The sequence below is a fragment of the Musca autumnalis genome, unplaced genomic scaffold, assembly GCF_047663935.1.
Source record: "Musca autumnalis isolate F117 unplaced genomic scaffold, ASM4766393v1 scaffold_2, whole genome shotgun sequence".
Lineage (NCBI taxonomy): Eukaryota > Metazoa > Arthropoda > Insecta > Diptera > Muscidae > Musca > Musca autumnalis.
Window position 1 is genome coordinate 177391755 of NW_027411755.1, and position 132236 is coordinate 177523990.

At 36.1% G+C, this 132236-nt stretch overlaps 3 protein-coding genes and 1 long non-coding RNA gene across 4 annotated transcripts; 1 reads left to right on the forward strand and 3 right to left on the reverse strand.

The window, feature by feature from the left end:
• The first annotated feature begins 200 nt into the window (after positions 1 to 200).
• Positions 201 to 25577, forward strand: LOC141394918 (CD109 antigen-like). The gene is made up of 8 exons (XM_073970078.1): positions 201 to 368; positions 10332 to 11633; positions 20618 to 20885; positions 20954 to 21221; positions 21464 to 21614; positions 21697 to 22759; positions 24425 to 24949; positions 25022 to 25577. Exons 1-8 carry the CDS (start codon positions 325 to 327, stop codon positions 25520 to 25522), a joined length of 4122 nt encoding a protein of 1373 aa, XP_073826179.1. The 5' UTR covers positions 201 to 324; the 3' UTR covers positions 25523 to 25577.
• A 3529-nt stretch (positions 25578 to 29106) lies between these two features.
• On the reverse strand, positions 29107 to 34231 carry LOC141393208 (uncharacterized). Its single transcript, XR_012410030.1, has 2 exons — positions 33903 to 34231; positions 29107 to 29180 (listed from the first exon to the last, which is right to left on the reverse strand). It is a non-coding gene; the product is annotated as an uncharacterized lncRNA (long non-coding RNA).
• An 8129-nt stretch (positions 34232 to 42360) lies between these two features.
• On the reverse strand, positions 42361 to 79662 carry LOC141394919 (CD109 antigen-like). The gene is made up of 8 exons (XM_073970079.1): positions 79434 to 79662; positions 63719 to 65041; positions 50281 to 50545; positions 49955 to 50219; positions 49705 to 49879; positions 48582 to 49644; positions 42980 to 43504; positions 42361 to 42909 (listed from the first exon to the last, which is right to left on the reverse strand). The coding sequence occupies exons 1-8, from the start codon at positions 79490 to 79492 to the stop codon at positions 42409 to 42411; spliced, it is 4176 nt and encodes a 1391-aa protein (XP_073826180.1). The 5' UTR covers positions 79493 to 79662; the 3' UTR covers positions 42361 to 42408.
• Positions 79663 to 89113: 9451 nt separating this feature from the next.
• LOC141393209 (CD109 antigen-like) lies at positions 89114 to 129331 on the reverse strand. The gene is made up of 8 exons (XM_073966172.1): positions 129028 to 129331; positions 113983 to 115302; positions 95863 to 96127; positions 95530 to 95794; positions 95258 to 95399; positions 94136 to 95198; positions 89756 to 90277; positions 89114 to 89666 (listed from the first exon to the last, which is right to left on the reverse strand). The coding sequence occupies exons 1-8, from the start codon at positions 129078 to 129080 to the stop codon at positions 89169 to 89171; spliced, it is 4128 nt and encodes a 1375-aa protein (XP_073822273.1). The 5' UTR covers positions 129081 to 129331; the 3' UTR covers positions 89114 to 89168.
• Between the last annotated feature and the right edge of the window lie 2905 nt (positions 129332 to 132236).

Consider the following 132236-nt stretch of genomic DNA (forward strand, 5'->3'; position numbering starts at 1 on the left):
TTTAAACAACACAACACATTTTGTACGTTAAACCGTACTGAGTACGTTTATGTTAAAAACTGTCAAACTTTCTAATGAAAATGTCAAATGACGCCTAGCAACACGTAATGTTGTCTAGACCAGAAACTTAGGTATCAGCTCTCGTATATCACATTTATAGACATTATTAGTTGTTCGATTTGATGCTAGTAAAAGGCACTAGCATAACATCGTATTGTTTTAGAAAACTAAATCATACGTTCTAAGTTGTTCGCTGTTCTCAGACGTATACAAATGTGTTCGATTTAAATAATATAAAATAATACCACAATAACTACAAACAAAATGGAAAATCCACAAGTTATTCATAATAATATACCACAGAATGGGTGAGTTTATAGAAAATAGTAAAAATATTTGGATTTATTGTGAATCTACTAAATACTTGATTAAAGTTAATATTCTATTATATATGACGAACTACACCCACATATGAACATTAGACTGACCCAAAAAAACATTTTTTTAATTTTTTCCATTTGATCCAAAAACCTTATATATGAAATTTTATGGCGATAGGTTAACGTTAACCCGTGCTAACCTAGCAATCTTTGTATCCATAGTAATTTGTATGAGGCCAAAGGGGCATTTTCACAAGATTTTCTAAAGACAACATGTTCCAATCCTTCTCCAGTTCATTGTTGTAGCTAAAAAACGATTTGTACAAAAATGTATGATGATCGGTTAACGTTAACCCGTACCACACCCGATACCGATTTTAATTTCCAAAGTACTTTGGACGATGTCCAAAGGCGAATTTTAAGGAAATCGCTCTACAGGCAGCAATTATTTTCCAATCGATGAAAAAATGTTACTAGTTCATTGTTGTGGCTAAAACCCGAATTCTACAACAAATTTAGATAATCGGACCAGATTTTGATATTGCTCCAATAAGCATATATGGCGAATTATAGGTAATTTGTGCCCTATAATATAGCTAAAATTAAAATCCGAGCCGATTTCACAATTTGTTGTAGGATTCGCTAGTTTGGCACGGGTTAACGTTAACCGATCGCAATAAAACTTCATATATAAAGTTTTTGGATCAAATGGAAAAAAATAGGGGATAGGAGTTCCAATTTTTTTGGGTCAGTCTAATGTACATTTGTATGAAATTATCTTGGAAAAGCCTTCTTTAACACAATTGCTGCGGAAGATTTTAGAAAAAAATTAAATTTTCACTTTGTCGTGCTTTTAGGGCATGAAGTGGAACTCGAAGAACAAATCGACGGAAGTATTCTTTTACAGTTAGAACAAGTAAGAACGGCGTTAAGTTCGGCTAGGCCGAACTTGTTATACCCTTCACCACCAAATTTCAGCCATTTCGGTGAAATATTGAAGCCGCAACCTGGGATTAAAATGGGATTAAAATTTCAGGTCGAAAGTTTTGCGCCCCAACGATGACTAAAAACAAAATTTCAGCCATTTCGGGGGAATATTTAGGCCACAACTTTTAAAATACCGCAAAAAGGGATGAACCGTTCTATGGGGGCTATATGAAGGCGTGGTCCTACAAATTAAGAGAGGAAAGTTGAATACATCCAATGAAGACTAAATATCAAATTTCAGCCATTTCGATGGAATGCTGAAGTCACAACCTTCAAAAACCGAAAAGCGGGAGGTACACTTCTATGGTGGCAATATGAAAGCGTGGACTTATACCTACAAATTTCAGGTGGAAAGTGTTGCGCCCCCAACGAAGAATAAATACGGAATTTCAGCCATTTCGGTGGGATATTGAGGCCACAACCTTCAAAATACCGAAAATCGGGTAGTACGGTTCCATGGGGCTATATGAAGGCGTGAACCTATAACGACAAAATTCAGGTGGTAAGTTTTATACTCCCAACGAAGACGTAATACCAAATTTCAGACTTTTTTGTGTGATAATGAGGCTAAAACCTTCAAAATACCAAAAATTGGGAGGTACCGTTCTATGAGGACTATATGAAGGCGTGGACCTGTACCGACAAATTTCTTGGGGATTGTTTCATACCCCAACGCAAACTAAGCACCAAATTACAGTCATTTCGGTGTGATAATGAAGCTAAAACCTTCAAAATACCGAAAATCGGGGCTATATAAAAACGTTGACCGATATAAGCCATTTGCAATACCAAACATCCTAGGAGTAATAGAAACTTCTATACCAAAATCCAAAGATCTATTTTAAAAAAATGCGAGCTGTATTTTGATTTCAACAGACGGACGGGCGGACGGATCGAATTTTACCCTGATCAAGAATATATATACTTTATGGGGTCTCCGATGAATGTTTTAAAGTGGTGCCATATGGTACCACCGCAGGGATTGAAACATATACGAGGGCTACAGTATTTATTTCTAGCTTAACAATGAAAACGCGAATACCTCTCATCTGCTGTTTTGTTACGGTCACATACGCATAGATCCAGGATTCGTCCTTCCTACTTTCCGTATTTTAAATGTTTTAGCCTCATTATCTCGCCCAAGTGGCTGAAAGTTAATATTTAGTCTTCATTGAGTCTACAAAAAATAGAAGTTATCAAAATCAGTCTTTGTCTTCTAGCCATTTACATTCAAAATATACCTGATGAACTGGCTTAAACCACCAGCGAAACGATCGTAGCATAGTGGTTGGGTGTGTGGTACTTCGCTAGAATTCATTTTTCAATACAAACTCCTTCAGCCATGTTAGCTCGATCATATCAATTAATTAATACAAAACTTTTCTCCAGAAATATTTTAGGTTTTCGTTTTAATATAGCCCCTTCAGATTGCTGAGCATTTCATCGTGTTAGCCAGCGCTGGCTGGGGTACTCGACCCCTATATGGTCGAGTTTTAAAATTTGTTGGTTTTTTTGTTGCAAAATTGTGACCAGTGGGTCACCCGAAATGGTGTCGAAAATGGTAAGAAATACTTTGCACTGCGCCGATAAGTTGCCCGAACGAATAGTGTTTTTATTAAACAATTCCGAAATTGAGTTGGATATGATTAATATGTCTGTTGTATTTGCATACCTTTGCAGCTGGAACCGATCGTAATTCCAACACATTATCATTAGCGACACCGTATATTCTTAATCAGGATAAAATTCTAAGCCGATGTAGCCATGTCCGACCGTCGGTCTGTTGTAATCACTCTAGCGCCCACAATAATTGAGCTAGAAAGCTATATTTTTGCAACCGAGTTTCTTCTTTCCATAGGAAGGTCAACTTCGAAGATGAGCTATAACGACCCACGTTTTGGTATAGCCCCCATATAACGGTACCTCCCGATTTTCGGTATTTTGAAGATTCTAGCTGCATTATTTAACGAACTACCTGTAATTTTTTGATTGGGAAGTTTTGTAATCACAGGGAATCTCAACCCAGTGGTTACAGAACTTCTCAACCAAAAATTACCAACATGCGTCCATGTTTTGGTGTAGCACCCTATATAAGGGTACCTCCTGATTTTCAGCATTTTTAAGGGTTAAGCTACACTTTTAACTGAACTAACTGTAATTTGACATTTGAGATTCACTGCAGTCACAGAACTTCTCCACCAAAAATTTTGAACATAGGTCCATGCTTTTGTCTAGCGTACATTTAACGGTACTTCCCAATTTTTGATATTTTGATGACTTTAGCCAAATTTGTTGACCGAACTAACTTTCATCTGACATTTGGGGTTCCCAAGGGTCAAAAAACATCCCCATCAAACATTGTTTACATAGGTCCATGGTTTGGTATAACCACCTATATGAGGTGAGAAAATCGGGATTTCTGTATTTTGAGAATTTTAGCTAAAATTTTGAAACGAACGAGCTGAAATTTGTACGTCAAAATTAACATTGATCACAAAAGTTCTACACCAAAAATTGTCAACATAGGTCCATATTTTGGCATGGCCTTCATATAAGCGTACCTCCCAATTTTGGGCATTTTGAGGATTTAAGATACTTTTTTGACCGGTCCAAAACTTCTACATCAAAAACTGTCAACATAGGTACATAAATATTTTGTTATAGTCTTGAAATAAGGGTACCTCCCGATTTTAGGTATTTTGAGGATTTTAACTGCATTTTGATTGAAATACTAGTTATTTGAAATTTTTGGTTCCCTGCAGTCACGAAACTTCATGTCAGCATAGTATAGCCCATGTTTTCGTATAGCCCTCATATAAAGGTACCTCTCGATTTTAGATAATTTGGGGATGTTGCCTACATTTTTTCACCAAACTACCTGACACATGAGGTTCCCTGTGGTCGAAAAACTTTAACAATCAAATATTGTTAACATAGGTCCATGTTTTGGAATAGCACACCGAAAAAAAACCGTTATATGATGATCCGCCCGAATTTCGGTATTTTGAGGAATTTAGCTACATTTGTTGACGGAACTAACTGTTATTTAAAATTTAAAGTTCCCAGTGGTTGCAAAATTTCTCTCCCATGCATAATCAACATAGGTCCATGTTTTGGTATATCCCCCATAGAGCAGTACCCCCCGATGTTCAGTATTTTGAAGGTTTTTGCCACATTACTCATACACACACGTTATTTAGCCTCCGATGGGGCTATAACATATATCTGCACAGAATTGTCGGTATGAGTCCACTTTTCAGTGTAGCCTCGGTAGAACGGCACCGCCTGATTTTCGGCATTTTTAAATCTTTTGCTGATTTGGCTGCAACGAAATGGTTGAAATCTGGTTTCAATATAATTTATGGAGTATAACACCATTTTCACTTGTTTGTAATGAGTTCGGACATTCTAGGTGCAGTTTCGCAGATCATGATCCTTAAAGCGATGGTATTTTCTTTTGTTTTTCGTGGTAGTATGTTCTTACGAGTATTAAACAGAGGAATTTTGACATTCTCGTAGGTGAAACTTTCGTTGCATGTTTCAGGAAGCTCCATTAAATTGCACGGTAAACCTAGTGACCATAACCCCATGGAATTTACTCTGAAACTTAAGGACTTTGTCCCCACTTGGCACGTGAGATGGAGTTAAACATGATGTCGAATATGAGCCAAAAAACAATATTTAAGTACTTAGCGATCGCTACAAATTTCGTGAAATTCTTTCCACAGTAAACAGTGGATTCCATTTCAGATAACTTGGATTCGATGTAGCTTTTTGCCTAATTCGTACGACAACTCTCGCAGGAATTCGGTCCCAACTTTGTATATCGTAAAATTTGCTCCTAACATTAGGCTAACTATCCCACAAAATTCAAAAGTTTTTAACAAAGCGCAATTTATGGGTTGCACGTTAAATCGATTTAGACCTTTTTCCGAAGGTAGTCCTTTTGGTGCAGATTACAATAATATATTTTTTGTGGACCAGTCTATACTCACTGAGAAAATGGCAAAAATATCTAAAAACTCTTGCGGCAACCGAACGAAACGACTGATGTACACGATAACTCTCGAATTGATTACCCGATTTGGTCCACACTTTAAACATCGTAATATTTCTTTCAGACTTGGGACAAGTGATTTTTTTCGTTTAAATGAAGTTTAAGGATGCCCGAAAAAGTTTTGAACATTTTACTGAAGGTAATCCTTGGGGTCCTAATTACAACGATAGATATTTTCGTAGATAAGTACATGGTGGCTGGTGCTTGCAAAAACTATAGAAAGGTGTGACTGACATGAGTCCACACTGTGCACTTTGTTATAACACTCTTAAACATATATCAAGCTCAAGCACGTGTTATACCTAACCCCCACAAAAGTTCAATTCTTCTGTGTTTAGATGCAATGTAAGGCTACTTCATGCATCATGTTGAAATCATAATAGCGGATAATAAGAAAAGAATATTTTTTTTAAGGTCTATATTCAGTTCGGCTCAATATTTATAAGAGATGAGCACAAGGGAGGCTTCGTGGTATTTAATTACAACCACTTACTTACTACTTAGCTGGCCCATTACAGAACATTTGTTCTATAGGCCGAACTAAGAAAAGATCTCCAATTCTCTCTATTTGTTGCTTCGCTTTCTGGAATACCGCGCCTTTTCATCTCATCATCCACTTGTTTGCGCCATCTATTCCTTGGCCTGCCAATTCTGCGTGCACCGCCAAGCGGTCCGTGTTTATACACCTTTTTAGCGGGGTCATCATCGCTCATTCTTATGATATGGCCTAGCCAACGCAATCGCTGCATCTCGATACGTTTAACAATATTGATGTCGTTGTACAGCAGATACAGCTCGTGGTTCATGCGACGTCGATATTCACCGTCAACGCAGATTGGTCCGTAGATCTTTCGAAGAATTTTTCTCTCAAACACACCAAGCACTGCCATGTCTGCTTGCGCAAGTACCCAGGCTTCGGAGCCATACATCAGCACGGGTAGTATCAGTGTTTTGTACAGCGTTATTTTTGTTTGACGAGATATGGCTTTGTTTTTGAACTGCTTACTTAATCCAAAGTAGCATCTGTTGGCCAATATAATTCTTCTTTTTATTTCACAACTGATGTCGTTTGTTGTGTTTACGGAGGTGCCGAGGTAGACGAAGTCTTTTACTACCTCAGTATTATAGGAACCAACTTCCACAGTCGTTCCGAGCTCAATGGACGCATTGCGCGTCGACACCATCAACTTGGTCTTCTCACCGTTTACCGCCAGACCTACTTTAGCAGATTCTCCTTCGACCTTCATAAAGGTATCAGTTACTTCTTTTACTGATCGGCCTATGATGTCTATATCATCAGCATAAGCAAGTAACATGTGACTATTGGTGTAGATTGTGCCACTTCTTTTGACGTTTGCCTCTCGTATAACCTTTTCCAGCAGGATGTTATAGAGATCACACGAAAAGCTGTCTCCTTGTCTGAAACCTCTTTTGGTACCAAACTCTTCGGAGAGGTTCTTTCCTATTTTAACTGAGGACCTCGTGTCAGTTAAAGTCATTTTGCAAAGACCGATGAGCTTTGCGGGGATACCAACTTCAGACATGGCTTGGAATACCTTTGAACGCAGCGGGCTGTTGAAGGCTGCTTTATAATCGACAAAAAGGTGGTAGGTGTCGATCTGCATCTCTTGGGTCTTCTCCAGGATTTGCCGCAGGGTAAATATCTGGTCAATGGTGGACTTGCCAGGTCTAAAGCCGCATTGGTATGGTCCAATTATCTCGTTCACCATAGGCTTTAGTCGTTCGCACAATAGGGAGTAGACTTATGCCCCTATAGTTAGAGCATACAGTCTTATCTCCCTTCTTGTGGACGGGGCACAGGATACTCAGGTTCCAATCGTCGGGTAATCGTTCTTCCTGCCAGATGGTGCTAACTAGCTGATGCATACACCTTATCAGCGTGTCGCCTCCGGTTTTGAACAGTTCGGTTGGTAGGCCATCGGCTCCTGCTGCCTTATTATTCTTCAGCCGATTTATTGCTGTCTTTACCTCATCTTGGCTGGGCGGTATACACTCAATACCATCTTCTGGGATTGGGACTGTGGCATCTTCGTCGTCTTCGCTGCTATTGGATACCAACAGTTTTGAAAAATGTTCTTTCCATATCCTTAGTACACTATCTGTATCAGTTACCAAATTACCTTGCTGGTCTCTACAGGAGGATGTGCCTGTACCAAAGCCATCAGTTTGATGCTTGACTCTTTGGTAGAATTTTCGGACTTCATTCTGGCTCCTGTACGTCTCGATTTTTTCAGCCTCCCGCTTTTCCATCTCTCTCTTTTTCCTGCGGAAAAGACGTTTCTCCTCTCTCCTTTTCTCCCTGTATCTCTCTCGTGCGCTACGCGTTGCTACGGATTGTAAAGTAGCCTTATATGCCGCATTTTTCTCTTCGGTGGCAGCACGACACTCCTGATCATACCATGGATTCCTTGGTGGAGGCCTCTGGTATCCAAGTATGGATTTTGCGGCTGTTTGCATGGAGTGGGCAATGCTTTGCCATTGCGCTGATATGTTATCGGGAGGAGGAGTGCTTTGATTAAGCAATTGGGCTAGTTGAGTAGAATATGCTGTGGCTATCTGTTGTGATTGCAGCTTACCGATGTCTAACTTTCGTGTTGTGTCTGTTCGTACTTTGTTTGCTACGTTTAAGCGGGTGCGTACCTTTGCTGCAACAAGGTAGTGGTCCGAATCAATGTTTGCGCCTCGGAACGATCGTACATCCAACACGCTCGATGAATGTCTTCCATCTATCACAACATGATCAATTTGATTTCTTGTTTTCTGATCTGGAGACAGCCAGGTGCCCTTATGAATATCGAGATGATTAAATCTGGTACTGCTAACTACCATGTTTTTTGCAGCTGCAAAGTCTATCAGCCTCATACCATTGTCAGATGTTTCACTGTGGAGACTGAATTTCCCGACTGTTGGGCCAAAGATATTCTCCTTTCCAATTTTGGCATTAAAATCGCCTAGAATGATTTTAATGTCATGGGCAGGGCAACGGTCATATGTTTCTTCTAAGCGCTCGTAAAATATATCTTTGGTCTGTTCGTCCTTTTCTTCAGTGGGAGCATGAGCGCAAATAAAGCTGATGTTGAAGAATTTAGCTTTTATTCGAATTGCAGCAAGTCTTTCATTCACTGGGGTGAAGCTGGATACCAGATGTTTTAGTCTCCGACTAATTACGAATCCGCAACCAAACTCATGCTTTACGTCATGGCAGCTATAATACAGTGCGTCACCTTTAGGTGTTGTTGTGACGCCTTTCCCAATCCATCGTATTTCCTGTATGGCAGTAATATCGGCCTTGTACGTCTGCCAATGCGAAGACTGCACCTTCTCTATAAAGAGTGCGAACATTCCAGGTGCAGATTCGCAGATCATGGTCCTTAAAACGTTTGCGGGGTTCGTCAACTTTAGAGGGGTTTGTTTTTCTTTTCTTTCGTTTTTTCATAGAAGTTGTTTTTTTCTAGGGGAGGGTTACTAACCCGACGCCCAAACCCAAGTTTTTAACGTTCTTATGGGTGAACGCGCGGCACATGTTAGCTCACTACCTTTAACGGGTGTTAAAGGCAGATCCCCAGGTGACACCACGGGGAGGTCAGTGTCCACTTGAGATGAAAGAGGGACCAAGATAAATCCTGGGCTTTGCCATGTTAAAACCGGTCAGGACCGTTGCTTGGTATCTTCCATCCCCTACGTCACCCAATTACAGGAAAGTAAATAAAACCATAACATGCAAAAAGGCGTTAAGTTCGGCCGGGGCGAACGTTTTACACCCTCCACCATAAAATATTCTAAACTAAAATGGAATTATGAGTTTCCTTTCCTGTCCACAATTTTAGATACAAACAATTTTCGATCTCGGATACCCCAAATACCTAAATTATCTAATGTAATCTAAAAAAATGTATTCAATCAGGTGGTACCCTAATATGGGGTCTATAATTGGCAATTGTTGGAGGAAAACTTGTGTAACTGTAGGAAACCTAAAACGTCTAATTACGGGTAGTTTCGTCAAACAAAGTAGCTTAGATCCTCAAAATACCGAAAATCGGGAGGAACCGTTATATGGGGGCTACACCTAAGCAAGGACCTATTTTGACGATTTTTAGTGAAGAAGTTTTGTGTCAAATGTCAAATTACAGCTAGTTCAGCTAAAAATTTTAGCTAAAATCCTAAAAATACCGAAAATCGGAGGGTACCGTTATATTTTGGCTATACCAAAACATGGACCTATGTTACCACTATTTTGTGGAGAAGTCTTGTGGCCACTAAGAACCTCAAATGTCAAATTACAGCTAGTTAAGTTAAACATTTTAGCTAAAATCGTCACCATACCGATAATCGGGAGATACCGTTATATGGAGGCTATATCAAAGTGTGGACCTATCTTCACAATTTTTGGTGGAACAGCTTTGTAAATGCAGGGAACCTCAAATGTCAAATTACGGGTAGTTCTGTCAAACAATGTGGCAAAAACGTTCAAAATACCGAAAATCGAGAAGTACCGTTATATGCAGGCTATACCAAAACATGGACCAATGTTGTAAATTTTTTAGGAGAAGTGTTGTGATCACTGAGAGTCTTATATGCCAAATTATTGCCAGTTCGGTTAAAAATTTTAGTTAAAATCCTCGAAATACTGAAAATCGGAAGGTACCGTTACATGGGGGTCGCAAGTTATTACTTCAATGTGTTACAAACGGAAAAACAAACTTAATATTCCTTCCATGCTATGGTGGAGGGTATAATAATCTGTATATACTAGCACAGGACAGTTCGAGGAAACTCAGTAGTATTACAAACTAGTGTAGGATATCTTATTATCCCTTATCTTCACTATAACCTTTTTTAACCTGCTAAAAATTAACCCTATACTTACTTAACTTTTTATCTTTCAGTTATTATACTATTATAGCTCCTGGTACAATTCAACCCAATTTCGATTATGCTGTAATTGTGACATTGCACAAAAGCACAGAACCGGTCAGCATACATGTTGGTATTACAGGACCTTCCTACAATGACACTAAAACCATCGAACTACAACCTTTTACGTCCGAAATGATTCTATTTAAAATTCCGCCACTACTTGAATACGGTCACTATGAACTACTAGCCGAAGGTACCAAGGGTTTAATTTTCAAAGAAACCTACAAATTGTTGTATAAAAATGAAGAACCTAAACTGTATATACAAACCGATAAGGCCACCTATAAACCTGGAGATTTAGTGCAGTATCGTATCATGGCCTTGGATAGAAATCTAAGACCAGCCAATCTACACACAACCCTGAATTTGGTATTAAGCGATGATGCCTCTAATGAAATCAAGCAAATAAAAAATCTGCAATTTAATAAAGGCGTACATCGAGGACAATTTCAGCTATCCGAACAACCGGTGTTGGGTGAATGGAATTTCAATATTACCACCGAAGGGCAAGAATATCAAAACAAAACCTCGAAAAGTTTTAAAGTGGCCAAATATGTTTTACCCAAATTTAGTGTTAAAATTGAAACGGATCCCGAAATAGGGCTAATGGATAAATTAATTAAAGTGACAGTTCTATCCCAATATACTTATGGTCAACCTGTGAAAGGATCTCTGAAGATTATTGCAAAATTAAAGAAGTATTCCAAAATATTAGCAACTTCGGAGAAATCCATGGACATTAACGGAAAAACAGATGTGGCAATTAGTTTTATGGAAGATTTTAATTTGAGCGAAAAATCCGATTACAATGATTGGCAGATAAATATTGAAGCAATTATGACAGAAGCTTTTACAGATATTCAACAAACCGCCACCACAGAGGTTAAGTTGAGACGCTCTCGTTACACCATTACCCCACTAGATTGGGAGCCGCGAGAATATGAACTAAATAAACCATTTGAAATCAAGGCATTGATAAAAGATCTAAATGGTCGCCCAATAATAAATGCCAAGTCTAAGGCAAAACTTATTATAATTCCACATTGTAACATGGAATATACACCCAAGGAAAATGATTTACTATTTGAATCTGAAGTTAACTCCGAGGGCATTGCAGTTTTCACAGTTAATATAACCAAGGATGAAAATTACGACAGGGTCATTTTTCAATTTGAGGAGGAAATGTATTATTATAGTTTAACTCTTAAGAGACCATCTGATGAGGGCGATAAATGTGTTGGTCCTTTGACTGTATGTCATCAAGAAGATGAGTAAGTACACAACGTGTTTTTAAGATCTATGTGAGGGCCATGTCAATATTTCTAAGAGGGTCTTTATAGATGACCAGGAGGAGTCTTTATAGACATTTCATTGCATTCGATGATACTTGGTCCTTGGGTTTGGCGGTCGTCATCGTATAAGACTCCTTCATCACGCAGATTTAATAAAGCTGCAGGCGGCAGGTGTTTTTGTTTCTGAGAATGGCGGGAACAGTTCCTCATTGTACTTCAGGAACTGTTCCACCATCCTATTATCCACATCTTAGCTCCTCTCCAGAAAGTTCAGCCTGTTCTTCATCATAAAGACATCGGTCCGAATAAAGTCTATACCGTTAAGTGGACGTCGGTATTTTCCGTTGGTGTCTATTGTTGGTGATAGTCCTCCTCGCATACGAAAAAGCCTTTGATAGGTGAAGTTCATCCCTTTGGCCTTTGTCATAACATAGTCCACGTGCCGGCCGAAGTCAAACCTGTCGTGTCCATATGATTCCAAGGTATTATTTCATCCTGTCAGAGCTTCCTCTGATTTCATTACCAACTTTGTTCGGAAACTTCTTGCTGTTGACTTTGGTTTGCCCTTAAAAACCACGGATTCGCATTTTCCAGCGTTTAGGTTGAGTTCCCATTTGTTGAAATATTTGTGAAGTATATCCATATACACATTCAGGTATTTTTCCACTGTGCCACCAAAGCGTCCTCGCATCGCCAATAGGATATCATCGGCATTGGTAAGCACGATTCCTTCTTCAGATGAACAAGTTATACAGCACTGGTTGCAGAAGTTATCCTTGAGGCACTCCAGTCTTAACGGGTCGTTGCTCGAATATTTTGTCATATACTCTCACTCGAAATACTCGATCGCTCAAAAAACTTGCTATCATGCGGCAAGTTTGATGATCGAAGTCAAACGTTTGCATTTTGTATAAAATGCCATTCTGCCATACCATATCGAAGGCTTTGGCGAAATCCAGGCTCACCGCAATTGTCCCTTTTTCGACTTAAAACCTTCCGATACGTATGTGGAGAAGGCTGCTAGATCATGGGTTGTGGAGTATTTAACTGTAAAACCAAATTGGCAGTCTCTCAAAATTCTCCTGGTTTTGATGACCCCGTTGATGTGTCGGAACAGAAAGTATGCAAACAATTTTCCAAAGGGCGATAATATGAAAATTGGCCTATAACTTCCTCGCTGAGCGAGCATCATCTCCAGGTTTCGGGATCGGTAACACTAGAGCCTCTTTCTATGCTATCGGCAAATAACCAATGTTGAGACAGTGGTTGAACAGAATAGTGTGGAAAAGTATGACGGCATTTCCTGCGAACTTTGTCGGTGCCGCAAGACTTCTTCGCTCGACGTGCTATGGCTGATCCGACCATATCTGGATCAACAAGCCCGTTGTTTTCCCATAAAGATCCATCACCTGTTGAGGATGCATTTGCTTTTAGCTTGTTGCTAAATTCAATCATCGGAGTGTTATTTCATATCCGTTCTGCAGCCGTGCTCACTTGGATGCGGAAGGAGGTATCAATCGTTGCTTGGAACTGGTGAATATCCTGCATGTGATCTGCGAAGATTTCTGCCTTCTGTGCGTTGGCCGAGATTAAGGTTCCATCGTTGTTTACGATTTCTTCTACCGGCTGCCTAAAGCGTAGCCCAGCAGCTCTCTTCACCTTCCCGTAGGTCTTGGGTTAACTTCATACCTTTCGAGGTAAGTTTTGAAGCGCTCTTTCTCATGTATATGAGGTTAGTTTTAAGGATGCGCAGCCGTCTAATAGTATAGGTGACTGCTTCACTCGGAGACCGTTGGTCCATTGTGTTCATCCTAGGTAGATTGTAGATGATGGAGTTAAAGTAAAGATGTGAAGATAAAGATATGGTGAGATGATGATGAGTTTAAAATGCGGATCAGGTGTAGATGTAGGGTTTGATGGTGTGGTAAGATAATGGAGTGGAGATGAAGATGTGATTCGTTGGCCAATTGATGTACTAAAAGTAGAAAGAAGAGAATTAGCATAGAATTATGTTAGTTAGGGACCTTGCCAAGCCATGATAGGTGCTTGGTAAAGTTAAGTAGGACAATGGAATCTATGTTACACAGAAAGGTCAGAGTATCAATATCATATCTTCCCAGTATTCTGTGTCGTCTTGTTTGCAATATGGGATACCTGCAGAGTAAATTTTCGACAGTCTCTGTCTCCTTCGCATCTTCACAAAGTCTGCAGTAGTCAATGCCACTGCCATCCCATTTCGAAGTTAGGGATCACACTCTGCAGTGACCTGTTATAAGTCCCATCGTGATTTGTATCCCTAACTTATCAAGTGAGAGGAGTGAGGTCGTTCTACGACGAGATACCACAGACCAGATTGATTTAGATATCTTGCAACCAGGTTCCAAGAGCCATCTTTGATGTGCCCTCTCGTTGGCCGTGTAGTTTCATCAACCGGAAGGTCGATAGACTTAGAGCCACTTCGAGCTAGTTCATCTGCTACCTCCTTTCCCATTATGTTACTATGACCTGGAACCCAACATAGCTTTACGATATTGTGTATGTCATGCAGAGCCTTCCTGCAAACAAGGATAGCTCAAGAGTTAATCGTCCATGACTTGAGAGCCTTGAGGGCCGCTTGACTATCGACATATATTGTCACCGGTCCTATAAGACTACCTTCAAGTCTTTTCACCACTTCTGCTGCTTTTCTGATAGCAAGAATCTCCGCCTGAAAAACACTGCAGCTATCGTCAAGCTTGTATGTGTTTGATGAATGGCTTCTCGCAGTAGACGCCAGCATCAGTGCCTTCTTCCATTTTTGAACCGTCTGTGTATTTTGCCAGACTGTCCAGAGGAGATATGCCCTTAACCCATGAGTCCCTGCTTGGAAAGATAACGGATAAGAAGTCAAACTTGACTGCTTGGAGATAAGCAGTTTTACATTCGGTGATAATCCTCCTCACATACTTTTCCGTAGGCTTTTCCGCCTTTGGCATTTGGCAGGTGAAGTTCATTTTTTTGGCCACACATAGTCCACGTGCCGGCCGAAGTCAAGCCTGTCGTGTTCATATGATGCCAAGGTATTTCATTCTGTCAGAGAATTCTATGATTTTATTACCAACTTTGATGGTTGATATGTACCTCCGGAAACTTTTTGTGGTTGACTTTGTTTTGCCCTTAAAAACCACGGATTCTTATTTTCCAACGTTTATGTTGAGCCCTACCCCTCCCCATTTATTGAAATAGTTGTGAAGTGTATCCATATACACATTCAGACGTCTTTCCGCTGTGCCACCAACGCGTCCTCGCGTCGCCAATAGGATATCATCGGCGTAGGTAAGCAGCATTCCTCCTTCAGGTGGTCCTGTTACGTCGGTGATGAACAGGTTATATAGCACTGGTTCCAGAAATTATCCTTGAGGCACTCCAGCCTTAACGGGCCGTTGTTCGGACATATTGTCTTCTACTCTTAATCGAAAGACTCGATCCTTCAAAAAACTTGCTACCATGCGGTTTGATGATCGATGCCAAACTTATATTTTGTATACAATATCGAAGGCTTTGGCGATATCCAGGCTCACCGCAATGGTCCTTTTTTCATGGAGAACGATGCCAGAGCATGAGTGTTTAGCTCTAAATCCAAATTGGCAGTCTCTCAAAATTTTCCTGATTTCGATGACCCGGTTGATGCATCGCAGCTGAAAGTATGCAATCAATTTTCCAACGGCCGATAATAGGAAAATTGACCTATAACTTCCTCGCTGACTAGCATCAGTTCCAGCTTTCGGGATCGGTACCACTAGAGCCTCGTTCCATGCTATCGGGAAATAACCAAAGTTGTGACAGTAGTTGAGCAGAATAATATGATGACGGCTTCTCCTGCGGTGCCGCAAGAATTCTTCGGTGCTCGATGTGCTATTGTTTTCTCATAAAGATCCATCAAATGCCAGGATTTCTGCCTTCCGTGCGTTGTTCGAGATTAAGGTACAGCAAGGTCATCTCCAGTGCTCGATGGTCGGATTCGAAGTCGTGCCTTGCCAGCGGTCCTTGGAAGCCTTGCACTAGTCCAGGAGTTCGAAGAAAGTAGTCTATGAACGACTTTCCGTGGGTGTTGGGTCGGTTCAAACGTCGAACACAGGTCTACTTTCGGGCAGCTGATGAGGAATTGATGCAGAGCACGTCCTCTCGTGTCTGTCGTGCCCTCTCCCCAGTTGTGGTGGTTTGCATTGAGATATTATCCAATGATTACTTCAGCGACCGCACTTAAATTGACATCGTTGGGATTGGCACAGTTGAAGTCTGCTTTCGAACGGACATACATTGCCATGATGACAATGTGTGCGTCATCTCGGGCCCTAGTCCTTGTTCCGACTTTAGTGAGCTTCATATCAGCCTTGTTTGTAACCAGTGTATCCGTCGATTGCAGAACATCTGGCTTATACTGATTGATTAACAGCTACAGATAGTGACGTTTCTTCCCGGAAACGGGAGAAATAATGTTGAGGAACATGCACTTTAACATTGACTTTAAACACAGGGGAGTCTTTAGCACAAGGGTTTCTTTATAGACGAATCTTTACAGACGAGCTGAGGAAATCTTAATAGACGAGCTGAAGGGAGTCTTTATAGACGAGCTAAAGGAAGTTTTTATAGACGAACTGAAGGGAGTCTTTATAGACGAGCTGAAGGGAGTTTTTATAGACGAGCTGAAGGGAGTCTTTATAGACGAGCTGAAGGGAGTCTTTATAGACGAGCTGAAGGGAGTCTTTATAGACGAGCTGATGGAAGTCTTTATAGACTAGCGGACGGGAGTCTTTATAGACGAGCTGAAGGGAGTCTTTATAGACGAGCTGAAGGGAGTCTTTATAGACGAGCTGAAGGGAGTCTTTATAGACGAGCTGAAGGGAGTCTTTATAGACGAGCTGAAGGGAGTCTTTATAGACGAGCTGAAGGGAGTCTTTATAGACTAGCGGAAGGAAGTCTTTATAGACGAGCTGAAGGGAGTCTTTATAGACGAGCTGATGGAAGTCTTTATAGACGAGCTGAAGAGAGTCTTTATAGACGAGCTGAAGAGAGTCTTTATAGACAACTTGAAGGGAGTCTTTATAGGCGAGCTGAAGGGAGTCTTTAAAGACGAGCTGAAGGGAGTCTTTATAGACGAGCTGAAGGGAGTCTTTATAGACGAGCTGAAGGGAGTCTTTATAGACGAGCTGAAGGGAGTCTTTATAGACGAGCTGAAAGGAGTCTTTATAGACGAGCCGAAGGGAGTTTTTATAGACGAGCTGAAGGGAGTCTTTATAGACGAGCTGAAGTAGACGTGCTGCAGGGAGTCTTTATAGACGAGGTGAAGGGAGTCTTTATAGACGAGCTGAAGGGAGTCTTTATAGACGAGCTGCAGGAAGTCTTTATAAACGAGGTGAAGGGAGTCTTTATAGACGAGCTGCAGGGAGTCTTTATAGAAGGGGAGTCTTTATAGACGAGCTGAAGGGAGTCTTTATAGACTAGCTGAAGAGAATTTTTATAGACGAGCTGAATTCAGTCTTTATAGACGAGCTAAAGGGAGTCTTTTTAGATGAGCTGAAGGGAATTTTTACAGACGAGCTTAATTAAATCTTTATAGACGAGCCGAAGGGAATCTTTATAGACGAGCTAAAGGGAGTCTTTATAGATGAGCTGCAGGAAGTCTTGATAGATGAGCTGAAGGGAGTCTTTATAGACGAGCAAAAGGGAGTCTTTTTAGACAAGCTGTAGGTAGTCTTTATGGACGAGCACAAGGCTTTCTTTATAGACGAGTCTTTACGGACGAGCTTAAGGGAGTCCTTATTGACGAACTGAAGGGAGTTTTAATAGAAGGTCATAATTAAGTTATTATAGACGAGCTGATTGGAGTCGAGCGGAAGGAAGTGTTTATATGCGAGCTGAAGGGAGTTTTTACAGACGAGCACGTCATTCCAGACGGTATCGTCCGTCCGTCTGTTGAAATCAAGATGGAGCTTTGTAATTTAGTACAGAAATTCTATTACTCCTAGGATGTTTGGTATTGAAAATGGGCTATATCGGTCCACGTTTTGATATATCCCCCATAGAACGGTTCCTCCCGATTTTCGGTATTTTGAAGATAACACTGAAATTTGGTGTTTAGTCTTCACTGGGGGTACGAATCTTTCCACCTTTGTCGGCAAGGTCCACGTCTTGATATAGCGCCCGTTCCAAGGGCTTCCGATTTTCGGTATTTTGAAGGTTGTGTCCTCAATATGCCACCGAAATTCCTAAAATTCGGCATTTACTGTTAGCTGGGGTCTCAAAACTTTCCACCTGAAATTTGTCGGTATAGGTCCACTTCTTCATGTAGCCCCCATAAAACAGTACCTTTCGAGTTTCTGTATTTTGAAGGTTGTGGCGTCAATATCCCACCAAAATAGCTAAAATTTAGTGTTAGCAAGGGGTATAAAACCTTCCATCTGAAGTTTGTCGTTATAGGTCCACGCCTTCAGGGGGCTATCGTAGACCAGTACCTCCCAATTTTCTGAATTGTGAAGGTTGTGGTCTCAATATTCCACCGAAATGACTAAAATTTGGTATCTAGCCTTCTTTGGGGTATGCAACTTTCTACCTGAAATTTGTCGGTATAGCTCCTCATCTTCATATAGCCCCCATAGACCAGTACCGGTATTTTGAAGGTTGTGGCCTCAATATTCTACCGAAGTGGCTGAATTTTGGTGCTTAGTCTTGGTTGAAATTATAAGACTTTCCATCTGAAATGTGTCGGTATAGGTCCTCGCCTTCATATAGCCTCCATAGAACGATACCTTCCGATTTTCGCTATTTTGAAAGTTGTGTCCTCAATATCCCACTTAAATGGCTAAAATTGGGTATTTAATGTTAGCTTGGGGTGCAAACCTTTGCACCTGAAATTTGTCGGTATAGGTCCACATCTTCATCTAACCCCAATAGAACGGTTCTTCCTGATTTTCGGTATTTTGAAGGTTTTAGCCTCATTAACACACCAAAATAGCTTAAATTTGGTATTTAGTCTACTTTGGGGTACAAAACTTTCCAGCTGACATTTTTTGGTATAGGTCCTCATCTTTATATAGCCCCCATAGAACGGTATCTCCTGATTTTCGGTATGTATTTTGAAGATTGTGGCATAAATGTCTCACCGAAACGGCTTAAATTTGGTATTTAGTCTTCGTTGGGGGTATACAAGTTTCCAACTGATATGTTTCGGTATTGCTCTAGGTTTTCATATATCCCCATAGATTTTCGGTATTTTCAAGATTTCGGCTCCAATTTCCCACCGATTTTTTTTTTAAATTTAGTATTTAGTCTTGGTTGGGGGCATAAAACTTTCCACCAGAAATTTGTCGGTATAGGCCCACGTCTTCATATAGCCGCCTTGGAACGGAACCTTTCGATTTTCGGTGTTTTGAAGGTTGTGTCCTCAATATCCCACCGAAATTGCTAAAAATTGTCATTTATATGCATTTATATGTATAGGTCTTCATATAGCCCCCATTGTACCTTTCGATTTTCTGTATTTGACGGTTGTGGTCTCGATATCCCACCAAAATGGCTAAAATTTGGTATTTATTGTTAGCTAGGGGTATTAAACCTTCCACCTGAAGTATGTCGGTATAGGTCCACGCCTTCATGGGGGCTATCGTAGATAAGTACCTCCCAATTTTCTGAATTTTGAAGGTTGTGGTCTCAATATTCCACCGAAATGGCTGACATTTGGTATTTGTCTTCTTTGGGGTATACAACTTTCCACCTGAATTTTGTGTAGGTCCTCGCCTTCATTTAGCCCCCATAGAAAGATACCTTCCGGTTTTCGGTTTCCCACCTCAAAATCCCACCGAAATGGCTAAAATTTGGTATTTAGTGTTAGCTTGGGGTGCAAAACTTTCCATCAGAAATTTGTCGGTATAGGTCCACGTCTTCATATAACCCCAATAGAACGGTACCTCCCGATTCTGGTATTTTGAAGGTTTTAGCTTCATTAACACACCGAAATAGCTGAAATTTAGCATTCGTTGGGGTACAAAACTTTTAAGCTGACATTTTTTGGTATAGGTCCTCATCTTTATATAGCCCCCATAGAAGAGTATCTCCCGATTTTCGGTATGTATTTTGAAGATTGTGGCCTATGTGTTCCACCGAAACGGCTGAAATTTGAAATTTTTTGACTTCGATGGGGATATACAAGTTCCCAACTGAAATTTTTCTGTATTGCTCTAGGTCTTCATATAGTCGCCATAGAACTGCGATTCCAAATTTTCGGTATTTTCAGGACTTTTGCTCTAATGTCCCACCGATCTTCGTTGGGGGCATAAAACTTTCCACCAGAAATTTGTCGGCATAGGGACAGGTCTTCATATAGCCCCCATAGAACAGTATCCTTCAATTTTCGGTGGTTTGACAAATGGAATAACTTAATTTTGGTATTTAGTCTTCGCTAAAAGTACACGACATTTATACAGGTACAAAACGTCCCTTGACAAAAAATCAGACAGTAGCCACATTTTTCTACCGATTTGGTAGTTAATTGGATTTTTGTGTTCCCAGAAGATAGAAAACTTACTCGAAAACAAACTGTCCACATACATATATCCAAGTTTAGGTCCAGCCGGTGTTGCCCAATTTTATGTATTTCGAGGGTTTTTTGTCAAATGTTCGAGCCGAGATTGCTGTAATTTAATATTATGTGTTGTCAGGAGTCCTAAAGCTCAATTTGGAAAATTATAAATATTGATCCATTTTTTGATAAGAACTACGATGACGCCCCACATGAGCTCTTTTGTCAGTTGGGATATACTACTCCTGCATTAAGAGGTAGAGCTTAGTACTTTCATAAACGAAAGGAAACTAATTGCTCCTATTCACTTCAATATACTTTGTTGTAAAGGATATAAAAAATTCGGCTCGACCGAACTCAACGCCGTTCTTACTTCTTTTCTCTTTAAACCCTTATCGTTTTGTAGGCCTATACTTGGTGAAGAATTTACAATTGATATACTATCGGATAAGCCATTAGTCGATTTTGTCTACATTGTAATTGCCCGTGGTAAAATTCTACGACAACAACTGGTGCGTTTGAACGATGGGATTACAAAATCGTATAGCATCAAGATGATGGCTACTTTCGATATGGTGCCAGAGACTAAAATATTTGCTTACTTTATTGATGATATTGGTGAAGTTCGTTCGTCAATGGTTGAACTAAGATTTGCGAAACAATTTCAAAATAAGGTAAATAATTATTAAACATTATTAATTTGTTTTGTGCCAAACTGATAAATGTTTTCGTTTAATTACAGCTTAAAATTTCCGCGCTTGAGGAGACGAAACCTGGTGCTGAGGTAACATTACAAATCGAAACTGATCCAGAGTCCTTTGTGGGCCTATTGGCTGTTGATCAGAGTGTATTGTTGTTGGAAACGGAAAATGATTTTGATTATGAAACAATTTTTGATGATTTGAATTCTTATGAATCCGGCTTATATCTTGCTGATAGATGGTCTAGCGAGCAAGTTGGCAAACGTTGTGGATTGGTTACACTTACAAATGCCCTCCAGCCGCAACCAAGTAAGTGTGTAAGAATGGTAGCATTGAACCTAAAGCCTTTGATAAGGTCAAATGATACCCTACGACCTTTTTTAATCGTTAGGTTACCCACTATATTTTTGCTCATATAGTGAAGCATGGAGTTCCCCAAGAAGGGATGATATCACCGGAACTGCCAAACCTCTACCTGATAATCCAAAATCCATTAAATTAAAATTTTATGTACTAAAAACTACATTTTATTTATTATTGTTTATTTGTAGAAATACCGAAATTAAGGCATACAGGTGATTTCAAAGGTTTCTTTGATAGTTTTGAATCCAAATGCGTAGCGTATTGTTTGGCCGCTAAAACGCCAAATCCACCAGTACGTAAAAATTTTGTGGAAACTTGGATTTTCGAGGATATTGAAAGGTAGGTTTTTACTGAATTTAAAAAAGTTCTAGATCTACATAATTGAATTCCAAATTCCTTCTTATCATCCCCTCTGTGGTAGCATTAATGTCAACGGTTTATCGACATTCACCAAAAAGATTCCCGATACCATAACATCATGGGTTATTTCGGGATTTTCAATTAATCCCCAAAGCGGATTTTGTATGACTGAAGAACTAACCAAAGTTCGGGTATTTCAACCATTCTTTGTAAGCACACACCTACCGTATTCGATAAAACGAGGTGAAGTTATAGCCGTACCTATAATCGTCTTTAATTACATGGACCATGATTTGGAAGCAGTTGTTACCATGGAAAATTCTGATGATGAATACGAATTTATGGAAGAAACCTGCGATCCTTTGCAAGTAACCAAAAAGCTGGTTGTGCCCTCCAATAGTGGGGAGACGCTAACCTTTACAATTAAACCCAAAATAGTGGGAGAAATATTGTTGAAAATCAAGGCCATAACTCCATTGGCTGGGGATGCCATACATCAAAAACTAAAAGTGGAACCAGAAGGTGTGACCCAATATGAAAATCAAGCTCATTTCATAAACATTGCTTCGAATGGTCTACCCCTTGAATACACATTGAAAGCCGACATACCCAACGGAATTGTTGAGGATTCCGAATATCTGGAATTCACAGTGGTGGGAGATATATTAGGACCCACCATTAAAAACATCGACCAATTGGTACGCATGCCATTCGGTTGTGGTGAACAAAATATGATTAATTTTGTACCAAATATTTTGGTATTGGAATATTTGCAAGCCGTGGGTCGCGATATGCCTTTGCTCGTGGAGAAAGCCAAACAATATATGGAAAAGGGGTATCAAAGGGAACTGACTTATAAACATCTCAGTGGTGCATTTAGCACATTTGGAGAGGGCCAAAGTAAATCGAATAGCTGGCTAACGGCCTATGTGGTTCGTTCATTTATACAAGCCCGCAAATACATAACAATTGATGAGACAGTTATTGAGGAGGGTTTGGAGTATTTGCTGGAAACACAAAAGGATAATGGCCAATTTCCACAAACCGGTGAATTATTTGAATCTTCAAATCAAAATGAGTTGGGAGTATCGGCATTTATTCTACAAGTTTTCTTGGAAGATAAGGTAAGTAGTGTTCATACATATATAAACAGTTTATCTCTCAGATTATCCTTCTTAAAAAATTCAAGTTAAAAGCTGTTTCTGGTGGCAATTCCTAAAATAAACCAAGTTAATAGCTCAGACAGTCCTTGGAAAAATATTCTTAAAATAATCCACGTTTATAGCACAGATGGTCCGTGCAAAAATATTCTTAAAATAATCCACGTTTATAGCCCAGATGGTGCTTGCAAAAATATTCTTAAAATAATTCACGTTTATAGTTCAGATGGTGCTTGCAAAAATATTCTTAAAATAATCCACGTTAATAGCACAGATGGCCCCTGCAAAAACATTCTTTAAATAATCCACGTTTATAGCTCAGATGGTCCTTGCAAAAATATTCTTAAAATAATCCACGTTTATAGCTCAGATGGCCCTTGCAAAAATATTCTTAAAATAATCCACGCTTATAGCTCAGATGGTGCTTGCAAAAATATTCTTAAAATATTCCACTTTTGCAGCTCAGGTGGTCCTTGCAAAAACATTCGTAAAATAATCCACGTTTATAGCTCAGATGGCCCTTGCAAAAATATTCTTAAAATAATCCAAGTTTATAGCTCAGATGGTCCTTGCAAAAATATTCTTAAAATAATCCACGTTTATAGCTCAGATGGTCCTTGCAAAAATATTCTTAAAATAATCCACGTTTATAGCTCAGATGGCCCTTGCAAAAATATTCTTAAAATAATCCAAGTTTATAGCTCAGATGGTCCTTGCAAAAATATTCTTAAAATAATCCACGTTTATAGCTCAGATGGTCCTTTGCAAAAATATTCTTTAAATAATCCACATTTATAACTCAGATGGTCCTTGCAAAAATATCCTTAAAATAATCCAAGTTTATAGCTCAGATGGTCCTTGCAAAAATATTCTTAAAATAATCCACGTTTATAGCTCAGATGGCCCTTGCAAAAATATTCTTAAAATAATCCACGTTTATAGCTCAGATGGTCCTTGCAAAAATATTCTTAAAATAATCCACGTTTATAGCTCAGATGGTCCTTGCAAAAAATAACCCACGTTTATAGTTAAGATGGTCCTTTCAAAAATATTCTTAAAATAATCCACGTTTATAGCTCAGACGGTCCTTGCAAAAAATTCTTAAAATAATCCACGTTTATAGCTCAGATGGTGCTTGCAAAAATATTCTTAAAATAATCCACGTTTATAGTTCAGATGGTCCTTGGAAAAATATTCTTAAAATAATCCACGTTTATAGTTCAGATGGTCCTTTCAAAAATATTCTTAAAATAATCCACGTTTATAGTTCAGATGGTCCTTTCAAAAATATTCTTAAAATAATCCACGTTTATAGCTCAGATGGTCCTTACAAACATATTCTTAAAATAATCCACGTTTATAGCTCAGATGGTCCTTACAAACATATTCTTAAAATAATCCACGTTTATAGCTCAGATGGTCCTTGCAAAAATATTCTTAAAATAATCCACGTTTATAGCTCAGATGGTGCTTGCAAATATATTTTTAAAATAATAAACGATTTTGGTTCAGATGGTCTTTGAGAAATAGTCTTGTATGTATACCTCAGACACCAACAGGTGTGGTGAAGTAGAATATCATGTCCTTCAGTCGACTTCGAATTACATAATTATATTTTAATTTTTTAAGGTTTATGCCACTGAGTATTCAAAGGAAATCGACAAATCGTTACAATACCTTGCCGACCATGTGGAAAAAGAAGATAATATTTATTCCCTAGCCCTTATTTTATTGGTATTCCAAAAATCAAAACATCCTTTGGCAGAAAAAGTAATTGATAAATTACAACAAAAATCGAAATTTGAGAATACTTTAAAATGGTGGTCCAACTCAACGAAATTTGATAACAATGACATTGAAGTCACTGCATACATTTTGCAAGCTTTATTGGAAACCGAGGAAGAACCGGGAAAGATATTACCCATTATCAAGTGGTTAATCGGTCAACGTAATAATCTGGGTGGATTTGATTCAACACAGGATACAGTTGTGGGCCTTCAAGCTCTAGTGGCTTTTGCAGAAAAATATTCACCAACTAGGGGCGGTGGAAAAGTTAAAATCCATTTCAAGGCAATGGATGAAGAGGGTGTAGAAACAACTTCCGGTTACTTTGAGGTGGATAAAGAGAATTCCTTTATTTTACAAAGCCATGTGGTAGGTAGCACTCTCTCTAAGTATCGACGATTTCAATAATAATTAAATATCAAATTTTATCTTCTCATTTAGCTACCGAAAGCAACCCGCCAAGTTTGCTGCACTGCTACTGGAGCTGAGGGTGGTGGATCTTCCTTAATACAATTGTCCTATAATTATAATTTGAATGTGCCAGAAAAGGAGTCAAATTTTCACATTAAATGCAAATCTAAAGTTACTTCGGTGTCTGGACAATTGGCGCTGAATGTTAGTGCTGAATATAAACCTCAAGCATCCGTCGGTCGGCATGAAACAAATATGGCTGTTATGGAAATTAGTCTACCATCAGGATACATTACTCACATGGATAATTTGCAATCGCTTCAAAGTGCATCACGTGTTCAACGAGTTGAAATGAAAAATGATGATACCATTGTAGTGGTCTACTTTGAACGACTTGTTGCGGGCGAACTTAGCTCCTTTGATATTTTCGCCAATAAATCACATGCAGTGGATAATTTGAAACCCACACCAATTACAATCTATGATTATTATAACACCAAACAACGTGCTACTGTATTATATCAAATATAAAATATTAACCTTTTAATTATTTAAATAAAACACTTTTCGACTAACAATAAAAAAACTTTTGCCTACATGAGGCCTTGATAGAATTATTGTTACACTATATGTATGTACTAAAACGTGGTCAGCATTATTATGTATTTTGTCCTTATCTTTTTCAAAGGGAGAGTACATATGCCCATAGAAACTTTGGAAAAGACATTCCAAGTTGATTTAGAGAAAAGGGTCCTGTACTCCGATGAATGAACGATTGGCAATGTCACCATTTAAGCAACATTAGTCTCAAGTCCCATGCCAAAGCTGGAATGGTATTCTGTTACTGCTCTGAAATGACTGCTCAAACGACGACATTATTTGTTCTAGAATGGACCCCTCTCACATCCATGCGAAAAGCTCCAAAAAGTACGCTCTACCAATAACAAAAAAACCAAACCAAAAAAGTCTACATACACCATATAAATCTCGAGTTTTAAGGGTAAGGAAGCATTTTTATGAAAATCAAAGTACATAGTTCTATTTCATATCCCTAATAAATAAATATTAAATACAACAAAAATATATTCCATAATACGAATAACGGTAAATTCTATAAAAATTAAAAAATTAATAGTGAAAAAGTATACATACACCCCAATGAAATATTGAGATTACCGTAAAATTTATGAAATAAGCAATACAAATTTTATATTTTATTGCTTTATCGAACGTCTTTGGTTGTCCATGATATCTTTTTGACAAAGTAGGAACATATTTGTGCATTAATTGCCGTTGTTTAAGGTCAGACTTCGCGTATAGCTCGTTAAAGCGGACCCTTGCAGATTTCTTTGAGTTTTACAGTCTGACAGTTTATAACACCCCAGAAAATACAGTGAGACTAATAATTTTGGGATCCTAAGGCGCTTTGAAGTTGTTCTTATGGATAATATATGCTTCTGAGCTTCGCTTAATACACCAGACAGACGGCAGCGTTAATTTGCATTAACTGCCTTAATTCAAATTAATTCGTGCATTATCCACATTCCTAATACACAAAATCAAAGGGAAATTAAACTGAATTTAGGTATTTCAATATGGCAATGCTGTGAAAGAGAGCCCATATTCTTGTAGGAGAGAGAGCATATTCATTATTGATGTCCACGCCTGCACGTTGACGTAACAACAGAGAATAACGATTTCAAAAGAGAGCTATGTCAGCCGTTGTTTAAAATAGGGACATTACTCTCCCATCTATTCTCTCTCATTTATTTTGGACATCAATGATATTCATGCTCTGAGACACAATATGCATTGCAAACAACAACACATCAGTTGTTTACCAGCAAACAGCTGTTTCTAAAATTTCGTAAATGCAGAAACTGTCGTCTGTCAGACTAATGAATGTGTAGACCAGCCAAGATCACCCATATACGTTAACGTGACTACAACAACAACATATGTTCTCATTTTTTCTCATCTGCCGTGGTTTAGCAAAGGAATGGTTCGCTCAGAGAGACTATTGCACAAAATATTTGAGCACCACCGGTGTAGACGAAGAAATCCTCTCAGTCAAATTCTCTCACTCAATGAGAATTGAGTCAGTTTACGAGATACTCAATTTTTAAAATGACAAGAACTATACATTTTTAAACTATTTTTGATGGTAAAAGACAATATGTGGGTAGTATTTGGCCGGATCTACACCGTCATATAAAAAAATCAAAAAAAAAAAATCTTGCAATTTACCCAAAAACAAAATGCAATTGAGTGAACACACAGCATATTGGTTGTAAGAGTGACCCCTACAAAAAACAAGCACACTACAATTTTCTCTGTCTATTCTTTTATTTGTCTATGCTGTCAGGTTAAAATTAAATGCATTTCTTAATGCAAATTAACGTTGCCGTCTAGGGTATAATACAGTCGAAATCGCTTATAACGTCGTCGTTTATAACGTCATATCGGTTATAACGACGATATCCAAAAGTCCAAAATCTCTGGGGCCCTTTATAGCCCTATCGCTTATAACGACATATCGGTTATAGGGACAAATTCCGTCGGTCCCTTGACCGACGTTATAAGCGATTTCGATTGTATACGAATTCCTGAGTTTTTCACAGCATTCCAAGGGTCAAATTACATGCAGGAGCTTTGGAATTATGTACCTTGTAATAAGGTCCGATATAATTTTTGGACCTTAAGGCCATGTTTATATTACAGCATTTTGCAGGGTTAACCTTCTTTTTGAGAATTTATTTGAAATATAAGCAATGGAATTGACATTTAAAACCCAGTGGGGTTGTTAAATCCGGTTATATAAGTTAAAAGGATTCCTGTTGTCTTAATTAAAGGCCTTCTCGTCTAATCCAATGCTACGCACTTTGTTGAGTTGTCGGGAGATCCTTTTGATTTTATTTAAAACACTCGATGTTTAGTTCAGTGCTATGCACTTGCTGATTTTATTTACTTTATTCAATTAATCTGTTGGTGGCACTATGTGCCTTGCTTGATTCAAAGTATTAATAATAATGACCAATAACAATCATAAACCTAGCTTTGATTATAGCTGATACCAAATATTGCTTATTCGACAGCAAACGTTGTTTCGCTGTCTTGCAGTACTCGAGTACGTTCACATTAATAAAGTATCAGGTTACAACAATCGTTGAACTCAGTTGTTTATCAGAGTGTAACGTTAACTCCTCCCTTCTGAATAATCAAGCGTCCCGATTGATACTTAAAATGCTATTTTGTAGATTTTTTTGTTTGTTGTTTCCATAATTCGGTGTTGTTTCCATAATTTTGAAGCACAATCATCATTTTTAGCGTTAATTACTTTTGATTTTGGACAAAGGTGGCAACAGTTATGTTTTTACATTCGCTTATCATAACAAATGTTTCATTCTTTCGTTTTAAATTTTTTGTGGCCAAGTTTTTCTTATAGGTCTAATAGTTAAGGTTTTACAATTTTCTTGAAACATTTTAGCATTTGTAAAGTTAAGAGCTTGTTCTACATTTTTAAATTGAATAATATTTCTTTTTAATTTTTTTAATTCATTTTCTTCTTAGATAGCTTTTGGTTCTTCTTATTCATAAAATGTTATTTCTTTTATTGTTTGTTGTTTCTATGGTGCTATGCACCTTTTATTATAAACATTGTTACAAACAAATATTACTATTATTTATTCAATTACAATGATTTGATTTATTTTTTAGATGGCTTATTAATATTTCTTTTTAATTTTTTCAATTCATTTTCTTCTTAGATAGCTTCTGGTTCTTCTTATTCATAAAATGTTATTTCTATTATTGTTTGTTGTTTCTATGGTGCTATGCACCTTTTATTATAAACATTGTTACAAACAAAGATTACTATTATTTATTCAATTACAATGATTTGATTTATTTTTTAGATGCCTTATTATTTATTCTCATTTACAAAATATGCTTTTTTATTTATTAATGAATGTTGTTCTTTTTCCGGTGCTATGCACATTTTATTAGGACAATTTTTAATGTTTTAAGTAATTATTGTGCTGAGCACATTTTTCAAATTACAATGTTTCCTTTTTTATAATATTTTGAAAGTACCAGTTTGTATTTTCCCTATTTCATTTTCGATAAAGATAATCTCAGACTGAGAATAGTCTAAGATTTCCGTAAGGCCTAGGCAACCTGTAAGTAGAACCTAAAGACAGATGAATTTATATTATTTTCTAATATGACTTTTATGAACTACTTTGCCTGATTGGGTCAATACTGTGGAGTGCCTATTTTCCTTTACGATTTCTTCTTTGAACCTTTTGAATAACTTAGTACCTAGTCGTTTGTTCTGCTTTACAAAAATTTTCTGGCCTTCATGATATTCTATGGGTTCTTTCTTATTTTTGTTGTGGTATTGTAAATCAGATTCTTGTTTTTTTAAAAGCTTCTCATAATTATTCAATCTAGTGCGCTCATAGTCTTCGGGTCCAAAAGTTGTTGGTCTACCGAAAAATAAATCTACTGGTTTTTTTCCTGTGGAGGTGTGGATAGAGTGATTATATTCATTGACACTGTCTTCTAATAATTCGGTGAACTCTTTATTTGGTTGTTCGTTCTTAAGACACCTCATTATTTCGGCCAAGGTGGAGTGAAATCTCTCAATTTGACCATTTACTTCACTTTTGTAAGGCGGTGCGGTAAATGTTTGAATGTTGAGTTCATTTTCTAACATAAATTTTATAGATTGTGAGTTAAAAGACCTTTCGTTATCGATTATGATGACTTTTGGAACTCCAAAGTAGAACAGTATTTCTCTTAGAGGTTTCCTAACGTTTTCTATACTCTTTCCGTCCAGCATTTTTGTTACTACGAACTTGGTGAATTTATGTATTGCTGTTAATACCTTAAATTTGTCGGTTGAAAATATGTCAATGTGGAGAGTGTGACCGGGGTATGTGGGAATTGGTGTTTGGTTCAATTTTGGAACATTGGGATGTCGCTCGTATTTGTTTTCCTTACAAATTTTGCATAATTTGACAATGTCCTTTATTTTCCTTGTCATCGAAGGAAAGTAATAATTTTCTAAAATTTGCTGTTTATTTTCTACGTGATTTCTATGTGCTCTATTATGGGTATCAATTATTATCTGTTTCTGTCTTTCTTCGTCTGTAATATCCTCTAATATTATTTGTGTAAATTTTATTTGGAAACTGCTGAAGTATGCTGGGTATATTGATTGAATTTTCAGCATTAAGGATTCCGAAGTTTTTATGCAATTTACCACAAGTGGATTAAGATATTTTAATAAAATTTCTTTTAAGGTATCATGATCAAATGCACTTCCCCTTACGATGTGACGATGGTATGATGGAAATATTATTTTAAACTCATAAGAAGAAACGTCAGATTCTTCTATTAATATTTGGTTTTTGAAGGTATTTATAGGGACTTCTACTGAATGGATGAGATTTTCAGATGAACTTTCAGCACTGTGAATTGTTGGTGTTAAAGAATTCACGTTAGTGATTGGGGGTCTAGATAACGCATCTGCGACTACGTTAGAACTACCTGGTTTATAAATCAATTCATAGTTGTATTCTTCTAACCGTGCCTTCCATTTCTTCATTTTTACGTTAGTATTTTTGTTACTTAACGCAAAGGTCAGCGGTTGGTGGTCAGTGAATATTTTTATGTTTCTAGCACCATATAAATAGCAATTTAACTCTTTCAAAGCCCAAATGATGGCTAACATCTCTTTCTCATTAGTTGCGTATTGCTCTTCTGCTTTACTAAGAGTTCTAGATAGGTACGTAATCGGTCTATTATTCTGAGATAAGACTGCGCCCAGTGCGTAATTTGAAGCATCTGTAGTGAGTTCAAACGGCTTATCAAAATCTGGGTAATGCAGTACGACTTCATCCGAAACTAAGCAATTTTTAAGTTGCTTAAAGCTTTCAATCTGTTCAGGGGTCAAGTCAATGCTATTTTTTTTTGATTGGTTTCTAGGAGTTCTACCAATATCACCTCTCATTATCGAAGTCAATGGTTTAGCTATTTGAGCGTATCCCCTAACGAATCTTCTATAGTGTCCAGTCAATCCTAAGAATGATCGCAAATCATGAACTGTTTTGGGTTGGGGAAAGTTCTCTATAGCCTTAAGCCTGTCTGGATTTGCAGAAAAACCTCCTTGTTTTACGTTGAATCCTAAGAAATTAAGTTCTTCCTTTAGAAATTCACTTTTCCCTAGATGCACCTTCAGATTGGAATTTTCCAAAGTTCGAAATATTATCTTCAGGTTATTGATATGTTCCTCCTTAGTTTTACCAAATATTAAAATGTCATCTATGTAGACGTAACATCGTTTTCCTATATGGTCCCTAAGGATGTCGTCTAAGGCCCTTTGGAAGATTGATGAAGCGTTGCGCAGGCCAAATGGTAATCGAGTAAATTCGAACTTTCCATTTTTGACCGAAAAGGCTGTCTTTTCAATGTCAGATTCCTTTAGGGGAATTTGATGGAAACCACTTTTTAGATCTAGAGTTGAAAAGTATTTATTTTCACCTAGATTTGCTAAGATGTCTGTTATTTCAGGTATAGGGTATCTGTCAGGTCTAGTTATCTCATTTAACTTCCTATAGTCAATTACCATACGATACTGTTTTGTACCTGAATGGTCTTGTTTTTTTGGTACTATCCAAACCGGAGCATTATAAGCTGAACGAGATGGGCGAATTATTCCGTCTCTTAAGAGTTCTTCGATTTGCTTGTCAATTTCAGGCTTCAATGCCATGGGGTAGGGGTATGATTTTGAGTAAACTGGACTATCGCTGGTTGTATTTATTTCAGCTTGTACTACTGTTGAGAAAGTAAGTTTCCTATTAGGGTCTGCGAATAGGTTTGGATGTTCATCCAGAATTCCTCTTATTTTCTTCTCATCCTCATGGGTGAGATGATTGAGTCGTAAAGTAATGTTGTTTACCTCACTAATCACAAGTTCTTTCAATGGAAATTGTTTTCCGTTTAGAATCGTAAAGTACGATTCCTTTGTGAAAATTACAGAATTTAAAAACCTTAAAGTATCATTTCCGATTATTCCATCAAAGGTTTCTAATCCCGGAAGTATGTAGAATTTAAATTTTTCAGTTCCACAGTCGAATATGTCAATGAAGCTGTGATTGTTAATGTGAATTATTCCGCCAACAGAATTCACAGAAAAAGGTTTATTGTTCGGTAGAGGATTTTTGATGAATTTGCTTTTAATGTAATTTTTATTTGATCCTGTATCTATTAAAAATTTCAATTCGTTGCCATTTTTCATTTTGTATGGGAAATACGGCAACGTTGAAGCTAATCTAAAAAATTTACGTCATCAACTATTCCTGATTGCTCGTCTTGCTCTGTCTCTGTTCCGTCATCATAATTTACTTCATAATGATCTTCTTGTGGGTCGTCAGAATAAAAATCGTTCTGTATGTCAGCCTCGATATTGAACATTCTTTGATGTTTGGGTGGTTGATGGATATTCTCTGAAGCTTGGTGTTTATAATTGGACGCAAATGCACGACTAGTTTGTGGTTTATTTTGGTAATTTACTTGTTTCGTTTGAATAGATTGGTCAACATCCATGGGAGGTAACGGTTTTGGAGGGAGTGGAGGTCGATATCCTCCAAACTGATTGGATCCAGAATGAGGCACTGCTGAAGGATTATTTGGAAAACCTTGTTGACCTCCATATTGCCGTTGTTGGAATGTTCGGTTATAATTTGGTCCTGCATATTCTTGCCTATGATTAAAGTTTTGATGATGTGGGTTAGCTTCAAAAGTTAATTGAGGATAAAATTTTCTTGGGAGATTTGGTTGGAGATTTTTATTGGGCCTCTGACCCTTTTCTGTGGCATGTTGTATCCGAACACCTAGGTTACCTAATTTTAAACAAGCGTTTAATGCCTGTGGTAAGCTCGTTGGATTTGTCACACTCAACAAGCTGGGGAGATTTCCGTTTAACCCTCGGACAAAGGTATCTAATGCTTTGTCTCTGAATGTTTGGGTTAAAACATCTAGAGCTTCTTTTCCGAGCTCTAAGCAATCAATCTTATCCAGAATTAGGGATAGATGGTGGTAAACCTTCTGATAAAATTCCGTCACCGTTTGATTTCCCTGGGCCAACACAGTCATTTGATATTCCAATGTTGAAATATCTCTTTTGTCTGAAAAGTGAAGTACCAGACATTTTCTTATTGCCCTCCAATTTAATGGAGTTCGATATGACTCTAAAGCCGTGTCGGCTTCGCCGACAATTTTGTGCCTAATAGTGTGAAGAATCGCAAAATATTTTGCTGTGCCTTTATGTTGTTCATAAAGGGACATGATTCTGTCAACTGCCTTCCTCCAGGAGCTGAATTCTCCGGGTTTCCCTGAAAATTCTCTTAAAGTTTTCACTATATCGGGAATTTTTTCGCAATCAGATAAGTTTTCCGCGGCGTTTATATTGACGTCTTCGGTAGTGCAGTTATCCTCCCCACCTTTTAAAAGGTTTGCCACCGTTTCTGTTATAACGTTAATCAACTCACTTGTTTGATTCTCAGTGAAAAAGCTGAATTTTTTGGTGGTGCCACCAGATGTTTGGGTTGTATTGTTGGAAACACTCATAGTTTCAACTTTGCTGATTAAATCCTCCAGGTCACTTAACATAAATTCCAAATTTGCCTACTACTTTTATTACAAACTTTCTTTCACACTCTCTTTTGAAAATTTTATGTTGCGTTGCTTTCTTAATTTTTGTTTCACGCTTTTTAACTTAATATTAAAGATCACTTTCTTTTGAAATTATTACGTTATGTTTACTTTAATAAATTTTTAATTTAATTTTGTGTTCTATTCTTTGATGCTTATTACTAATAATAATTTTTTTACTTCACTAACTTACTGTTATTATAATAAACTTCATGTTTCACGGTCGGCAGCTATCTCGTACGAAAATTCCTGTTTGCCTATTGTTCACGGCTACTGGGGGGCTGTCCTTCCTTCTTTGTTGGGCGCCAGTTAAAAGGATTCCTGTTGTCTTAATTAAAGGCCTTCTCGTCTAATCCAATGCTACGCACTTTGTTGAGTTGTCGGGAGATCCTTTTGATTTTATTTAAAACACTCGATGTTTAGTTCAGTGCTATGCACTTGCTGATTTTATTTACTTTATTCAATTAATCTGTTGGTGGCACTATGTGCCTTGCTTGATTCAAAGTATTAATAATAATGACCAATAACAATCATAAACCTAGCTTTGATTATAGCTGATACCAAATATTGCTTATTCGACAGCAAACGTTGTTTCGCTGTCTTGCAGTACTGGAGTACGTTCACATTAATAAAGTATCAGGTTACAACAATCGTTGAACTCAGTTGTTTATCAGAGTGTAACGTTAACTTATATAAACGTACTATGACTCAATCAAAAAGGTACAACATTATTCTACAAATCCCCTCCTAAAGTTTCCAAAGCATCAAAATAAAAGCACCACCAAAAATGCATGAAAATTTTATGAAATTAACACTGTTAACTGCATAGATTTCTTTAATTCTTTGATTAGATACCTCCAAAAAGAATTATATTTCGGACTTGTATCGAATATTTCGAATCCAGCTTTTGCGTCGATAACATAAGAAAATAATACCCTATTATGTGATCAAAACACCAAAACATTGCTATTTTAGCAGATTTAATAGAGTCCACGCAAGCCAACTAAAAATGCAAACATTTACATTAAACAAGTAAAAAATATCAGTCGGCTTTGCCGACAGAGATATACCCTCAGCCTGTGTATATTGAAACAATTTTCCCCCCAAAAACATATGTTTTTAGGGGGTTTAAAAAATTTTGGGCGTTTGAACCGACAAAAATGTTGATTAGGATTACAGATCAAAAGTTTTGCGGAGCAGATACTAAAAGGAATGGATCGACATTGACCATTATGGAAGTGGATCTCCAGCCACTACATACGGTGCCATAGGGGGTTTTTACACCCTTCGGCCTGTTTTCTCAAGAAGCATGGATTTACCCCTGAAAAAAGATGTACTGCCGTAATTTAGGCAGCGAATGCAAGTTGCTTCAACAAAAATCAAAGTGATTCGAGAGCAGGTCTTAAAGTAAATTTATCCAAAATTTTGTGGGGGAGGTACCCGAAGGAGTGGACAAATGTAGTCTATATTCGAACCTGATCTATATCTGATAGATATTTTAGGATGTATAAAGTATGGACTATGGTCACTCCCATCAAGAGTTATCGTGCGCACAATTTTTCCGAACATTTTTGAACCGATATGGCTTATCTTCGATTTTAAACTAAGTTTGCACAAAATATTACGAAGGCCAAATTGTGGACCGAATCGGCTCCAACCACTACACACGGTGTCATAGAGCTTTTTTGTACCTTTCAGGCTATTTTCTCAGGAAGTATGGACTTGCCCGTGATAAAACTTATACCGTTTTATGGGGGGCAGTGAATACTTGTTTCTACAACAAATATCAAAGCGATTCGTGAACAGGTCCTAAACTAAACTTTTCCGATATTTTGTGTGGGAGGTACCCGAAGGAGTGGACCGATTGAGTCCATATTGCAACCTGATCTATATCTGGCAGATATTTTAGGATGTGTAAAGTATGGACCAAATCGGTTACTTCCTTCAGGAGTTACCGTGCGCACAAATTTTCCGAACACTTTCGAATTTTTGTGGGGGAGGTACCGAAAGAAGTGGACAGATTAAAGCCAAATTTTAGACCGAATCGGTTGATCCGTTCGAGAGTTATCGTGCGCTCCAGCCAGCCGGACAGACAGACCGATGGACATGGCTAAATCAACTCCAAATTGTCTGAAACACATTTCGTCCAAACATACTTGGGGTCTAAAACCATTATTTCGATGAGTCACCTTTTTTTCCGTATGGAAGTGTATATACCAGCCAAGATCATCCATATACGTTAACGTGACTGCAACAACAATATATGTACTCTTTATTATCATCTGTCGTGGTTTTTCAAAGGAAAGACACTCTCAGAGAGACTAGTGCGCAAAATATTTTGACAATCAATGGTATATACCGGTGGTGCTCAAATATTTTGTGCAATAGTCTCTCTGAGCGAACCATTCCTTTGCTAAACCACGGCAGATGAGAAAAAATGAGAACATATGTTGTTGTTGTAGTCACGTTAACGTATATGGGTGATCTTGGCTGGTATATACCCTCGTTAGCATAAATGTTGAGGGTATAACAAGTGAACAAAGGCTACTGTCGAGACGGGGCCGACAGGGACGTACGAATAAGAGAAATGGTTGAGTCGAATAAAAATTTTTGAACTGCTGCAACAAATTATTACATATTTGTCTGTTATAAAATTTGTTTGGAGATTTTAAATAGAAAAATCTGAAGTTTCTGCACTGAAAATATACTTAATTAACAAGTTTTGTAAGAAATGATTTAAACATTGTTTGTTATTATACTTTTTGAGGGAAACCGTCAGTAAAATCTAAATAACTTCTTTATGTCATATCATTCCATTATCAATTAATAAGCGAACATGGAATTCCGTAATAAATAGTAGAGCTTACGTGTTAAACAGAAAAACTAGGAAAAACTGCATTTAGCGCATCAACATCGATAAAATATACGAAAGTTTACCTAATTTCTGGAATTACGGTCAGTAGCAGCTAAACTATTGGGACGTTGAACCAAGTAAATTTTCGCAAAAATTTCCTAAATAATGTGCTCACCAATTCTTCACAACATTTTCAAACTCTAAAATACGTATTTCATGTTGTTTAGGCGGAATTTCATATCATAATTTCTATCATTGGGGGCCACCGTGGTGCAATGGTTAGCACGTCCGCCTTGCACTCAGAAGGTCTGCGGTTCGAATCCAGGCCAAGCAACATCAAATTTTCAACTGTGGCAAAATTGCCCCTCAGTAATGCTGGCGACATTTCCTGAGTATTTAAGCCATGAAAAACTTCTCTACAAGTGGTGTCGTAAGACACTGATGGGCAAATTGCGAGAGACTCATGTATTTTTTACACTTTTGTGTGTGAGGCAGAGCATTTCTGCCCATCAGTGTCGTAAGACACGCCGTTCGGACTCGGCAATAAAAAGTAGGTCCCATATCATTGAGCCAATATGAATCGGCGTGCACTCATTGATATGAGAGAAGTCTCCCCTGTCCCATCTGGGATGTTTGTGGAACAATTATATATTGTAATTTCTACAAAACGTATTTCAAACAATGTTCAGACAGACTCCTTATATTTTCATAATTGGGATATCAATGCATTGTAGATATATTTATTAAATGGTCTTTGGAAAATGTGCACAAACAGAGTGATAGAGGCATTTTACAAGAATGGAATGTTCTGACGAGTTGTGAACTTTCCATAGAAAAGTCAACGAAAAATATAACAGTTTTGGAGATATGGTGCGAAAAATAGAAAATAGTGGAATAGCGGGGGGAAAACGTCAGTTTTTCCTGTTTATTATTTCTCAAAATATTTTCTTCATGTTCTTATCTACAAGATTCGAATTGGTTTCAGAGATACTGCCTCAATTTCCTCTTCAAAGTCAATGTTTAGCCATGTTTAGATGAGGCCTTAAAATCTAAACCCGATCTAACAACATAAAATCCAAATGGTGTTTTTGTCGATTGGGTCTGTAATTTCATAAAATCCGCAGTAGAAGTTGATTGCACACAATTACCTTTAAAATGTTGCACGGTGTAATCGCAGTCGATGAGGAAACTTTTTTCACCGAATCGACTTAAAAACGCGTTTTCGTTAACCGCTCAATTTTCCACACAATTACTCGTATAACCCCAATATACATTAAGAGGTTATCCGTAGTCGTTCAGACAAAAAAAAAAAAAAAACAATTAGTCTGTTCCAGAACTGCAAGAATCTACTAATTTTTACTATTTTTTCCGATAACATAAAGGAAAAAATGTTATCGTAGTAAAAAATAGTAGCTTCTTGCAGGTTCTGGGACAGAGCAAATATGTCATAATTTTTTTCAAGAAAACTACCAATAATTTTAAGTAGGTATTTTTTTAATCTGAAAGAGGATATCTTAAACTACTTTTGGATTTTTTAGTTAAGGTGGTGCACTGTGCATAACATTGTAATATAAGGAGGCGTACAGTCAATCCATTGTCCTAATTTGAACTTCTACATGTCAATAAGTGTAAAAACTACGAAGATATCACAAAAGTCAATCTTGTAGAGAATTTTCGTAGCTACATTTTCTTTAGTCTCATTTTGATAGGACTTGCGGTCAACTTGAATCGCGATTTATTTAAAAAGCGCACCGGCGTTTTTATACCCTCAGCATTTATGCTAACAAGGGTATATACACTTTCATACGGGCAAAATGTGCCTCATCGAAATAATGGTTATAGACCCCAAGTATGTTTGGACGAAATGTGTTTCATACTATTTGGAGTGGATTTAGCAATGTCCGTCCGTCTGTCTGTCTGGCTGGGCGCACGATAACTCTCGAACGGATCAACCGATTCGGTCCAAAATTTGGCCTTCGTAATATTTTGTCCAAACTTAGTTTAAGTTCGAAGATGGGTTAAATCGGTCCACTCCATCCGGTACCTCCCACACAAAAGTTCGGAAATGTTCGGAAAATTTGTGCACACGATAACTCTTATAGGAAGTAACCGATTTCGTCCATAGTTTGCACATCGGGAAATTTCTAGCAGACTTAGATGAGGTTTCAATGTGGACTCAATCGGTTCACTCCTTCGGGTACCTCCCACACAAAATTTCGGAAAAGTTCAGCTTAGAACCTTCTCTCGAATCGCTTTGATTTTTGTTGTAGCAACTAGTATCCACTGCCCCCCATACGAGGCTATGAGCTTCATCAGGGGTAAGTCCATACTTCCTGAGAAAATAGCCTGAAAGTTAAAAAAAACCCTATGACACCGTATGTAGTGGTTGGAGCGCAAGATAACTCTCGAACGGATCTGCCGATTCGGTCCAAAATGTGGCCTTCGTAATATTTTGTGCAAACTTAATTTAAGTTCGAAGTTATAGTATGGACCATGTCGGTTACTCCATTCAAGATTTATCGTGGCACAATTTTTCCGAACATTTTTGAGCTTTTGTGAGCGAGGTACCTGAAGGAGGACAAAAGCTCAAAAATTGTAGGAAAAATTGTGCCATACTTTACACATCCTAATATGTATACCAGATATAGATCAGGTTTGTATATGAACTATATTTGTCCACTCCTTCGGGTACCTCCCACACAAAATTTTGGATAAATTCACTTTAAGACCTGCTCTCGAATCACTTTGATTTTTGTTGAATCAACTTGCATTCGCTGCCTCAATTACGACAGTAAAAGTTTTTTCAGGGGCAAGTCCATACTTCTTGAGAAAACAGCCCGGAAGGTGTAAAACCCCCTATGGCACCATATGTAGTGGCTGGAGAGCTCTAACCGAATACTGCGTTCGTCCACACTTTCGATAATATAATATTTCTTCCACTCCTTCCGGTACCTCCCACACAAAAGTTCGAAAATATTCGCTAAAATGGTACGCGCGATTTCTCAAAGACGTAGCAACCGATTTGGTTCAAACTTTGGATCTCTAAATATTGTAGAAACTTAGTTTATGTTGAAATTTGGGCCCTATCTGACCATTCCTTGTGGTACCAACCACACAAATGTTCAACATTTTTGTGTGGTTAAGAGTCTGTTCGAGGATCCTGTGGACATTCCATAATCCTATCCATACTTTTGTCGGTTCATACGCCCAAAATTTTGAAACCCCCCTAAATACATAAGTGTTTTTTTGGAAATAAAGTATTTCAATCCACACAGGCTGAGGGTATATCTCTGTCGGCAAAGCCGACTGATACTTTTTTACTTGTTTTTTAGTTTTTTTCATTTTTTCCATCTATAAATATTGTAGTTTCAGAATCCGCAAAAACTTCCCATGTGTAAGTACCTTCCATTTCAATTTGGTCCGTGAATAATGTTATATTTCAGCGAAAAAAAAACCAATTAAAAAATATACATTTAAAAAAATTGTGAACAGTCAAACTCAAAATTTCGATTTTAACGAAAAAATGACCGTCTTTTTTTCGAGCTATCGTTGGCACCGACTTCAAAAATGCCATATTGAGAAAAATGCGTTTAAAGTCCCATTCCAATGCTCATATCTCAGTCAATTTTTCTCCTTTCACCATTTTTGAGATATAGAATGTTAAATAGGGACAATGCACTGACTGTATAGCCTCCTTATTAAACAATTGTCATGACTGCAATTTCCCAACTTAAACTTATATATCTCTAAAATGTTACAACCTAGGAAAAACGTACAAAGGCTAATCGTGTACAGAATTTACACAGCTATATGATTTTCTCTAGCGCCTTTTCGATAAGACTTGCTGTTTTCAAGCAAAATCGTGAAAACCTAACAAAAAAAAAAAAAAAAATAAATAAATAAAAAACCTAAAAAAGTGACCTGCAGGCCTATCCTGTAACTTTTATCGATTGAAAAGTTGTTGAAATTTCTTTTGTTTTTGTAACAACTACAAAACAAACAAATGAAATTGTTGTAAAATAAACAATGAGTAATGTTGTCAAAAAGTTACAGAATTAGGCCCACTGAACTTCTATATCTCAAAAATGGTAGAACCTAGAAAAAACAAGTATAAAAGAATTAGTCGGCTTTGCCGACAGAGGTATACCCTCAGCCTATGTGAACTTAAACTTTCATCTACCGACCGATATACATTCGATCTGTCCGTGGATGAAAGTTTAAGGTCACATAAGGGTATTCTCAGAATTGCCGAAAAATGTGGTTTAGTTCAAAAGTGTTGCGGAGGAGGAACTTAAAGGAATGAACCGACTTGTTCCATTATGGAAGTGCATCTAATTTTGGGAGTTACATCTTTTCGATAGATATCGCGCCCACTAGTCATTTCAGTGGGTCATCGTATAACTTTTGGACCAGTATGCCAGGAAGCATGGACTTGTCCACGGAAGACATAATATCGCTTTAAACAGAACCATAATGAACATCGGTATACATTTCCAAAAGATCTTCGAACAGACCCTAAACTGCACTTAGACACAAATGTCGTATTTTTGTGAAGGAAGTACGCTATGGAAAGGACCAATATGGGCCATTTTACAAGTTGAACTAAATTTGGGCAAAATATTAGAAGATCCAAAGTTTGGACCAAATTGGTTGCCTCGTTCAAGAGATAACTGCATAACATTTTGTGTGGGAGATTCCCTACGGAGTGGACAAATATAGTCCATATCCGAACCTAATATATATCTGGTAGATATCTTAGGATGTCTAAAATATGCACCAAACCTTTTACTTCCATCAAGAGTAATCGTGCGCACAATTTTCCCGAACATTTTTGAACTTTTGTGGGGGAGGTACCTGCAGGAGTGGACCTATAATCGGCACATCCTTTAGAGTGTTATTTTGCGCTCCAACAACTACACACCTTTCAGGCTATTTTCTCAGGAAGTATGAACTTGCACCTGATGAAACTTATACCGTCGTATAGGGGACAGTGAATACAAGTTGTTAAAACAAAAATCAAAATGATTCGAGAGCAGGTCCTAAACTGAACTTTTCCGAAATTTTGTGTGGGAGGTACCATATTGAAACCTCATCTAAGTCTGGTAGAAATTGCACTATGTTCAAAGTATAGGCTAAATCGGTCACTCCCATCAAGAGTTATCGTGCGCATAAGTTTTCCGAACATTTTCAAACTTTTGTGGGGGAGGTACCGGAAGGAGTGGGCCGATATAACCCATCTTCGAACTTAAACTAAGTTTGGACAACATATTACAAAAGCCTAATTTGCGGTTACAAGCAGAATCATGAAAACCTAAGGAAAACCTTAAAATGTGAACTTTGACCGCAATTTATTTAAATAGCGCTCAGGTTTTTTTATTTTTTGATTTTTCATTGTAGTTGCAGAATCCGCTAAAACTTCCCAGTTGTAAGCACCTTTCATTTAAAGTTAGTTCAGGCGCACCGTGATATGTATGTCGAGTCACGTCAATTTTTTGTGATTGGTAGAAGGTATAAGTACTTTTTGATGTGAGTGAGGTTCATTCCAGAAAAAAATAATGTCGTCGTTTGAGCGGCCCTTTCAAAGCTGGAGCAGAATACCGTTCTACCTTTAGCATGGGACCTGAGACTAATGTTGCTTAAGTGGCCAGCTTTTTGTCCATCGGAGCACCCTTCCTCTCTAAAACAACTTGGAATGTCTTCTCCAAAGTTTATATGCGTATAGAGTACACAAGTATACCCTTTTTGAAAAGTATAGTGTAACAATATTTCTACCAAGACCTTATCTAGGGAAAGGATATTGATAGTGGAAAATAATTTTATTTTAATAATTAAAAAAATGAATATTTTATATTTGATATAATAAAGTAGCACGTTGTTTGGTGTTATAATAATCATAGATTGTAATTGGTGTTGGTTTCAAATTATCCACTGCATGTGACTTATTAGCAAAGATGTCAAAAGAGCTAAGCTCCCCGGCAACAAGTCGCTCAAAGTAGACCACTACAATGGTATCATCATTTTTCATCTCAACTCGTTGAATACGTGATGCACTTTGTAGAGCTTTTAAATTATCCATGTGAGTAATGTATCCCGATGGCAGACTAATTTCCATAACAGCCATATTTGATTCATTCCGATCGACGGTTGGTTGAGGTTTATATTCAGCACTAACATTCAGCGCCAATTGTCCAGATAGCGGATTAACTTTAGATTTGTATTCAATGTGAAAATTGGGCTTATTTTCTGGCACATTCAAATTATAATTATAGGATAATTGTATTAAGAAAGATCCACTGCCCTCAGTTGCAGTAGCAGTGCAGCAAACTTGGCGTGTTGTTTTTGGTAGCTAAAGGGAAAGATAAATATGTATCATATTAAAACAAGTTTGAAATTTAGATAAAGTGCGCGGTACCTACCAAATGACTTTGTAAAATAAATGAGTTCTCTTGATCCACCTCAAAGTAACAGGATGTTGTTTCTACACCCTCTTCATCCATGGCCTTGAAATGGATTTTAACTTTTCCACCGCCCCTAGTTGGTGAATATTTTTCTGCAAAAGCCACTAGAGCTTGAAGGCCCACAACTGTATCCTGTGTTGAATCAAATCCACCCAGATTATTACGTTGGCCGATTAACCATTTAATAATGGGTAATATCTTTCCCGGTTCTTCCTCGGTTTCCAATAAAGCTTGCAAAACGTAGGACGTAACTTCAATGTCATTGTTATCAAATTCCGTTGAGTTGGACCACCATTTTAAAGAATTCTCAAATTTAGATTTTTGTTGTAATTTATCAATTACTTTTTCTGCCAAAGGATGTTTTGATTTTTGGAATACCAATAAAATAAGGGCAAGGGAATAAATATTATCTTCATTTTCCACATGGTCGGCAAGGTATTGTAAAGATTTCTCGATTTCCTTTGAATACTCAGTGGCATAAACCTTAAAAAAAGAAACCAAAATAATGAATTCGAAGTCGACTGGAGGACATGATATCCTACACCACACCTGTTGGTGTCTGAGGTATACATTTAAATCTATTTTTCAAAGACCATCTGAGCTAAAATCGTTTATTATTTTAAAAATATTTTTGCCAGCACTATTTGAGCTATAAACGTGGATTATTTTAAGAATATTTTTGCAAGGACCATCTGAGCTATAAACGTGGATTATTTTAAGAATATTTTTGCAAACACCATCTGAGCTATAAACGTGGATTATTTTAAGAATATTTTTGCAAACACCATCTGAGCTATAAACGTGGATTATTTTAAGCATATTTTTGCAAGAACCATCAGAGCTATAAACGTGGATTATTTTAAGAATATTTTTGCAAGCACCATCTGAGCTATAAACGTGGATTATTTTAAGAATATTTTTGCACGGACCACCTGAGCTATAAACGTGGATTATTTTAAGTATATTTTTGCAAGGACCACCTGAGCTATAAACGTGGATTATTTTAAGAATATTTTTGCACGGACCATCTGAGCTATAAACGTGGATTATTTTAAGAATATTTTTGCGAGGAAAAAGGACGTGGATTATTTTAAGAATATTTTTGCAAGGACCATCAGAGCTATAAACGTGGATTATTTTAAGAATATTTTTGCAAGAACCACCTGAGCTATAAACGTGGATCATTTTAAGAATATTTTTGCAAGGACCATCAGAGCTATAAACGTGGATTATTTTAAGAATATTTTTTCAAGGATCATATGAGCTATAAACGTGGATTATTTTAAGAATATTTTTGCAAGGACCATCTGAGCTATAAACGTGGATTATTTTAAGAATATTTTTGCAAGAACCACCTGAGCTATAAACGTGGATCATTTTAAGAATATTTTTGCAAGGACCATCAGAGCTATAAACGTGGATTATTTTAAGAATATTTTTGCAAGAACCACCTGAGCTATAAACGTGGATCATTTTAAGAATATTTTTGCAAGGACCATCAGAGCTATAAACGTGGATTATTTTAAGAATATTTTTGCAAGAACCACCTGAGCTATAAACGTGGATCATTTTAAGAATATTTTTGCAAGGACCATCAGAGCTATAAACGTGGATTATTTTAAGAATATTTTTTCAAGGATCATCTGAGCTATAAACGTGGATTATTTTAAGAATATTTTTGCGAGGAAAAAGGACGTGGATTATTTTAAGAATATTTTTGCACGGACCATCTGAGCTATAAACGTGGATTATTTTAAGAATATTTTTGCGAGGAAAAAGGACGTGGATTATTTTAAGAATATTTTTGCAAGGACCATCAGAGCTATAAACGTGGATTATTTTAAGAATATTTTTGCAAGAACCACCTGAGCTATAAACGTGGATCATTTTAAGAATATTTTTGCAAGGACCATCAGAGCTATAAACGTGGATTATTTTAAGAATATTTTTTCAAGGATCATCTGAGCTATAAACGTGGATTATTTTAAGAATATTTTTGCAAGAACCACCTGAGCTATAAACGTGGATCATTTTAAGAATATTTTTGCAAGGACCATCAGAGCTATAAACGTGGATTATTTTAAGAATATTTTTGCAAGAACCACCTGAGCTATAAACGTGGATCATTTTAAGAATATTTTTGCAAGGACCATCAGAGCTATAAACGTGGATTATTTTAAGAATATTTTTGCAAGAACCACCTGAGCTATAAACGTGGATCATTTTAAGAATATTTTTGCAAGGACCATCAGAGCTATAAACGTGGATTATTTTAAGAATATTTTTTCAAGGATCATCTGAGCTATAAACGTGGATTATTTTAAGAATATTTTTGCGAGGAAAAAGGACGTGGATTATTTTAAGAATATTTTTGCACGGACCATCTGAGCTATAAACGTGGATTATTTTAAGAATATTTTTGCGAGGAAAAAGGACGTGGATTATTTTAAGAATATTTTTGCAAGGACCATCAGAGCTATAAACGTGGATTATTTTAAGAATATTTTTGCAAGAACCACCTGAGCTATAAACGTGGATCATTTTAAGAATATTTTTGCAAGGACCATCAGAGCTATAAACGTGGATTATTTTAAGAATATTTTTTCAAGGATCATATGAGCTATAAACGTGGATTATTTTAAGAATATTTTTGCAAGGACCATCTGAGCTATAAACGTGGATTATTTTAAGAATATTTTTGCAAGAACCACCTGAGCTATAAACGTGGATCATTTTAAGAATATTTTTGCAAGGACCATCAGAGCTATAAACGTGGATTATTTTAAGAATATTTTTGCAAGAACCACCTGAGCTATAAACGTGGATCATTTTAAGAATATTTTTGCAAGGACCATCAGAGCTATAAACGTGGATTATTTTAAGAATATTTTTGCAAGAACCACCTGAGCTATAAACGTGGATCATTTTAAGAATATTTTTGCAAGGACCATCAGAGCTATAAACGTGGATTATTTTAAGAATATTTTTTCAAGGATCATCTGAGCTATAAACGTGGATTATTTTAAGAATATTTTTGCGAGGAAAAAGGACGTGGATTATTTTAAGAATATTTTTGCAAGGACCATCTGAGCTACAAACGTGGATTATTTTAAGAATATTTTTGCAAGGACCATCAGAGCTATAAACGTGGATTATTTTAAGAATATTTTTGCAAGGACCATCTGAGCTATAAACGTGGATTATTTTAAGAATATTTTTGCGAGGAAAAAGGACGTGGATTATTTTAAGAATATTTTTGCAAGGACCATCTGAGCTACAAACGTGGATTTTTTTAAGAATATTTTTGCAAGGACCGTCTGAGCTATAAACGTGGATTATTTTAAGAATATTTTTGCAAGGACCATCTGAGCTATAAACGTGGATTATTTTAAGAATATTTTTGCAAGAACCACCTGAGCTATAAACGTGGATCATTTTAAGAATATTTTTGCAAGGACCATCAGAGCTATAAACGTGGATTATTTTAAGAATATTTTTGCAAGAACCACCTGAGCTATAAACGTGGATCATTTTAAGAATATTTTTGCAAGGACCATCAGAGCTATAAACGTGGATTATTTTAAGAATATTTTTGCAAGAACCACCTGAGCTATAAACGTGGATCATTTTAAGAATATTTTTGCAAGGACCATCAGAGCTATAAACGTGGATTATTTTAAGAATATTTTTGCAAGAACCACCTGAGCTATAAACGTGGATCATTTTAAGAATATTTTTGCAAGGACCATCAGAGCTATAAACGTGGATTATTTTAAGAATATTTTTGCAAGAACCACCTGAGCTATAAACGTGGATCATTTTAAGAATATTTTTGCAAGGACCATCTGTGCTATAAACGTGGATTATTTTAAGAATATTTTTGCAAGGACCATCTGAGCTATAAACGTGGATTATTTTAAGAATATTTTTGCAAGGACCATCAGAGCTATAAACGTGGATTATTTTAAGAATATTTTTGAAAGGACCATCTGAGCTATAAATGTAGATTATTTTAAGAATATTTTTGAAAGGACCATCTGAGCTATAAACGTGGATTATTTTAAGAATATTTTTGCAAGGACCATCAGAGCTATAAACGTGGATTATTTTAAGAATATTTTTCAATGGACCACCTGAGCTATAAACGTGGATTATTTTAAGAATATTTTTCAATGGACCACCTGAGCTATAAACGTGGATTATTTTAAGAATATTGTTTTAAAAGCCATCTGAAGTATAATAATAATTGTTCCACAAACATCCCATACGGGACAAGGGAGACATCTCTCATATCAATGAGTGCACCCCGATTCATATTAGCTCAATGATACGGGACCTACTGTTTATTGCCGAGTCCTAACGGCGTGTCCTAAGACACCACTTGTAGAGAAGTTTTACATGGCTGAAATAGTCAGGAAATGTCACCAACATTACTGAGGGGTAATCGGACCCACGACCTTTCGTGCGCAAAGCGGGCGTGCGTACAATTGCACCACGGTGGCACCCATCTGAAGTATAAACAATGAGTATTTTAAAAATATTTTTGCAAGGACAATTTAAGTTGTAAATGTGAATTATTTTTAGAATATTTTGGCAAGGACCATCTGACCTATAAATGTGGATTATTTTAAGAATATTTTTGAAAAGACCAACTAAGCTATAAATTTGGATTATCTTAAGAGTATTTCTGCAAGGACCATCTGAGCTATAAATGTGGATTATTAAAGAATATTTTTAAAAGGACCACCTGAGCTATAAACGTGGATTATTTTAAGAATATTTTTTCAGGGGTCATCTGAGCTATAAACGGGGATTTATTTTATGAATACTTTTTCAGGGACCATCAGTGCTATAAACGTGGATTATTTGACGAATATTCTTCAGGGATGATTTGAGCAATAAACGCCGATTATTTTAAGAAAACTTTTTCAGGGACCACATGTGCTATAAACTAGGATTAGTTGACGAATATTTTTCAGGGGTGATCTAAGCTATAAACGTGTATTATTTTAGGAATGTTTTTTTTAATGTTCATCTGAGCTATAAGCGTGCGTTATTTTAAGAATATATTTTCAAGGTTTATCGGAGCTAAAAGGGTGTATTATTTTAAGATTATTTTTCAAGGTTCTTCGGAGCTATAAGCGTGGATTATTTTAAGAATATTTTTTCAAGGTTCATCGGAGCTATTAACGTGGATTATTTAAAGAATATTTGTCAAGGTTCATCGGAGCTATAAACGTGGATTATTTTAATAATATTTTTGCAAGCACCATCTGAGCTATAAACGTGGATTATTTTAAGAATATTTTCTAAGGTTCATCGGAGCTATAAAAATGGATTATTTTAAGAATATTTTTTCAAGGTTCATTGGAGCTATTAACATGGATTATTTAAAGAATATTTGTCAAGGTTCATCAGAGCTATAAACGTGGATGCAAGGTTCATCGGAGCTAAAAGGGTGCATTATTTTAAGAACTCTTCTGACACTATTTTTTAACGACCATTACTGATATAGATAAGCAACAATTTATATTTCTATATATGTACGAAAATGACCTACCTTATCCTCCAAGAATGCGAGAAGTATAAATGCCGATACTCCCAACTCATTTTGATTTGAAGAATGAAATAATTCACCGGTTTGCGGAAATTGGCCATTCTCCTTTTGTGTTTCCAGCAAATACTCCAAACCCTCCTCAATAACTGTCTCATCAATTGTTATGTATTTGCGGGCTTGTATAAATGAACGAACCACATAGGCCGTTAACCAGCTATTCGATTCACTTTGGCCCTCTCCAAATGTACTAAATGCACCATTCGGATGTTTATAAGTCAATTCTCTTTGATATCCCTTTTCCATATATTGTTTGGCTTTCTCCACGACCAAAGGCATGTCGCGTCCCACGGCTTGTAAATATTCCAATACCAAAATGTTTGGTACAAAGTTGATCATATTTTGTTCACCACAACCGTATGGCATGCGTACCAATTGATCTATATTTTTAATGGTTGGCCCTAAAATATCTCCCACCACCGTGAGCTCTAAATATTCTGAATCCTCGACAACATCTTTGGGTATGTTGGCTTTCAACGTATGTTCAAGGGACTGGCCATTTGCCTCAATGTTTATAAACTGGGCTTGACTTTCATATTGGGTGACGCCTTCTGGTTCCACTTTCAGTTTCTGATGTATGGCATCACCGGCCACTGGTGTTATGGCCTTGACTTTTAACATTATTTCTCCAACTATTTTGGGTTTAATTGTAACGGTTAGTGTCTCCCCACCATTGGACGGTACAATCATCTTTTTGCTAACTTTCAGAAAGTCGCTGGTATCTTCCATAAATTCATATTCATCATCAGGATTTTCCATGGTAACAACTGCTTCCAGTTCGTGGTCCATGTAATTAGAGACGATTATGGGCACGGCTAAAACTTCACCTCGCTTTATGGAGTAGGGTAGATTGGTACTTAAAAAGAATGGTTGAAAAACTCGAACTTTGGTTGGTTCTTCCGTCATACAAAATCCGCTGTGTGGATTAAGTGAAAATCCCGTAATAACCCATGATGTTATGGTATCTGGAATCTTTTTGGTGAATGTTGTTAGACCATTGGCATTGGTGCTAAAAGAAAGTTATGAAATACAATGACAACGAACGCAGGAGTTTTTTGAGATGGTCTACCTTTCAATATCATCAAAAATCCAAGTTTCCACAAAATTTTTACGTACTGGTGGATTTATTGGTCCAGCGGCACAACAGTCTACAGACCATTCTCCAACTTCATCATCATAAAACATTTCTTCCGTAATGAATTCCTTTTTGCGTTTACAACACTTGCGAAGAAATATCTTACGCTCTGAAATAAGATAATATATGCATATAGAATAAACTTAAAATATAGGGCCGTCTGCAATGAGTGTTATCCGCTTACTTGGTTTTGGCAGTGCGGCATTTGTAAGTGTTACCAAACCACAATATTTTCCCGGCAAACAAATCCACCGATCCTCAACATGTAAATCGGAATCATAACAATTTAAATCATGAAAAATATGATCCGAATCAAAATCATTTCCCGTTTGCAATAATAATACACTTTCATCAACCGCCAATAAACCCACCAATGATTCTGGATCAGTTTTAATTTGAAGTTGTACCTCAGTTCCTGGTTTAGTCTCATCAGGGGCGGTAATTTTTAACTGAAATTTAGAGGAAGTAAAAAAAGGAAAATCTCTTCGAATATTTATCAATAATAATTACCTGATTTTGAAATTGTTTCTCAAATGTAATGTCGGTATTGGCAAACCGAAATTCTCCAGTCTCATCAATGAAATATGCAAATATATTTGCACATTGTGTCATTTCGAATGTAGCCATTATTTTAAGGCTATGGCATTTGGTGTGTTCAGCCAGACGAACCAATTCATGTCGTACAATTTTTCCTCGTGCAATAATACAATACCCGAAGTTTGATAATGGATTATCTGATTTTACATTAACTATAAATTCTTCACCAAGTTTTGGTCTGAAATAAGAGAGTACACATAATTCTATGATATAACAGCTGCTATCATGGACCACCTAGTTGGTGAACCCACGTTTCAACAGATTGCACTTTTTATTCCTATTCCCTGGTACGCCCTCTTCTAGGATATTATATGTGAAAAAATGGCATATACTGCTATTATTGTACTATGCTGCTGATATCTGTGTCGAGGACCCGCAACTGACTAACGACAATTTTTACAAGGATAATCTCAGCTTAAAACCATCTGAGCATAGACTAATGAATCGTATAGACAGAGAAAATTGTAGTGTGATTGTTTGTTGTAGGTGTCGCTCTTACAACCAATATGCTGTGTGTTCACTCAATTGCATTTTGTTTTTGGGTAATTTGCAAGATTTTGTTGATTTTTTTATATGATGGTGTAGATCCGGCCAAATACTACCCACATATTGTCTTTTACCATCAAAAATAGTTTAAAAATTCATAGTTTTTGCCATTTTAAAAATTTAGTATCCTGTAATCTGACTCAATTCTCATTGAGTGAGAGAATTTAGGTGAGAGGATTTCTCAGTCTATTCTTTTGTTTGTCTATGCATCTGAGCTAAAAAGTGGATTTTTTAAAGAATATTTTTCATGGATCATCTGAGCCATCAACGTTGATTATTCACTGTGCTCTTGAAACAATTTTAAATGGAAAGTGCTTACACCTTGGAAGTTTTTGCGGATTCTGAAACTACAATGTTCATAGATGAGAAAAATCAAAAAACAAAAAAATCGCCGGAGCGCTTTTTAAATAAATCGCGCTTTAAGTTGATATTTTAGGGGTTGTTTAGGTTTTCACGATCTTGCTTAGAAACAGCAAGTCCTATCAAAATGGGACTAAAAAAATTTTGTAGCTATGAAAGTTCTCTACAAGATAGGCCTTTGCTGTATTTTCCTAGTTTTTACCATTTTTGAGATACAGAAGTTCAAATTGGGACAATGCACTGACTGTATCGCCCCCTTACAAAACAATGTCATGAAGGGTGCGCCTTAACTAACTTTTGATGAAAACCGCTTACACACGGAAAGTTTTTGTGAATTCTGAAACAGCAGTGTTCATAGATGAGAAAAATTCAAGAACAAGAAAAAATCGCTGGAGGGATTTTTAAATAAATCGCGGTCAAAATTCACATTTTTAGGTGGTTTTTAGGTTTTCACGATTTTGCTTGGAAACCGCAAGTCCAATCGAAATGGATCTAAAGAAAATGTTGTAGCTGTGAAAATTTGCTAGAGGATTGACTTTATCATTTTTTCCCAGCCTGTACCATTTTTGAGATAAAGAAGCTCAGTTTACATTTGTAGGTTTTTTTGTTGTGTTTGTACGGTAAGTCTTATCGATATGGGACCTGAGAAAATGTTAAAGTTGTGAAAATTCTCTACAAGACTCGCTTAAGTAACTTATCCTAAGTTGTAACATTTTTTTAGATATATACGTTTAAGTTGGGAATTTGCAGTCATGACATTGTTTTATAAGGGGGCGATACAGAATTTAATTGAATTTGAATTGTCCCAATTTGAACTTCTATATCTCAAAAACGGTAAAACCGACGAGAGTACCATAAAGGCCAATCTTGTAGACAATTTTCATAGCTACAATATTTTCTTAAGTCCCATTTTGATAGGACTTGCGGTTTCTAAACAAAATCGTGAAAACCTAAACAACCCCTAAAAATGTCAACTTAAATCGCGATTTATTTAAAAAGCGCTCCGGCGATTTTTTTTGTTTTTTGATTTTTCTCATCTATAAACATTGTAGTTTTAGAATCCGCAAAAACTTCCGAGGTGTAAGCACCTTCCATTTAAAATTGTTTCCAGAACACCGTGTATTTTAAGGATATGTTTTCAAGGAACACCTGAGGTGTAAATGTGGATTATTTTGAGGATATTTTTTCAAGGATCATCTGATCTATATATGTGGATTATTTTAAGAATACTTTTGCAAGGACCATCTGAGCTATAAACCAGGATTACTATACCCTCCACCATAATATGGAGGGTATAATTAAATTTGTCATTCCGGTTGTAACACATTGAAATATTCGTCGGACCTTATAAAGTACATATTCTAAGAATACATAATCATGTCCGTCTGCCAGTCCGTCTGTTGAAATCAAGATACAGCTCGCAATTTTAAAGATAAAGCTTTATAATTGGGTATGGAAGTTTCTATTACTCCTAGGATGTTTGGTATTGATAATGGGCTATATCGGTCCACTTTTTGATATAGCCTTCATAGAACTGTACCTCCCGATTTTCGGTATTTTAAAGGTTTGGTATTTAGTCATCGTTGGGGATATACAACTTTCAACCTGAAATTTGTCGGTATAGATCTACGTCTTCATGTAGACCCATAGAACGATACCTCCAGATTTTCGGTATTTTGAAGATTGTGGCTTCATTATCCCATTGCTGGGCATATACAACTTTCCACCTGAAATTCTCCGATACCTGCCGATTTTCGGCATTTTGATGGTCGTGGCCTCAATATCCAACCGAAATGGCTGTGAAATTTACATTTAGCCTTCTTTGGGGCTACAAAACATTCCCCCAGAAATTTGTCAGTACAGTTCCACATTTAGATATAGTTCCAAAGAACTGTACCTGTCGATCTTCGGTGTTTTGAAGGCTATGGCATGAATATCCCAACGAAATGGCTGAAATTTTTTACTTAGCCTCCCTTTCCGTCTAAAATTTGTCGGTAAAGGTCTACGTCTTCATGTAGGCCCATAGAACGGTACCTCCAGATTTTCGGTATTTTGAAGAGATTTGGTGTTCAGTCTTCGTTGGGGATATACAACTTTCCACCTGAAATACTTAGGTATTATAGCCCCCATAGAACAGTACCTCCCTATCTTCGGTATTTTGAAGGCTAGGGCATGAATATCCTATCAAAATGGCTGAAATTTATTATTTAGGATATACAATAGTCCACCTGAAATTTGTCTGTATAGGTCCATGACTTCATATAGCCCCCAAGAACATCCACGGTGCTCTTGAATCAAATTTAAATGGAACGTGCTTACACCTGGGTAGTTTTTGCGGATTCTGAAACTACAATGTTCATAGATGAGAAAAATCAAAAAACAAAAAAAAAAAATCGCCGGAGCGCTTTTAAAATAAATCGCGATTCAAGATTGAAAATTCTCTAGAAGATTGCTCTTTACGGTATTTTCGTAGGTTTTACCGTTTTTGAGATATTGGGTAGGGATTTTTTAATAAATCGCTGTCAAAATTCACATTTTTAGGTGTTTTTTAGGTTTTCACGATTTTGCTTGGAAACCGCAAGTCCAATCGAAAGGGAGCTAAAGAAAATGTTGTAGCTGTGAAAATTCTCTACAGGATTGACTGAATGATTGATTTATGATTTGTTCTCAGGATGTACCATTTTTGAGATAAAGCAGCTCAGTTTACATTTTTAGGTGTTTTTGTTAGGGTTTCGCGATTTTGCTTGAATACGGCAGGTCTTATCGGCATGAGACCTGAGAAAATCTTATTGCAGTGAAAATTTATTACAAGACTGGCCTATGTAATTGTTTTATAAGGAGACGATACAGAATTGAATTTGAATAGTCCCAATTTCAACTTCTATATCTCAAGAGTTGTAAAACCTATGAAAATATCATTAAGATCAATCTTGTACAAGCTACAACATTTTATTCCAGTTTGATAGGACTTGCGGTTTCCAAGGAAAATCGCAAAAACCTAAACAACCCCTAAAAATGTCAACTTGAATCGCAATTTATTTAAAAAGCGCTCCGGCGATTTTTTTTTTTTTTTTTTGTTTTTTGATTTTTCTCATCTATGAACATTGTAGTTTCATAATCCGCAAAAACTTCCCAGGTGTAAGCACCTTCCATTTAAATTTAATTCAAGAGCACCGTGCGTCATCTCACGTTTTCGGTATTTTGAAGGTTTTATCCTCATTATCACATCGAAATGCCTGAAATTAGGTATAAAGTATTTGTTGGGGGCATACAATTTTCCACCTGACATTTGGCGAAATATGTCCATGACTTCATATGGCGCGCATAATCATGGTGAAGGGTACAAATGTTTGACCTGGCCGTACTTAACGCCTTTTTACTTGTTTTATTTGGTAGTTAAGTCTGTCAGTTACTACCTAAAAATTTTAGTATTTAACTTCGGCAGTGGGTCCAATACAACTGGATGCAATCCCACGGCGGCGGGTTCTTATATACCGGGTTGATCGAAACCACACAACACCCATCTTCCGGCTAGCGGCTGCCACCTTTCATATATAAGGTTTGTTGATCAAAAGGAAAATAATAGGAGGTAGGAGCTCAAAAAAATGGGTCGCCCTACATAGCTGACCAGTGCATTTAATTCATCAGAGGAAGATGAAAATATCCGCCGCTAAATCCACAGCTACACTGATCACGTGAGCATTCCTGTCACTATTTAATGGACAGGCTTCCCCATCCAGGCACATCAGAAGAGATCTTTTGGATCTAGAGAGAGAGGTCTGAAGGTATAAACCAGAGCTGAGCAAAATCGAGAGAGAGGCAAATTTAAGGGAGAATTAATATTTAATTTTTCTTGATGTATCATTACTTATTTCAACATTTTTTTAATGTTGTCTAAAATCGTCCATAACGCAAATGATTAAAACAATCAAATGAGATTGAAACTTCAACAAAAAACAGCGGAGGCACGCGCCGGGGAACATTGTTTAGCACAAGAACAAAATTCCAACAACAACCTCACAGGCAACTGTCTTGATGTTCTTTTCAACTCACAGAATTCGATGAATTCTTAGGTGATACGTGCTGATATTTTGCAAAATGGCTTAACTTCATCACTTTCCTCTTTGCAGAGAAAAATGTTTACAAAACGCACTGACAGCTTGCAAAATTAACTGATCGCTACCAATATCATGATTTCATCCCGGCGAAGGGAATTATCAATTGGCTTTTCAGTTTTTGAAATGATGAATTTTTAGTGAAAACCTGAACTCTTTAAGCATCGAGTATTCTCATGTTAATGAGAATGATGCTCACTTTTCGGCTTTCCCAAAAAACACCAGAACAAAATATTTGCAAGCTGACAGCACGATTCAACTAAGAAATCATCGATTTCTGTTAAGTTGAAATAACATCAACACAGTTACCTGTGAGTATGTCGTTGGAATTTTATTTACAAAATTCCGTTTTGCGCGAGCCTTCGCTGTTTTGTGTTTGTTTTGTTTTAGTTGAAGATTCAATCATATGATTGTCTAAGTCTGGAGTTTCCCCCATTGGCTTAACTTCATCACTTTCCTCTTTGCAGAGAAAAATGTTTACAAAACGCACTGACAGCTTGCAAAATTAACTGATCGCTACCAATATCATGATTTCATCCCGGCGAAGGGAATTATCAATTGGCTTTTCAGTTTTTGAAATGATGAATTTTTAGACAATCATATGATTGAATCTTCAACTAAAACAAAACAAACACAAAACAGCGAAGGCTCGCGCAAAACGGAATTTTGTAAATAAAATTCCAACGACATACTCACAGGTAACTGTGTTGATGTTATTTCAACTTAACAGAAATCGATGATTTCTTAGTTGAATCGTGCTGTCAGCTTGCAAATATTTTGTTCTGGTGTTTTTTGGGAAAGCCGAAAAGTGAGCATCATTCTCATTAACATGAGAATACTCGATGCTTAAAGAGTTCAGGTTTTCACTAAAAATTCATCATTTCAAAAACTGAAAAGCCAATTGATAATTCCCTTCGCCGGGATGAAATCATGATATTGGTAGCGATCAGTTAATTTTGCAAGCTGTCAGTGCGTTTTGTAAACATTTTTCTCTGCAAAGAGGAAAGTGATGAAGTTAAGCCAATGGGGGAAACTCCAGACTTAGACAATCATATGATTGAATCTTCAACTAAAACAAAACAAACACAAAACAGCGAAGGCTCGCGCAAAACGGAATTTTGTAAATAAAATTCCAACGACATACTCACAGGTAACTGTGTTGATGTTATTTCAACTTAACAGAAATCGATGATTTCTTAGTTGAATCGTGCTGTCAGCTTGCAAATATTTTGTTCTGGTGTTTTTTGGGAAAGCCGAAAAGTGAGCATCATTCTCATTAACATGAGAATACTCGATGCTTAAAGAGTTCAGGTTTTCACTAAAAATTCATCATTTCAAAAACTGAAAAGCCAATTGATAATTCCCTTCGCCGGGATGAAATCATGATATTGGTAGCGATCAGTTAATTTTGCAAGCTGTCAGTGCGTTTTGTAAACATTTTTCTCTGCAAAGAGGAAAGTGATGAAGTTAAGCCAATGGGGGAAACTCCAGACTTAGACAATCATATGATTGAATCTTCAACTAAAACAAAACAAACACAAAACAGCGAAGGCTCGCGCAAAACGGAATTTTGTAAATAAAATTCCAACGACATACTCACAGGTAACTGTGTTGATGTTATTTCAACTTAACAGAAATCGATGATTTCTTAGTTGAATCGTGCTGTCAGCTTGCAAATATTTTGTTCTGGTGTTTTTTGGGAAAGCCGAAAAGTGAGCATCATTCTCATTAACATGAGAATACTCGATGCTTAAAGAGTTCAGGTTTTCACTAAAAATTCATCATTTCAAAAACTGAAAAGCCAATTGATAATTCCCTTCGCCGGGATGAAATCATGATATTGGTAGCGATCAGTTAATTTTGCAAGCTGTCAGTGCGTTTTGTAAACATTTTTCTCTGCAAAGAGGAAAGTGATGAAGTTAAGCCAATGGGGGAAACTCCAGACTTAGACAATCATATGATTGAATCTTCAACTAAAACAAAACAAACATTTTGCAAAATATTTTGATGTTGGTGTTTCTTGGGAAAAGCCGAAAAGTGAGTGTGATTCTCATTCATATGAGAATACTAGACACTTAAAGAGTTCGGTTTTTCGCTAAAAAGGCATCATTTCAAAAACTGAGAAGCCAATTGATAATTCCCTTCGCCGGGATGAAATCATGATATTGGCATAGACTAATTAATGTAGAGACAAAGAATGGCTCTCACCATTTATCTGCGGCGAAACAGATGTCGTTTACGCATGTTTGTGGTTTGAGTGACAGCTACTTGTTTCACTCAAACGAAAACTCCTAAAATTATTAACATTTACGAACTATATGCCTATCCAAAAGAGTGGCATAGTTAATTTCATATGTAAAGTACATTTTAAAATGGCGAAGTTTGCAAACAGAGACCCTAATTGGTAGAAAAACAAATAAATTGTTTTCGATGTTGAGTGATTTGACTAGCCCCAGTCTGGCTTGAGTCAGATGACTAGCCCCAAATCGTTTCGTGCGACATCTGGTTGGAAATGAAAAATGAGAGCGTTCGTTGTCTCTGCTTAATTAGTCTATGATATTGGTAGCGATCAGTAACATTTTGCAACCCTGTCAGTTCGTTTTGAAAAACATTACTCTCTGTAATAGAGACTTAAAAACAATCAATTATTAAAAAATATAAATAAAAAATGCATAAACTTTTAATTGTTTATGGTTCACGAAAAACTAAGTGTACATTTTCACAATTTGCCTGTGTGCTAGCACAAGCAGGCTTATATAGCATTCACACTGATGCAGTCGCGCAGGCAGTACATACATAGATACAGTGTGAATGCCGTACTTGGGTACCACACCCCATCCATCGCAGCAGAAGAGCGTCAGCAGCCAAGGCAAATACATGTGGTTTTAGCCCAGTTAAGGACCGGACGATGCTGCCGCCTCAATTCGTATTGGGCCCTAATTGATGCCACGATACCCAAAACATACACGAAACCCGGCATGTGGATTGGGACCACACGGCACGCTGCATTTGTTTAGCTGCCCAGCTAACCCCCCTTACCTGTCTCCTGATTCAGTATGGACGTAACCAGTCCAGGTTGCAGAATTTGGAGCCTGGATAAGGAGGAACCAGAACCTGATAACTGAAATAATACACGAACGAATTGTAGGCCCACCTTTAGCCCGCCTTTGAAATATCATAACCCACTGGTCTTGGGAGACTTTAATGAGTTGTGGCATTCGGTCCAGAGAAAGGACCACAGGCGTATTGTGCTGGCTGAGCAGATTGATAGATCTTCGTTTGTGCGGTCAATGAGAGCGCCTGTACCAAAATTAGCGGAGAGTGTTACAGTTCGCCAGATATAATCATCACTGCTGCACCTGCTCCCATATACCTTGTAACGTGACAAGTGTCACATACATACAACAACACCTACGGCCTTCCCTTACCACCATAGTAGCAATGAGTCGATATGCATTCAACAGCACCTCCATCTACGCCAGTCATGCATTGAAATCATTTGCTTACTGTACTCAATACAGAATAATTCGCATTCACTTTATTCCAGTTTATACTTTAGTATTCCAGTTTTCGCCGTTGAAGTCAGCTTGCTACTGCTGGGGGCTTGCTATCCACCAAGGCATTCCTGGTTGGCTTGTTGCGTTGGCAAATTTTGGAAGGGACTACCCATTGTGGCTGTCCCATTAATAAAATGCACACAGTGAATTCTGTTTACTGTCTCCCACAGAAACTTCGGTTTCCTGTTCCACACAGAGACTTCGGTTTCCCGTCCAACACGGAGACTTCGGTTTCCCGTCCCACACGGAGACTTCGGTTTCCCGTCCCATACGGTGACTTCGGTTTCCCGTCCCATACGGAGACTTCGGTTTCCCGTCCCATACAGGGACTTTGGTTCTTTGTTCCTAGATATACGCAGTAGTCTGTATGAGTTCGTAGCTGTAATTAGTGTTGTATAGTAGTCGTTCCGAACAGAACAGCAGATCGTCGTCAACCCGTCAGACATCAATCAACACGTTCCCGATCACTACTGAAACGAATCAACAACCAGGATCGTCGCTTCCGATCATCGACAACTATCGTTATCAGCCAGCATCGTTATCACCGATACCCGCCAACCATCGGCGTTACCGAACACCCCCGAATCGTCATCACCGAGCGTCGTCACCCGTCGCCGTTCCCGAACAGCTTCGGACGAGTTACCGAACATCACCGAATCGTCGTCACCGAGCTTCGTCAACCGTCGTCGTTGCCGAACAACTTTAGCCGAGTTGCCGAATCTTCGTCAACCATTTTCGTTCCCGAACATCACAGAGCTTCATCAACCATCGTCGTCCCCGAACAGCTTTTGCCGAGTTGCCGAACACCAACACATAGAGTTGATAAAGTTCCCGATCACCTATAAATCGTCAGCATCTGTCCTATCAGCATCCTCCCCTCCGAAGAAGGGGCAAAGTAATAATATGGCATTTCATTGAAGTAGAACTTGCTAGTTTCTTTTAAATCAATAAACTACTGATTTAGCCCCAAAAGGGAAAATACTAGTCTTTTTTATTCATAAGGTTTAGTGGGTTCTTATGGAGCCCCTGGACGCGACTGGAGCTACCCCAGCCGTCGATAAAACCACGTTACAACCTGCTGGTCGAATACCCAAAGTGAGACCAAATTTCCTGGCAGAGGGGAGGGGATTTGCAAATGAGGGTGATGAGCTTCGTCGAACCAACCGCAGTGACCCCAGAGTCAGAGGCTGTCACTGGAACAAGATTTTCAACATTAGAGCCAGAATAAGTGTATTGTGGGCTTCGGTTAAGTCACTCTCGAACTCAGGAAAAAAAGGAATATAGGACCTCAGTCACGTTTGCGACGTTACGCTAACTGATCCGAAGATGTACGGAGTCAAGCATCTCACCAAAGTTCTGTTTCTAACCAAAGTTTAGAGGGTAAGGATTTCAGCAAAAAAGAATCGTACAGGACCATTTCGCTTTTGTCGTACATAGCAACGGCTTTTGAAATTTTACTCCGCCCCAGCGTCAGAAATAGCTATATCAGTTGACGATTATCAGCACCACCAGACGGCGTGGAATACAAGAGAGGTAGAGGTTAAACATTTCCGGAGATATCCGGAACGTATGCGGATGATTGTACGATCTTGGCGTTAAGTACATTTCTTGATGTAATTTGAGAAAGGCTGAACTAAACTATTTGACGAGGATTATGCAAGTAGCCGCCACTAAATCTATGGCTACTTTGTTCACCACATGGACTGCGGATGAATGTCATGGTCGATGGTAGCATAATTCTGACCACCAACTACCCCGAGATACTACAGATACTAGGGGTCAAATTCGACATCATGTTCACGTCGTCCGCGCATGCCACAGTTATTTGCGACAAGTTGAGATGTTGGAACAAGACCCTCAAGTCCCTAGATGGCACACTTGGCGTGCATGGAAAGAAACCGTGACCACATACAATGCGATAGGTCCGCAAACATAAGTGCAACGAGATAGAAAGATTTTTTAAACCTGGTAGAATGGCAACCTGGGAACTGCAACAGGGTGCCTCTTCATGTCTTCTGTGAACCATTTACATTAGGAGACAAAGATTCTTCCAGTAGAGCAACACAATGACATGCTCTCGTTGTAGTACTTGCTCGGGTTTTACTGTGTGAGTCATCATAATCACCATTTGGGTTGCAGAAGATCCCTCCTGGCATGTTAGGAGGGATATTCATGACCCGCAAAGAGAGGCTCAACGTTACAAGAGAGAACCGCTAAATCAGCAGAAGGTTTGTATAGTATTCATACAGATGCAGTCGCAGATATGTCATAAGCAACTATGGTGTGCATGTTTTGGTACAATTTTTAAACGAACTACACAGGTGTAATTTGACATTTCAGTTTCTCTGTTGTCACCAAAAATTGTCAACATAGGTCCATGATTTGACATAGTCCCCATAGAACGGTTCTTCCCGGTTTTCGGTATTTTGATGATTTTAGCTAACATTTTTAACCGAACTAACTATAATTTGTCATTTGAGGTTCTCAGTGGCCACTAAACTTCTTCACTAAAAATCGTCAACATAGGTCCATGTTTTGGTATAGCCCCCATATAACGGTACCTCCCGATTTCGGTATTTGACGGTCTTAGCAACATTGTTTGACAGAAATACCCGTAATTTGACATTTGAAGTTCCCTGCAGTTTCAAAACGTTTCCACAAAAAATTTTCAAGATAGGTCCACACTCTGATATAGCCTCCATAATAAGGTACCACTAGATTGAATACATTTTAAAGACAAGTTAAAAAGTATCAGTCGGCTTTGCCGACAGAGATATACCCTCAGCCTGTGCAAATTGAAACACTTTTTTCACAAAAAACTTATGTATTTAGGGGGTTTCAAAATTTTGGTCGTATGAACCGACAAAAATGTTGATTAGGATTAAAGTTCAAAAATTTTGCGGAAAAGGTACTTAAAGGAATGGACCGTCATAGACCATGGGGGTGCCATAGGGGGTTTTTACACCCTTCTGGCTGTTTTCTCAAGATGTATGGACTTGCCCCTGAAACAATTTTACCATCGTAATTGAGGCAGCGACTGCAAGTTGCTTCAACAAAAATCAAAGTGATTCAATAGCAGGTCTTAAAGTGAACTTATCCAAAATTTTGTGTGGGAGGAACGGGATGGAGTGGACAAATATAGTCCATATTCGAACCTCACTCCCATCAAGTGTTATCGTGCGCACAATTTTTCCGAATATTTTTGAACTTTTGTGGGGTAGGTACCTGAAGGAGTGGACCGATATGGCTTATCTACGAACTTAAACTAAGTTTGGAAACAATATTACGAAGGCCAAATTTTGGCCGGAATTGGAATTTCCGTTCGAGAAATATCTTGTGCTTCCACCCATGAACATGGTGTCATAGGGTTTGTTTTTCAACTTTCAGGCTATTTTTCAGGAAGTATGGACTTGCCCCTGAGGAAACTTGTACCTTCGTATAGGGGACAGTGAATACAAGATGTTACAACAAAAACCAAGGCGATTCGAGAGCAGGTCCTAAACTGAACTTTTCCGAAATTTTGTGTGGGAGGTACTCAAAGGAGTTTACCGATTGAGTCCATATTGGAACCTCATCTAAGTCTGGTAGAAATTTCATAATGTGCAAAGTATGGACCAAATCGGTTGCTTCCTTCAAGAGTTATCGTTCGCACAAATTTTCCGAACATTTTCGAACTTTTGTGAGGAGGTACCGGAAGGAGTGGACCGATATAATCCATATTTGAACTTGAACTAAGTTTGGACAAAATATTACGAAAGTCAAATTTTGGACCGAATCGGCAGATCCGTTCGAGAGTTATCTTGCGCTCCAACCACTACACACGGTGTCATAGGGTTTTTTGTAACTTTCAGGCTATTTTCTCAGGAAGTATAGACTTGCCCCTAATGAAACTTACAGCGTCGTATAGAAGACAGCAAATACAACTTGCGTAAACAAAAATCAAAGAGATTCGAGACCAGGTCCTAAACCGAACTTTTCCGAAATTTTGTGTGGGATGTACCCGAAGGAGTGAACCGATTGAGTCCATACGGGAACCTCATCTAAGTTTGGTAGAAATTACACGATGTGCAAAATATGGACCAAATCGGTTATTCGCTACAAGAGTTATCGTGCGCACAAGTTTTGCAACAATTTTTGAACATTTGTGGGAGAGGTACCTGAAGGAGTGGACCTATATGGCCCATCTTCGAACTTAAATCGAATCTGGACAAAATATTTCGATACCCAAAATTTGAACGGAATCGATTGATCCGTTCGAGAGTTATCGTGCGCACCAGCCAGCCAGACAGACAGACGGACGGACATTGCTAGATCTACTCAAAATTGTCTGAAACGGATATCGTACAAACATACTTGGGGTCTAAAACCATTATTTCGATGAGACACATTTTTGATCGTATCAAAGTGTAAATACCCTCTTAGCCTAAAGGCTGAGGGTATAATTAGATTAGATAAGTTAGGCATTAGGGGTATCCGTGGTCGAAAAATTGTTTCGCCTAAAATTGTGGACAGGAAAGGAAACTTATTATTCCATTTTAGTAACGACTTTTTACATGTTTTTGTTTTATTGGAACTTCTATCCCTTAATTTTTTCTATTTGACTGCGGCCTTTTGACAATTCTCGCGGTAGGAGTTCCAAACAAAAAAAAATGGTTTTCAGGGTCGCCCTACTGGACACACTGCAAGTTGATACTATTATTTTTCCTCTTTCATCTTAGAATTTTGTTATTTATTTAAGCAACATCTAATGTAGAAAACATGCAAAATACTTACCCCTCTGTTTCGATGCTTAAAGCCAAATGACCCACACTCTCCTCGGAGCTCGGAGATGCTGTACCATCAGAAGTTCTCTTGATACTAAAACCACAATGGGTAGTAATTTCTTCCTCATATTTAAATATCATCCATTTATAGACGACATTCTTGATGATGTTAACTGGGAAAACAGCAATACCATCTGCATTCACTGCCGATTCAAGGAGTATATCATCTTCTTTGGCAGTGAAATCCATGTCACAATCTCGACTTATCTTCAGTTTGGCCTTAGCCTTGGCATTTGTTAGTGGGCGATCTTTTAAATCTTTTATCAATGCTTTCATTTCAAAGGGTTTATCCAGTTCATATTCCATAGACCAATATAATGGGGTAATTGTGTAACGAGATCTTCTTAGGTTAACCACCATTGTGGCGTTTCGTTGTATATCCGTAAAAGCTTCAGTCATAATGGCTTCGATGTTTATTTGCCAATCCCCATAATCATTGTCGGATTTTTCTTTCATATTGAGATCTTCCATTATATCAAATTTCACATCAACTTTGCCATTGATGTCCATGGTTTTTTCTGCAGATCCCAACATTAGGGAATATTTCATTAATTTGGTAAGAATTTTAAGCTTCCCCTTCACCGGTTGGCCATAGGTATATTTGGAAAGAACTATAATGTTCATTATTTTGTCTAAAAGACCTATTTCTGGTTCTGTTTCAATTTCAACACTAAATTTGGGTAAAACATATTTGGCCACTTCAAAACTTTTTGAGATTTTGCTTTGATTTTCTTCCCCTTCGGTGGTAATGTCGAAATTCCATTCACCCAACACCGGTTGGTCGGATAGCTGAAATTGTCCTCGATGTACTCCTTTGTTAAATTGCAGATTTTTTATTTGTTTGATTTGATTAGAGGCACCATCGCTTAGTAACAAATTTAGAGGCTCATGTAGATGGGCTGGTTGCAGATTTCTATCTAATGCCAGTATTCGATATAGCACTGAATCTCCAGGTTTATAGGTCGCCTTATCGGTTTGTATGTAGATTTTGGGTTCTTCTTTTTTATACAACAACTTGTAGGAGTCTTTGAAAATTAATCCTTTGACACCCTCACCGATCAACTCGTAGTCACCTTCTTTGAGTTGTGGTGGAATTTTGAAAATAATCATCTCCGATGAAAATTCTTGTAATTCAATGGTTTTGTTGTCTTTGTAGGAGGGACCTGTGATGCCAACTTGAATGGTGACGGGTTCTGTGCTTTTGTGCAATGTCACATTTACAGCATAATCCAAGTCCGGTTGAATTGTTCCAGGAGCAACAATTGTATAATAACTGAAACAGAAGATTTATTTATTATTTTTAAGAGATAGATAAGCCTTAGTATATGCAAAGTCAATGAAAATCTTAAGGGTTTAATGTATTTCTAAGAAAAAGTATCTGAGAATATGTGCTGAAAATCTCAAGTACATCCGAAAAAAGGTGACTGAGGTATGAGCTTTGAAAGAAAATAATCCCTTCTTTCGAAATGTCATATTCGAAATAGTTGACTACGATAACACAAAAGCGAACGAGCCGACCATCATACAACTTTTTTGCTTAATGAGTACTTAAAAATCTAGACTTTATACGAGGGATTTGTTATACCCTCAGTTTTTTGGCTAACGAGGGAATATACACTTTCATAATGGTTTTAGAACTCAAGTATGTGGGGACGAAATCCGTTTTTCCGATTTTTAGTAATGTCCCTGCATCTGACTGCCTAACTGGATGGTGGAGCGCACAATAACTCTCGAATGGAACAACCGGCTTTTTATCGGTCGATTTATTCAGATAGCTTCCCCACTCAATTTTAAAGTTATTTGCAAATGTCCAGTTCCCAGAAATTTTGAAATTTGTAACAGTATGTTGTTCTAGCGGGGACAAGTCCATAATTCCTGAGAAAATGGGCAAAACACTCTAAAGAAAAAACTTCTCGACACCACCTAAAATGTCTGGTGAGCATAATAACTTACGAATTGAGCTTCCGATTTAGCTGAAACTGTAAATATTTCTTTTAAAGGTACCTACATCAAGTTCAAAGCAGGCCTGCATGGGACGACTTCTTCGTCCATTTAGTTAACATCGTAATATCTCTTTTAAAGATACATCAAATTCGAAAAAGGTTTGTATTTGACGACTTCTTCGACCATATCAGTCCCTGGCATAATTATTTTGACAAAATCTACATTTGTCTTAAAAGGCATATAATTATTGTCAGCATTCATAAAACGGGATATTAACAGCTCAGGGTTTTTCATTGACATCTCAGCTAAATAAATATTAATGGAGTAAAGAAATTCCAGGTTCATTTGTGATTATGTAGGCGAATGTTTAAAAATTGGGGCAAAAGCAAAACGGCAAAAGTATTTTGACACATCATAATTATGTTACTTTTGGTACTTAATCGTACCTTTTGGTACCAAAATTAATTGTTTTAGCTAAATTATTAAATTAAAAAATTTATCAAATCATAGATTTTAAATTAAAAGTAATAAATAAATAAATATGCACGATCTAGGCAGAAAATGTCAAATAACAGAAGTTGCTCTCTGGTAAATAGAATAATCTTATTTATGCACACAAATCTTCGTCTTCTGAGCAATTTCGATGTCAAAATAAGTTCTCTATTCAGACTAGAACCTCTAGACTTTAGAAAAAAAATAACTTGAAGTCATATTTTGCTATTCCACTCGGTTTATAAGGCATAGCAACAAAAATTGTCAATTAGATTTGCAATAAAAATCATTTACATCGCACAATCATTGTGGCAGAGCATATTGTGGACTGATAAAAATATATTTGAACATAATTCATCTTAAAATACAATTTTCAGTAAGCTTGAGTCAAAAACCGCAAAAAGTTGGGTATCTTTGTAAAATAAATGTGCTTCTGGTGCTATTTCCATGCCCAAATGCTCCCAGGCATCCGAATAGTCTGATCCACCATTTAAAATACTGCGATATTTAATTTTTAATTTTTATTTTTATGCAAAGGTAGGAAGCGATATAGTTGCAGGAGTAAAAGGAAGATATGGTCTAGGAGACAGAAATGAAAGAGGTGACAGACTCATCGAATTTTGTCAGGAATTTAAAATGAAAATTACCAATACCCTGTTCACCCTACCGCCAAGAAGGTTATATACTTGGAAATCCCCCAAGATAGAGTCGGCAATGTGATAAGGAATCAAATAGATTTCATATTTATAAACAGGCGACACTGCTCATCTGTAAGAAATGTCACCACATACCCTAGCGCAGATGTATCATCTTCTGATGTGAAAAATCCACATAAAACTAGCACGTCAATCAAATAAAGCACGAAATCTCGGAAATCCTACAATAAGGTCTGACGTTTCTTCTCAAGTCAACACAGAATTAATCAATATCGTCAGGAATGACGTGGAAAATATATGGAACAGTGTGAAGACCACAATCAATTCAATTGCACGTAACACGCTTGGAAACTACACAAAACCAAAAAGTAAAAGCTGGATGACTGAAGAGATACTTCAACTGATGGATGAGCGTAGAAAATACAAAAATAGTAACTGCGACATGTATTGGGAAATCAACAGGGAAATTCAAAGTGAAGGTGTATAGCCAAAAACAACCATCTTAACAGTCAATGCCAAGAAATTGAACGACTGATGGCACTGCACGACGAGTTTCAGTTACACAAGAAAATGAAAAAAGCAGCCGGCATATACAGAAATAATAATTAATCAGTCCTTTACAATAACAATAATTAACCCGTTTTTGAAACCACTGAGAAGAAAAACATCTGGAAAGAATATATTCAAAACTTATTCAAAGATCCTACTAGATATGATTATGACTACCGGATATCACAGCAAATGACAGGCGAGGCAATCACAAACAATGAAGTTGAAGATGCAATAAAATCCCTCCGAGAACGAAAAGCCACGGGTCCTGATGAAATACTTGCCGAAATACTAAAAATGATAAATGATAACAATATTGATCTGTTAACGAAACTATTTAACTATATTTATAACACCGGAAAATACCCCGAGGATTGGCTGAAGTCCACATTTATAACCATTCCAAAGAAATCTCACCCAAAAGATGCAACGATTACCGACTTATTAGCGTGATGAGCCACGCCTTAAAATTTTTTCTGAAAATTATACATAGACGAATATACGAAAAATGCGTAAAAGAAATGGGGGAAACTCAATTTGGTTTTAAAGAAGCGTGTAAGTGTTGGTCCAAAAATGTAGAAGTGTCCATAAAGGCGTTTTTATGTGCTTCATCGACTACGAGAAGGCATTTGATAACGTACCACTTGACAAGCTCATTGATATTTTGGCGTCAATTGGAATAGGGGGAAAAGAAATTAGATGCATTAAAAGTCTGTATTGGCACCAAACCGCACCTGTTAATATCAACGGAGAAATGAAGGAAGAAATATCTATATCCAAAGGAGTAACACAGGGTTGTACTCTGTCCCCACTACTGTTTAATATACTTTCGGAAAAAATATTCCAAGAAGCAATAAATAACGCTAAAGAAGGAATCCTCATAAATAATGCTTATATAAACAATATCAGCTACGCTGACGATACTACACTAATAGCAGACAGCCGCCTATCAGGTTTACAAAATTTTGTCACCAGACTAACTGCGTGTAGTGAAAGATATGCATTAAGATTAAACATCAAGAAAACTAAATATATGATAATAAGCAGAAAAAACGATTATGAAAACATGAATATAATCATTCACAACACTCCACTCGAGAGAGTGTCAAGCTTCAAATATCTCGGGTTCTCAATAAATGATAAGTGGGATAATTCCAAAGTAATGCCGGATAGAAATGGTAAGAGACGCCTTTCACAAATATAGAAAAGTTTTGACAAGTCATGATATTAACATCACAACAAAGATAAGGTTCATAAAAGCCTACATATGGCCAGTACTGTTATACGCAACGGAAGTATGGACTCTAAAAGCAGTAGATGTCAAGCGATTAGAAGCATTCGAAATGTGGATATATCGGAGAATTCTTAAAATCCCATGGATAGCTCACGTGTCAAATGACGAGGTTCTACGCAGATTAAATAGAACAAGAGAACTCTTCAATCATATAAAGAGGAGAAAAATTGCATATCTTGGGCATATAATGCGAAACTCAAAATACCGCATTCTACAATCAATTCTACAAGCCAATATAGAAGGAAACGTAGCAGAGGAAGACAAGAGATGTCCTGGCTCCAAAATATTCAACAATGGACAGAGTTCCGAAATGCAGAAAATTTAATAAGTGTCGCAAGAAATAGAGAATTATTTTCTTATTTTGTCAATGATATATAAAATATTATACATGAAATGTAATATGGTCGATAACATTCGAATATCGAATATGCAATAAAGAAGAAGAAGAAGTTCACGCTGTGGACTATAATGAATATGTTGGCACTTTGAACGATCTTGCATAACACCATGGTATTAAACTGATCGAAGTGTTATGTATTCCAAGATAATGGGAGAAAACCATCGAAAATTTTGTTTAATGATAAATCTCTTGAATATCCCTATAACCTTGAAATATCGATCCGTAAATGGGTCCATAATGGTACAGATCAGTGTGAAATATATTATTTTTACCGTCACTGATAATAATCAAAAAAAAAAGATGTTTAATTGTTGAGGTTTAAAAATCAATAGAACAATTTTGTCAAAATTTTATGCCACGCAGTGAAATTTTATTTCCATTACAAAAACTCAAGCGTATATTTTAATTGATAAAATTTATTACTAATTTTTAGTACTCTAGTAATGGATTAGCCAGAATATTTTTGTAGAAGACTAAAAAATTTGCGCTTAAGTTCAATTAAAGGGCTGTTCGAAGATCGTTTTAAATTGTTCGTCATTCGACCGAATAGTCATGGTGGTTCTTGACATATACACGCAGAGAAAAAATATTTTTCGCTTTTGTTGGAACAAAAATATATGTTTTGGTTCCAAAAATGTATTTGTTTTGTTCAAACATTGTAATCCAAATCCAAAAATATCATCTTTCGTTCCAAACATAGAAAACAAAAACAACTTTCGAATTTCCGCAATATTGTTAAAATCGTTAACAATACCGATTGTAGGAACTATCATAATCTAATTTTGTTTACAAAAAGTATTGTCAATACAGAAAACCAGCCCAGAAATTTTTAATTTGAGTGCATATACTTCTCATATACACTTTTCGCATAACTTGGATATAAATGTCGCGTATAATATTGCAATCATTGATGAACACAATACATGGTTTGCTGCATTGGCTGACAACAAAGACAAACAAAAAGCCACAAGAACCCACCACAACATAAGTAGACTGCGGAATCCTATGCAAATGCATATATGGTTAGGATGGTCGTAGAGAAAATCTGATTAGACAGAAACTCGTTTTATTACAAAATAAAACGAATAAGGCCCAGAAATTTTTGCATATTTTGCATATTCTGCATATCGTGCATATTTTGACATATTTGTACATATCTGCATAAAAAGAGCATATGCAAAACCATATGCAAAAATATATTCAGGGATTTGTGGTCTAAATATCCTACCAAAATGGTTGAAATTGGGTATTAAGTCTTCGTTAGGGGTATGCAACTTTAAAACTGAAATCTGTCCGCATAGGCCCACGTCTTCATATAGCCCCCATAGAACGGTACCTACCGATATTCGGTATTTTGAAAATTGTAGCCTTAATATCCCACCGAAATGACTGAAAATTGGTATTTAGTCTTCGTTGGGGGTATAAAACATTCCACCTGAAATTTGTCTGTATAGGTCCACGTCTTCATATAGGCCCCATAGAATTGTACCTCCCGATTTTCGGTATTTTTAAGGTTGTGGCCTCAATATCCTACCGCAATGACTGAAATTTGGCATTTTGTCTTCGTTGTGGGTATAAAACTTTCCACTTGAAATTTGTCGGTATAGGTCCACGTCTTCATATACCCCCCATAGAACGGTACCTCCCGTTTTTCGGCATTTTGAAGGTTGTGGCCTTAATATTACACCGAAATGGCTGAAATTTAGTACTAAGTCTTCATTTTCAGTATTAAACTTTCTCCCAGAATTTTTTCGGTATAGCTCCACGTCTTCATATAGCCCCCATAGAACGGTACCTCAGGATGTCTGGTATTTTGAAGGATGTGCCCTCAATATCCACCCGAAATGGCTGAAATTCGGTATTAAGTCTTCGTTGGGGGTATAAAACTTTCCAACTGAAATTTATCGGTATTGGTCCACGTCTTCATATAGCCCCCATAGAACGGTACCTCCCGATTTCTGGTATTTTGAAGGATGTGCCCTCAATATCCCTCCAAAATGGCTGAAATTCGGTATTAAGTCTTCGTTAAGGGTATAAAACTTTCCACCTAAAATTTGTCGGCTTAGGTTCAGGCCTTCATATAGCCCCCATAGAACGATACCTCCCGATATTCGGCATTTTGAAGGTTGTGGCTGTGGTTATACATTTTTCTATTTTATTGACTTGTTTGAAGGGAATTTTAAACAGAAAAATTGTACACATAGACATTTTTGTACCTATTACACTGTGCAGCAGCATTTTTGGGGGGTGGAAAATTTCTTTTGGAGATGAAAGCCCTTGATGGGTATACTAAGAACCCAAAAGGAAATTTTCGCCATAGGTCAAGTTTCTGAGATATCGCGCGATGAAGTTTTTGATTTTTTCCTTATAATACTTGGGAAAATAGCTCCATATCTCTGTTTGGCGTTTTTGTAGCTTCATTTTGAGGTGACATGTCTTCAGTCAAATCGATTGGCGAATCTTTTTGTAGAACATTTCATTCTTCTAACTCAATGGCTTTCATGTCCTTTTCGTCCTTTATTTCTTGAACCGTAGTGAAAGTACCACAAGATGAGATTTTTCAGCATCCAAATATTCCACAAAAATGTTGATCAGAAGATTTTAGGTACGGTTATCTTTGACAACTAATCGATTTTGTCCCGTTTTCATTGTCCTTTTTGACATTTAATCGGTTTTGGTTCAGAAATAAACTATGTTTTGTTTTTTCTGTATATTCGTCATTGGGTATTTATTGGTATGTACACATAACCATTGGTAATTGCTTGTGTAGACATCTGGAGTGCTTCTGAAATATTTACCACAAATAGCTATTGTAATGATGAACACGTTAATAACAAATTTTCTTGGAGGATAGATCCGGTTATCTCAATTTTGGAACCGGATATTCCGACATTAAAACCGATTTTTGAACCTGTTTTAAGTAACCGATTAAACTTATATGTATACCGTTAAAAAGCTTATAGAGTTGTCAATCAAATTAAATTAATTCGCTTATGAAAACTTTGCTAGTTGCAGTTCTAGAACAAAAAAACCGTTTTCTTAAACCGTTTTTAAGGAAAAATATCAGTACGCGCAAATATGGAGATCAAAGGCTGGGGGGTGAAAAATTCTTTTTCGCGATGAATGTCGATGAAGATAATGTGATGAGCCCGGAAGGACAGTTCCGCCGTAGGTCAAACTTCTGAGTTATAGCGAAATGAATTCTTTCTTGACAAACTATACATACCTACATTACAAAAAACCTAATGAAATTTGATCGCGCTATAACTCAGAAGTTTGACCTACGGCGGAACTGTCCTTCCGGGCTCATCACATTATCTTCATCGAAATTCATCGCGAAAAAGAATTTTTCACCCCCCAGCCTTTGATCTCCATATTTGCGCGTACTGATATTTTTCCTTAAAAACGGTTTAAGAAAACGGTTTTTTTGTTCTAGAACTGCAACTAGCAAAGTTTTCATAAGCGAATTAATTTAATTTGATTGACAACTCTATAAGCTTTTTATCGGTATACATATAAGTTTAATCGGTTACTTAAAACCGGTTCAAAAATCGGTTTTAATGTCGGAATATCCGGTTCCAAAATTGAGATAACCGGATCTATCCTCCAAGAAAATTTGTTATTAACGTGTTCATCATTACAATAGCTATTTGTGGTAAATATTTCAGAAGCACTCCAGATGTCTACACAAGCAATTACCAATGGTTATGTGTACATACCAATAAATACCCAATGACGAATATACAGAAAAAACAAAACATAGTTTATTTCTGAACCAAAACCGATTAAATGTCAAAAAGGACAATGAAAACGGGACAAAATCGATTAGTTGTCAAAGATAACCGTACCTAAAATCTTCTGAGCAACATTTTTGTGGAATATTTGGATGCTGAAAAATCTCATCTTGTGGTACTTTCACTACGGTTCAAGAAATAAAGGACGAAAAGGACATGAAAGCCATTGAGTTAGAAGAATGAAATGTTCTACAAAAAGATTCGCCAATCGATTTGACTGAAGACATGTCACCTCAAAATGAAGCTACAAAAACGCCAAACAGAGATATGGAGCTATTTTCCCAAGTATTATAAGGAAAAAATCAAAAACTTCATCGCGCGATATCTCAGAAACTTGACCTATGGCGAAAATTCCCTTTTGGGTTCTTAGTATACCCATCAAGTGCTTTCATATTCAAAAGAAATTTTCCACCCCCCAGACTTTGAGTTCCATTTTGTGTCACAGTGTTATTGAAATATTTGTTGCATAAGAAAATATGTAGAATGCATAAATTTTGCATATGCAAAAATTTATGTATTTTGCATAATTTTGCATATGTCATATGTTTCGATTGCAATATAATCAGAAGCCAAAAATATGCCCAGTCCCAAAATTTGACATGAATCGGACCAAAAATAGGGGTTGCATAAAATTCCGCTGTCTAAACATAAGGAATAATTAAACACCATAACAAACATGAAAAGGAAAGAAGAATGAAACAAAACAGAAACAAATAAAAACAAGAGTCTCACAAGTACATACACACAAAAACAAAGGTAAAGGCAGCATGTCATACAAACACACCACAACTCACCAAAATTGTCTTTTCAACACGGCATCGAATAGCGAGAGAAGAGAAACAAATTTTCGAAGAAAAGAGAGAAATATTGTTCAGTTGACACAAACTATTTTTGGATTTACAATACTACATGAGGAATCCAACAATATGTTAACAATAGATATTTTGCTCTTGGAATATTGTTGGATCAAACATATTTTTTTCTCTGCGTGTAGAAGGCCTTCGTTTCCGTTAACTATGTTAAGTTGTTTGATGACATATCCATTTAGCCTTGTTTGCGTGTTTGAAACGTTGGATATATATGTGGACGCCAGTCGTTTGTGGAATTTAGAAATAAGAAGTTGAAGGAAGAATGGCCCGTAGAGTGAAACACGGCGCTCCTCAAGGTAACATCCCAACCTTGGGAATATATCTACCTTTCTGAAACTCTACACCCCACTGTAGGTAATTTGGACAGGTTTTTAGACAAAAGTTGAAAAAGTTGGGGAATATATCTACCTTGGGAATATATCTACCTTTCTGAAACTCTACACCCCACTATAGGTAATTTGGACAGGTTTTTAGACAAAAAATCGAATTTTGCACTTTTAATAACGCGAGTTTTACAACTTGATTTGAAGAAAGAACATGTCAAATTATATATGTAAATCTGTTTTGTAAGATATTCAAAATTCGCGGTATAATTCGAAAAGTCACAATTTCGAAGGCAAAATAAAAATATTAAAAAAGATTAAAACTTAGGGCAGAAATTAAGTGCAATTTGTTAGAGTTTGGTAATAATCAAATACACAGATATGATATTCAGTGGAATGGCGGCGGTGTGTACTTTCTGTTTTAAGATATAATTTTCTTCAAAATGTTTGTTACAGCGGAAAATATCTAAGATTTTTTGTACAAAATTATAGTTTTATATTATAGACTTTTACAAATTGGTCCAACCTTTCTGAAATTCTGACACCGGGAATATCTTCAGAAAAGGGTTCTGAATCAACTATGTAATATACCAATGTGCGATTTGTTGCGTTTTTGAGTTATATAACTTTGTAAAGGTGACGTCCTTGCAGAAAAAAATATTTTTTTTTTTAATTTTTGATTTGGCTACGAAAATATATGAAACACAAAAAAGCATCCGAATTGAAGTAAAAAGACATTTTCTTTAAAGAAATATTCACCATGTTTTGTAAAAATGTACAGAGGTGTCGTGGTCAACATGTTAGTTAATTATATCTGTAATACGTTCTAACTAGGGATCATGATTGCGCGGTTTATTTGGTCCTTTTAAAAAATAATATCTGTAAAGATCTCTTCGCGAATCAGTATGTGGGGGTTTTTGGGGTTGCTGATGGTCAGATAATATTCAGGGGTCGGAATGGACAAAATCTTATTTGGAGAAAAGGTCAACGTTTTATTTCGAAGCCAATATCTCAGTTTCTTTAAGAGGTGTATCAAAAGCAAAACCTGTCAAGGAAAGTAAAAAATATTACCTTTACAACGATGTAAAGTAGGTTGTTGTAGGTGGTCAAACAACAGAGATATCGCAATAGTCGGTAATGCATCCCATTTTCCGATTTTTTGTGCAATCACACTACAGGTCGGAATTTTGATCGGATCGTCACGGTTTTTTTGGGAGTTGATGCGGGTCCCTCAGGGGAAGAAGCCTATTAAGTTTGGTGATAGTCGGATAATATTCAGAAGTCGGAACAAGCAAAAAGCTTATGTGGAGAAAAGTCAACGTTTTTTTCTTGTGCGGAGATATTCCACTTTTGGTAGGAGTATTCCAAAAGGAAAGCCCGTCCAATGGAAGAAAAAAAGATCTCCTTTATATTGATGCGAAGTATGTTGGCGTCAGTGGGCAAACAACCGAGATATCGCAAAAGTCAGTAATATATCCATTTTTTACATTTTTTGTAATCACACTAAAGTTGGAATTTTGATTGTATAGTCACGAAATTTTGGGGGTTGATGGGGCCCCACAGAAGAAGAAGCCTATTGATTTTGGTGATAGTCGGATAATGGGGTCGGAATGGGGAAAAACTCATGTGAAGACAAATTCCAAGTTTTATTCTTTGTGAATATTTTAACGTCGAAGCCTGTCAATGGAAGAGGAAAATATTACAGTTATATTGGTGTAAAGTAGGTTGGCGAAGGTGGTCAAACAAGGGTGATACCACAATAGTCGGTAATGCATCAAAAAATGGAATTTTGATCGGATGGTCACAAAATGTTGATTGCTTTTGGGGGTCCCAGAGAGAAAGAGGCATATTATGTTTGGTGGTAGTCGGATTTTATTCCCTAAAAGAAATGTTATCTAGTGAAAAGCTTATGCACAGGGGTAGTGGTGTCGGGTATCACATGGTCGGCCCGTCTCGACTATAGCCTTTGTTCACTTGTTTAAACATATCAATGTTTATAAAAATCTTTTGGCGGATCAATATTTTAGTTCATTATAATCTTTTTTTGGTTTTAACCGTGTTTATTGGGTTGGAATGAATAAAACAGGTAAAAGAAGAATATGGGTTAGGAGCATCAAAATTTGTTCGTTATATCCGCCGTTCGTCTGTAATATTCTTATTAAAGCTTATATTTAAATATCTTATATTAAAATATTTGAAATAGTGCCTTTAATTCGTCCCTATCCGCTTGTGCTTAAAACCGCGCATGTTATTCCTAACAAATTGTAAAAATTCTATTCGCGGGGTGACAATTTTTGTTCGTTATAATCGTGGTCACTTTAAGAAGTTGAATGTGTGGACAAATATTAAGAAAAATTCTTTGGGAACACAAAACTTTGTCCTTTATAAATGTAGTTTTTTATAACCGGTTTTCTCTATATCAGAATTCTACTGCGTAATTCTTTGTTTTAGCTTACTTTTGCATAAGCTTTGTTCCTTTACGTTAAAGTTTCTTCAAGTTTTACCAGTTTTAACATTTTTAACTTGGAAAGCATTCCTTAACCCCAAAAAGTAGTAAAACTGGAAGCAATTTTTAAGAGAGTGAGAGAGGAGAGAGGGCCATAATGGCTTTCCCTTTTACTACTTCCTGCTCGACAAATTAAGGCAAAAGGAAAAAAGAAAACTACGCGCTTTGTCAAAGCAAAATAAAAAGAAATAAAATAATAAAAATTTAAACCAGTGATATAAAATAAAAAGCAGTGAAATTTACTTTGTTTGTTATTTATTTTTATTTTTTAACAGCCATGTTTTGTGCAAAAATTGTTACGTGCGAGCTACTTTGTTACTTTTACTATTAAAAAGTAAAGGAACAAAGCTATATAAAGCATTAAAAATGTATAAAAAGCCCACCGCTATTAATTTTTCAAAAACAGACCAAATTGCCTATAGTGCACCCTCCAGACGGCTTAGATATCGTAATGTATGAGGATGATTGTACGATTTTGGCTTGATGTCCGTCCTATCGTTGCTGACATATGTGATATCGCTTATTTACTCAAAAATTAATATGATTATTACACAAAGAATAAAATAACTACTTGAACCACTTTTTTGTAAAGAGCTAGCTAGATAAAAGTGCTAAATTTTTGGGTAAGGTCACGCATGGTTTGAAGGGTTTTAGATCTTCATAAACTCAAAAAAAAACTTTTTTGTTGATTTATGTAAAACTCTTATGGGTACTTCACACGATATGTTTATTACATATGGGTTGTCACTTTGCGTATACATTTTGTATTTAAAAAGTGACAACCCATATGTTAAAAACATATCGTGTAAAGTACCCATTAGTAAATTCGCTGTAACTTGTTGAGTTTTAGAGATATCGCTAATGCAGAAAACGCATTTTTTGACTTATGCCACTCTTTCAGTAAATTAGCTAAATGTTACTCGTAACGTCTACATACTGGACATCTACTATTTGTATACCCTCCACCATAGTATGGAGGGTATATTAAGTTCGTTTTTCCGTTTGTAACGCCTTGAAATAATCATTTGCGACCCTATAAAGTACAGTTGAACCTCGATTATCCGTGAATCGATTATCCGGGAACCTCCATTTATTTTATTTTTCGTTATTAACTTCATTACATGGGAGTAAAAACACACTTTCCAATTAATTTGATTAAGCAAATAAAGGGTAAACAAACGAAAACTGGAAATTCTTCCGTATTACACAATTTGTGTATTTATGGTATCACAAAAACATGGGACAAAGTCAATTCAGATGAATCTGGTGATGATGATATTATGTATCCTTCTAAAATTTGGTGGATTACAGTAACAAATTTAATAAAAACTGTAAATTTTTATATTATTGTACAATATTATGCAATTTCTACTTAAAAATATGTTCAAAAACTGCATAAAAGCATTGCCTCCATTATCCGTGAAAATCGATTATCCGTAATGCCTCCGGTCCCAACCATGACTGATAATCGAGGTCCCAACCAAGACTGATAATCCGACTGTATATATATTCTTCATCAGAGAAAATTCTGAGTCGATCTATGCATGTACGTCCGCCCGTCCGTCTGTGGTAATCACTCTAGCATCCACAAAAATGTAGAAATGAAATTTTGGGAAGGTGCATCTTTTGTTTGCAGGCAGGTCAAGTTCGATGATGGGCCACCTCGGTCCACGTTTTGGTATAGCCCCCATTTAACGGTACCGCCCGATTTCAGGTATTTTAACGTTTTTAGTCACATTTTCGAACCGAATTTGACATTTAGGGTTCCTAGTGATTAAAACACTTTTATGTCAAAAATTGTGGGCATAATTTTAACCTAAGTATCTGTAATTTTCTTCACTAAAAATCGTCAACATAGGTCCATGTTTTGTTATAGCCCCCATATAACGGTACCTTCCGTCTTTCGGTATTTATAGGATTTTAGCTACAATTTTTAACCGAACTAGCTGTAATTTGGCATTTGAGGTTCTTAGTGGTAGCAACACTTCTCCACCAAAAATGTTTATATAGGTCCGTATCTGCCGATTTTAGGCATTTAAAAGTTTTAGCTACAATTTTTAACCGAACTAGCTGTAATTTGGCATTTGAGGTTCTCAGTGTTCACGAAACTTTTTAACTAAAAATCGTCAACATGGACCTATGCTTTGGTTTAGGTTTAGTCAACATAGGTTTAGTTTTTGGTATAGCCGCTATATAATGTTACCTCCCAATTTTCGGTATTGTGAGGATTTAGCTACAATTTTTAACCGAGGTAGCTGTAATTTGACACGAAACTTTTCCACTAAAAATCGTCAGCAAAGGTCCGTGTTTTGGTATAGCTCCCATATAACGGTACCTGCCGATTTTTGGAATTTGAGGTGTCGGAGATCGAAAAATTTTTGCACCTAAAATTGTGGACAGGAAAGGAAACTCATTATTCCATTTTAGTCAAGAATATTTTGTTGAACTTAACGACTTTTTAATTGTAACGACTTTACAAGTGTAATGCTGAACAAGTCGTGTTTACGTCGCAATCCAACCAACCGACCTGAAAATACGCATCATTTTTCAGTGTGAAAAAAATGCATGTGTGACGTCACCTTTCCTTTCAAAAGAGATATTGAAATGAATTCAGACGTGCATACAATGTTATTACATTTGATAGTGAAATATTTTGTTTAACAATATATTCGATTTACATAAACACGCGAAGTTGTTATTCAATTGATAGTAATGTTTTCGATATACCATTAAAGATATTTCCATTCTTTTGATATCCATATGTATGTATTATTATGTATGTTATTATGTATGATAAAGCCAATAGTTCTTCATAGCACATTTCCACTGTAAACTCACCCCTTTTGTGGTTCTTTATTTTCCGGATTTTCTAATTCAAACTCGAAATCCATTTCCATTTTGCTTATTTATTTGTATCAATGTCTTTTTGTTTTATTTAAACCGAACACTTCTCTATACGTTCAAGAGCAGCAAACAAATGAATCACTTTTATTTACAAACAAGTCGAAGTAATAGATTGCAGAAAACCGAATTCTAACGAATGATTATCGAACGACCGGCTAATAATAAATACCAAACAATCTAACATGCAATATCTACGAGTATTTTCGTACATAAGCCCTGTTCCTTTACGTGCAAGAATCTTCAAGTTTTACAACTTTTTACTCGAAAAGCGTTCCTTTACTTCAGACACCATACAATTCATATGGAAGTAGATTACAACTTTTGCTACTTTTGCCAGTTTTACCATTTTCAAAAGTAAAGGAACAGACCAATAAATAAAACCATAGACTAATAAAAGAATAGACAGAGAAATTGTAGTGTGCTTGTTTTTTGTAGATGGCGCCCATCCATTCAATATGTTCTCGATATCCTGAAGTTGTCACTCAAATATGTCGTGTAGTAGCTCCATAGACAAAATAATCTATAGATAGAGAATCTTAATGTGTTTATTTTTTATAGATGTTGCCCTTCCACTCAATATGTTCTCGATATGCTATGGTTTTCACTCAAATATGTCGTGTAGTAGCTCAATGTTAAAAAAATACCACTAACGCCATCTAACTATTACAGAGCATACTAAGTAACATGCTGAGAACAATTCTTCGTCTACACCTTCATTAGTCTATGGGTGCCACTGTACAATAACATTGCGTCTCATCCATAGACTAATGAATGTATAGACCGAGAAATTGTAATGTGATTGTTTTTTCTAGGTGTCGCCATTACGAAAACTGCGCAGCGTTGTCACTTAATTGCACAACGGTTTGGCGTAAATTGCAATATTTTGTTGAATATATGAGGATGTAGATCCGGCCAATAATACCCAAATATTGTCTTTTACTACAATAAATAGTTCAAATCATAGACAAATGAATCGTATAGACAGAGAAAATTGTAGTGTGCTTGTTTGTTGTAGGTGTCGCTCTTACAACCAATATGCTGTGTGTTCACTCAATTGCATTTTGTTTTTGGGTAAATTGCAAGATTTTTTTGATTTTCACATTCAGTGAGAGAATGAGAGGATTTTTTTTCTATACATTTTTTAATCTATGATTATATTTGACAATTTACTTCTTGTACTTAAATACAAAATATGTTAAAAGATGCAAAATATGTAAAAATTTCTGGGCTTAATTCGTTTTATTTTGTGATATAACTAATTTCTGTCTAATCATATTTTCTCTACGATCATCTTAAGCATATATGGTAAATTTCAAATTTCCTTTACAATTCCATTGAAAAAAAATTAAAAAATTTTTTTGCGAGCACAGCCGCGATTTTTGTAACATAAGTTAAGAAAAAAATCGTGGTTTTAAATCTGTTCGCGTTCACAAAATTGGATGCTGCGCTCAAAAGTTGTGAGGTGAGTGACTGACTGATTCATCAACGCCCAGACGAAACGGCTGAAGCTAGAAACTTGAAAATTTTAGTGTGGGTTGCTGTTGGTGTGTAGGGGTGAGATAAGGCTGGATTTTTCGAAATTCGAACTGGAAGGGTACGAAAAGTAACAAAAGGTACTAAATATGGTACCCTTTGTATTAGGCAAACGGGAAGAGCTAGAGTTGTGAAAATTGGTATGAGAGTCACTGATGGGGAGCTAGAAAGATGTACCAAAGGGCTTTTGGAAATTCGAACTATAAGGGTACGAAAAGTACTAGTACTAAATTTGGTACCAATTGTATATTTTGAACGGATATAGCTAGAATCTTGAAATTTGGCGTGGGAATCAAGGTTGGGAAGTGGTGCCGATATAGGAAAGTAGGTTTGGAAATACGAACTTTTGTGTACAAAAATTACTAAATAGTACTAAATTTGGTACAGTTTGGATTTGGGAAAACGGACGGAGATAGAACCCTGTAATTTGGAATTATGATTACTGTTAGAGTGTGGGGTTGAGATATGGTGGTAGTTTTGGAAATTAGTATTCATGTGTACAAAAAGTACTAAATTTGGTACAATTTGGTTTTTGGGTGAATGGATAGAGCTGGAAATTTGAAATTAAAATCACTGCTAGAGAGTAGAGATGAGATATGGAGGCAATTTTGGAAATTCATACTTATGTACGTGTACGAAAAGTACTAAATGGTACTAAATATGGTACAATTTGGATTTGTGTAAAAGGATAGAGCTGGAATTCTAACATCTAGAACTAAGATTACTGTTGGATTTAAGGATTGAGATAGTTTTGGAAATTCGTACTTATGGGTACGAAAAGTACTAAATGTGGTACAATTTGGATTGGGATCAACGGATAGAGCTGGAAGCCTAAAATTTGGAATTATGATTATCCAACATGATTGACATATGGAGGTAGGTTTAAAAATTCGTAATAAATGGTACTAAATTTGGTACAATTTGGATATGGGCGAAACGTTAGAACTGGACTCCTGAACTTTGGAATTGAGATTACTGTGGGAGTGTAGGATTGAAATATGAAGATAGTTTTCGAAATTCGAACTTATGTGTACAAAAATATTAAATAGTATTAAATTTGTTAAAAAAATGGTACAAAATTTGGTACAATTTAGATTTGGTTGGTAATTTAGATCTAAGATTACTGTTGCAGTGTACGAATGATTTTTTTCTGTACGAAAAGTACTAAATGGTACTAAATTTGCTACAAGTTGAATTTGGATGAGCTGATAGAGTCAGAGTCCTGAAATTTAAAATTAAGATTACTGTTGGAGTGAGATAGGGATGCAGTTGTGGAAATTCGTATTTATGTGTACGAGTACTAAATCTAAATGTGATACAAATTGTACTTGTTGGAGCTATCAAATGAGTTGATTTAAATTTTTCGAATTTATTTATTTAACAATTCATTACATATTTGTACGAAAAGTTGGGACATAGTGTGGATATTGGGATATAATTTTTGAAACTTGTGCCTATTATAAGTACCAAATTTAGTACCATTATGGTATTGCATAAAGGTATATAGCTGGAATTTCTAATTTTTGTATTAGAGCCACTGTTGGTGATGGTACTTTATTTGGTGTTAGTGTAGGAATGAAGCTGTAATTATATAATTAGTGTGCGAAAAGTACTAAAGTGCAATAAATTTGGTATTGGGCTAGAGAATAGACGTGATTTATTTGTCAGTTTCACAGTTAGAGGTGATTGTCCGATAAGTGTACTAGAATTACACTATGCAACACTGAAAATGCAAACAACTTCTAGTATGGATATTTTGAAAGTACATATTTAGACTACAAAAACCCTAGTTGGGTTTTGTCCTGTCAGATCCAGTTCGGATTTTATGGTCTCATCTAAACCGGGCTAAATCTACACTTTTTTGCATTTATCAGGCCTTTATCTCAGAAACGAATAGTAATTTGGCCTTGCTGTCTTTAGCAATATTGTAGCCCTAAACTAGTAGAACTTATCTTTTGAAGAAACCACACAATGAAAACTCCACCTAGGGCATCAAAATCTATAAAATATAGAAAATTTTACATAATTGCTGAAATTCTGGTCAGTATCGGCTAAACTAGTGGGAGTTGAACCAAGTAACCTTTTGCAAAAATCTTCCAAATAAAGTTCTCAACAATTCTTTAGAACATTCTGAAACTCTAAAATGCTTACTTCTTGTTGTTTCAGCGGTATTTTGCATCATATCTTTTACAACACGTATTTCAAACACAGTTCACACCAACAGTTTATTCTCGCATTTTGGATTTCACTGCATTATTGACATTTTTATTAAATCGTCGTTGAAAAATGTAATTAAAACAACGGGATAGAGGCATTTTACAACTATGACATGTTCTGAAGAGTTGTGTATTACATTCCAGGGAATATTTTTCCAAACGAAAATATTCAGAAAAAATTAACGGTTTTGGAGATACGGTGCGAAATGTATAAAAATTGTGGTATTTTTGCATATATTTTGAAATTTGAGGCAATAAATGTAGTTTTTCGAGTTCATTATTTCTCCAAATATTGTATTCTTGTCCTTATCTACAAATTTGCTTCATAGGTCAGAAGAAGATTCGCATTGGTTTCAGAGATATAGCCCCGAATTTCTTTAAAAACTCAATATTTAACCCTGTTTAAATGGGGCCATAAAATCCGAGTTGGATCTGACACAACACAACCCAACTAGGGTTTCTTGTCGTTTGGGTCTGTACTTTCAAAAAATCCTCAGTTCGAATTGTTTGCACAAGATCAGCTTAAAAATGTTGCACAGTGTTATTAAATAATACATACGTCAAAAATGTACGAAATGTTTCTACATATAACAATATTGGCATTGGTTGAACAAGTAGAGCTAAAACTGTAAAATTTTACTAAGGTCCTGGATTTGAAAAATGTACTGAATAGTGTACTATTGGTATTACGTTAACGCGAAGACGGTTTCTAAATAATGCACTGAAATCAAATAGTCAAACGTATATTTTTAAACAAATTTGTATTCGAAACGTTTTATTAAATTCATTGAAATGTCGCAAAATATGTACTGTTATATAAGGGCCATGTTAAAGCGTGCAGATTAAGTAACATTTAACACTTTGATATCACAAATTCCGAAATTACAACTAATTCGGTTGGAAATGTGAAAAAAAAAACTTTAAAATACCCTTAAACGGTGTAAGGTTCTAATAAAACATTTTTGTTGTGGAAATTCGAACTAAAGTGGTATGGACTGAACATAAATGAATTTAAATATCAAGCAAAATGGGTATTAGTACAACAAAATTTCAGTGTTTCCCATTTCCATATTAAATATTGTTTATTTGTATTTTACTCCTTTTCCGCATACGAAGTAGCGGGCATTTTGCTAGTTCTCTTATAAAGAAAAAATATTTGAAAAATTCCCTTTATGTTGTAATAAGAAAATGTATATATAAATTGTTAACAGCATTTGATATCTATCTGAATATGCTAAAATATTTGCTACATTTATTTTTATTTTCGCGGAAAATCAAAAAATAATGAAGGAATCTTGGGGTAAATTTTATTTATTCTAACTCAAAGTCCATAAAAGTATCTAACAAAAAAAAAAAAATAAATTCAAAATATGTACAGAATCTACACAACGCGTAGAAAAATGTGAGACTAAAATTATAAAGATTGGGTTTATAAATTGCATATTACAGCAACAACAAAATACGAAAGCTTATTGTTGGAAATTATTTCAAAAATATATTTTTTGGATTATTTTACTATTTCGCTAAATTTCCATACAAAACCTGAAATCTATATATATAAAAATGGTGTAAAAAATGTATAGTAATTCATAAAATGAGAACGGCTAGGCTGATTTCTGTAAAATTTTTTGTCAGTTATTCGTATTTTCGAGGAGAAGGTCTTTACGGAAAATTTTGGAAAATCTCTTTTGGAAAATCTCTCTGGAAAAGTCGGAAAATTGGAAAAATCGAAAATTGATTTTTTGTATGAAATTTTATTCCTTAATAGCGAGACGAAGTTCGCCGGGTCCGCTAGTATTTTACTAAAACTTCTACAAGGAAAATAGTTTGTCATAGTGAAAGAATATTGGCCTTCTGTGATCAATAGAAATAAGATGGAGAGAGTAATATTGAAATTGCAACCGATAAAAAAACACAAAAGTTAAAAAGCGTGTAATTCGCGAATTCTTTAAAATCGGTTGATGCGTATGCGCTTTTCAGATACTGTGGGTGCATCTCTATCAATACGTATGCATTAGGGTTATGACTTTTTTACAACCTCATATCCCTGTATCATAGCGTGATGAGTTTTCCCATAAGATTATATAAAATCTTAATTATAAGGTGATTCGGTGAAAAAACCTCACGCACAAAATGATCATAAAATTTGAATTTATCAAAATTATGGACGATATTTGAAGTCACTGAAAACAGATATATAATTGAAAATAAACTTTAGAGCGACATGAGATAATTAAAATGACATAAAATTTATTTCTCACTATTTTTCTTTTATTCTGAGAATCGTAAAAATGTCGTAAACGCTTTTATTAAAAAATATAATTTTTTAACAAAAAACAAAAAATTTAAAATTTTTTCAAAGTGACTTTTTTCGCGATTTTTTTAATATTTGAGTGAAATAAACGTTATTATAGTTATTAGTAGGCATATACTTATTCATTCGTGCAACAAAAAATAATTTTTTGAATTTTTTTTTTCATCTTTATATATAAAACTCAATTGTCGTTTGTTGGTAATTGAATCAGTTGAAAACGGCTAGAGCGATTTGGATACTTTTTTGTGGAAATGTTAGTCATAGTCCAGTTTAGGTTTTTATGCAAAGAAAAATTGGCCACGCCCACTTTTCCGCCCACTTTTATAAATATGTTATATCTATGGAACTACTCAATAGATTTTCCTGAAATTTGCAGGGAACGTAGAGTGATGGCCCCCGGTTGAAATAGGCTACATATTTGGTTGAATTTCGGATCGGGCGGGGTACCTCCCCTATGTCCTATTTTTGTAAAAATGCAATATTTGCAATAATTACAAATGTATCGCCTTGAAAATTAATTTCCGAGTCAATGGCGATTGTGTCTCCGACCTTACGTGCTTATTGGGGCATTAAAACTGGACAACGCCCACTTTTTTAAATATGTTATATCTACGAAACTACTAAATCGATTTTCCTGAAACTTTCAGCGAATGTATTGGGTTTGTCCCCGATAAAAATAGGCTACATATTTTTTGACTTTCGGATCCGGCGGGTACCTCCCCTATGCCCCATTTTTGTAAAATGCAATATTTGCAACAAATACGAATGTATCGGTTTGGGAATTTATTTGCGAGTCAATGGCGATTGTGTCTCCAACCTAACGTACTTATTTTGTGACTTAAGAGCCAACCACGCTCACTTTCTAATTAGGTTATATCTACAGGGGATTTTCAAGAAAATCGCGATTTGTCTAAACTTTTAAATCTTTATAAATAAAAATCAAATATCGTTCGTTGGTAATGGCATCAGTTGAGAACGGCTGGACCGATTTTCGACCTGGGTTTTTATGCAAAGAAAATTTGACCATGCCCACTTTTACGCCCACTTTTTTCAATTTTCTATTTTTATCATTTCTACAAAAACTACTGAACCGATTTTCCTGAAACTGCCAGGGAATGTACAGAGATGGTCCCCGCTTAAAATAGGCTACAAATTCAGTTGAATTTCGGAAAGGGCGGGGAACTTTACAATAATTACGAATGTATCTATTTGGATGTTAATTTGCGAGACAATTGTGGTTGTATCTCCGACCTTACCCACTTTTTTTGGAACCACAGACTTGACCATATCCACTTTTTAAAATATGTTACATCTACAAAACTACTGAACCGATATTCGTGAAAATGTCAGGGAATGTACAGACATATTTTCTTGAATTTTGAAGAGGGCATATTTAAAAAAACGCCTTACCTTTATGAATAAAAATCAAATGCTGTCATAACCCAACTTAGGTTTTTTGGAAAGAAAAGTTTACCACGCCCCCGAAAACAGGTTACATATTTTATTGAATTCCAGAGGGGGTGAGGTACCTCCCCTATGCGATATTTAAAAAAAAAACGTTATATTTGCAAAAATTATGTATGTATCGGAATAAAAATTTACGGATTAATCTACAATCTAGGTACTTCTTTGGGGCCTATAGGCCCGACCAAGCCTGTTTTTTAGTATGTCATAACTCCAATACTACTGAAGGGATTTCCATAAAATTTGCAGCAAAAACTCAATGTTTGCCGTTGTTATGTGGGGTACCTTCCCCATGCCTTTCTCTTAAACGCTATATGTATAAGCCAAACTTATGATTATATCGGTTTCAGCATACATTTTGGTAGGCAATGGAGTTGTGTGCACCCTAAGACCGGACCAGGCCCACTTTTTTTAATATGTTATATCTTGAAAACTGATGACCACGCCCACTCTTTTCAAAACATTATTTTTCCAAAACTACTGAACCTAATTTTCAGAAAATATTCAGGAATGTCCCGTGGTCCAAAATGCTATATATTTGTAGACGAATTTCGGGGCCTATTATTTTATAATCGGTGTATTTGTTAAACTTATGAGTGCATCAGGTTGCAAATTAGTTTTGAGGCAACGGTGGTTGTCCCCCGATCAAGAAAAACTATATATTTACAAATGTTCTTAAATGGAGAGGTTCAACGGTCCATCAGCCATGAAAAGCTAAAACATATAGGTCTACATAAGCGGGAGAATTCGATTTAATCATTTTTTTAACTTTTATTATTAGATCGCTTTAGGATAAAGACAGTGACATGGACGATAATAAATCCTAAAAGGCACAAATTGGCGAAAAATCCGACAAAGTCCGTAAGAGAAAAGAAAGTTTACAGACAAAATCTGTTGATAAATTTAAAATCCTTCTCGGTTTGACAATGGACCGAAGAAGTGAGGTAAAAAATACCTACTTTTGAATTAAAACTCATTACGACGGGCCAGCAACGCGGACCGGGGTCTGCTAGTTTCATATATTTTTTCAAAAAATTATTTTTTTAAAATCGATTTGTGCGTGAACTTTTTTTATATTTCAATGAAATAAACGATAGCATAGTGATTAATAGGCAAAAGTTCATTCATCCCTGCTACAGTAAATCATTTTTGAGGAAAAATGTCAAAAAGTCATAACCCTAGTATGCATATATCCATGTTTCATTCGATTTTGGACTCCTTTTACTAGGAAGCTGTACAGAGTACACTCATGAGATATAGATTAAACGACGTGGAATCACAAGTTCTACAATTCTATATTTAGTTTGGATCATTATCTGGTTGCGCCCTATACTTATAAGAAAAATTAAAAAAAAAAAACTCCGAAGTCAAAACTTCAAAATGTCAGCATCGATTTTAGGGGGATGCAGTGTATATATGGAAAAATCATACATTAGAACCATGTTGCCAAAGGGATATCCTTTAATTCTTTCTTTGTTTACTTCAACACATTTTTGCCCATTTTTGTGTATTACCACCAACACAGATTCCACTTAAATTATTTTGTATGGTCCATGTTATGAGATTGTTGCTAAAACACTTCAATCACAGATATATATTTTTATTGCATAAAATACATACAGTTCGCGATTTATTACATGGTAATCTACTCATGACTAAGCTCTTTTATATATTAAGATGATATGAAGATAAAATTAGTGAAAAATTAAAATGTGTGTCATTTTGATTATAATTTTAGTTAAAAGCTCATCAAAATACGATAATGGGATATATGGTTGTAAATAAGTCATAACCCTAGTGTATATCTATTGGCACAATGAACATCATTATATTGATTGATTCTGCCGGAAGTCCGCATTGCAATAATGTAATCGAGATGTGATACTAGTTTTTAAGTCGCATTAATTGTCGTATATGTTTAATCAGTATAAAATTAATGTAACGCGTATTAAAATTTAATATTACGAATTTCCTTGAAAAAGTCATCAAATAAGTGACGAAGCGTCAGGTTGAAAAAATAATTAATTCATGTCTTGTTTAATCAAAAACATCAAAGGTCTGCCTCATGATCAAAAATATCAACAAAATATCGAAATTTATTTTATTTCAATGACAAATTTTATATATGTATGTATCTCATATTTATATTTGATATAGTAGAGTAGCACGCTGTTCGGTGCTATAATAATCATAAATTGTAATCGGTGCGGGTTTCAAATTATCCACTGCATGTGATTTATTGGCAAAAATATCAAAAGAGCTAAGCTCGCCGGCAACAAGTCGTTCAAAGTAGATGACTACGATGGTATCATCATTTTTCGTCTCAACTCGTTGAACACGTGGTGCACTCTGAATCGATTGCAAGCTATCCATGTGAGTAATGTATCCCGATGGCAGACTAATTTCCATAACAGCCATATTTGATTCATTTCGACCAACCAATGGTTGAGGTTTATATTCAGCACTAACATTCAATGCCAGTTCGCCAGAGAGCGGATTTGTTTCGCTTGAGTATTCGATATTAAAGTTGGGTTCATTATATTGAACATTGACGTTATAACGATAGGACAGTTGTATTAAGGAAGATGCACCCTCATCACCAGTGGCAGTGAAGCAAACTTGACGTGTTGTTTTTGGTAACTAAATGGGGAGATAAAAAATGTCATTAAATATATTTAATTATAATTGTGAAATTCTTGATATCAGAGAAAGAGAGATTTTCTACCTACCAAATGACTTTGTAAAATAAAAGAGTTCTCTTGATCCACTTCAAAGTTACCAGTTGTTGTTTCTGCCGCTTCCCAATCCATGGCCTTGAAATGAATTTTAACTTTTCCGCCATTGTTTGCTGAATATTTTTCCGCAAAAGCCACCAAAGCTTTAAGACCCACAACGGTATCTTGTGTTGAATCAAATCCGCCCAAATTATTACGTTGTCCGATTAACCATTTAATAATGGGTAAGATCTTTCCCGGCTCGTTTTCGGTTTCCAATAAAGCTTGCAAAATGTAGGCGGTGACTTCAATGTCATTGTTGTTATATTTCGTGGAATTGGACCACCATTTTAAATTATTCTCAAATTTCGCATTTTGTTGTAATTTGTTCCTTACTTTATCTGCCAAAGGGTGTTTCGATTTTTGGAATACCAATAGCATAAGGGCTAGGGAATAAATATTATCTTCATTTTCCACATGGTCGGCAAGGTATTGCAAAGATTTGTCGATTTCCTTTGAATAGTTGGTGGCATAGACCTAAAAAAAGAAATTTACATTATGTAATTCGTAGTCTACAGGTGGACATGACATCATACATCACCACAACTGTTGGTGTCAGAGGTATACATCTAAGACTATTTTTTTAAAGACCATCTCGGCTTTAAACAGGGATTATTTAAAGAATATTTTTTAAAACGCCATCTGAGGTATAAAAGTTGATTTATTTAAAAATAGTTTCAAGGACCATCTGAGCTTTAAACGGGGATTATTGTGAGAACATACATATTTGCAAGGACTATCTGTGTTATAAAAATTCATTATATAAGAATATTTTTAAAGGGTCATCTGAGTTATATACGTGGACTATTTACGATTATTTTTTCAAGGACCATCTGAGCTATAAACGTGGATTATTTTAAGAATATTTTTCAAGGGCCATTTGAGCCACAAAACGAGGATTATTTAAGAATTCTTTTTCAAAGGCCATCTCAGCCATAAAAGTGGATTATTTTAAGACTATTTTTTCAAGGGCCATCTGAGCTATGAACATGGATCATTTTAAGAATATTTTCCAATGGCCATCTGAGCTTTAAACGTGGATTATTTTAAGAATATTTGTTCATGGGCCATCTGAGCTATAAACGTGGATTATTTTAAGAATATTTTTTCATGGGCCATCTGAGCTATAAACGTGGATTATTTTAAGATTATTTTTTCAGGGGACATCTGAGCTATAAACGTGAATTATTTTTTCAGGGGCCATCTGAGCTACAAACGTGGATTATTTTAAGATTATTTTTTCAGGGGCCATCTGAGCTATAAACGTGGATTATTTTAAGAATATTTTTTCATGGGCCATCTGAGCTATAAACGTGGATTATTTTAAGATTATTTTTTCAGGGGCCATCTGAGCTATAAACGTGGATTATTTTAAGATTATTTTTTCAGGGGCCATCTGAGCTAAAAACGTGGATTATTTTAAGATTATTTTTTCAGGGGCCATCCGAGCTATAAACGTGGATTATTTTAAAAAATATTTTTTCATGGGAAATCTGAGCTATAAACGTGTATTATTTTAAGACTATTTTTTGCAGGGGCCATCTGAGCTAAAAACGTGGATTATTTTAAGAATATTTTTTCATGGGCCATCTAGCTATAAACGTGGATTATTTTAAGATTATTTTTTCAGGGGCCATCTGAGCTAAAAACGTGGATTATTTTAAGAATATTTTTTCAGGGGCCATCTGAGCTAAAAACGTGGATTATTTTAAGATTATTTTTTCAGGGGCCATCTGAGCTATAAACGTGGATTATTTTAAGAATATTTTTTCATGGGCCATCTGAGCTATAAACGTGGATTATTTTAAGATTATTTTTTCAGGGGCCATCTGAGCTATAAACGTGGATTATTTTAAGAATATTTTTCAAGGGCCATTTGAGCTTTAAACGTCGATTATTTTAAAAATATTTTTCAAGGCCATCTGCGCTATAAACGTGGATTATTTTAAGGATATTTTTTTCAAGGGCCATTTGAGCTATAAACGTGGATTATTTTAAAAATACTTTTCAAGGGCCATCTGAGGCACAAAACGAGGATTATTTAAGAATTATTTTTCAAAGGCCATCTCAGCCATAAAAGTGGATTATTTTAAGACTATTTTTTCAAGGGCCATCTGAGCTATGAACATGGATCATTTTAAGAATATTTGTTCATGGGCCATCTGAGCTATAAACGTGGATTATTTTAAGAATATTTTTTCATGGGCCATCTGAGCTATAAACGTGGATTATTTTAAGATTATTTTTTCAGGGGCCATCTGAGCTATAAACGTGAATTATTTTAAGATTATTTTTTCAGGGGCCATCTGAGCTATAAACGTGGATTATTGTAAGATTATTTTTTCAGGGGCCATCTGAGCTATAAACGTGGATTATTTTAAGAATATTTTTTCATGGGCCATCTGAGCTATAAACGTGGATTATTTTAAGATTATTTTTTCAGGGGCCATCTGAGCTATAAACGTGGATTATTTTAAGATTATTTTTTCAGGGGCCATCTGAGCTAAAAACGTGGATTATTTTAAGATTATTTTTTTCAGGGGCCATCCGAGCTATAAACGTGGATTATTTTAAAAAATATTTTTTCATGGGAAATCTGAGCTATAAACGTGTATTATTTTAAGACTATTTTTTGCAGGGGCCATCTGAGCTAAAAACGTGGATTATTTTAAGAATATTTTTTCATGGGCCATCTGAGCTATAAACGTGGATTATTTTAAGATTATTTTTTCAGGGGCCATCTGAGCTATAAACGTGGATTATTTTAAGATTATTTTTTCAGGGGCCATCTGAGCTATAAACGTGGATTATTTTAAAAATATTTCTCATGGGAAATCTGAGCTATAAACGTGTATTATTTTAAGATTATTTTTTCAGGGGCCATCTGAGCTAAAAACGTGGATTATTTTAAAAATATTTCTCATGGGAAATCTGAGCTATAAACGTGTATTATTTTAAGATTATTTTTTCAGGGGCCATCTGAGCTAAAAACGTGGATTATTTTAAGAATATTTTTTCATGGGCCATCTGAGCTATAAACGTAGATTATTTTTTCAGGGCCCATCTGAGCTATAAACTTGGATTATTTTAAGAATATTTTTTCATGGGAAATCTGAGCTATAAACGTGGATTTTTCTAAGATTATTTTTTCAGGGGCCATCGGAGCTATAAACTTGGATTATTTTAAGAATATTTTTTCATGGGCCATCTGAGCTATAAACGTGGATTATTCTAAGATTATTTTTTCAGGGGCCATCTGAGCTATAAACGTGGATTATTCTAAGATTATTTTTTCAGGGGCCATCTGAGCTATAAACGTGGATTATTTTATGAATATTTTTCAGTGGCCATCTGAGCTATAAACGTGGATTATTTTAAGAATATTTTTCAGGGGCCATCTGAGCTATAAACGCGGATTATTTTAAGAATATTTTTTCATGGGCCATCTGAGCTATAAACGTGGATTATTTTTTCAGGGGCCATCTGAGCTATAAACGTGGATTAATTTAAGAATATTTTTTCATGGGAAATCTGAGCTATAAACGTGGATTATTTTAAGAATATTTTTTCATGGGCCATCTGAGCTATAAACGTGGATTATTTTAAGACTATTCTTTCAGGGGCCATCTGAGCTATAAATGTGGATTATTTTATGAATATCTTTTCATGGGAAATCTGAGCTATAAACGTGTATTATTTTAAGATTACTTTTTCAGGGGCCATCTGAGCTATAAACGTGGATTATTTTAAGAATATTTTTCAGTGGCCATCTGAGCTATAAACGTGGATTATTTTAAGAATATTTTTTCATGGGCCATCTGAGCTATAAACGAAGATTATTTTTTCAGGGGCCATCTGAGCTATAAACGTGGATTGTTTTAAGAATATTATTTCAAGAGCCATCTGACCTATAAACGTGGATTATTTTAAGAAAAATTTTCAAGAGTCATCTGAGCTATAAACGTGAATTATTTTATGAATATGGCCATCTGAGCTACAAACGTGAATTATTTTAAGAATACCTTTTCAAGGGCCGTCTGAGCTATAAACCCGGATTATTTTAAGAATAATTTGTCAGGGGCCATCTGAGCTATAAACGTGGCAATCAAGGGCCATCTGAGTTATAAACGTGGATTATTTTAAGAATATCTTTTCAAGGGCCATCTGAGCTATAAACCCGGATTATTTTAAGAATGATTTTTCAAGGGCCATCTGAGCTATAAACGTGGATTATTTTAAGAATATCTATGAACCGGGATTTGTTTGTATGTTTTGTCAAATATCAGAAAATATTCTGAAAAAATATTAAAATTTCTATGTATAAAAATTACCTACCTTATCCTCCAAGAAGGCGAGTAGAATAAAGGCCGATACTCCCAACTCATTTTGATTTGAAGAATGAAATAATTCACCGGTTTGTGGAAACTGGCCATTATCCTTTTGTGTTTCCAGCAAATACTTCAATCCCTCCTCAATAACTGTCTCATCAATTGTTATGTATTTGCGGGCTTGTATAAATGAACGAACCACATAGGCCGTTAGCCAGCTATTCGATTCACTACTACCCTCTCCAAATGTGCTAAATGCCCCATCGCGATGTTTATAAGTCAATTCCCGTTGGTATCCCTTTTCCATATATTGTTTGGCTTTCTCTACCAGCAGTGGGATATCTCGACCCACGGCTTGCAAATATTCCAATACCAAAATATTTGGTACGAAATTTACCATATTTTGTTCACCACAACCGTATGGCATGCGTACCAATTGATCGATGTTTTTAATGGTGGGTCCTAAAATATCTCCCACCACTGTGAATTCTATAAATTCCGAATCATCGACAACTTCTTTGGGTATGTTGGCTTTCAGCGTATGTTCAAGGGATTGGCCATTTGTCCCAAAGTTAATAAAATGAGCTTGATTTTCATATTGGGTCACACCTTCTGGTTCCACTTTCAGTTTTTGATGTATGGCATCACCGGCCAATGGTGTTATGGCCTTGATTTGTAACATTATGTCACCAACTGTTTTCGGATTAATTGCAAAGTTTACAGTCTTTCCGCTATTGGAGGATACAACAAGCTTTTTGGTTACTTTCAGAGGATCACAGGTTTCTTCTATAAAATCATATTCATCATCAGTATTTTCCATGCTAACAACTGCTTCCAAATCATGGTCCATATAATTAAAGATCACAACTGGTATTGCAATAACTTCACCTCGCTTTATGGAATAGGGTAAATTGGTGCTTAAGAAGAACGGCTGAAATACACGAACGTTTGTTGGTTCTTTAGTCATGCAAAAGCCACTTTGTGGATTAAGTGAGAATCCCGTAATAACCCAAGAAGTTATGGTATCGGGAATCTTCGAGTTGAATGTTGTTAGACCATTGGCATTAGTGCTGAAAGAAAGTTATGAAATATCATGAAAAAAAGTAAGGAGATGCTAGAAAGAGTTTACCTTTCAATATCATCAAAAATCCAAGTTTCCACAAAATTTGAACGTACTGGTGGATTTGGTGTTTCTGCATCTTCAACACAAACCATGGCCTTGTCCCCCTTGCATTTTCGAATCATACGAGTCCTAATTTTTTTCTTCATTGCTGAAAATAGCAATAATCGAGGCATTTAAACATGAAGATGTCTGATTTCTGTTTAAAAAGAGCTCTGACCACACGCAATAGCATCGTCCTTGATATACTTCAGCGTCTAGCTCCAAAGTTATAAACTTACGTTGTTTCGGTATTATAGCATTCGTAAGTGTCACCAAACCACATCGAAATCCTAGTGAACAAATGCATCCATCTCCAACATGTAATGCGGATTCATAGCAACTTAAATCATTCATTATTTGATCTGCATCAAAATCATTCCCCTTTTTTAATAACAATACACTCTGATCAATGGCCAATAGACCCACAAATGATTCAGGATCAGTTTCAATATCAAGGCTGACCTCAGTGCCCGGTTTAGTCTCATCAGTGGCGGTAATTTTTAACTGCAAATAGAATAAATGTGATCCTACGTCAAAATGATCTGTCATCTGAAATTCAATACAATCATTACCTGATTTTGAAAAATTTTCTCAAATGTAATATCGGTATAGGCAAAACGAAGTTCACCGGTCTCATCTATGAAATAGGCAAATATTTTAGCCACGTACGCCATATCAAATGTAGCCATTATTTGAAGGTTATGACATTTAGTTGGATCCTTTAGATGAACTAATTCATGTCGTACCACTTTACCTCGAGCAATAATACAATACACGAAATTGGATAATGGATTATCCGATTTTACATTAACTATAAATTCTTCGCCAAGTTTTGGTCTGAAATAAAGAAAAATAATTTTTATATAGGCGAAGGAAGTTTTAATAGATTATCAGAAGAGAGATTCCTAGGCGAGCTGAGGGGAATATTTACAGACGAGCTGAAGAGAGATTTTATTGATGTACAGAACAGGGACGTACGCAGGATTTCATTTCGGGGGGGGCCCAACTTGACCAAAAATCATGAAAAATGAAAATGGTGTGTAGGGTTACGTAAAGCTTTTTTAAGGTTTTGCTGTTGATTTTATATGAAATATTGACACAAAGTATAAAAATTCAGTAGAGAAAGATAACAATATTAAGGATACAATTTTAACTTTTTACAGAGTACTAAATATAAGATATTTAGAATTGAAATTGAAACCACGTTTGGTATAGTCGCCATATAAAAGTTGCGCCCCGTTTTCAGTATTTTGGACCTATATGATTAAAAAATATAGGTCAACGTTATGGTATATCCCGGAATTTTAAAAGTACAGAGAATTGCCATTATTTCCGCTATCGCAAGATTTTCAGTATTTCGAATTTTTAGAATATCAGCTGTAATACAGATTTTGGGATTCCTTTTTGTGAAAGAGCCTCCATGCAGAAAGTGGTTAAAATATATCCACGTTTTTATCCAATCCCTACTTAACTATATTCGGGAGTAGGACGAATTGAGTTATACAGGAGTTATGGGGTATAGGGGTATAGCTCGACCCGAACATAACGCCTCATTTTTTTAATTACATATCGAAATACCCATACGACTTCTATAAATTAATTACCTTTAAAAAGAAGAATAACACGAATCTGCGAGCACAGATTGGACTTCTATATCTAGCTATTGTGTCGATAACCTAAGAATAAACCATTCTTTAATGCCATAAAAACGCCAAATTTTATTAATTAATAAAAACTTTAGAAATTTAACAACTAAAAAAGTAACAGTCGGCTTTGCCGACAGAGGTATACCCTCAGCCTGTTTACATTGAAACAATTTTTTCCCAAAATACGTTGTATTTTGGGGGGTTTTAAAAATTTTGGGCGTTTGAACTGATAAAAATGTTTATTAGGATTAAAGATCAAAAGTTTTGCGGAGGCGATACTAAAAGAAATGGATCGGCATTGACCGTTATGGTAGTGGATCTCCAGCCACAACATATGGTGCCATAGGGGGTTTTTACACTCTTCGGGCTGTTCGCTCAAGAAGTATGGACTTGCCCCTAAAAAACTTTTACCATCGTAATTTAGGCAGCGAATACAAGTAGCTTCAAGTGATACGATATTAGGTCTTAAAGTGAACTTATCCGAAATTTTGTGTGGGAGGTACCGGATGGAGTGGACAAATATAGTCCATATTTAAACCTAATCTATATCTGGTAGATATATTAGGATGTGTAAAGTATAGACCAATTCGCCCACTACCTTCAAGGGTTACCGTACGAACAATTTTTCCGAACATTTTTGAACTTTTGTGGAGGAGGTACCTGAAGGAGAAGACCGATATGGCTTTTCTTCAAACTTAAACTATGTTTGGACAAAATATTACTAAGGCCATATTTTGCACCGAATCGGCAGATCCGATCGAGAGTTATCTTGCGCTCCAACCACCTCAAACGGTGTCATAGGGGTTTTTTGCAACTTTTATGCTATTCTCTCAGGAAGTATGGACTTGCCCCTGATGAAACTGGTACCGTTGTATGGAGGGCAGTGAATACAAGTTGCTAAAACAAAAATCAAAGCGATTCGAGAGATGGCCCTAAACTTAACTTTTCCGAAATTTTGTGTGGGAGGTACCCGAAGGAGTGGACCTATTGAGACCATATTGGAACCTTATATTACTCTGGTAGAAAGTTTACGCTATACGAAGTATGGAGCAAATCGGTCACTCCCTTGAAGAGTTATCGTGCGCACAAACTTTCCGAACATTTTCGAACTTTTGTGGGGGAGGTACCGGGAGGAGTGGACCAATGTAGCTCATCTTCGAACTTAAACTAAGTTTGGGCAAAATATTACGAAAGCCAAAATTTGAACCGAATCGGTTCATCCGTTCGAGAGTTATCGTGCGCTCCAACCAGCAGGACAGACAAACAGATAGACAGACGGACGGACATGGCTAGATCGACTCCAAATTGTCTGAAACACATTTCGTCCAAACATACTCGGGGTCTAAAACCATTATTTCGATGAGGCACATTTTCATCGTATCAAAGTGTATATACCCTCCTTAGCCTAAAGGCTGAGGGTATAAAAACGGACGATACAGACTACGTTTCATAGACTCCAAATCCTTCTCAGAGTACTGTTTGAGACTACAAAACTCATGTTTGGACTAAGCCACAGCATGGTCCAGGGACGTACGCAGGGGGGGGGGGGGCACAGGGGGCCCGGGCCCCCCCCGAAATGGTTTGGTAGACCAAAAATTTTTTTAGCTACTGTAAGAGATCATTAGCTTTTTCTTTCTCATAAAATAATTTTATGTTTGGATATTTCAAATGAAAACATTAATTTTCTGAAGTTTCTGTACAGAAAATGTACTTCGTTAACAAATTTTGTAAGAAATAATTTCGATTTTTTTGTTCGAAAATTTTTAACTTTTTGCTTGAAATTTTCAAAATTTTCTGTATTACGGCTTTATGCCATATCGTTCCAGTATCACAAGAAAAAAAAATAAATAAATGAACTCAGAATTCCGTAAGTCCCGGTCCACACTAGAGTGAATTTCATTAACAAATTTCATGAAATTAGGTGTTCCCCACTACAGCAATTCCATGATTTTACTCTTCTATGGAACTCGATCTATAGACGCATAATTTAATGTCAAAATTTCAATGAAATTACTCTACCTTGGCCCGGGACTAATGATTACACTCCATCGTTGCTACTTCGTTTTTGAGGTTTATGGTATCCTGTATCAAAAAATATGACGAGTTCAATATTGTGGGAAGGGAAGTGCATGAAATGGGGTTTGCGTGGACTATATATCGAAAACCAATTATATATTTATTTCGAAAAATGTTTGTTGTTCACATTCTTTATGGTATTGAGCTAATACCGGGTACCACGGAAATAATATAAACAACTTTTGTCCAGCTTCCGTCAAATATTAAAATTTGCGTATGGTAGATGTTTGCAGAAATAACAATGTGCAACAAAATTCAATTTTTTTCAAAATGATGGGAAAAACCGAGCACATTATGAAAGTAGAGCTAAAAATATGAGACACGTGTATCGGCGTTTTTAAAGTTTACGTCGGAAAGTAACCAAAATAGGCGGCGCAATTTCCACCCATTTTTAATTTTTTCGAAATATTCGAGTTTAGATATCTTGGAACCTTGCATTTCAGGTATATAGTGTCTTTGACAACTTTACTTAGGAGGGTGTGGGAAATATTTTTGTTAAAAATTTTAATCCTCTTGCGTTTCATAAAAGGGGTCGTTTTTGTCCTTTTTTCGAAAATCTTTCAAAAACTCCTTAAAACTGTGATCATATCAAATCCAAGTATCCTACAAAATTGTTCGCCATAAAATTTTACTATAGGTCTCAGAATACACCAAATCTGTAACTCTTGTCAAATCGCCAAGAACCTCTAAAAATTAGAAACACGTTTTTTCAAAAATATATTCGCCACAGATGTTTCAAAACCTGTTTAAATTGAACGCACAATATCTTTTGTACAAATTTGTAATGAAAAACCATCAATAAAATATTTATATTGTTCAATCACAACGACAATCTGGATAAAAATTTTAAAATATGGCCCTAAATCCTGTATCGAAAACAAGGGCTGCTAAGAATGTTATACGTTATGGTTACAGATTTCTTTAATTCAGAGACTCATATTGAAATTTCATTTGGAACATTTCTTTCTTTAACAATATTCCCAAAAAGTGTAGAATTTTGCTAGATTTTGATACAGTATGGAATTACATATGTAAAATTAACTGTCCAAAATAAAAACAAATAATTCCATCCTAATATATATAAAATTGTAATATATTTTTTTAAGAAAATAGTATACCTAGATATATGGTTTATTCTGAAACACATAGTGAAATTTTGTGTAGAATTTATCATCTTTTGACGCTTTTCACCTAGAACCAAGTCTCATATTACTTTCACGTATCAAGTCGAAAAAAGAAGGAAAAAAAATTCACAAAAAAATTGAAATTATTTTTATGTTTTTTCAGCAAAATTGATACTGATATTTTCATGCTTTAAAATGTAAACAGACATTTTATTTCTTATTGACCCATAGTGAAATTTGACGAAGAATATTTTTGTCCCTGACATCATCTCTCTAAAATTATGTTTTGTGGGACAGTTTTGAATAAACTCAGATGAAGTCCGACTTTAACCGGAAAACGTGTTTTTAATTTTTAGAGATTCTTGGCGATCTGAGACCTATAGTAAAATTTTATGGCAAACAATTTTGTAGGATACTTGGATTTGATATGATCACAGTTTTAAGGAGTTTTTGAAAGATTTTCGAAAAAAGGACAAAAACGACCCCTTTGATGAACCGCAAGAGGGTTAAAATTTTTAACAAAAATATTTTCCACACCCTCCTAATTAAAGTTGTCAAATACACTATATACCTAAAATTCAATGATTCCAAGATATCTTAACTCGAATATTTCGAAAAAATTAAAAATGGGTGGAAATTGCGCCGCCTATTTTGGTTACTTTCCGACGTAAACTTTAAAAACGCCGATACACGTGTCTCATATTTTTAGCTCTACTTTCATAATCTACTCGATTTTCCTTGTCATTTTTTTGGTTGTTGCACAGTGTAATTGTTCAGAGTTTTTCCTTCAGCTTGTAGGGGTTTCATTTGATCGGTTTGCTGAAATCTGATACCTCTATTCCTTTTTTAATTTGATTATATATTTTTATCGTCTTCTAGAAGCTCTCAGATACAAATAAATATTTAATAAAAATCCTTTTTTAATCGAATTGTTCGATTGTGGAACTTGTTGCCTCCTAATATTAAACGGTTTCGGTTTCTTAGCAGACTTTCAAAAACCAGATTAATATATTATTACAACGAACTTCCTTAAAAATTGTTTTTGAGTTCGTCATTCGATGGTCATTCCTTAAAAATACTTATCTTTTCTACTTCTGTCTATTTGGATGAAAGCCGGGTCAGATAAGCATTTAGCCCAGTCCGCCTCTATGGCTGGAGACTTGGTCCAAATTTTAGATGACGTAATATTTTCGAAACTTAGTTAAAATCACATTGGTCCACCATTTCGAGTTCTCCCCCACAAACGCTTGAATTGTTTCCGAAAATCGTTTATATCCTATTTGGCCATTCTTTCTGACATAATGTACGGTGACCAACTAAAATGGCTGGTGGGCGCGATTACTATCGAAAGAAATGACTCTCATAGTGAGATACACTTGCTTAATGGACTAATTCGGCACATTCAGAAACACTCTCCTTTTGCGCTATGAGCAATAATTCGAAACGTCCACAATCGCTATGATAGGTACCCTTATTCATACGTCCAAAAAAGGCCACACAATTTTCTAAACTTCAAGACTACAAATTTTGGGGATAAATATATTGTCTGTGAAGCCGATGTTGGATCTGTCGATAGTAAAGGTATTAATCCACACAGGCGACAAAGACGACTTGCTTGTTTTCTCAAATATTTATTCGTCCATGTTTTGGCAAAGCCCAATCATGTGTTTCGTACTCTCAAAGAGTACTTACTACGAGTAGGATTGGGAGTTCATAGACTGTATTGTCCGACTCCGGCTAAAGCAGCCTTCTTTTTTAAATAATTTTTTTAATAAGTAAAATTTTTGCATTTAAAATTTTTTTCTTGTATTATGTAAGGTTATCCGCACAATAGCAGTAGACAATTTTCGATTGGAATTATTCAATGTCGGAAGTATTCAATTTATAGAAATAACTTAAAAGATATTAAAATACCTTGACATATTAAAGTATACCAAACTTTATAAGATGTTAATATGTAATGTGTGGGCGTCAAAGATTTGTCCACTAAATACTTTTTGAAAAATGGGTCTAAAAAAGGGCGATATCTCGATATGCATTAAAACATAGATCTATTTTAACCACTTTCAGCATAGAGGTTTCTCCAACCAAAAAGATCCAAAAATCCTTATTATAGCCAATATTCTTAGAAATTAAATTAATATCTTCGAATACTGAAAATCTAGCGAAAACAATTGCGGATATTACAAATTCTGAGATATACCAAAATGTGAGCATATGTGGTGTACAACTTACAAATATGGTAATTTTCAATAAAAAATATCCAAGAACTAATCTTTATATATAAAACTCAATTGTCGTTTGTTGGTAATTGAATCAGTTGAAAACGGCTGGAGCGATTTGGATAATTTTTTGTGGAAATGTTAGTCATAGTCCAGTTTAGGTTTTTATGCAAAGAAAAATAGGCCACGCCCACTTTTCCGCCCACTTTTATAAATATGTTATATCTACGGAACTACTCAATAGATTTTCCTGAAATTTGCAGGGAACGTAGAGTGATGGCCCTCGGTTGAAATAGGCTACATATTTGGTTGAATTTCGGATCGGGCGGGGTACCTCCCCTATGCCCTATTTTTGTAAAAATGCAATATTTGCAACAATTACAAATGTATCGCCTTGAAATTAATTTCCGAGTCAATGGCGATTGTGTCTCCGACCTTACGTGCTTATTTGGGGAATTAAGACTGGACAACGCCCACTTTTTTAAATATGTTATATCTACGAAACTACTGAATCGATTTTCCTGAAACTTTCAGCGAATGTACAGGGTTGGTCCCCGATAAAAATAGGCTACATATTTTTTGACTTTTGGATCGGGCGGGTGCCTCCCCTATGCCCTATTTTTGTAAAAATGCAATATTTGCAACAAATACGAATGTATCGGTTTGGGAATTTATTTGCGAGTCAATGGCGATTGTGTCTCCAAACTTACGTACTTATTTTGTGACTTAAAATCCGACCACGCTCACTTTTTAATTAGGTTATATCTACAGGGGATTTTCAAGAAAATCGCGATTTGTCTTAACTTTTAAATCTTTATAAATAAAAATCAAATATCGTTCGTTGGTAATGGCATCTGTTGAGAACGGCTGGACCGATTTTCGACTTGGGTTTTTATGCAAAGAAAATTTGAACATGCCCACTTTTACGCCGCATTTTCCTGAAATTGCCAGGGAATGTACAGAGATGGTCACCGCTTAAAATAGGCTACAAATTCAGTTGAATTTCGTAAAGGACGGGGAACTTCCCCTACTTTTTTAAAAATGTTATATTTATAATAATTACGAATGTATCTATTTGGAAATTAATTTGCGAGACAATTGTGGTTGTGTCTCCGACCTTACCTACATTTTTAGGAACCACAGACTTGACCATACCCACTTTTTAAAATAATACTGAACCAATATTCGTGAAAATGTCAGGGAATGTACAGGCATATTTTCTTGAATTTTGAAGAGGGCATATTTAAAAAAACGCCTAAAAATCAAATGCTGTCATAACCCAACTTAGGTTTTTTGGAAAGAAAAGTTTACCACGCCCCCGAAAACAGGTTACATATTTTATTGAATTCCAGAGGGGGCGGGGTACCTCCCCTATGCGATATTTTTTAAAAAAAACGTTATACTTGCAAAAATTATGTATGTATCGGAATAAAAATTTACGGATTAATCTACAATCTAGATACTTCTTTGGGGCCTATAGGCCCGACCAAGCCTGTTTTTTTTAGTATGTCATAACTCCAATACTACTAAAGGGATTTCCACAAAATTTGCAGCAAAAGATTAATGTTTGCCGTTGTTATGTGGGGTACCTTCCCCATGCCTTTCTGTTACCACGTTCGCGGACGCAAAAAAACGACACCCAATTTTTTTCGAAATTAATTTTTGTGCATTTATTAATTAATTATTAATATTATTATATGTAATTGTTTATTTATTATATTTAGGATATATATGAAATGAGTCCTATTATGTACATAAATCACAAAAACATGCGATTTTATAGAAGTAAATGACTAAAGATTGACTTTGCATGTGAAAATGAATGCTATAGCATTCACGTCCGCGAACGTGTTAAACGCTATATGTATAAGCCAAACTTATGATTATATCGGTTTCAGCATACATTTTGGTAGGCAATGAAGTTGTGTGCATCCTAGGACCGGACCAGGCCCACTTTTTTTAATATGTTATATCTTGAAAACTGATGACCACGCCCACTCTTTTCAAAACATTATTTTTCCAAAACTACTGAACTTAATTTTCAGAAAATATTCAGGAATGTCCCGTGGTCCAAAATGCTATATATTTGTGGACGAATTTCGGGGCCTATTATTTTATAATCGGTGTATTTGTTAAACTTATGAGTGCATCAGGTTGCAAATTAGTTTTCGAGACAACGGTGGTTGTCCCCCGATCAAGAAAAACTATATATTTACAAATTGCCTTAAATGGTGAGGTTCAACGGTCCATCAGCCATGAAAAGCTAAAACATATAGGTCTAAATAAGCGGGAGAATTCGATTTAATCATTTTTTTAACTTTTATTATTAGATCGCTTTAGGATAAAGACAGTGACATGGACGATAATAAATCCTAAAAGGCACAAATTGGCGAAAAATCCGACAAAGTCCGTAAGAGAAAAGAAAGGTTACAGACAAAATCTGTTGATAAATTTAAAATCCTTCTCGGTTTGACAATGGACCGAAGAAGTGAGGTAGAAAATTAAAACTCATTACGACGGGCCAGCAAGGCGGACCGGGGTCTGCTAGTACAAAATATATATTACTCTGCACCAAATTCTAAAATTGTATTTTAAATTTTTTAAACTCTCTCTTCATTGATTTTATACACCTTGTCTCAACAATTGTTAAAAAATCGACTAAAAGCCTTTAAAATAGCGCTATGTAACCCTACCAAACATTTTGAAATTTCATGATTTTTGGTCATGGTGGGCCCCCCCCGAAATGAAATCCTGCGTACGTCCCTGGCATGGTCGATCAAATATCTCAGAAACCAATTGGCAAACTCTAGCTAAGTCGTGGCAAAATAATATAAGTCGAAAATTTTCATGATTGTTGTTCCGGCTGCATTCTTTACTTTTGGTATAATGTTAAAGAACGCCTTAACTAACTTTAATTGAAAGGTGCTTACACTTGGGAAGTTTTTGCAGTTTCTGAAACTACAATGTTCATAGATGAGAAAAATCCAAAAACAAGAAAAAAATCGCTGGATGGATTTTTAAATAAATCGCGGTCAAAGTTCACATCTTTAGGTGTCTTTTAGGTTTTCACGGTTTTGCTTGGGAATTGCAAGTCCTATCGTAATGGGACTAAAAAATTTTGTAGCTGTAAAAATTCTCTACAAGATTGGCCTTTACTACTTTTTCCTAAGTTTTACCATTTTTGAGATATAGAAGTTCAAATTGAGACTGTATCGCCTTCTTATAAAACAATGTCATGTATGGTGTCCTTAACTAACTTTAGTTGAAGACGGCTTACACCTGTGATTTTTAAATAAATCGCGGTCAAAATTCACATTTTTAGGTTCATTTTAGATTTTCAGGATTTTGCTGTAAGCGGCAAATCCTATCGAAAGGCAACTAAGGAAAATGTTGTAGGAGTGAAAATCCTCATTAACATTTTCTTTAGTCCCATGTCGATAGGACTTGTCGTTCCCACGCAAAATCGTGAAAACCTAAAATAACCCAAAAAATTTGAACTTTGATCGCGATTTATTTGAAAATTCCTCCGGCGATTTTTTGTTTGTTTTTTTCTCATCTATGAATAGTTACTGCGCCCACAAGCCATTTTAGTTGGTCTCCTTAGTATTTAGAGCTTTGAAGCATGGACTTTCCCCCTCAAAATTTGATATCGCAGTAAACAAGACTGCAAATGTCAAAAAAGTCCAAAGGATCAGTCTTAAGCTGCACTTATGTTGAATTTAGAGAGGGACGAACTTGTTGTACATTTGGAAAAACAATTTATTTGAAGAACTGGACCGATATAATCAATTTTGGGTTCGATATATTTCTGGAAGAAATACTGCGATGTGCAAAGTTCAGATCGAATCGATTACTACCATTTTAGCGAAATTTTTTTCTTTACGAGATCCAAAACTGTGATCAAATCAGTTGATCCGTTCGAAAGTTATCATGCGCAATTTCTATTTTATCTTGTGTCAAAATTTCATGTTGATATCTCTAAAAATCAACGAGTTACAGCTTGTTTTCTAGGAGTTTGGCATAAATCAACAAAAAGGTTTTTTGAGGTTATACGAGTAAAGCACTAAAACAATTCGATACATGCTTGACCTTGCACAGAAATTTAGCACGAATATCTGGCAAGATGTGTACAAAAGATGATCCCAATAGTTATTTTATTTTTTGTGTATTAACCTTTTTAAGTTGGGAAGTCAAATTTCATTCCGCAACTTAAAACGCTTTTTTCTCGAAACTTGATTTTTTGAAATATAAATGAGCGATATGTGCAATTATAGGGAAAAATGCAAGTGAGTATGCTACATATAGCAGATTTTGACGAACACAAATTCATTTTTTTCATAATTTTCTTCTCTAGTTTAGCAACAAGTAAAAAAAAATGTTGGTGAAGGCAGCGAAACAAATTTCTAATTAGCTTTCAATATATAGTCCACGAAGAACGCTTCATAAATTTTGTCCAATAGACATTTTTCATGCACTTCCATTCCCACAATACTGAATTATTTTGGATTCAGGATGAGTGTGAAGCCTCGAGACCTCAATATAGCTTGAATAAGACATAACAAATATGAATTATATTCATTATCCATTATATTCATAGTGGAATGATGTGACATGAAGACGTAATTCAGATTTCATTGGAAGTTTCTCTCAAAAGGAGTATACAAACAAAAAATTTGAAAAAAAAAATCTTACATAACTTGACTTGATGTACATTTTCTGTACAGAAACTTCGTATATATAAGATAGATATACAAGTTTTCATTTGAAATCTCCTAACATAAAAATGTTTATGACAAAGAAAAAATTTAATAATTGGTTACAGTAGCTTAATAAATTTTGTTCGACCAAACCATTTCGGGGGGGGCCCGGGCCCCCCGTGCCCCCCCCCCCCCCCTGCGTACGTCCCTGGTACAGAAGGGAGTCTTTATAGACGAGTTGAAGGGAGTCTTTAGAGGCGAGCTGAAGGGAGTCTTTATAGACGAGCTGAAGGGAGTCTTTATAGACGAGTTGAAGGGAGTCTTTATAGACGAGCTGAAGGGAGTCTTTATAGACGAGCTGAAGGAAGTCTTTATAGACGAGCTGAAGGCAATCTTTATAGACGAGCTGAAGGCAATCTTTATAGACGAGTTGAAGGGAGTCTTTTTAGACGTGCTGAAGGGGGTCTTTATAGACGTGCTGAAGGGAGTCTTTATAGACGAGTTGAAGGGAGTCTTTATAGACGTGCTGAAGGGGGTCTTTATAGACGTGCTGAAGGGGGTCTTTATAGATGAGCTGAAGAGAGTCTTTATAGATAAGCCAAAGGAAGTCTTTATAGACGAGCTGAAGGGAGTCCTTATGGATGTTTTGAAGGGAGTCTTTATAGACGAGCTGAAGGGAGTCTTTATATACGGGCTTAAGGGAGTCTTTATAGACGAGCTGAAGGGAGTCTTTATAGACGAGCTGAAGGGAGTCTTTATAGACGAGTTGAAGGGAGTCTTTATAGACGAGCTGAAGGGAGTCTTTATAGACGAGCTGAAGGCAATCTTTATAGACGAGCTGAAGGCAATCTTTATAGACGAGTTGAAGGGAGTCTTTTTAGACGTGCTGAAGGGGGTCTTTATAGACGTGCTGAAGGGAGTCTTTATAGACGAGTTGAAGGGAGTCTTTACAGACGAGCTGAAGGGAGTCTTTATAGACGAGCTGAAGGGAGTCTTTATAGACGAGCTGAACGGAGTCTTTATAGACGAGCTGAAGGGAGTCTTTTTAGACGAGCTGAAGGGAGTCTTTATAGACGAGCTGAAGGGAGTCTTCATAGACTAGCTGAAGGGAGTCCTTGTAGACGAGCTGAAGGTATTCTTTAAAGACTAGTTGAAGGGAGACTTTATAGACGAGCTGAAGGGAGTCTTTATAGATGAGCTGAAGTGAGTCTTTATAGATGAGCTGAAGTGAGTCTTTATAGACGAGCTGAAGGGAGTCTTTATAGCCGAGCTGAAGGCAGTCTTTATAGACGAGCTGAAGGGAGTCTTTATAGACGAGCTGAAGGGAGTCTTTATAGACGAGCTGAAGGCAATCTTTATAGACGAGCTGAAGGCAATCTTTATAGACGAGTTGAAGGGAGTCTTTTTAGACGTGCTGAAGGGGGTCTTTATAGACGTGCTGAAGGGAGTCTTTATAGACGAGTTGAAGGGAGTCTTTACAGACGAGCTGAAGGGAGTCTTTATAGACGAGCTGAAGGGAGTCTTTATAGACGAGCTGAACGGAGTCTTTATAGACGAGCTGAAGGGAGTCTTTTTAGACGAGCTGAAGGGAGTCTTTATAGACGAGCTGAAGGGAGTCTTCATAGACTAGCTGAAGGGAGTCCTTGTAGACGAGCTGAAGGTATTCTTTAAAGACTAGTTGAAGGGAGACTTTATAGACGAGCTGAAGGGAGTCTTTATAGATGAGCTGAAGTGAGTCTTTATAGATGAGCTGAAGTGAGTCTTTATAGACGAGCTGAAGGGAGTCTTTATAGCCGAGCTGAAGGCAGTCTTTATTGCCGAGCTGAAGGGAGTCTTTATAGCCGAGCTGAAGGGAGTCTTTATAGACGAGCTGAAGGGAGTCTTTATAGACGAGCTGAAGGGAGTCTTTATAGACGAGCTGAAGGGAGTCTTTATAGACGAGCTGAAGGGAGTCTTTATAGCCGAGACGAAGGGAGTCTTTATAGACGAGCTGAAGGGAGTCTTTATAGCCGAGACGAAGGGAGTCTTTATAGACGAGCTGAAGGGAGTCTTTATAGCCGAGCTGAAGGGAGTCTTTATAGACGAGCTGAAGGAAGTTTTATAGACGAGCTGAAGGGAGTCTTTATAGACGAGCTGAAGGGAGTCTTTATAGACGAGCTGAAGGGAGTCTTTATAGACGAGCTGAAGGGAGTCTTTATAGACGAGCTGAAGGGAGTCTTTATAGACGAGCTGAAGGGAGTCTTTGTAGACGAGCTGAAGGGAGTCTTTAGAGACGAGCTGAAGGGAGTCTTTATAGACGAGCTGAAGGGAGTCTTTATAGACGAGCTGAAGGGAGTCTTTATAGACTAGCTGAAGGGAATATTTATAGACGAGCTGAAGGGAGTCTTTAGAGACAAGCTGTAAGGAGTCTTTTAAGACGATCTGAAGGGAGTCTTTATAGACGAGCTGAAGGGAGTCTTTATAGACGAGCTGAAGGGAGTCTTTATAGACGAGCTGAAGGGAGTCTTTATAGATGAGCTGAAGGGAGTCTTTATAGACGAGCTGAAGGGAGTCTTTATAGACGAGCTGAAGGGAGTCTTTATAGACGAGCTGAAGGGAGTCTTTATAGACGAGCTGAAGGGAGTCTTTATAGACGAGCTGAAGGGAGTCTTTATAGACGAGCTGAAGGGAGTCTTTATAGACGAGCTGAAGGTTGTCTTTATAGACGAGCTGAAGGTTGTCTTTATAGACAAGCTGAAGGTTGTCTTTTTAGACGAGCTGAAGGGAGTCTTTATAGACGAGCTGAAGGGAGTCTTTATAGACGAGCTGAAGGGAGTCTTTATAGACGAGCTGAGGGGAGTCTTCACAGACGAGCTGAAGGGAGTCTCTATAGACGAGCTGAAGGGAGTCTTTATAGACAATCTGAAGGGAGTCTTTATAGACGAGCTGAAGGGAGTTTTTATAGACGAGCTGAAGGGAGTCTTTATAGACGAGCTGAAGGGAGTCTTTATAGACGAGCTAAAGGGAGTCTTTATAGAAGAGCTGAAGGGAGTCTTTATAGACGAGCTGAAGGGAGTCTTTATAGACGAGCTGAAGGGAGTCTTTATAGACGAGCTGAAGGAATCTTTACGGGCGAGCTTAAGGGAGTCTTTACAGACGAGCTGAAGGGAGTCTTTATAGACGTGCTGAACGGAGTCTTTATAGACGAGCTGAAGGGAGTCTTTATAGACGAGCTGAAGGAATCTTTACGGACGAGCTTAAGGGAGTATTTACAGACGAGCTGAAGGCAGTCTTTATAGACGTGCTGAACGGAGTCTTTATAGACGAGCTGAAGGGAGTCTTTTTAGACGAGCTGAAGGGAGTCTTTATAGACGAGCTGAATGGAGTTTTTAAAGATGAGCTAAATGGAGTCTTTATAGACGAGCTGAAGGGAGTCTTTATAGACGAGCTGAAGGGAGTCTTTATAGACGAGCTGAAGGGAGTCTTTATAGACGAGCTGAAGGGAGTCTTTATAGACGAGCTGAAGGGAGTCTTTATAGACGAGCTGAAGGGAGTCTTTATAGACGAGCTGAAGGGAGTCTTTATAGACGAGCTGAAGGGAGTCTTTATAGACGAGCTGAAGGGAGTCTTTGTAGACGAGCTGAAGGGAGTCTTTAGAGACGAGTTGAAGGGAGTCTTTATAGACGAGCTGAAGGGAGTCTTTATAGACGAGCTGAAGGGAGTCTTTGTAGACGAGCTGAAGGGAGTCTTTAGAGACGAGCTGAAGGGAGTCTTTATAGACGAGCTGAAGGGAGTCTTTATAGACGAGCTGAAGGGAGTCTTTGTAGACGAGCTGAAGGGAGTCTTTAGAGACGAGCTGAAGGGAGTCTTTGTAGACGAGCTGAAGGGAGTCTTTAGAGACGAGCTGAAGGGAGTGTATATAGACGAGCTTAAAGGAGTATTTATAGACGAGCTGAAGGGAGTCTTTATAGACGAGCTGAAGGGAGTCTTTATAGACGAGCTGAAAGGAGTCTTTATGGACGAGGTGAAGGGAGCCTTCAAGGAGTTGTTACAGGTGAGGGAGTGTTTGCAGACGAGCAGACGGTAGCCGATCTAAAGGAGTATTTATGGACGAGCTGAATGGAGCCTTTTTAGACGAGCTGAAAGAAGTATTTATGGAAGAACTGAAGGAAAACTTTCTAGGTAGGCTGAAGGAAGTCCATGGGTACGGTTTCTCTCGATTTTCGGTGTTTTGAAAGTTGTGGACTCAATATCTTACCGAAATGGCTGAAACTTCACATTTAGTCTTCGTGGTGGGTATAAAACTGAAACACCTGAAATGTGTCTGTATATATCCACCTCTTCATACAGCACCCCTGGGACCGCACCTCCTGATTTTCGGTATTTTGAAGGTTGTGGCCTCAATATCCCACCGAAATTTCTCAGAATGTGGCATTTAGTCTTCGCTGGGGGTATACAGCTTTCCACCTGAAATTTGTCAATATAGGTCCACTTTCTGTTATAGCCCCCATAGAACAGTACCGCCCGATTTTTAATATTTTTTGCTCAATATAGCACCCAAATATCTGAAATTTGGTATTTAGCCTTTGTTGGGGGTATAAAACTTTCCACCTGAAAGGTGTCGGTAAAAGTCCAAGTCTTCGGTAGTTTGAATGTTGTGTCCTCAATATCCTACCGAAATTGCTGAAATTCGGCATTTAGTCTTCGTTGCGGGTGTACAACTTTCCACGTGCCGTTTCATATGGCACCTAGAGAACGGTACCTCCTTATTTTCGGTATTGTAAAGGTTGCGGCATCAATATCCCACCGAAATGGCTGAAATATGGTATATAGTCTTCGTTAGGGGTATACAACCTTGCACCAGAAATTTATCGGTATTGGTCCACGTTTTCATATAGCCTCTCATATAAAGGTACTTCCCGATTTTCGGTATTTTAAAGTTTTCTGGATCATTATCGAACTGAAATGACACTGAAATTTGGTATTTAGTCTTCGTTGGGGTTAAAAAACATTCCTCCAATAATTTCTCGGTACAGGTCAACGTTTAGATACAGCCCCCACAAAACGGTACTCCCGATTTTCTGTATTTTGAAAGTTTTAGCCAGGTTATTCAAGCGGAATTCACTTCTGAAGTGGATGTAACTTGGTATTTTGGACCTCAGAAATTTGTCAATATAAACTCATTAACATCAGTTAAGATATTCTGCTGCTCCAAGGAATAAGCCTTTACGTAGAGGAAGAGCTTAGCACATTCATTAACGAAAGGTACTTGCAGTTGTTTATTATTTATTTATTTACAGGTTCTTGGTGAAGGGTATACAAAGATCGGCCCGATCCAAATTAACGCCGTTGTTACTTGTTATCATATCAAAGTGTAATAACCTCGTTAGCCAAAAGCTGAGTCTGTAATCTGAATCCGAGCTCAGTGAACGACTCTACCTTAGCATTGATTGGTCGCTTGCCACTGTCTATCATGTTATATTTGCGACTGCGGCTGATTTTTCCACTAAATCGTGAAATCCCGCGAGAAATATTTCGAAAGCGAATAATATGGCATTCACCCTTACATCCTCGCTTAGTTTTAATTATTTTTATACCCTCAGCCTTTAGGCTAAGGAGGGTATATACACTTTGATACGATGAAAATGTGCCTCGTCGAAATAATGGTTTTAGACCCCAAGTATGTTTGGACGAAATGTGTTTCAGACAATTTGGAGTCGATCTAGCCATGTCCGTCCGTCTGTCTGTCTGTCTGTCCTGCTGGCTGGAGCGCACGATAACTCTCGAACGGATGAAGCGATTCGGTTCAAATTTTGGCTTCCGTAATATTTTGCCTAAACTTAGTTTAAGTTCGAAGATGGGCTATATCGGTCCACTCCTTCCGGTACCTCCCCCACAAAAGTTCGAAAATGTTCGGAAAATTTGTGCGCACGATAACTCTTTAAGGGGGTAACCGATTTGGTTCATACTTTGCCCATCGTGAAATATGTACCAGACTTAGATGAGGTTCCAATATGGACTCAATAGGTCTACTCCTTCGGGTACCTCCCACACAAAATTTCGGATAAGTTCAGTTTAGCACCTGCTCTCGAATCGGTTAGATTTTCGTTTTAGGAACTTGTATTCACTGCCCCCCATACGACGGTACAAGTTTCAGCAAGGGCAAGTCCAAACTTCCTGAGAAAACAGCTTGAAAGTTTCACAAAACCCCTATGACACCGTGTGGGGTGGTTGGAGCGCAAGATAACTCTCCAACGGATCTGCTGATTGGGTCCAAAATTTGACCTTAGTAATATTTTGTCCAAACATAGTTTAAGTTCGAAGATAAGCCATATCGGTCCACTCCTTCAGGTACCTCCCCCACAAAATTTCAAAAATGTTCGGAAAAATTGTTCGTACGGTAACTTTTGAAGGGAGTGACCGAATTGGTTCATACTTAACACATCTTAATATATCTACCAGATATAGATCAGGTCCAAATATGGAATATATTTGTCCACTTCATCCAGTACCTCCCAAACAAAATTTCGGCTAACTTCACTTTAAGACCTGCTATCAAATCAATTTTATTTTTATTGAAGCAACTTGCATTCGCTGCCTCAATTATGATGGCAAAACCACACTTCTTAAGCAGACAGCCCGAAGGGCGAAAAACCCCCCTATGGCACCATATGTAGTGGCTTGAGATCGACTTCCATAATGGTCAATGTCGATCCATTCCTTTAAGTAATTCCCCCGCAAAACTTCTGATCTTTAATCTAATCAACATTTTTGTCGGTTCATGCGTTCAAAATTTTTAAAACCCTCTAAATACATACGTTTTTTGGGAAAAAATTGTTTCAATATACACAGGCTGAGGGTATATCTCTGTCGGCCAAGCCGACTGATACTTTTTTTAACTTGTTTTATCCAATATTTAATGAAAAAAAAACATGCAATATAACCTACCTTTCTGTTTGAATTCTTAAATCCAAATGACCAACACTTCCGTCGGCATGAACAATTTTATCATCAGATCTTCTTTTAGCGTGTAAACCATACTTCGAATGTCTTGCTTCTTCATATTTAAACAACATCCATCTATAATCTGCCTCCTTGGTTATGTTAACTGAGAAGACAGCAATACCATCTGAGTTTACATCGGACTCAAAGACAAGACCATCTTCGACGGCATTGAAATCTCTATAATATGCCCCACATATCTTAAGTTGAGCTTTAGTCTTGGCATTTGTTACTGGGCGATTGTTTAAACATTTCACCAATGCTTTAATTTCAAATGGATGGTTGATTTCATATTCCTTCGGAAAATCCAAAAGTGTGATGGTATAACGAGATCCTCTTAGATTTACCTCAGTTGTGGCGTACTGTTCTATATCCGTAAAAGCTTCAGTTACAGTGGCTTCGATTTGTATTTGCCAATCAGTGTAAACATCATCATCATCGGATTTTTCCATCAAATTGAAATCTTCCAAAAAATTAAATTCCACATCTTCTTTGCCATTAATGTCCACTGTTTTCTCTGCGGTTGCTAATATTTCCGAATACTGCCGTAATTTGGCAACAATCTTAAGTTTTCCTTTAACCGATTGGCCATAGGTATATTTAGAAATAATTGTAAGTTTCATTAATTTATCCAGAAGACCTATTTCTGGCTCTGTTTCAATTTCAACACTAAATTTGGGTAACACATATTTGGCCACTTCAAAACTTTTCGTGGTTTTGCTTTGATTCCCCTCGGTCAGAATATCGAAATTCCAATCACCCAACACTGGCTGTTCGGATAGCTGAAATTTTCCCCGATGTACTCCTTTATTAAATTGTAGATTTTTTATTTGCTTGATTTGATTCGAGGCACCATCGCGTAATATCAAATTTAGCGGTTCCAGTACATTGGCTGGTCTTAGATTTCTATCTAAGGCCAAAATACGATACAACACTAAATCTCCTGGTTTATAGGTGGCCTTATCGGTTTGTATATAGATTTTGGGTTCTTCATTTTTATACAACAATTTGTGAGACTCTTTGAAATGCAGTCCTTTGATACCTTCGCCGATCAACTCGTAGTCACCCTCTTTGAGTTGCGGAGGAATTTTGAAAATAATCATCTCCGATGAAAATTCTTGTAATTCAATGGTTTTGCTGTCATTGTAGTAGGGACCTGTAATGCCAACATTAATGGTAACGGGTTCTGTGCTTTTGTGCAATGTCACAGTTACAGCATAATCCAAATCGGGTTGAATTGTTCCGGGAGCTACAATAGTATAATAACTGCAAAAATATGAGAAATATATAATTGTTATTTAGCTGAGATATTCACTTTTTCATGTTTATTAAGGCTGTAATTGTGATATGTATTACCCCACCATACCTTTTGCTGATATTTGTCGATTGTTTGCCACAAGTTTATGAAACCATATCACTTTGGAACATTTGATTAATATTTTTTCAGCACATTTTTTACTTTGGAAATTTGTTTGTTCAAAAATAATGTTATGTTGTTTGTATAAAGGTCCCATTTGCATTTTTCAAATAGTTTCGATATAAATGCTGCATATAATATAAGGAACATGTGTAATATAAGGAACATATTTGTAGAAGGTAGAAGTGAAATTTGGTTTTCAAAATGTAATAGGGTCTACTCATGAAATTTTAAATTTCGAAATTTGCTACGATAAAATACTTCTTTTCATCCTAAACGTGTAATTAATATGACCTACGGCAGTTCTGAATGCTTTATTTCAAATTTGATTCAAATTTGTTCTATTTTAGAGGATTTTCAAAATTTATTTATGGTTTTCCTGAGAAAATTTTTAGAACGACCCTATTATTCAATATTTTCTTTGATATTTAATTTTCAATAGAAGCAATGCACTATAGGTAATTTGCCCAGTTTTTGAGGCAAAAAGTCGATTTTGCAACTTTTAATAATAATATATTTTTAGTTGGCATTGAAAAAAGAACATGTCAAAATGTATTAATATGAATGATATTTTTCAAAATCGCTCCATTTTCGCGGTTTAAATCGTCAAAGTGAGAATTTCGAAGAAAAAATAAAAAAATATTATATTATTATAAGGGATATTTCAATGTATTTAAAACCGCGGAAAAATAAACCAAATATAAATATATGTAAAATGGAATAGATTGGCAAATGCGAGAGGAATTTATTTATTACATAATATAGATTAAACATTTTGGGAGCGACCAAAAACCATAAAAAGTCAAAAATAAATATTTTATTTTTCTTAAACTCATTTCATATAGACTTATACTCAATTGGCCGTGTTTGGCTGTGATTTTGCCACCTGGAACACATTACTTTCTGCATTGGTATTACTAGGTTTCCAACCCCGATTTTGCCCGTTTTTTGATATTTATCAGATTTTATAAGGTTACTTCTGAATAAAAAGTATTAAAAATGTGTAAGTGTGGTTTGAGGCAATAAATAATCTACACAGAAAAAAAAGCCACCCTGAAAATTTTGATTAAAAGCTTTATCACCATATTTTTGTCGAATGGTGATAACATATGTATAGGGAAATGTTTATGAAACATGAAAATGCTACTAGAAAGCGATCGATAAACGATTTCAAACAAATAATTTCTTGAAATTTGTTTATGGTTATTAATGAATTTCTGTTGTTAAAATGGTTTTCAACGTTTGTCGCATGTTCTCGGTCTCAAGAGCGAGAGAAAAAAACTTTTTTACGGCATGGAGAGAGAGCGCGCTACAACAACCCAGTGGGAAAATTGGGAACATATTACATTGAAAATATATTTTTTAACGCATTATAAGCAATACGTTCCAAAACGTATCCGTAAGAATCGAGAAAATAATATAATTGGACAAAAAGTGAAATTATTAAATATATTATAGAAGATGCGTTATAAAATATACCGTAAAGAATCGAACGAGTAATTCCACTTGACAAAAAATTCATATTAATTACCTGTTACATTCCCACTGGATACGACAAGGGAATGCAATATTTCTTTTTGTATTTTTTGTAGTCCCGTTATCTGCCGACGCCTTCAAGTCGCAGCATAAATTTGCCAGTTTTGTTTGTGTCGTGTAACAATAAAGACGTAATTTTGTAAAATGTAATAAATAATGTTATGTTTGGTAAGAATAATTTGTCAAAATTCCATATTCCTTTTTCTTATAATTTATACTTTTGAATTGTAGAAGTACTAAAATGTGAGGGATATGACAAAAAGGAGTACGAAAGAGACATAAGAAAGGCGATACACCTCATAAAAGTGCGTCAATTTAAAAAGCGCATTTGGCAAAAAAAAAAACGCAATAATTAATTTTAAAAAATTGTAATGAACTGTTTTAATTTCTGTTTTTAATGAATGAATATTTTTTGTATTCTCTGAATACTTTTTAACTACATAAAATCCTTATATTTCTAAATATAAATAAAAAATGAATTAAAATTAATGGTTTTCTATTTTAATCCAATAAATTACTTAAGGCATACCAGGGGAATAAATTATTTATAAAAAGAGAATACATACATAATACGATGCATTCCAGTATATGAATTCCTTTATGTATTCCTAAAGAACCCTTGTCGTATCCAGTGGGAATGTAACAGGTAATTAATATGAATTTTTTGTCAAGTGGAATTACTCGTTCGATTCTTTACGGTATATTTTATAACGCATCTTCTATAATATATTTAATAATTTCACTTTTTGTCCAATTATATTCTTTTCTCGATTCTTACGGATACGTTTTGGAACGTATTGCTTATAATGCGTTAATAAATATATTTTCAATGTAATATGTTCCCAATTTTCCCACTGGGAATATACCCATAGATTACACGATGCTTTCTATGGATACTATAAAGGAATATATTATTTTCCTAGGACATGCACCGTGTTACGAATAATGTATTCGGTAATCAATAAAACATAGTGGCTCTGTATTACCCGTTCGATTCCCATCGATTACATTTTCCCACTGGGAATGTGCTGTGTTTTTTCATGAGATGTGAGGGTCGTTGCTATGTTTATGGGCATTTTTGCGGAATAGAGGAATGATGCGTTTGTTTGGCATTTGGTTTCTTTATCTACTTGTGCTCGGGTGGAGGCTTGTATGTATGTATACAATAAGTTTCTTACTGTTTTTTAATGAACCTAAGTTAGGCAGATACAGCGTTGTCAGTATTGGGGATTTTTCCCCAAATTGGGGAATTTTTATTTGAAATGGGGAAAAAAATGTCGACTTGGGGAATTGGGAAAATGTTGAGGAAATCTGAAAAATATTTGGGGATTTTTGGGGAATTTCTTTTTGGACAATTTATTTCAGATCTGATCTTTTTAATTTCAGTACGTGAGTGGTACTAGCGCACGCGTCACACACAAATAACATGCATCATATACTAACTGGTCCCAGCTGTAATAATTTATGACAGTGGGTTGAATTGAAATAATATATTCCATCATTTCTACTGCTGAAGGGGACTTAACTGCAGAAATGATTTCTGGATTGATGGGCAATGATGAAATTAAACTTTATTTAACATTCATGGCTCCAATTATAAAACAGATAAATATGCTTAGGCCCGTTATTATATCCTTTTTGTAGTTAAATGTTGGCCGATATCGGACAGATAATCCGTTTTTTATTCCTACAATTTTGCTTTAATAGTAAGTGTCAGATAAATTATAAGGAACTTTTGTTCCTGTTAAAATTTAAAGTGCGCCCAAACACAAGAAAATTTGAGAGAAAATTCAAATAAACCAATCCGATTTGAGTAAATTTGATGTATTCAGACTGTTTTGCTTGAAATGGAATGGAAGATGTAATAACAGATCCCTGGTAATGCGAACTTTATTCCTTATTTTTCTTAAAGTACGGTATAACAAAAAATGATTTTAAAGAAAAGATGTAAGAACGGGCCTTAATCTAAGTTTTCAAACCAATGCACCCTACTAATATGCATTTTTCCCTGTGCACTCGAATATTGAAACCATTTATAAAAAAAAATTAAGAAGATATTGAAGAATAGTGGAATCGATCGAAAACGGCTCGGCATATTTACCATGAAGAGCCATGGACCTAGGCTTTAATTTTGACTTGAACTTTTAATGAGTAAACAATTATTAAAGTTAAAAATACCAGTGCCGAATATCTTAAACGCTATTAATACAAATGCTGAAACCGATGCCTACAAATATGCAATTTTTAAACTTACAAGCAATTTCACCACAATATTTGCAGCAATTTACTGGGTCAACACAATTTTAGGTCTACACGAACCTTTTTAGAACCAGTTGTCAACACAAAAATCTCCACGGTTGTTTGCGAATCGCAATGGAGAAAGTTATCATTCGTAAATTGGAGATGGTATTAAATGTGCTTCCCGTTCCAACAAGTAATTTTTAAGTAGAAGCAGTCTCCTATTTTGAACCATATTCAGAAATAAAATGCAGTACGAGTTACTAGAATAAATAATCAATTTTCTAACAACTCAGTTTGTTGTAGAAATTTTGACCCACCAAAAGAAATGTTACAACTCTTTCATTATACAAATTTATATAAATCCAATGAGACTAATGATTGTGAATCACTTGAAAGTGAAGTTTTCAATATCGTTAATTTAATGCATATATAAGTGTATAGAATACTTTACAAGTTTAATGATATCGCTCATTTACTCAAAGAGTGACACATTTCAAAAAATCAAGTTTCGAGAAAAACTCGTTTTAAGTTGCCGATTGAAATTTGACTTCCCAACTTAAAAAGATTATTACACAAAAACTAAAATAACTAGTTGGACCATATTTCGTAGAGAACTAGCCAGATATCAGTGCTAAATTTCTGTGCAAGATCAAGTATGACTTGAAGCGTTTTTGTGCTTCATAAACTCAAAAAACTTTTTTGATGATTTATGCCAAACTCCTAGAAAATAAGCTGTAACTCGTTGAGTTTTAGAGATATCAACTTGAAAATTTGACACAAGATAAAGTAGAAGTCCTAGAAAAAATAGAAAATGCTAACTAAAAAAACCCATTTTTTGAGTTATGTCACTCTTTGAGTAAATGAGCGATATGAATTTCAATAGTAAAATAAAACTACTTTTGATTTTTTTGTAATTATTTGTTAAAAAATGTTTGGGGATTTTTTTGAGGAAATTCAATAAAAACTGGGGAATTTTGGGGAAAAGTTTTGGACAAGTTGGGGAAAAGAGTCTAAAAAATACTGGCAACGCTGGGCAGATAATATTTTTAACCGTCAGTTAATTTTGGCAGTCTTTTTAAAGCAGTAGTTGTGTGTGGATCGGTAGCGCAGAAATAAATCAGTGGTTCTTAAAGTAAAGGTGTCTTTCAAATAATTAAATTCCCAATACATTTTATAATTGAATTCACTTATCTGAAAAAGGAGAATAAGAATATTTTATTGGACAAAGAAGCAACCGCATGTGATATTGGTAATAACGTCAATACATTTTATATATTTGAAATATGTATGTAATATATTTGTAATTACAGATATCCATTTTTCCGCTGATGATTTTCCATGTGACAGAAGAATGTGTTTTATTTCACAACTAACGAGAAGCGTTCAACGATGTTCCCTGTATTTTATATTTAAAAGTGATTTTTTGTTTTCTTTTATTAAAATTGAAGTGTGGCACTAAATAATTATTTACTTCTTTCGTTTTTCTTTCTTTCATCTGTTATTTCTTGTATGTATTTGTTATTTTTATGTACCTATGTGTGTGATGTTGCTTTTTGTTTGGCATTTTTATGTGTGTATGTATCTTTTTTGTGGCTTTTGGGTTTGTATTTATGAACATTTTTTATCGATTGAAAAAATGCATTCAACAATTTTTTGTTTTTATCAATCAAAATGTGGAATATTTTGATAAATATTTTTGTCAATATGTGAAATATTTTATCAGTTCAAGATCAACAAATTCGATAAATATTTTAGTCAATATTACAATTTTATTTTATCAAACTGTATTTTTACTTTGTGATCAAATAATTTTATCGAATTTTGTCAATATGACAATTTTTTTTATTGCCGGAAAATCGATAAATTTTTAGTTGAATCTTTGAATTTCTTTATCAAATGGCTACAATTTTTTTTCTGTGTATATCTATGTATATAAAATTCTTCGAGACTGCCATGATGTTCGAAATTAAACTCCTCCGAAACGGCTGGACCGAATTCGATGAAATTTTGTGTGTGGAGTTTTTAGGTCTGAGAATATGTTTTTAGCTTTTTTTATAATGGTCAGTGGAGTGACCAGGGAACCTCCCCCACAACATTTTTTAAGAAAACGTGAAATCAAAGATAATTTTGAACGTATTGTTTAAAAATTGATTGCAATGCTATGGTAATAACTGTCTTGATCCTGAGTGGTCATCTCGGAAGTGGAATATCGCGGTCAGCCCAATTTTTTAAAAATGTATAATTATAGGTAATATCCTTAATTAGTAAGCGTGACTACAAAAACGCTATAAACACTGGCTTCAATAATTGGAAAAGCGCGATCAACCCCACATTTTGGAATACAGTACAACCCAAATAACGTAAAATTCCAAATTGACCGAAATTCCAAAAAATCGATTGAGAAATGGCCTCTGCCATTAGTGGGTGTTTTGGAAGCAGAATACCGCGATTGCGTCCAATTTATGAAAGCGCTATTCTTACTGATAAGATTTACAAATTTAGTAAGTAAGACAGTAAACATGACATGAACATTGACTTGAGTGCTTGGAATAATTCGATCAAGACCACGTTTTTTTAATACAGCAAAGTCTAGATAAACCCAATAGCATTTTGATGTCATTTTTTATGAATCATAGATGTTTCCATATTTAGGAGTGTAAAATAATAACGTGTTCAATGAAACATCTCTCTGTTAACAAGAAGTAAAAACGACGTTAAGTTCGACCGGCCCCAATTTTTATGCACATCACCATAAATTATATTGAAATCAGGTTTAAGCCATTCCGGTTGAATAATGTGGCTAAAACATTCAAAATCCCCAAAAAATCGGTAGGTATCGTTTTATGAATGAAAACATGGATTTATACCGACAATTCTCTGCTAAAATATTTGATACCTCCAAGGAAGACTAAATACCAAATATAGCCATTTCTCTTGAATAATGCCGCTAAAACCTTGAAAATATTGAAAATCGGAAGGTATCGTTCAATGAAGGCTACATAAAAACTTCTACCGAATATTCTATGCGGGAATGTCTTATACCCACAATGAAGACAACACACCAAATTGTCATAGCCATTTCGGTGGGAAAATGAGACTAAAACCTCCAAATTATCGAAACTCGGGAGGTACCGTCATATATGCCGATAATTCTCTGCAGAATTGGTTTATACCCCCAAGGGAGACTAAGTACCAATTATAGCCATTTCGTATGAATAATGTGGCTATAAACTTGAAAATACCGAAGATCGAGAGGTACCGTTCACTGAAGACTATTTAGAAACCTGGACCTGTACCGAATATTCTATGTTTTATACCCACACTGAATACTAAATACCAAATTGCAGCCATTTCGGTGGGATAATGAGACTAAAACCTCCAAAATATCGACACTCGGGCGGTACTGTTCTAGGGTAGTTCTATAAAAACGTGGACCTATGCTGATAATCCTTTGCAAAAATGCTTTAAGGGAGACTAAATTCCAAAGTATTGTCATTTCGGTAGGATAATGCGGCTAAAACCTTGAAGATTCCCAAAATCGGGCAGTCAGTCGGTGCTATATAAAAATGTGGACTGATATAACCAATTTTCAATACCAAACATGCTACGAGAAAAAATGAAAACTTCTGTAGCAAATTGAAAAGCTCTATTCGTTTGAAAATCTACTCGCGGGGACAAAATTTTTGTTACTTTCTTCCGTGATCGTTTTCAACAGTTTGTTGTGTATAAGAAAACTAATGAAAATGACATTGGAAGATATAGCTTTGTTCGTTATATGCGTAGTTGCTTATAACCGTTGTTCTTTATATCCGAATTTATGTGTAGAAATATCTGTTTTATCTCACTTTTAAACTTAAATAAATTTTAAAAGTTGAAAAATCCTCCAATTCCGCTGTTATTCATTTTTGCCTCAAATACAAGGCAAATTACCTATAGTGCAATGTTGTTTTTGTAAATTTTAAGATGTTGCAATTCAAGCATCTACCTTATATAAATGTGCCTTGGTGTTGATAAAGACAACATATGGGTACCCACCGTACCATTTGCTGATATTTTTCCAGTGTATGCCACAAATTTCGAAAACGAAATCATTTTCGAACGTTTGGCAAATGTTTTTTCCTGTGTTTTTCTTTTGTTCGTCAAACGTTAAAAAACGATATCATTTTCGAACATTTGTTGAAAGTTTTTTTAGCACAATAAAAATTGTTTCGAGGAGCATTTTTTACATTGGAACCATGGATTGGAACTTTGTTTCAAAAAATAATTTGTTGTCGCTTGTATATATAAACAATAAGTGTTGATAAAGACAACCTATGCACAGTGGATCCACTTGTATGGAGAAAGTGGCCAAAAATATTTCCCGTGTAAATATCAAGCTAATGCGCTGGTTACAGCTTTGTGCTGCTGCGAAGAGTGTTTTAAGAAACCACGAGCGTAACATTCTCCCCCCCTTTCCCCTCTGGAGGGGGTATACTGTAAGAATTGTTTTATGCTGTTAATGCAAAATGACATGAACAAGGGTCCCGATTATCTTATGATGCAAAAATAGGCTTGGGGAAACAAAACAATCTCCAAAACAACGTAAAATCCAACCAATTTAGCGGATTAAAAAAATCAACATTTTTGTCTAAAAATTGGTAAAATTTTTAATATAGATCTTATAGAGTTCTTCCTGGAAGGCACGTACCGCCAACGTTTGGAAGAATTTGGAAGAAGATTTCTTTATCTTGCCACTGATACCAATTATGTTAATGTACGTGGTCAGATAACAGAATTATACGCTAATATATCCATAGAAACCCTATTCTGGGGCAGCTCTAGGCAGCGGCCCACCGTTTATAGTCTGGCACTAGATGGCAGCTGATTTTAATACTGAATAATCTTAAGCCCTTGAGCTACTTTGGAAAATTATTCCCGAGGTGGGCACTGGTGGGCATCATAACTAAAACCTTAGGTCAAATTTAAGTATATGCTCGAAGTGGCATTACAAAATACACTAAGAAAATATGCAGCTAACTAGAATTCCACAATACGCTAAAACACTATTTTTTAATGAAAATTAAACTATTACCTCCCCCCTTCAAAATCCACTATAATATTTAGCAACACATATTAGTTTCGCGATATTTTGAATATATTTACTTGCACTTAAAATATGGGTTGTACTCACAACAAAAAATATTAGTCAAATGTTCCGACTTTTGAAGCTATTCTTAAGAAGATCGCGTTCGAATGAAACAAAAACTAATATATTTTTAAAAAGGTCCATGTCATAGCTGTCAGAGTTGCCAGATGTTGTACTAAAATTTTGACATTCATTTTTTTATTTTTGGCCAATGGGTGGATCCACTGTGCTATGGGTAGGTTACACTGTGCAAACAAATTCATTTTTTTTTTTCAAAATGATGGGAAAATCTTAGTAGATTATGAAAGTAGAGCTACAAATATGAGACACGTGCGTCGGAGTTTTTAACGTTTACATCGGAAAGCAACCAAAGTACGTGGGGCAAATTCCGCCCAGTTCTAGTTTTTTTTTTTCGAAATATTCAAGTTAAGATATCTTGGAATCCTTGCATTTTAGGTACATAGTGTCTTTGGCAACTTTACAAAGGAGGATATGTGGAATATTTTTGTTAAATATTTTAACCCACATGTGGCTCATAAAAGTGATCTTTTTGGTCCTTTTTTCGAAAATCTTTCAAAAACTTCTATAAAGTGTGCTCATATCAAATCCTAATATTCTACAAAATTGTTCGCCATATAATTTTACTATAGGTCTTAGAATCTTATTTAATCGCCAGGAATCTCTAAAAATGAAAGACACGTTTTAGGTTTAAAGTCGGGCTTCATATGAGTTTATTCAAAATGGTCCCACAAAACATAATTTTAGAGAGATGACGTCAAAGACAGAAATATTCTTCGTCAAATTTCACTATTGGTCTCCAAAGAAATAAAATGTCTATTTATTTTATATATCATGAAAATATCAGCATCAATTTTGCTCAAAAAACATGAAAATCTTTGTATGTATCAATACGAAAAAAGAAGGAAAAAATTTCATCAAAAAATTGGGAAATATTTTCATGTTTTTCAGCAACATTGATACTGATATTTTCCGGATATCTATTATATGAGTTTGGTGATAGTGACTGACTGAATCATCATCAACGCCCAGCTAAAACGGCTAAAGCTAGGAGCTAGGAGTTGGTTCAAATGTGCGAGATAAAAAATTCGTCCTGGAACCACAAAAAATAACAATAACAAAAATCCTTTTTATTCACTGTTATTACTTACTTATGTACTTAGTTGGCAACACATTTGTCAAATGCTATAATTTCTTAATACCGTAAAATATCACAAACAATTTCAAATTTTGTAGTTTACTTCTAGGCGCATTTATTTTATCGTAAACCAATATATATTGGAAAGACAATGCAACAGATGTCGCAGTTGGTGATAATGGTATAAACTTTAAGTAAGCTATAAAATTTTGCTATAAGCTATATAATTTTGTTTTCACATAACAGGTGTCGCATAAAAGATTTTCTTTCGTTAAAATTAATTTCTTTGGTGACCCAAAAGTGAAATTTGACGAAAAATATATTTGTCTTTGAAGACATCTCTCTGAAATTATGTTTTGTGTTTTTGAATAAAACTCAGATGAAGTCCGATTTTAACCATAAAACGTGTTTTCGATTTTTAGAGATTCCTGGCGATTAGACAAGATTTATAGATTTGGCGTATTCTAAGACATATAGTAAATTTTTATGGCGAACAATTTTGTAGAATATTTGGATTTGATGTCATCACATTTTAAAGGAGTTTGTGAAAGATTTTCGAAAAAAAGGGTTAAAATTTTTAACAGAAATATTCCCTATGTACCAAGATATCTTAGCTCGAATATTTCGAAAAAATCTAGAAATTGGCGGAACTCCCTGTCCCGCCTACTTTGGTTACTATCCGATGTAAACTTTAAAAACCCCTTATTTTTAGCTCTACTTGCATAATTTACTCACTTTGTCATTTTTTTTTTGTTGCCGCATAGTGTTACCAAATACTAGACAACAATGTCTGACAAAGAAATAAAAAGGCACATAACAGAAACAAAAAAATCCAAAAATTTTTTTTTATATAATTTCTCGTTGGAGTCGGGCTTAATGATCAAATAATGCAAGTGAAAAAGAAAAGCCGACGATTCGAACCCACACATGTGACATGACATGTTTCGCCTTTGGTAAAGGCTCCTCAGACATATGGGATGTGGAGCGGATTCGCTGTCCTCGAACTTTTCTTCTTTCGAATTCATTTTGTTTTGTTTTTTATACCCTCAGCCTTTAGGCTAAAGAGGGTATTTACACTTTGATACGACCAAAAATGTGCCTCATCGAAATAATGGTTTTAGACCCCAAGTATGTTTGCACGATGTCCGTTTCAGACAATTTTGAGTAGATCTAGCAATGTCCGTCCGTCTGTCTGGCTGGCGCACGATAACTCTCGAACGGATCAATCGATTCGGTTCAAATTTTGGGTATCGAAATATTTTGTCCAGACTTGATTTAAGTTCGAAGATGGGCCATATAGGTCCACTGCTTCAGGTACCTCCCCCACAAATGTTCAAAAACTGTCGCAAAACTTGTGCGCACTATAACTCTCGAAGGGAGTAACCGATTTGATCCATACGTTGCACGTCGTGAAATTTCTACCAGCCTAAGATGAGGTTCCAATATGGACTCAATCGGTCTACTCCATTGGGTACCTCGCACACAAAATTTCGGATAAGTTCAGATTAGGACCTGCTCTCGAATCGCTTTGATTTTTTTTTGCAGCAACTTGTATTTACTGCCCCCTATACGACGGTTTAAGTTTCATCAGGGGCAAGTCCATACTTCCTGAGGAAATAGCTTGAAAGTTGCAAAAGGCCCCTATGACACCGTGTGTAGAGGTTGGAGCGAAAGATAACTCTCAAACGGATCTGCCGATTCGATCCAAAATTTTGCCTTCGTAATATTTTGTCCAAACATAGTTTAAATTCGAAGATAAGACATATCGGTCCACTCCTTCAGGTACATCCCCCACAAAAGTTCAAAAATGTTCGGAAAAATTGTGTGCACGATAACTCTTGAAGGGAGTGACCGATGTAATCCATACTTCGCACATCCTAATATATCTGCCAGATATAGATCTGGCTACTCTTGTCTACTCCTTCTGGTACCTCTCACACACACACAATTTCTGATTAGTTCACTTTATGACCTGCTCTCGAATAACTTTAATTTTTGTTGAAGCGATTTGCAATCGCTACCTCCATTACGACGGTAAAAGTTGTTTCGGGGCCAGGTCCATATTTCTTAGTAAAACAGCCCGAAAGTTATAAAAAAATTCCTATGTCACCATATGTGACTGTCGGAGAGCACGATAACTCTCGAACTGTTCAACAGATTTGGTCCAATATTTGGTTTTTGTCATATTATATCCAAACTTAGTTTCAATACCGGTCCACAATATTTAAAAAATGTCACTAAAATGTTAGGACAATATCACTTGAATAGGGCAATAAATTAGGTCCAAACTTTGGACCTACTAATATTTTGTCAAAATTTTGTTTAATTTCTAAAATGAACCATATCGGTCCTCCCTAAGATTACCTCCCCCACAAAGGTTGAACATTTGTGTCTTAGTGCAGTTAATTCCTAATCCATAATTGTCGGCAAGTTCAAATGTCCAAAAAGGGCCACAAAATTCTGAAGAGACCTTAAATACTTCGATCAGTCCGTAGGTGAAAGTTTCACTTCACACTGGCTGAGGGTATATATCGGCAAAGCCGACTGGCACTTTTTTACTTGTTAGTTATAAAATAAATTAATATAATTATAATAATTATTAGTTCAACTGATCTGGCATGTCATATTTCATTTTCCAATCCTAAGCATGTTTTAATTAAAACAAGTTTAATACCAATAAGACATACATGTTTTCTACCTATTCACAACCCAAAATACCATGTTACGGCCATTCCATTTGGACGATGCGTTTTCAATGGACTGACCCAAAAAATTTTTTTTTTTAATTGGAACTTGTCCATTTGACCCAAAAACCTTATATGGGGGTATAAACAGAAAAGTCATATCTATTGGAATTTGTTGAAATGCTGATAAAAATCTCGCATCTTTCATGACTTCCACTGAACCAATACAAAACATCCTAGGAAATCATGGCATCGCATGGAATGACTTGCTTCCTACAAGCAATAAGTTTTATTAAAGTGACTCAAGCAAAAGTTGTAGATTTGAAAATTCTACATAAAAATACCTTTATGAATTTTTTCTAGGAGATGTCCTTGCGATATCGTGATCTAAGAGTCACATTATAAATATGCAGAAATATGTCACCTATATACATTATCACGCGAACCCAGTCTATATGGACTGTGCTATGAATAAAAATATGTCATATTAAAATATATATACACGGACATATATACCTTCTAGACGTAATTTTCTGGGAAATATTGGAACTAAACGAGGAAAATATAACTTTTATCCACCTCCCTTTTCCCAAAGAGAATTTTGAATTATGTATATTGATGTATGATGAGGATGATGACATAACTTAAAGCTATAAAGTATTAGATAAAAAATCCATATAGTAAAAAAAACATGAAGTTGTTTTTAATGCAAAAAACCTTAAATGTTTCTTTTGTTACTTTTAATGCATATATTGTTTGGATTTTAAAATATCTCCTAAAACATTTAAAAATACCGATAACGCCTCATAACTCAGTTTTACTATAAACTCACCCCTTTTCTGGTTCTTTATTAATATCTGGCAAGTTTTCCATATTTATTTCCATTTCGTTTATAATTTATGTTTATATGCATTAACATATATACATATGTTTATATATTAATTTTGTTAAAGCCAAACAAATTCTTCTGCATTTGGCTAAGAGCAACAAACAACTGAGAACAAACGAATCACTTTGTTTTTAAATTTTAAAACAATTCGAAGTAATAGACGACAGAACACCGAATCGAAACGATTGATTACCGGCCGGCCGGCTAATAACGCCAAACAGTCTAAACACGAAATATCGAAGAGTATGTTTGCACATACATACATGTATATATGTATGTATATAAAGCAATATTGATAACATTTGAGATTTGTTAACATACAGTGAAACATGTCTGTGATGAATTGTTAGAATATACGTGAAAAGTGTTATCTTGCCAGTTGTTAATGTAATATTTTGCAAGGTTATACTGTGATGTTATTAACATGCAGCGACTGGTTATAACAGTGAAGAACGCGAAGAGAGAATGTGTTGAATCTTATTTCAATTAAAGTCATCTACTCACCGGTGAACACGGATCTACATATAACAACATTGAGTCTAATTCGATTCAAAAATGCAGAGCATTGTGAAATGATAACATATTTATTATTGTGATTGTTATTTTTATACCCTCCACCATAGTATGGAGGGTATAATTAAATTTGTCATTCCGTTTGTAACACATCGAAATATTCATCGGAGACCCTATAAAGTATATATATATTCTTGATCAGGGTAAAATTCTAAGTCGATATAACCATGTCCGTCTGTCCGTCTGTTGAAATGAAGATACAGCTCGCAATTTTTAAGATAGAGAAGTTGTAGAAGTTTCTATTACTCTTATGATGTGTGAGATTTCGCTTGATATCACTTTTTCAATACAAACTTCATAGCTGAATTAATTTAATTAAATATTTTATATTGTTACGTTTTTATCTTTTAAAAATGTTGTTTTATTTGCTTTAAATAAACCGGGTTCTTATTGATTGCAAAAATAAAAAGCGTCCAAATAGTTTGAAGAAAATTATTGGCCTGTTCCCGTACTTTATAAAGTGGTAAAAATCGTAAAAATTGTAAAAGTCGTAAACGATTTTTATATAAATTTTGTGTACGGGAACACAAAATGTGTAAAAGTGGTAAAAATTGTAAAAACTTTTTAGTTCTGGAACAGAGCTTATAATAATAATGAGTATTTATTTTCAATGTAGACAAAACAATAAAAAAATAGGCACACTTTGATCTGCCGAACAAGGAATTGAAACACAATTTCGTAACACGGTCCCCCGCTTAAGCCTGTTCGTCTCGAACAGGCGTATATTCAGCTTATATTTCTGTATTCTGTAGACCACGTCGTTTAATTTCTTAATTATCAGGTATGGTCCTTCCCAGTGAGTTTGGCGAACATCGATGACGCTGGGTTGCATGGGCGTCTTGAGAGCGCATCTGCATTGCCATGTTTACCGCATTTCCTGTGATCTATACTAAAATCATAAGCCTGGAGCCGTTCAATCCAGCGAGCTAATTGCCCTTCAGTTTCCTTGAACTGCATCAATGGGCAGAATGGTCGATTCTCAGTTGGAAGCGCTGTCCATAAAGGTACTTGTGGTAGTAGTAGTTTCTTTCAGCCCTTGAAAGTACTCCGCTGCAGTACTCAATAACTTTTTCTGTACCATCGACCAAATGGGAAAGCACGCCGCCTATTCCGTATCCGCTCACGTCACTATCCACCACAGACTTCTCTACAGGTATGGGGTAGGCCGAAATTGGAATTGGCTGTCGCGACTTATTGGTCAACTCGTATAGTCTGGCTGCCACACTGCCAAAATTCGGAACAAAACGTCTGTAATAAGTGCAAAGGCCAAGAAAACTGCGCAATTCATGAAGATTTTTAGGTCGTGGCCAGTTCTTTACAGCACTGATTTTGTCTTCATCTGTTGATATGCCATCCGATGATACGCGATATCCCGAGTACTTTACTTCTTTCTGGAACAATGCACACTTCTTTACATGAAGTTTGAGGCCAGCTGCGGAGATACGTTAAAAGACTTCTTCCAGATTTTTCAGGTGTTCATCAAAAGTCTGTCCCATGACAATTATGTCATCGAGGTACACCAAACACGTCTTCCCGTGAAGGCATTTTAGCACTTGTTCCATCAAACGCTCGAACGTGGCTGTAGCATTAGAAAGTCCAAATGGCATAACATTAAACTGTCATAATCCATCACCAGCACAAAATGCAGTTTTCTCTTTGTCCTTGTCCGAAATTTCGACTTGTCAATATCCACTTTGCAATTCCAATGTAGAGAACCATTTTGTTCCTGCCAGCGTATCCAGAGTTCGATTACTCCGTTTCTCTCCATTTTATTTACCAGCTCCTTCGCTTCGCTTTGCTAGAGGAATACTTCTGGGCGCCTGTTTTATTGGCCTTGCTTCGCATGTATCTATTGTGTGTTTTACAATTGCCGTTCTACCCTGGCTTTGATCGTTTACGACGAAAGCGGAAGCATGTTTCCTTAGAAGTTGTTTGGCATTATTTTTATCTGGCGGCGCCAGCTCTTCTACCCATTTCGATACATATTCCGCTGGTAACTCCTGTTGTTTGTTGGATTTATTTGCAAATTCCGGCTTTTCCTCACAATTAATTACCGCCCCTACTGAAGCACATTCACCTATTTCGGTATTCGGCCTGACGAGTTTTTCGTAACTGGATAGGTTGAGCACTCTTACAGGGACCATTTTGTCAGTGCATTTTGTCAGTTGCGGTTACAGTAATTTCTGGCTCCTCCATCGTTCATAGCTGCACTTTGGCGTTTCCTGAGCAAAAATAACTATTCTATAGATTTCTTTCAATATATTGCGTTTTAGTGCACATTCAATAGCAGCATTTTGGACATAGCTACATCAAAATACTGGTGATTTTAATTTAATTTGGTTGTAGAATTTGCATATACCTGCACAAGAAAGAAATTAATTTTTTTTTGCAAACTCTGATTTTGTATTAATAAGAAGTGTGCAATGCAAAAGCAGCACTAGAAAAGCGAATGCAAAGCAAAAAATATGTAATGTTTTCTCTCCGAGCATAAAATGACTCTAACTTTATTATTTCAACATTGGCTGTAGCTGCACATCCTATGCACGTAAGTTATTTTAAAGATATCTGCCGTGTTGGGC

What these genes read in the sequence shown, in the direction of transcription:
- LOC141393209 (XM_073966172.1), bottom strand. Translation starts at nt 129,080, where the DNA reads ATGGAAATAAATATGGAAAACTTGCCAGATATTAATAAAGAACCAGAA. An exon ending in TTAAGAATTCAAACAGAAAG is followed by an intron (nt 96,128 to 113,982) that starts GTAGGTTATATT and finishes TCTTTATTTCAG; the next exon opens with ACCAAAACTTGGCGAAGAAT. An exon ending in AGAAAATTTTTCAAAATCAG is followed by an intron (nt 95,795 to 95,862) that starts GTAATGATTGTA and finishes TTCTATTTGCAG; the next exon opens with TTAAAAATTACCGCCACTGA.
- LOC141394919 (XM_073970079.1), bottom strand. Translation starts at nt 79,492, where the DNA reads ATGGAAATGGATTTCGAGTTTGAATTAGAAAATCCGGAAAATAAAGAA. An exon ending in AGAAACAATTTCAAAATCAG is followed by an intron (nt 50,220 to 50,280) that starts GTAATTATTATT and finishes TCTAAATTTCAG; the next exon opens with TTAAAAATTACCGCCCCTGA. An exon ending in ATTTTTGATGATATTGAAAG is followed by an intron (nt 49,645 to 49,704) that starts GTAGACCATCTC and finishes ACTTTCTTTTAG; the next exon opens with CACCAATGCCAATGGTCTAA.
- LOC141394918 (XM_073970078.1), top strand. Translation starts at nt 325, where the DNA reads ATGGAAAATCCACAAGTTATTCATAATAATATACCACAGAATGG. An exon ending in AATAATATACCACAGAATGG is followed by an intron (nt 369 to 10,331) that starts GTGAGTTTATAG and finishes TTTATCTTTCAG; the next exon opens with TTATTATACTATTATAGCTC. An exon ending in CGAAACAATTTCAAAATAAG is followed by an intron (nt 20,886 to 20,953) that starts GTAAATAATTAT and finishes GTTTAATTACAG; the next exon opens with CTTAAAATTTCCGCGCTTGA.